The sequence below is a fragment of the Salminus brasiliensis genome, chromosome 6 (assembly GCF_030463535.1).
Source record: "Salminus brasiliensis chromosome 6, fSalBra1.hap2, whole genome shotgun sequence".
NCBI lineage: Eukaryota > Metazoa > Chordata > Actinopteri > Characiformes > Bryconidae > Salminus > Salminus brasiliensis.
Genome location: NC_132883.1, coordinates 14608067 through 14748719, shown reverse-complemented (window position 1 = coordinate 14748719; position 140653 = coordinate 14608067). Strand labels below are relative to the sequence as shown.

At 39.4% G+C, this 140653-nt stretch overlaps 2 protein-coding genes across 2 annotated transcripts; one reads left to right on the top strand and one right to left on the bottom strand.

The window, feature by feature from the left end:
* Nucleotides 1-47429: 47429 nt before the first annotated feature.
* Nucleotides 47430-51843, bottom strand: LOC140557080 (arrestin domain-containing protein 3). The gene is made up of 6 exons (XM_072681215.1): nt 51597-51843; nt 51297-51357; nt 50507-50654; nt 50025-50121; nt 48771-49027; nt 47430-47561 (listed from the first exon to the last, which is right to left on the bottom strand). The coding sequence occupies exons 1-6, from the start codon at nt 51841-51843 to the stop codon at nt 47430-47432; spliced, it is 942 nt and encodes a 313-aa protein (XP_072537316.1).
* Nucleotides 51844-78897: 27054 nt separating this feature from the next.
* LOC140557079 (uncharacterized) lies at nt 78898-140101 on the top strand. The gene is made up of 46 exons (XM_072681214.1): nt 78898-79133; nt 79268-79506; nt 79677-79825; nt 80135-80263; nt 80462-80635; nt 80864-81037; nt 81131-81304; nt 91836-91991; nt 105582-105792; nt 106019-106158; nt 106259-106409; nt 106514-106617; nt 106737-106843; nt 109508-109605; nt 111298-111529; nt 112926-113196; nt 113288-113365; nt 114399-115376; nt 116412-116555; nt 116686-116850; nt 117226-117493; nt 117631-117808; nt 118632-118744; nt 119998-120016; nt 120309-120425; nt 121399-121475; nt 121586-121746; nt 124822-125039; nt 125198-125297; nt 125399-125487; nt 125990-126291; nt 126601-126739; nt 127698-127904; nt 128053-128195; nt 128907-129046; nt 129295-129395; nt 130451-130528; nt 130852-130935; nt 131103-131168; nt 131801-131906; nt 133077-133199; nt 136330-136641; nt 137043-137145; nt 137899-138023; nt 138116-138192; nt 139892-140101. The coding sequence occupies exons 1-46, from the start codon at nt 78999-79001 to the stop codon at nt 140057-140059; spliced, it is 7623 nt and encodes a 2540-aa protein (XP_072537315.1). The 5' UTR covers nt 78898-78998; the 3' UTR covers nt 140060-140101.
* The last annotated feature ends 552 nt before the right edge of the window (nt 140102-140653 follow it).

Below are 140653 nucleotides of genomic sequence, written 5' to 3'. Positions count from 1 at the left end.
ATAAACAAAATAATCATTGGTGGCACATTTATGTTCTTAACAGTCCGGATTATGTTTTTAATATGCTCAGAAAGCATAATGTAATGTTTATTTTTCAGGATAATGCTACATTATGTCACATTGCCCAGTTCTAGCATTACCATGGCCACACACAGTCTTAAAAAAAGAGAAGTTGTGTTTTATAGCTTTTTACATTGAACTGCGGTTGTAATTTCACAGATCTTTAGGGCTTACTGAGGTTCTAATATCTGTAACTGAGTTACCAGCCCATATATACATACAAGCTCGAGATGCAACTGGGGGAGCAACTGCCCCAATGTCCCTCTGGTCCAGCTCCTGTCGCTTCTCTGCTTTGGCAGCCGGTAGGGCAGGATACGGATGGCCGGTGGGTAGCGGATTTCCTTGGCTATGGGTGCTGTGCCGGGACCTCCTGTCTGTCATGGGACCCAGGCGCTAAACTTGATCGAGAAGCATAGAGGCCATGGGCATGCAGAGCTGCCAGTCCCCCAGTCACGGCTCGGGTTTGAGCTCATAAGGGTTAGCTTTACTCTTAGCTCTTAAGGGATCAGGCGCATGCAGATGAAAATGTGACCCACTTTTAGAACCTCATATTCCACACCGAGAGGAGAGCAATACTGGTCAAATTCCAAATGTATTAGAATTTGGTAAGATATTTATAAGACATACTTTGTACATTTACACTGGGGGCCCTGAGGAGCCAGGCCAGATTTAGGTTCCCAGGGGAACTGAAAGTGCTTGTGAAAAATGACCTCGTTCCAAATATGTAACCGTTAAACATGCTAAAATTAGGTTGTAGAGGTATCAATGTATGCTGATCTTCCATCAGAACAATGAGATGCTACTGATAAATTAAAAAAGCTATGATTATTCGTAATTGAAAGCAGCTGGAAGGACAGGCGATGCTGGCAGTCTTTGAGCAGTCCGAACAGGGGGTCAAAACACAATTTCCAGAAATGATAGCAGCATCGCCGGAGCCCATTTCTACCATAATTAAAGAACATATCCTTTTAGCAAGGAGGGAAATTGAATTCATTCCCCGGCGCTCTCTCTCCCATATGCTCTCTGAACAACCAGCAAAAAACATACTCTGCTTATTACCAGCTGCTGCGTCCAGATATGAAACATTAAGGACTTTCCACTTTGCTAGCAGACGTTAACAAGCATAGGCTTGGATAATGAAAAAATCATATGTGTGTAAACACATCTTTATCGACCTCCGCTGCCTGCAGTCTGTTCAGTTAGAAGAGTTTGGTAAAAGCACACCTGTTTTTTGTTGTTGCTGTTTTTTTGTGTGTGTCCCCTGCCAACCAGCATCCTTCAGTCTGCTCAAGGGTTTTGGGTGGACAGGCATGAAACAGCATTGTTTATTTTATTGTATTTTAGAATTAGAATTTCTTTTATATTTGAATAATTATTTTACCTCAATAATTAGTTCTAGTTCCCACCCAATAGTTAGGAGTCCACCTATCACACTATGCCACCAGTGCTGGGAGGGTGAAGGCTAGCATGTGCTTTGTATGGACAATGGTTTTTGGGCTAAATCCGGTTGGCCTGTCATGGACTTTATTCAGCCCAAAACAGAGTGGGCTTTGAGGTGGTCCAAATTAAGCACAAAGTGGAGTTTTTCAGATCTTTTTCAGACCACATAGCCCTAATATAACCATGAGTATAATTTCGTACAAACAAAAACTGGTCTTTCTGAACATAATCGCTGCTAAAAAAAAAAACATGAAATGTGGACGTGAAATGTAGAAGTGAAATGTGGAAGATGACTGATCTTGCGGCAGTGAACACAGCTAAACACACTTGCAGGAGAACACTAATTGCCAGTTGTACCGCACTGCCTAGCAACGCGCTTAGTATTGGGGGAGGGAAAAGGCCATTCAACCTACCTAGAGAGAGTGCAACCCAGTTACAGATGGCTGTGGCATCACTGGGGCTTGAACCAGTGATCTCCAGGTGATAGGGCCAGGGTTTAGATGGCTGCAGCATTTAGAGTCACATAGGTGCCTCTATTTAATCGAGGAAAACCGCTGGTAGAAATGCAATGCCTTTTTTTCTACTTTATTTGAGCAGGACTTTGGATGAAGAGCCAAATCTACAATGTCACCCCTAACTTTTAAAAGTGCTCCTTACAAAAGATTAAAACCCCCAAAACACAAACAGAAAAGGCAACCCTATTTCTTTTGGTTACTGAGGTTACTTAGGTACTTACTCAACACCCTGGCATTGTATAAAACAAATCTGTGTGTGTATGTGTCTCTGTGTTTGATAAGATGCATAGCCTGGTTTCTGAGGCTGGCTCTAGATAAATTGAATTTAAATAGGCAATGGCTGCGTATTTACATGCAAGTGGAATCCTTCCACCAGGATTTTCATTGCTAGCGTTCAGAAGAAAGAAAATGCACCCAGCAGAGAATTCCACGTCCTCTTATTACTCCTTTGTGATAAGAGACAAGAAAGCCAGATGAAATAGTAGTCCAAGTAATCTTGCTAACAGACAGCCCACTGCTTAATCCTCTTGGAAATGTAACCTTGTGGCAAAGACGGTAAGATATATCCAAAAGCCGTGTGATGGATGTGATGATTTTTCTGATGTAGCTCTCCTTGGCTCCTATTAACCTTTCTTTCTGACCTAGTCAGCTGTATGAGGCTGGCTTTAATGAGTCTCAGAAGGCAGAGGCAGCCTTCTGCTGCAGAGAATGAAGTAGAGTCTTGGGGCGGTGTGGACAGACATTGGACAGACGTTGGTCCTCTGGGAAAAGAGTGCCTTACGAGCATTTGTGATGCAGAATTGCAGCAGTAGTCAACTGCAGTCATACGCAATGGTGACGTTGAGCCCTTTTTATAATGAAGGCAGCATTTACATGTGGTTGGAGTAGCTAACTCTAACCCAACCCTAACAGTAACACTGTTAAGAAAACCCAGTTTTAGATGGATGTAAACTGATGCTTCAAAATAACAGAGTCAGTGTTAGGGTGTTAGAGATCTCAGACCACAGGCCACTATGCTAGTTTTAGCACTGCTTCTTCAAATTGAAAAGAGGACATTTCACCATTTCATAATTAGCATAAATATCTTCTTAAATCATCTTCTTTAGCTAATTTAACTTAACTTTGTGATTTTAAACATAATCCTGGAATTGCAACATTCTTAGCTTCTAAATCTAACATAGCTTATATTATCTACCTCAAAACACTTTCCCTACCTAGCTACCTTGGCGAGCTCACAAGCTAGTTGGCTAACTATCTCCAAATGCAGTGTGGCAGACTCTTTGATTTCCTACTTGACATATCTGATTAGTTTTTTCTCTCTGGCTCCTAACAATCAAAGAGGTTTCAGTGACCTCCGGGTCTTATCTGTCCTCAAGCACCTCTCTACACTTCGGATGGGTGCATCAGAATACATGCATCAAGCCATGACAGTATGGCTTCTTGACCCAGGCCTTGTTTGAATGCTATAACAATGAGTACATGCAACATTGCACAGCCAGGGCCTGCACTTGCTGTGTTTCATCTGTTACCAAGGCAACAGCGGGCACAGTCCAGACACAATATCGCTTGTGATTATATTGACACAATTGCAATATATCATGAAACATATTAAAACACATAGGAGAACCACTGACGTGACATAGTTAGATAGAGACTAGCTTGTTATTTTGATTAAAGCAACGTTTATTGGACCACATCTAAAGGTTGATGTCAGAGATCGGTCAGAAAACAGTTTGTGGCTGATTTGGGGGTAAATATTTTAATATATTTAAACATATGCATATTTGATATTCCTTTAAACAATAGTAAGAGATGGAGTTAATATAACTATACACATACACCAAAGAAAATGTATTTTAAAAATCATTTGTAAAAAATGTTATATAATATAAATACTGTTGTCCTGTGAAGAAAAGTTTAGGACACCCCCTCATTTATTATTACATCAAATGCCTAAAATCAGAATTAGGTGCAGCACATCAGCTGCAGATGATCAAAGCATTGTTAGAGGGGATTTTGGAGAAGCCTGTCTTACTTAAACCTCAGATATTTAGTTTGGTTTGCTCTTGATTGGTAAAGTGAGATCCAAAAAGTTTTCTGAGGCCTTCAAAAAGACAGGTGTAGATGCAGATTAATCTGGGAAGGAATTAAAAAATATCGTACTTAGAAATCAGCAGTTCCACTATCAGCTTAATATTTTATAAATGCAACAACTACCAACATAGCCAGGTCAGAAAGTTAGAAAGTTCAGTCCAACAGCAGACCACAAAATGCATAAAGAAGTCTCCAACAATCCTAAAATGTCATAATGGGATCTACAGGTAGCTGTTACCACCGCTGAATTCAAAGTACAGTATTTGCCATCAGAAAGAGACAGATTTCATTTTCATAGGAGGTGTGCAAGGAAGAAAAAAAACATCAAAGCAAAACTAAAGACCTAAAGACCTCAGAGAAAAACTACAAACTAAACACCTAGACCAAGACCAGGACATCTGGAGCAATGTGCTTTTGACAAATGAATTCAAAGCTCAATTATTTGGACACAGTAACAGAGGACATGTTAGAGACACAGCAGTTGGACACAAGAACCCATATCAGCTGTGAATGGAGCATGGAGGTGGAAATGTCATGGTTTGGGGCTGCTTTTCTGCAGTTGGGCCTGGAGAGCTCTCCAACATAGAATCCACTAGAAATTATTTATTTTATCAGAGGGAGCTTAAGGAAAATGTGAGAACATCTGTCTAAAACCTCTGCATGGAGGAGTGGGAAAAGAATTCTTCCAGGTGTTGTCAGAGACTGCAAGATCATTATAGGAAATGTGACCATTTGAGATCAAAATGCACTTTACAAGGCATCCTGAAGGTGTCCTGTAGTGTCTGGCACCAAGACGTTAGCTGCAGATCCTATAAGGATTGCATCAATGAGCCGTACGTGCCCATGACCATGTTGCCAGTACTAGGGTTGTCCTTTCTTAAACCACTTTTGGTAGACACTGACTATTGCGTACTAGGAACACCCTACAAGACCTGTCTGATGTTCTTAAGATGCTCTGACCCGGTCGTCTAGCCATCACAATTTGGCCCTTGTTAAATTGAGTCAGATTCTTATGCTTGATCATTTCCTGTTTTTAAAACATCACCATCAAGAACTGACTTTCTGTGTAATATATTCCAGCCTTTTGATAGATGCCTCTGTAGATTAATATAATCAATTTTTTTCACATCAGCTGTCAACGGCGCTTTCAGTTTCAGTTCTGTTATTGGAAAAGAAAAAGTAGTATCATGCCATCTTTCATTATTCTCAGACACATAAGCTGCAGAGCCCCAGCTTCTACCCAGTTCATTTAAAGTTAATGGAACCTCGTCTCTCCGAGACTGTGCAAAGGCGACATTTGGCCATCTGACTCTAATAGTCTTTGTGATGAGGACTGTCATTGATTAGCAAGAACATCTCCCTTAATTAAAGAGTGGACGAGGTCCTAGCATGTGATGGATTAAATGACAGGGGTGAAGCAGCTCTGATTTGGGAGCTTGTCAGAGGAAAAGCAGTACTGCTGAACCAGCCCACAAGATATCAGCACTGTGTGAGAGCTGTGTGACAGGGGAGTCCAGCAATAGCAGTCATTTCTTTTTCCAGCCTTTCTTCTGTCTCAGCACTGAAGCATTTTAACACCAGTGAAAGGTCAAGATGTTGGTCTAACACTGCCGGACATATGAATTCAGAGAAATGTCAGAATCTTAGATCAGCCGCTTTGACAAGAATTAGTTAAGAATAATAAGCAGCACCCCTGTAGACCGAGCCTAGAACACCTGCACCTTGTGCAAAGGTTAGCAAGCTAGTTAGCAATCTGCATTAGAAATGATATATTTAAACCTATGTTAAGGTGTCATACGTGTTAAAATCACTTTTATTAGTTTGAAAAAAGCAGTTTTCCTCTTTGGAAAATATAAGAAATAAGAAAGTATAGTTACCTAACTAGCGAGCTCACCAAGCTTAAACCTAGCTGACATGGCTGTGGAAGTAGGGTCATTGTTGTTAATGAAAATTATTACTATAATGAAAACAATCAGTTGACAAAATGTACTGGTTCATTTTAATAACTGGTAACTTAAAAAAATAGAAATATCAGTTAATCCTACAGGATCCTTCAGGTTTCATATTTCTAGTGCTTAACATATTGGTAAAGGAAAAGGCTAATGTATCTGTTTCCAGAATTCCTGAAGATGATATAACACGCTTGGTCTGGCTCACCGTGAGTTAAGTGCCCTTTCCGAGTTAGGTGCAAGCTTTGGCATTGCTTGCTCCGATATCCCTCTGGTTAGCAGCAATAAAAAATAGGCTTCCAACCAGAGGATCATCAAGCAAACAATGTCAAAGCTTCCCCCTAACTCTATCGCAACTTTTTTGCATATAAGGTAATAGTGGTGCATAGAAGCACCACAGACAGCGGCACTTTGACACTTCCGGGTTCCACCTTTTGACTGTGCCTATTCAGTCAACATTATTTTATCAATGAACATTCAGAAAATCTGCGAATCCCCCACCCCTACTTACTGCTATCACAACTTTCATCATAATATTAAATTATAACTAAAACTACATTAAAATGCTTAAAAACTAATTAATCCAGTCTTAAAAATTAACTATAAAATTTAACTGTAACCCAACCACTTTTATTTACATGTTCTTCTGCTGCTACATGGGCTTTTCCCACCTAGCCTGAGGCTTCAGCGTCAAGCCGAGGGGCTCCAGTTAGAAAGTGGAGTTAAAAGCAGGCCTTTGTTAAAGACTGATGTTGCTAAAAAAACATCTTGACATTGATCAGGCTGCCCTTCTGCCCCAGAGAGGGAGGAGAGAAACTGCTGACTGATCTGGTGTGGAGATGCTTGCATGACTGAGACAGCTAATGGACTGAATATTTAATTGGTGCTCTCATGTGCGAGGGCGTCTGACCAGAATCCGCAGTGAAGCAGCAAGCTCTCCAGATCACCACACGGCTATGAACTGCACTGTCAGCTTTATACCATATAATAGCTGTAACTGAGTCCAGTTCCTCTTTAGGTCTCACTCTGAAGTCTCAGAAGCTGAGTGGCTGGTGAAGGTCCAGCTTCAGATCGGGTCTCGGCCTCGTATCAACTAATCTTCAAATGGTTTATTTGTTGTGGTGTTGGGACAGACCTTGTTGGAGATGGAGGATATATACAGACCTGCTGAGCCTCACAGCTATATAAACCCCGTCTGGGCAGACAGCCAGACTCAGTAGCCTTGTGGGGCATAATATTAAGTACAGAAAGTGCCAGCTTTCCCTCAGAGCTTTCAGTCTCTCTCTCTCTCTCTCTCTCTCTCTCTCTCTCTCTCTCTCTCTCTAGCTCTCTCCTGTCTCTCACTCTTCATTTCTCTTTTCTCTCTTTTACTTCACTGTCTTTCTTTCCCTGTCTTACTCTCATATTCCTTCTCTTTCTTTAGTCAAGAGGCTTTACTCAAGTCAGGTTTACCTTTCTTACTATTTTTACTTCTTTCCCTCTTTGTCCTCTCATTCACTTTTTCTTTTAAATTGTATTTATTTTTTCTACACTGTATTTTTCTTTTTTGTTTCCTTCTCTCTCTCTCTCTCTCTCTTTCTCTCTCTCTCTCTCTCTTCTCAAGATTCAAAGAAGCTTTATTGGCATGACTGTAAGCATTACAAAAATAACAAAAATAACAACAACAAAATTACAGTGCAATAAAAGTAAAAATACAAAATAAGTAGAGAATAAAAATAGCAATAATTAAAATAAAGGCTCTATGTTTTGTTACAAAAGGATATATATTACATATGTACATGTACTTTATAGACATACTAATATCTATACATACAATATTAATAGTTCAACTAAATAAAGGAGCTGCAGTAATGACTGTTAGAGTGAACACTGAGGGAGGTGCTACCCACTGTCTCTCAGGCGATGACACATTGATAAATACTGGGCAGCGAGGGGGGCGGTGTGCCCCTCTTCCAGAATTATCCCTAATTTTTATTTATTTATTTTTTTCCTTCACTGTATTTTTCTTTTGAATCTCTCTCTCTCTCTCTCTCTCTCTCTCGCACACCCTCACTCCCTCACTCCCTCTCTCTCACGTTTTATTTCTTTATTTCTTTTTTCTTCTTTGTCTTTCTTTCTCTTACTCTCTTTCATTCTCTCTCTCTCTCTCTCTCTCTCTCTCTCTCTCTCTCTCTCTCTCATTATAAACTTGTCCAGGAGATCAGATGTAATCCTCAGTCAGGCTGGTTCTCCTGCAGAGTGTTGTCTCAGACTGCATCTCTTTGTGTGTGTCAGCGCTGCTTTATCACACCAAACCGCGTTCCGCCTTCGTTATCTCACTTCAGCCAATGAGCCATGTGCTGCTGGGCTCCTTCAATCAGATTAAAGACACAGACGCGTAAGATTGCAGTCATCACTCACAAGAGACCATTCTCCACTCTACCCTTAAAGGAAGCCATTTCAACAACAAAACCCCCAGTTACTGTTTCTCTCATAAATGACCTTTCCCCTGGTGGTGTGCAGCTTTAATGGATGTAAACATATGAGGACAATGTTTGACTTTCTCTTATTTAATTTGTAGCTAAAAAAATGGTCAAATGTTTATTTTGGCTAAATTCACACAGCAGATAAAAGTGGCCCAAGTCCGATCTTTTCGTCATATGTGACTTAGATGTGTTATCAGTGTGGCAGCCTTTTTAGTTCTGATTTGGGACACTTTCATATGTGGTGTTGAAATCCAATACATATCTGATATTCAGCAATGTGATGATCGGAATTTTTAGGACTTTTACGTCAACCCAGAGATGTTATAAATGAGGAGATTAGCCACTGGTTGAACCATAAATGGGAGCCTGACGTTTCCCCGGTGTGGAGATCAGTGCAAGCGCAGCAGCCAGAACAAGCCAAAAAAAAATCATGTTTTTCTGCTACAAACTACTTCAGGGTTCAATATTGTCACTGTCTAATAAAAACATGTATCTCCAAAATGATGAATTTACAGGAGCAGGGCAAAATGTTCTGAACTTTGAATGGAAGTCAATGGAAAAAATGAGTTTATTCCCAATAATTTAGAGGATTTCTATTGGTCTATTCACCCAGAAGTATTTACACAGTGTACAGAGCAGCTACAGGGTTCAAACCATGAAGAAAACTAAAAATGAGATACATGACAGAGATACAGTGGGGGAAAAAAGTATTTAGTCAGTCACCAATTGTGCAAGTTCTCCCACTGTAAAAGATGAGAGAGGCCTTTAATTGACATCATAGGTAGACCTCAACTATGAGAGACAAAATAAGAAAACAAATTCAGAAAATAACATTGTCTGGTTTTTAAAGAATTTATATGCAAATAATGGTTGAAAATAAGTATTTGGTCAATAACAAAAGTTCATCTCAATACTTTGTTATGCATCCTTTGTTGTAAATGACAGAGGTCAAACGTTTTCTGTAAGTCTTCACAAGGTTGACACACCGTTGCTGGTAGGTTGGCCTATTCCTCCATGCAGATCTCCTCTAGAGCAGTGATGTTTTGGGGCTGTCGGCGGGAAACACGGACTTTCAACTTGTCCAAAGGTTTTCTATGAGGTTGAGATCTGGAGACTGGCTAGGCCACTCCAGGACCTTGAAATGCTTCTTACGAAGCCACTCCTTTGTTGCCCTGGCAGTGTGCTTAGGATCACTGTCATGCTGAAAGACCCAGCAACGTTTCATCTTCAATGCCCTTGCTGATGGAAGGAGGTTTGCACTCAAAATCTCACAATACATGGCCCCATTCATTCTTTCATGTACACGAACCAGTCGTCCTAGTCCCTTTGCAGAGAAACAGCCCCAAAGCATGATGTTGCCACCTCATGCTTCACAGTTGGTATGGTGTTCTTTGGATGCAACTCAGCATTCACTCTCCTCCAAACACAATGAGTTGTGTTTGTACCAAACAGTTCTACTTTGGTTTCATCTGACCATAAGACATTCTCCCAATACTCTCCCGGAACATCCAAATGCTCTCTAGCAAACTTCAGACGCGCCCGGATATGTACTGGCTTAAGCAGGGGAACATGTCTGGCACTGCAAGATCAGAGTCCCTGGCGGCGTAGTGTGTTACTGACGGTAGCCTTTGTAACGTTGGTCCCAGCTTTCTGCAGGTCATTCACTAGGTCCCCCGTGTGGTTCTGGGATTTTTGCTCACCGTTCTTGTGATCATTTTGACCCCACGGGCTGAGATCTTGCGTGGAGCCCCTGATCGAGGGAGATTAGCAGTGGTCTTGTAGATCTCCCATTTTCTGATTATTGCTCCCACAGTAGATTTCTTCAAACCAAGCTGCTTGCCTATTGCAGATTCAGTCTTCCCAGCCTGGTGCAGGTCTACAATTTTGTTTCTGTGTCCTTCGACAGCTCTTTGGTCTTCACCATAGTGGAGTTTGGAGTGTGACTGTTTGAGGTTGTGGGCAGGTGTCTTTTATACTGTTAACGAGTTCAAACAGGTGACATTAATACTGGTAATGAGTGGAGGACAGAGAAGCCTCTTAAAGAAGAAGTTACAGGTCTGTAAGTGTGGTAAGTGTGAACAGCCTAAAAACAAAACATCAGATTTGGTGAGAAATTAGGATTTAGGCCACTTTAGCCTAAGTATCTATAGATCTACACATTACACTGAGAGTAATCCATGGAGTACATTTGTCTAAACCATTGAAGCAATGATTCCAGCTCATGAACAGAAGTTTATTTAAAGGCAGGATATTTATCACAGCACAGCGGCAGTGCCGTTGTCATGCTAAGGCTTCTCCGTAGAATGCTTTAAACTTTAGCCTCAATTTGCTTCCATTAGACGTGAACAGGCTTTTATATTCACAGTAAAAAAATACCCTGCGTCGAGTAGGCTGAATGGACTCGGTGCTTTTCTCTCATTATTCTAAACTGTGTCCGGTTGGGGCCATCACTGCTTTATTATACAGAACTGAGTAATGGGAGTGAATGCAATCATGTAGTAACTAAAAGGCTGATATTGCAGGTCTAACGCAGAAACACATAATGGCAGTCTAAATTTGGAGTGTGCTTTGTGCCAAATGGAAGTGGATGAAAATGTGTTTTTTTATTTCTAGCCCTCATTTGAACCAATTATGCATACATTTGTATGAATCTGCAGTCTCTAGCTCTCTCACTAGCACTACATGTCTGAATGATCCTATTACATATTAGAGAAGCGCTGCAGTCATTCACATCCTGTTTTGGTGCAGTCTTGTAATAGAAGACAGTGGACGTTGCACCACTGATTCTATTCCAGGAACTGTGGTCAACCACCACAGAACCTAAGCTTTTTCCAGACTTCCTCACTTCCTTTGTCTTATAATGTATTTCTGTTCATAAACACACACAAATATCATATTTTCAGAGACAAATAATAAAATATACAACAAAGGTATATGGTCCTTTATAAATAAAGGTAAAAAAGTGCTGGTAATCCCCTCATTTATATGTTGACACACCCCCCCTTCCATCTCATGTACATGTAGACCAATAGTCTCGCAGAATATTAATGGCAGTATTGTAGACTATTAGGAATGAGGTTTCATTGCCTGCAGTATCAAAGTGTCTGAAATCATCCAGATGATCCATGACTCTTGTGTAATCTTGTAATCCTGCAATTAGCAAATTATCTCATGGGTTTCTTGACCATGCAAACTTTATCTAGTATGATCTCTGGGGTCTCCATAATTCAATGCTGCCCTCTCTCAGATACAAAGAGGTACTTTGTTAACTGTAATTGGCTTCTGGAGATGAAAAATGGGACATGTCTGATATGCAGTGAACAGGGACTGTTGATGTAGTTCTCCTTAAAAGGCCCATATCCTACATTTCTCTTGTCTTTGATTTTTCCCTGATGTTCACTCCTGACATTTGTGTGGGTTCTGAACCAGAAGTATTTGTTGTTGCATCATAGGTAGTGTAAGTGCTGTACAGCTCCAGGGGCCTGGGTTGTGGGGTTGATCATCATCTCTGTCTGTGAGGAGTTGGTATGTTAACCCTGTAGGAGCGCCGGTTCTCTCCCATCTTCTAAAAACACACATGGTAAATGAATTAGCAATGCTAAATTGCCCCTGAGCATTAGAGTGTGAGTGAATGGGTGTGGGTGGTACCCTGCGATGGAACGGCGCCCTGTCCCGGGAGGGTAATCATGCCTTGCGTCCAGTGAACACATTTCCACTGGTCCACAGCTCAATGCTGGGGACTTTATACTTCGCTAGTCTACACCTGGCATTAGCAATGGTGACAGTAGGTTTATACTTACGTCCTCCAGAGAGTCCTATTCTTTTGGCAATACTTCTTTACAAGGACTAGACAAGTTGTGTCAGCAATAGATGCAATGTAGAGTAGCCGTATGCATTCATTAAAAGGGGTGGACATATTTGGACATATAGTGTGTGTAAATGTCCTCTGTTCTGATTGGCTGCCTTGTCTTATACAATGATGCACTCCTTATAACGTCAGCATAGATGCCAGACCCGTTTCGGCTGAATTGGAGCTTATTTATATATTTATAGTTTTTTTTTTTTTTTTTTTTTTGTAACATCCCTTATTGGTGAGTTCAACACCAGCTTTTTGTGTGGCTTGATTGTCATATATAGACTCAAACAGTATGGTTTGAAACTTTGACAATGTTTATGAACTAGATTTTCTTTTTAGTTCAATTCAGTGAAGAAATTCTGTTTTTCTATGATATGGATCATTTAAGGACCATAGTATATGCATTACAGACAAGGTCCTGTGAATGTTCTGCACACAAAGAACCTTAGGTGCAAAGGCTGGTTCTCTGGTGGAGGAATATTCCCATAATGAGGAAAGTAAGCAGGTCTGATGAGTCATGTTGACTGTTTACTTCTGCAGAAAGTGATTAGCATAAATCAGCTTTATTTATTTACTTACTCATCGTCTGCAGCGTTTCATCTGTTTCACATTGTTTAAGAAATGATTTAATTCAGTGCTGGGCATCTGCATTCAATGCACTTTTCTGAGATGATATTTAATGTTCCCTCACATTAGTGCCTCGAGCCTTGAATAGATCTGCAGCTTTTTTGTAAAGGTATTTATGCGCATTTATGAATATTCAAACATTGCAGGGCACTGCACTGGAGACATAAAAAAAACAACGAAAAGCAGAGAGAGAACAGAGAAGTCAAAAGGCATCCGTGTTTGCAAAGGTTGGAAGGGGAAATTCTTATTAATTGTGCCCCCCGTCCCCCTTTTTAAGTGTTAAGTAGGGCACAGAATATATTTGGATAATTAATACAAATGTATGCCCTGTCACCAGAGGTGAAATAGGATCACGCAAAGGACTTTCCAGGACTCCTAAAACTGGAGGGGTTTTGTTTTTGGTAGACAAGGTGTCATATCGCTGCCTCCCGGTATAGCGATCACCCAGTTCTGACAGCAACCCCACAGGGCTGCTACCTACCTGTCTTTCCAATTATATCTCAGCCTGTCACACAAGCAGGCTTCTACAGCTACAGCTTTACTGAACCTGCTGCAATAATGATGGACATTTAAACTGTGGTCAACCTGAGGCACAGAGTTGTCAGTTCATTTTGTCCAGTTTAGAGCTAAATCCAGGCCTATTTTTTAGTTTGGTGTTTGAGTGTAGTGCATATCTTATGGCAAGACACTGCAGGGAGAAACATCGTCTGGGCAGTTTTGCTTCCATAACTTGTCTTCTGATATATTACTGGAAAGAAAACAACCAAAACACACATTTAAGCCCATTTCACACGGCAGAACGTTTACATGGCTTCTGTGCAATCTCATTCAAACCAGAGAAGAAGCCAAATACAACGTTCAGTTGGCTAATAAATAAAAAGCGAGGTCAAGCGACTGGTGTTGGGAGTAACAGAAATGTGACCAGAATAAAAATATTAAGGCAAGACATTACAGCTGAATTGGGTGAGAATTTTAGGAGATCATGAAGGTAACATTTAGGTAACATTAAAAAGATAGTGTGAGCAGACTTAAACGCTGACACTGTGGCCCAGGGATTGTGAGTTTACATCTCTTGATGATCTTCGTCATCAGCAGCCAGAGCCTGAGAGAGCACAGTTGGTCATGTTCTCTCTGGGTGGGTAGATGGCACTCTCTCCCCTTATCACACTTAATGCGATGCTGGCCGGGCATCTGTTGGCCAATGTATCACAGGTGAGCATCTGGCGCTTTCCTCCGAATGCGTTGGCTGCCTAGTGCAGCTGCACTGGCGGCAGTTTGGAAAGAGAAGGTGGCTGACTTTACATGAATCTGAGGACGCATGTTCTTGTCCCACATCCTCCTAGTGATGGGAACACTACAAGTGATGGGGGTTCCTAGTGAGTGAGTGAAAATTTGGTAAAATTGGGTAATGGTTGCTCCATAGTTTGAGCCTGTTCTCACAGTTCTGTTACCATTTTGTTATAGTTTTGATTGTATTTTACATCAAGTACAAAACACAAAATCAAGAGGATGGCAGGCCTGCTCCATTCTGTCCGGCATATAAGCAGTAACGTCACACTAAAAATCTCAGACAGACTTTCTAGGTAGCATGCACTTGTTTATGCTCCGCTGGATACATCTTTGGCAGCTTTTTGGAGCTGCTTCTCACGTCTCCTCTAGTATTTGGGCAGTCAGCAAGATGGAGTCATGAAATCAGTTTCTGGGTCACTGAGGAGAAGAGGAGGGTTTCTGGATGCAGCCTTAATCTTAGCACTCCACAGATGCATAACATGTCTAGCTGGATGGAGGAAACAGCATGCAAAGTTTTTGTTTTTTTTCCTTGCAAATTTACAAATGTTGTGTGTTCTTTTATTCCTAAAACCATCCTAATTTAGTTTTATACAAACACCAAACTCTCTAAATCCTTATGAAGTTAACAGGCTAATTCTGTTACGGCGCATTTAACCTAACTGGTAGGATAAGTCAGGTCTGTTCTGATTGACTACCCTGTAGTGTGCCTCATTTAAAATACACTTAGCCCTGAGAAATGTAATATTTATTGGTTGGGCTAAACTGTGGTATGCTGAATAGGTGGGCATATGTAAATGAGTTGGTTCTAAAATGGGCTTAGTTTCCATGTATGGACTCCATGGACTGAGTGGTACTACTGAAACAAGTATATATTTAACCCCTTAACATTGAGGCTTATTACACACTAAGGTTTTTAATTCAGTAAATACAGGGACTTCTGTACAAACTGGTGTGATATTCTTTGGTTGGTATAATGCCAGAGGTTTCAACCACAAAGGCTGCTTAAGGGGTTCATTTTCGTTAAACATTTAAATAAAATGAATTTTTCTGTGACATTTTACAGGGGTCTGTAGGAAATGCACAGCGTTAAGTACTCTTGACATCACTAAAGTTCCACAGGGGCTTAGAGCCCAATTTAGCACAGGCACCTCAATGACAGTAACATCGCAGCACATATGATTGTTACATTAGCGTGAGTTAATTACAGGAGGTGATCAGCTCTGGAACTATTAGTGTCAGATTTGTACTGGATTAAAATCACATAGGCGTATTGTCAGGCACTTAAATTACAGTACATCCTCAGGTCAAAATATTCTAGTAGAGCTTTAAAAGTGTTGTGTGTTAAGTGAACAGCCAGACAGGGTTGTCAGCAGTGTCCCGCTGTGGAGATGATGTGCAAGGGAAGGTAACACTACAGGACGCTGAAACGTGGGGTCAAGGTCTTCGATCAGTCTATTAAGGGCACCATTAATTCATTGCTGTGCAATATTGGACAAGGGTGGAGAACTGACAGCCTGCTTTCATGAATACAAAGTATTCCCAAGAGCCTCCTGCCATGGAGCAGTCTGTGTCAACCACTCTCCATCCTCTGCTCAGTATGTTTTTCCACAGTGAATGGAAATGGTATGATGAGACTGACGTTCACTGCTCGATTACCGACTTTTCAGGTTTCAGGTTGTCTTTGATGGGGCCTCGGTTGAGAAATCCATGTTTCAATCAATACTTAATGTGTTTGCCACAGTACTTACTGTCTTCTTGTGTGCGTACGGAACTGACAAGGAGAGGGAATGGTACTAGAAGTGGGAAAGGCCTTTTTTGCAACTACTCATGCACTCTCAGGTCATTTTAGAGCATGTGAGTTTAGAAAACTCTAGGGAGGACTATGATTATCCTCAGTGATGGAGAAGGAAAATTGTGTGATGTCAGTGGAAAAATATACAGTACATACATTTTAAATTACAATAATTTTTAAGGCACATTTATCTGGGCAGTGTTTATTTGCCTGAAAAAAACCCTATATATATTTATTTCCTAACCCCTACTCCCGGAAGCCCAGTATTGATTGTAGTTAAGGATTGTAACACGATGCCACTATCAGAATCTGCTTCTGTATCTGTTCTCAGAATACCTGGGCTCAAATGATCTGGAACCTGGAAGTGGGTGTGGCCTACACATAAAACCAATGAAAAATTATGAAACACATGCGCTGTTGATACACCATTGATTTTTGACAAATGACATTAAATATACATTGAGTTGTTGTATATTTATAGCTGACTGGGAGATCATGTGACACAAGACGTGCAAGCTCACTGTGGCAATTCCAACAGTCGCAAACGTAGGCTATAAGCATCTGAGGTAAGAAGTGAACATTTCAGAATGTAAAAATGTTCAATTTCCGAGTGACTGTTAGTAATATATATCAGGTCTCAGATTTCAGATCTGAATATTGATCATTTAAAAATCAAAAACTAAATTAATGGTTACTTTTACATTACTGTGGCAAAGTGTGTGGTTGTGACTGAAGATTTTAGCTAGTGAACTATCTACGTCTTCAGCTATTAATGGAAGTGCATTACGTTTATTTCTCAAATAATGCCAGGCTAGCACACCGTATAGGCTAGTTTACCTTTGCAGTCATTAGCATGGGGAGCTAGCTATCATATGGATAGTACGATTTTAATTATCATGAAAAAGGTAACTAGCAACAGGTAACATTATGTTACAATGATATCCTCATAGGGAGGGAGGTTAGGAACAAGCCCATGCAGTGTAAATTCTAACACGGATAGAGAATTTCTCCACTGTGGGACTAATAAAGGATTATCTTATCTTATGGAGATTTATTACCATGTGATGCCGCATTTTGATCCTATTACAAAAAGTAGTGAAAAAAGTTCAAAGCTTAAATTAATTACTTTTGTATGGATTCGTTTATACTAATATATTTATCGATATATTTAAGCAAACTTATTTCTATCTAAAAACAAATTCTACACTTGGCAAAGTCTCCTTTCACTACTCTTTCCGTATTCTGCTTCACAAAATACCCTTGCTGTACATAACATACATTTTTTTTGTTTTATAGTTTACTGCAGTTTCATATTTTAAATATTTAAAGGTTAATTCAGGGTGCAAAAGTGATGATGAATCAACATCAGGTTGGAATGTTGATTCAATTAAGTTAAAGTTGACAGTGTAATTTTGCTATCTGGGTATTGTTAATACACCCATCTATCCATATTTTCCTGGTTAGGGTCACAGTGAGTCCAGAGCTTTCCCAAAATTATTGGAAGCATTGCAGGAATACTTAGACAGGGCACCAGTCCTTCACAGAGTACCACTTTCGCCTGTTTTTCTCCCTCACACTTACACCTACGGGCAATTATCTCATAGCACAGCCAATTCACCTACTATGTGGGAGGAAGCCAGAGAACCATGCCATGGTCCTACAACTTAGCTCTACTTGAAACCCCCCAGCCACTGTACCCGTGTGTCCCCAGTGTCCAACAATATGGTCACCCAAGCATTTGATGCATCAGATGTTGATGATCAGCACATAAACAACCAGGTGTGTCTAAACATCCCCCCCCCCCCATCAGTGAAAAACATGTATCTCCAGATTTCTATTTTAGCTCTCCAGAGCATTTCTATTGTTCTGTTCATCCAGAATTCTTTACACAGTGTACAGAACAGCTACAGCCACTCTGGTCTATTTCTGAGCTGGTCTGGCTGCAAGTGGAGCAGAGCTGGTTGAGGGTCAAGCTAAATGTTGGATCAGTGAAATTTTCACAGACTGTTTTCATTCTGACAAGCAGCAGTGCTCCACCCCCTCGCCTCTGCAGGTTACCCAACTGCCTCTGCTCTAAATCCTTACAAGGCCAATCAGAGCTGTCCTATTTGAGGTTCTGCACTGGATGACGAGATTAAACAGATGCTTTAAATGTGGCGCCATGGACTGCAAAATCATGCTATGGGATCATAACATGGCATTTGAATGCTGCATCAAATCAAAGTGAGGATTATGCCTTACTTTGATTTATTAGAGATTCAGCAATCCAATATCTGCAGTAAATGCGAATAAATTGTTATTGACGTTAGAATGTAATGTAATATAATGTACAGATCCATCTAGAATGCTGTTGTTGTGTTTTTTATAGAAAAGTTATTTTTTTTTTTTTCAAAATTCATTAACTGAAATGTGTCACTCATATATTTTTTACAGTGGTGGGGATGGTAATGAGGGGTATATTCTGTCTACAGCAGAAATATAGACATTTTATTAACTATCCAAAATGACCAAAAGCTTTTCAAAATTACAGTAAAATATAGTCAAGCATAGCCATTTCATGTAATAACCGTCTGTGATGTAGCTTTAAGAGGGAGTTACCAGGGCCCCAAGGGATGGAGGAGGTGGGGCGGGAAGGTTTGGTGGTTGAGGGGGGGCCCATGGGCACTGCTTGTGCAAAGGGCCCAGAATTTAGTGTTACACCCCTGTCTGGTTCCACCAGCACTGACAATAAATCTGACTGTGTAAATTTCTTAAGAGTGGAGCATTTCCCACCAAACCACACTGAATAACTTTGTTTACAACCTAAACCATTAAATTAGGTAAAATTGCTGGAATTATGCATTACCTGTTTATGTCAGTACTGGAAACACTGGGCCTCACAAACAGCTAAATGCATACTAAAAGCATGGTGATGATGCCTCGGATGCCTTTTGAACAAGATTATTGACGTTCTATTTCATCAATAATCCAAACCGCATGGTGTTCACTACTCAATTATTGATGTTCTATTTCAGGAGCTAAGGAACCATCATTATTTACTGAATCTCTGAACTCCCCATGCTAACGCACTTGGAAAACCATGTGTGTTAGAACCATGGAAACCATGTCAACTTCCACACCTGAAATACAGAAGGTGAAGCCTTCTACACTTTTAGCAAGTTTTTTTGCAATTTCATGCATGTGGTGCATTTTAATGTATCTGGGGCGTATTTTATGCTTTTGTGGAGTCAACAATTAAACATTTTCCACAAATATAGCAGATATAGCCTCAGCATTAACTATGCTTATCATCTCAAATCATATGCCCATGTGGAGCCTGTATGGTTAGCCCAACTGGGGATCAAAGACATTTTGTCCATGGGTTCCATGTTGGCCCTACATATGGATGCCCACCAGGGTCAGTGATGGGACCAGAAGGGGTTAAACACGGGCCCCATCTGACTTATTCACTGCACAGTGAGCTAGATGGGACCCATGTAAGATTAGGGTGGGCTGTAGGGTGGGAAGCCCAACTGGGTCCCAGTTACAACATATGTACAAACCCACTCAGAGCCCAAGCCGACCTGGAACCCACATGGAACCTACCTAGCCCACATGAGCATGTTGGCTGGGATATTTAAACATATCTTCACTCAAGCAATAAAATAACTTAACATATAAAACTGAATCTTTGTAAAATTGTAAAAAAACAAAATGGTAAAAAGCCATGGCAAGATCAAAATTTGACGTTTCTAGTGGGTGTACAATGAGAAGCCATCAAAAAATAAAAAAACATGAGGGCAAGGACCCCAAATTCATCTGTCCAAAGCATGTTAAAAGACATGAAAGGAGTCTTGGTCTTTGTCTAGATGTTCTCTGGCACCTGATGTTTTTTTGTTTTTTTTTTACAGCAAGGGTGTCTGCATTGCAGGATTTTCATGGGATGTCCTATTTCTTTTACATGACTATGAGACTGTGAGGGTGAGTTTGCACAGAAGTTAGGCCAAAAAGCCTGTGTGGGGCACCTTGATTTATCCCATGTGTTAAAAAATTTATCAGACATCTGTGCATGTGTCTGAGTTCTATAAAAGAGCGATGAGGGTTGATGCTAGGGCATCTCTGGGCACTTTTTAAAGCACCAAATGGAACGCTAAGAATAAGCTTAGAGGCAGTATCCACATGAGTTATCCTTCAGAATGCTTTATAACAGCCCAGCCCTGCAAATTTCACACCTGGGGAATCTTTCAAACAAGAGGGCTCTAGAGCAACTGCAGGAAATTGTGCGGCCCCACACAATCTCAACCTCCTGCATCATAAATTACAATTGCATAACAGCTGTAGCCATTTTAATACAAAGCTCCAATCATTTTTCATGCTCTTATTGATCCCAGACCTCACTGTTTACCAGGGATGGACCGGCCACCGGGACCACTCTGTCTAAATAGTGTCTGTGTGTATCAGAGAAAGAGAGAGTGAGAGAGACATGCGAAGTGAGTGGCTAACACACACTGAATCCTCAATTATCTTCACATAAACCCCTGTACATTTACTTTTCATTTAACTGCATTGAAATGAACATGTATGATGTGTGTAACCCATTGAAACTGGGTCAGCTGTGTGCTTCAGTGAACGTTAGCGAGGTCTGATTCACTTGTGTTTGTTGGGGCCATGCAACCTTGCTGAATAAACTCAACAAGCTTTGCATTGGCTCCTCAACACCCCATTAGTCCGCCACCAATCTCCTTACGTTCAGCTAGAAATTCATGGAGGAAGCATGAAGGATGTCTTGATATAAAAAAAAAACTCAAGAGTTAACCCTGAAAGTGCTCTCCAAAATAGAGGGAATTATTACACCACAACATTCCTCCTGGACAGGTGTGTAAACACTGTAAATCTGTCTGGTGTGTTAAACTTCACATGACAAGTCTTTATCACTTAGAGATGGTAAAGCTTTGGATGAACCTCCTTCAGAGAAATATGTGTAATACTGGTCAGTGACAAGTAACAATGCTCAGTAGTTAGGTAGTGACTGAATCTCTGGGAGCTCATTATAAGAACTCTTGGACAGTGAATACAATTGTGTATTCTTACAGCAGCTAATCATTATTAGCTGAATTCTGGGTGTTTAGAGGTTAATAATTGAACTGTCAAAAAGCTAAATGTTGCTGTGTTCAGCGGTTTTCTAGTTGAGCTGAGTGAGATTTTGCCATCATTCTGTAAAGAATCTGTAAAGAAACACTATTTATAATGTTATATTAATATATTTATTCCGCAGTTTAAAATAGCACACTCGTGGTGAAGCATGCATAGTTCAGTTGATCTGGAGTGGAATGAAAACCTGGACCAACACCGGCCCATTATGGCTAATACGGAGTCTAGTACACCACACTGCTGCCTGAAACAGGGGCAGTACCAGATGAAGCAGGCAGAGTTAAGCAGTTTCTCCCCAGCGTATCTCGCATGTCTGCAGTTCGTCAGCATCAGTCCAGGGCTGCTTGCTATTTGAGGCGCTTATCATGAAAGCCTGACCAACCATGTGTTACAAAATGAGCGTCACTCGGGAGACGGAGTACTCCTGAGCTATCTGTGTCATTTGCCTTGTTTGTGTGTCTCCATGTGTGTGTGTGTGTATGTGTGTGTGGGCCTGTCTATCTTATGAAGCAGTGCCCTCTCCTGAGTCCTCTGCAGGGCAGATGATGTTTAGACCTTTACACATCGCATGTCTTTTTCGCTTGCATGTTTTGCTTGCGTAACCAGCGGAATCCTCCCTGCGCCCCCCGGCACAATGGGAACCACTTTATATTTCAGTCTGCCAGACAAATTGATCAAAATAGAGTGCATTTTGGACGGGCCATTATTTGATGAATTATGAATGCCCTCGTGGCAGAAACTCAGCAAAGTGCAGGGTGAGTAATTCCCTGTGATTCAGTGACTTTCAGTATCAGGTTGTTTCTGTCAGCGCTGCAATCAATAGCTGGCGCACACGTTCTTCATTATCTTTCATTTTATGCCGGAAATCTGTCGGAAGTCGAGGTTGGGGTGAGGGAGTGGTTATGGGTGTGTGTGTGCATCAAACGGAGGGGGGCTGCTGTGAGGTCTGTCAAGGTTATACTGCATCATTTCTATATTTGGCAACACTGTGGATCCATGGGTCTGTCCTTTCCTTGTCTTAAAGTGATAGTTCAGCAAAAAATAACCTGTATATATCTCACCTGTAGTCAATCAGCTAAGATGCGTTTGGTACCTGAGATTGGCTATGCTACGAGGCTGACATAGCTAAAAAATAATGGACGCTGTGGAAACATCTTAAACTAGTTGATATAACCATTAGTTCTCATTGTCAGTTCATTGTAGTTCTTAAGATGTAACCCCAAACTAGATGCATTTGTGCTTGCTTAAAAGTCAGTTGTTCTACTTAAATCTCAGTTCATTTCACTTGTTTCAAGAAATCAGACAAAATAACAGAAATAAGCTAAACAGAATAAGACACAACAAATGTTTGAAACTATCCAAATATTTAACAGTTAGTAAAATTACAATACTGGGAACTGTTAGACATTAGCTAGATTTATGATGTTTTGACCAGTACAATCTTTATTTTTTTCCAGTGTATACCACTAATTAGCATCATGCTAACTACATTCCTAAATCATGCACCTGTACCAGGTTGTTTACAAATCTCATGCTTATCTGTGGTGTCTTTACAAATAGACCAAATGCTGCATATCTATAATTACAGCCTGTTTTACAATCTCAGAAAGCTAACATATGAATGTTTATTTATGATTACTTAACAACTCAGCACAATTTGAGGTAATGACTTAGGGTCCCATCCACACATGTCCAGATTTTTTATAAAATACGTAGTTTTTTCTCTGCGTTTTTGCTATTTTATCCATGCGAAAACAACGTTGTAGGTTTCAGAAAACACTCTCCAGACTGGTTCTTGTTGAGTAACAAAGGAATTTACTCTTTCATTACACTCATAAACATCCTGCACTCACATTTGGAAAAGCCTACAAGTTCTCTGTGCCTGATTAAAAGTGTGTATGACCAAGGCAATGGAAAAAAGTCTGTGTGTGAGATTGAGTTATGGAAATCAGCTGTTTGAACAATGCACAGTGAGCCAGTCTTCATTGTTGTTAGAAAATGTGCATCAGCTCTGCACTGTTTTTAGGTCTGTTTTGGGCATGATGCTGTTTCTTTGATTAATCTGACATTAAACTTTGTGAGGTCCAAGCCAGCATTTTAGGGAGATTTTGAATTCTCATGTGGACAGAGAATTTTAAAAACACTGCTGGTGACGAAAAAAAAAACCCCGACATTTTACAAAAATGTACGGATATGTATGGACAGGGTTTAAGTATTATGGATCTGAGTTCCAAACACATTTGATATCTGAGTAACCATAAGAGTTAACAAATTTATAATTGGTTAAACAATGGATTCCCTTTGAGGAGTTTTAATTTAACATGTGACTGTAGGTTTACGTTTTAGGTAATAGGACAGGAGTTAAAGCAGCATTATGTAGCATCTTTACCTTAAAATAACAGCTTCTAAATCATGTAGATGCTCCAATGGCCCATAATGGGGAGAATAGCGCTGCTAACCAGTCATATTTGTGTGAAATCTACTCTACTGTCTCAGTCTACATGCCTGTTTCCCTTTCAGTATTGATTCTGTATCTCCCAGCCAGTAAAATGTGTGTGTAAAGTGTGTCCTTTAGTGTTGGCTTGTAGTGTGAATTACTGCCCTACTTCCTGACAGTAGGGGGAACCTTGAAGCGAGAAATACTAATCCTCATATAATGCTGCTTTCAGCGGCAAGAACACTCCATAGTGCAAGAATTCAGTAGCACATTCTTAACACTTGTTCATTTATTTATTTATTTATTTTGCTGCAGTGCAAAACAATACAAACTCATTTTCAGAACTATTGCTTCAACCACGGCAAGCAGGAGAAGGGGTTACACGGTCATGTGATCGCAGCTATGTTTGCCATGCAGTCGCACTGTGCTGCTTTGTTTGCATGGAAGTGCTGCGAGTCCCCCCAGACTCATTTAACATGACCCTTTGTTTGTTTTTCCCAAGTGCCGTAATCACGAGGGTTGAGGCAGTGTGTACTCAGCGCAGAACGGAAAAAAAGGTGTGCCACCTGGCCACGTTCTCCAGCTGACCTTTCCTCAGTGTAAGCCGCTTTGTTGACTCAGTTAGGCTAATGGGACATGATTTGGTCTGCATCAGCTCTGTATGGCAATATGTAGTGAAAATAACTTGCTCCGAATAAACATGCTCCAAAATGTTACTTCCAGCAAGTGCACAGTGACCTCACTGCACTCAGTGATAGGTGTGATGATGCTGGGGGATGGGAGTGGGAGGGTGGCGGGGAGGTGATGGGGGAGCTTGAGTACTGTCAGATTGTTCACAGCTCCCAAAAGGCTCTGATGTCATGGATTCTCACGCTATTTTTGTCTGCCACCTCTGATCGAGTACATAGATGTGCGTAGTGGTTTTATCACTATGTGTGTGTGTGATAAGAGAGTGTGTGTTCTCTCTCTCTCTCTCTCTCTCTCTCTCTCTCTCTCTCCATCTCTCAGTCATTATCTCTCCATCATTCTTCTTGTTTGTCTCTCACTCTGCTGTCCCGCTGTCTGTCATTCTCTCTCCCGCTCTCTTATTCTTTCTTTCTTTCTCTTCTATTCTCCCTGTTTCTCTTATCTTACCCAGCTTTCGCCTACCAACCATTCCCCTATTCTTTCTCTCCATCTGTTTCTGTCTCTCTCTCACTCTTGCCATCATTCCCTCTGTCAGTTTTTCAATTCAGTGCAGGTTGGCTTTATTGGCATAACTGCCTCAACACCAATGTTGCCAAAGCATACAAAATTACATTTGAACAATATATCAAGAACAAAATTAACAATGAAAATAATAATAATCAGCTTAAAAAATAAATAACTATAAATGTAAATAAAAAAATGATATACATTCCTATTCATAATAGTTTTATTGGGGTGGGTGGGGTTTAATAGGGTGTGGGTGGAGTATATATGATGATGTCACTCACTATTCTTCAGGCGGTGGCATGTTGTCACATTTAGCGGCGAGAAACATTGTTTTGCAGAGGAAAATTCCTAATTTTTCAAATTCAGTCAGATTTTCCAGATTTGGATGGATGTTCTTCAGGGTTTGGGTGAAGTTTTCTCTTATCATGTTGAATTTGGGGCAGTGAAGGAGGGAGTGCAGCTCTGTCTGGACCTCAGTGCTCTCTCTCTCTCTCTCTTTCTTTCTTTGTATGTTTCACTCGTTCCCTCATTCTACCTCTCGATCATTCCCCTAATCTTTTTCTCCCCCTCTCTCGCGGTATCATTTTCACTGTCTCTCTTCTTTTTCTCTCCACAATTCTCTCCCTCTCCCACTTTCTGTTTCATTTTCTATAATTCTCTCATTCTCCCTCTTTCACTTTGTCTCTTATCTTGTCTTATACTCCCCCTATTTCTATCATTCTCTCACTATCTCTCCTTCCCACCAATCTAATGTCTTTCTTTCTTTCTTTTTTATGGTTCATTCCTTCTCTCATTCTTACTGTCTCTTATCATACCCCCTGTGTCTTTTCCCATATTTTGTCTCCCCCTCTGTTTAAGGCCATCCATACACATCAAAACATCATTTTTGGTCCCTGAAACTGGAGCTCTTCAAAAACACTCTAAATGGTGGAGAACTTTTGAGTGTTTGCAGTGTTTTTATGTGAACGGCAACATGGAGCTTCATGAAAATGCTGATGTCACAACGCATGCATGTTTCTGATTGAATCTCAAATACCCCCTTTTGTGAGTTGACCGTGTTCCAGCGAACTGAGGCTCTAATCACACAGGTTTATAGGATAAACCTCATACCTGAGAGCACAAAGTCAAGGGAATGGCCTTAGGAGTGTTTTCCACTGTTAGCAGGGTCTGTCCAACTGTCCACATTTAGCAGACTGGTTTGTCCAGGTTTACTTGCTCTGTTTTTCAGTCAAACTCAACGTTGTTAAAGGTGATATCGCCAATAATCATCTCCCACAGCGCCCCCTCTCTGTCGCTCCCTCTTAAATGCACATGGGGGAATGAGCTTATTTGCTTGTGTTGTAGTTAGACAGAGAACAGAAATATCACATCAGATATGGAACTAACGTTATATCGCTCAACCCTAATTTAAATACTGTTCTGTTATAAAAATAAAAAGCTCTATTTAGGGTTAGTATCCGTAATTCAATGACTACATAAGGAGTAGTGTTTTATCTCTGTGTGGACAGAAATATGTTAAAAAATGGAAGAAGCAGAATTTCTTCTTTTTTTTAATATCCTGATATCACTCACTGTCTCTCTTACGCCATTATTCTCGCTCTCTTTCTCTTGTTTCTTTCTTTCTCAATTCTCTCTCTCTCATTCTCCCTCTCTCCCCTTATCATACTCCCTCCTCTCTTTATCATTCTCACACTCTCTCTCACACTACCATCTTTTCTCCCTCTTTCTTTTTTTTACTTTTTCTCTCATGCGTCCTCTCTTTGTCTTATCTTACCCCCCTCTCTCTATCATTCTTCTAATCTTTCTCACCCTGTCTTACTGTCTATTAATGTTTCTGCCTCTCTCTCACTCACTATCTCTCACCTTCCTCTCTCCCTCTTTCTTTCATTCTGTTTTATTCTCTGTCATTCTCTCATCCTCATTTTCCTTCTTTCCATTCTCTCTTTCTCTCATCATAACCATTCTCTTTCTCTCTCTCTCTCTCTCTCTCTCTCTCTCTCTCTCTCTCTCCGTCTCTCTACCTCTTGCTTTCTTTTTGTTTTCTATCACTCTCGCTCTGATTCTTCCTCTCTCTTATCATACCCCACCCCCTCTCTCTTTTTCTTTTTCCTCTCGTACACCCTGTCTATTAATCAATCTTTCTCTCTCTCTCTCCTCTCTCTCTCTCTCTCTCTCTCTCTCTTTTTCTGCTTGTACATCATTGTTTTTCAGCACAGCTGCCTCCGACAGGCTCCGCTCTGTCTGAATGATGCCAGTGTGCATGCTGATCTCACACGGCCTGAACAATGTGCTATTACACACACTGAACACAGATGCTAACATCCTCAACTAAATGCCACTTGCATTCATGCGTTTCATGCCCTCATCTGTGCTCGCGCTTTGTACATGTGGAAGCGTACAGTGTGACTACTATGTCCGCATTTGCTTAAGTAGGTCAGCGTTAAAGCTTTATCTCCACTAATGAAGCCGAACTGTCAGGAGGGAGCACTTGAGATGCTACTTGTTAACGACTCAACAATTGTGGCCACCAGTCCGATCAATGAGGCCAGGGGGTCTTAAAATGAGCTGAGGAATTGCAGTGTGGGATCCTTATCTAGCTTCATAACCTCCTCCTTCATTTCTCGCTCTTGCCATTATCTGCCGGTTATTGTAATTTCCATGTTAATGCGGGCTGCTGCGTGTAAGCTTGCTACATGCTAAAATGAAAATCTTAAGATCACTGTGAGGTGCTAATTCCATCTCTGTGGGTGCCCGAGCCACTCATCTCTGCTCACTGAGCTTCATAAAATGGTAATGAGTGTGCGGCCTTGTCTGCTGACAGTAGAAGTGCATCTGTGTGTGTGTGTTAGAGAGGGAGAGAGAGTAGAGCACTGTGTAAGCCATAAAATGCTGCAGGACAAAAAGAAAATCAGTGCATGGCCATATACTAGGCCAGTTTATCGAAAACTGCCTGAGCTATAAAAAGGGAACATGTCAGCATTGCAAGCAGTTTGTCATTGTTCTTGACGCTGAATACGAATGTGTTCTGAATTAATAGAGCCTGAGTCAGCACTACTAAATCACTGGAGGAATCGTTGTAATTCATTAATGACACATTTCCATTCAGTCAATAGAGGATATGCCCGTGACATTACGGGTGGTGGGAGTCACTGCAGCCAGGCTTACTGAATGGCAAAAAGACAGGCCGAGTGACAGCGTAGTGTGAATGGAGTTAACACCAAAACGGGAAAGAGCTGTTGTGCAACTGACTGTACTAACAGATTCAGCAGGAATTCGGAGCTATCCTTTTACAGGCTGCTAAAAGGCTGGATTGCTGCAATGTGCAGAAACAACTGAAATCCAGGCACAGAATCCAGGCACCGAAACGTGTGGGAGCTCTTTAAATGGTGAAGTCATGCTCTAAAAACAAGCCCTGGACTGTAGTTACAAATTTAGCAACATGCTAAGTTCAAGTAGAGAAGTGAAAGCAAGCAAACCTGGATGTACCAGTCTACTATGTGTGCATGAAAACAGTGGAAAACACTCCTAAGACCATTCCCTCGACTTTGTGCTCTCAGGTATGAGGTTTTAAAGGATGGCGGGTCAAGCCGAGCCATACTTGAAGCTCAAAGAGCTCTTGGTAGAAGAGGGGCTGGTCCATTTATGGTTCTGTAGGCCAGAGTTCAGGGTTTTGAATCTTATATAAGCAGTTCAAGTCCAGTCCAAGTGTGTACAAATAATATGTGTACTGTGTGTTTATATTTGTAGGTACCACTGGGCACTGAGTTTACACACTGTTTACTCACAAAAAAACGTTTATAAGATATGTGGTTTGAACAATTACCACAAGAGTTATAAGTTGAGTTCTAAGCTCTGTGACACCTTATCTTTCCTAAAAGATATCCTGTTAAAAGCATTAAAAAAACAGCAATTTACACATAGTTACTACTATTTTAAGTGCCTTTATTATGCTGCTCTCTTGTTTGATTTTGCTGCTGTAAAAACTGACTTTCCCCATGGGATAAATAAAGTGATCTGTCTATCTGTCTATCTGTCTATCTATCTATCTATCTATCTATCAATCAATCATACAGCATTCAACACTGAAGCCAAACCTCTCCAACAGCACCAAGAGCACTAGTGAGCACATAGGGGAAGGTAGCTTGGGGAGAGTGATTTTACACTGATGGTGAGTGAAGGGAAAAAGACACATCCAGTATGCAAATAGGTGGTACTAGGGGCCAATGGGAAAGTTAGGTTATATTGAGAAAAAATATTCAATTTAACATCAGTGTGGGTTTTTTTTTGTGTGTGCTTTCAAATACACAGCCCCACTCTACATACAGCCTCTGTTCCAGCAGAAAAGTGGCGTAAGTGCATACCCTCTACAGGATCGATCTGAGTAAGCATAAATGTCTCTGGATATCAAATCAGTTGCTGACGAAACAAAATTGAAATATGTCTGTGCAGTTCATTCAGACTTCACTGGAATGTAATATTCTTTGGAAGTAGAGAGTGCAGTTCCTGCAGAAACTGTGAGTGTGTTGCAGTTGGTGCAAATCCTCGAAAAATTCATATGTCATATGTAAAAGACTGTGAGTGTTTGGCGAATTGGTGGATGATAGTCAATGTCAATAGTTCCCCTGTACTAATGTACTAATGTTATGGCTGATTTCCATATTACTGCATTGTGTTATTGCACACTGTTTCTTCACAGTCATTGTAGGTGGTGGTGAGTAGTCATCTTTTCTGGAACAGCCCCAAGCAAATGTATTCTAAGCTAGCCTGTCTGTTCGACCAGTGCTGCAGTCTCCAGTGACTGCCGTGTCTGCAGTGTTCACAGTTCGAGGAAGAGGTGACGAGAAAGTGTCTTCAGTCGCGGCCCCCCAGAGGAGAGTGGGATATTAATATCCCAGAACCACACGACTGTGACAGAGACAGATTGGCCTGTGCTTGAAAAGCCATTGTTCCCTGGCTCACATGACTCTGGAGATGAATAAAGACTTGTCCAAGAATCTCTTGCAAACAAATCCCTGGAACTGCATCACACAAAAAGCAAGATGAGCAGATGGCCATACCCACTTTCAGAAGCTCGCAAGGTGCTCTCCGTGGTAATAGCCTGGATATTTTTACTTCACTCCCAGCTGTTTTTAGAGAGCTGTGTTAGATGCGTTAGATTTGTTAGATGTGTGAACAGAGGGTGAAGCTGGCGCAGAGCTTTTACTGCCAGAGCTCTCAAAGCTTTCCTGCATTTGATCTGACCGTTAATGGAGGTATGTCAGCATGCTGCCAGATAATTGTATTATCAGAAAGCACCTTCATACTGACCGGTGTCACAGGAGAGGAGCTCTGCCAGACCCATTACTGAAGCCTGGACACTGTCACCAGCTTGGAAGCTGTTTTGATCTGAAAATGCTGTTGAAGACTTCTGGTTGGCAGTGTGGTGGATAGGCTTGGGTGTATTTTGTGTCACTTAGCTTCACGTTCATCAAATGCTTAGACACTACTAAATGCAAGAGCCTGTATGGATGCCACACAATTTGACACATACTAAACATTACCTAAGCCTCCAGTTAATAAGTGCGTACAAATAATATGTGTACTGTGTGTTTTTAAATTTGTACCACTGGGCACTGAGCTTACACACTGTTTATTCACAAATTCCATTTATAAGATATGTGGTTTGAACAATAACCACAAACTAAGAGTGGGGCTCATTAAAAAGTGATAAGCTCTGTGAGTTTTTATCTTTACTTAAAGATATCCTATTCTAAACTTTCAAAAAACAGCAATTTGCTCTTAGAGCCTTTCCCATTGAAGCCAAACCTCTCCAACACCACCAAGATCACTAGTGAGCACATAGGGGAAGGTAGCCTGGGGAGAGTGACTTCACACTGATGGTGAGTGAAGGGGGAGAGACACACCCAGTATGCAAATAGGTGGTACTAGGGTCCAATGCGAAAGTTAGGTTGTATTGAGAAACATTATTATTCAATTTAACATCAGTGTGGGGGTTTTTGTGCATGAGTTTCCAAATACACTGCCCCACTCTACAGACAGCCTCTGTTAGAGCTATAATAACATATCCCCATAAATCTATTCATCAACAATTCATAAATGTCACCCTAGTAAAAAAAGGTGCATATGTGTGTTTTTAATCCAATTAAGTAATTTATTTCCACTAGGGTCACACTGTTTATTAATAGGTTTATGGGGGTATGTTATTATATTTTAGCTCTGACAAAGGCTGTATCCAGAGTGGAACTGTGTATTTGGAAGAACCTGGTTATATGATATGCATACAATACAAGGGTCACGGTTCAATATATTATCATCCCAAATGAAAATAATGCCCTTAATTGTGTTTAAAATACAATATGTTAAAATACATTAATACTATGGAATCATCAAATAAAATAAAAATCTGTTAAAAATAATATTTTTAGCGCTAGTTCAATAATACACAGTGGGTTTGTGTATGGTATACAACATATCCAAGTAAAACTCATAACTTTCCCATTGGTTCCTGGCACCACCTATTTGCATAGTGGGTGTGTCTTTCCCCCCTTTACTTACCCTCAATGTGTATGCATGCCTGTCAGCATGTGTGTGCTATTGAATGTGATAGTACTGAGACTACATTTATTCTAAGATGTTGTTTTTTCTTCATGAGTATGTTTTTATTATGAGTGTGTTTAGTGTGTGTATTTTCAGTACTTTTCTGATAAATTAAGTGTGTAATACTGGTGCAGTTAAAGTATTGATTGAGTGTTTTTCAATTGTTTGTAAGGTGATGTGAAATGGATTTCAATATGTATGCAGTAGTGTGTTTAACTTCTGTCTGAGTTTAACTTTAAACATTTGAACTTGAGCACAGTTAAGAACACTTAACACAAAGTGAGCACCAAACTTGGTATCACCTATTTACATATTGCATACTGAAGTACTTTAAACATGCTTAAAGTCAGGTTTTTGTTCTATTAATGTACATTTAAGCATAATAAGTAAATTTTTTCTTTCGATCATTCGTGTGGAAATATTACATTTAGTGCACTGTAGCATAACTCTGATCATTATACTTGAGTCTCCTTTTTTCACTGGGGATATAATGTGATTTAATTTTTTTTTTATCCGATATTAGGAAAAATGTCAGTATAAAAACATCATATCCATTAAACCTGAGTAAAACGTCTGTAAACTCTAAAAAGATTAAATGCAATTCCTATAACTATAAAATCGGTAAAATACTGTAAATACATACTTCAGCCAAATCACTAAATTTTAAATCTCTTTTCTGGAAAAAAATACCTGGCATCATTATCTATTGCATATTGGGTGTGTTTCTACTGTCTGCACTCACCGTCAGTGTGTAATATATCTTCTCTAAAGTTCATTCATTCATGCTTTAGAGTGCTAATTGTTGTCTGGTTTTGGTGTTGCTGTTTTCTCTGCGGTTTATTTTACAGTTCTGACAATTGCTGATATTTTATTCTGTAATTTTTGGTGTGGATTTTGCATGAGAAAAATGCTGCAATTTAGTGTTGAAGATTTAAATGGAAGGAACTGCTGTCTACTATACATTAGTATAGTACTACTTTATATGTTCACTGTTAATTAAAGCTTAATACTTTGTTTCAATGTAGAGCTGAAAGTTAGTGTCACTCAGACAGCAAACTGAAACTAAAAAGGTGTTCAGTGTTCAGTCAGACAGCACTTTAGATTAAATATTTTAATATTATGTCTTTCTTTATTAGCAAAAAGAATTTCAGCATTCCTGAAAAGTGTTGGATTTTGCAATACAATTTATTAAAACATGTCACTGGACTGGGTGTGACGTGGCCTGTTATGTGTTATGAGCATGTTACATATGTGCATATCTTTTAACTATTGCTCATTTGGCCATAAATTTCTGCTGTCTCAGACTGTGTGACGTAAATCTATTGTCAGGGTTTTGCTAAACCAGCCACTGCAGCAGCAGACCTGAACTGAACTGGCTGCAAATGAGCAGGGGATAATCACTTAGTAAGCCCAGTCCCTGGCGTTCAACCGTAATGAATGTTTGATGTTCTGTATGCTCTCAGTGTAAAATGGAAGAGCGGTCCCCTTGGCAAGGTTCAAAATGCATTTTCTGTGTCTGTCTCAGTAAAAGGTGGTTTTCAGTCTATGTCCTAGGGACTTAATGCATTTTATGTCTTCCTGCTCCAACACATCCGATTCCACCCATCTGAAGCTCTTTGTGAGCTGATTTGGGGGTGCCAAAGTGTGGAAAATACACAAAATATACAGCATACAGGGTTCCCAGCAGTGGGACCAAGAACTGCTTCATTGAGCCAGAGTGTGTTCCGCTCCACAGTGAGCAAACTAGCCTTTTTCAATGTCAGTGGCCTCTCTAGCAGCAGGGGGCCGGGTGTGTGTACTGGTGAAGCACAGCTGGTTTAGATGCTCTTTAATCCATGTTGTGTGAGGTGAGGTGCCTCTGACTTGACTCCTGTCATAACCCATGACTGAGCAGCAAACAGCGAGCACAGGTGAGGAGGGGTGAAGAAGATAAAGCAGAATATTTAATAGCACTCAGTTGCCCTGTCAGCATACTTGGCATATTTAACCAACCGTCTGCCAACAGTCTGTCAGCTTACACACGCACACTTCCTCAGTTTATTTATGTGTTTCTTTCGGTGTGCCCTTCTCTTTTCGGTACACTCTGAAAAGGGAGACAAAAGGTTATTGAGACTGTCTACCTAAAGCATATTTCAGTGGATAAACCTCCACATGTTTCTGATGACTGTACATTCAAACCAAGAATAATTTAGGAACCTCAATATTGTCTTTTTCTTTCTTTCTTTTTTTCCATTTTTCATTTTTATTTTTAAGAGCAGGGGAGAATGGGATAACGTGCACCTTTTTATTACCTAAGTCAATCTGTAAAAAAGAGAATATGAGATATGAATGAAACTAATGTATAGAACACAAGTCCAGGATGCATGGCATCAGTTGGAACCCTAGCATGGTGCTTAACTCAAACATACAAAATATAGCGTCCTCAAAAAAAAAAAAAGGTCTTGTGGCTCAGCTTTCCCTATGTGAGAAGGATGTTGATCCAGTGTAAGTTGAACCACATGAAAAAAATTCCAATAAATTCCACAACTAACTATATATTATCCAAGTGTAATTCTTATATATCCTCTATATATTTCTATTCAAATTCTAAATAGAATTGGTAATAATGAAATTATCCATGTTGCTGTTTGGTGTTGAAATAAATATTGCAACTAATATGTCTGTAGTGCTGAAATCTGAAGATGGTTTGCCATTTTTTAAGATTAAGAAATGCAATTGTAATTCTCCAGAACATCTCCAGAGATTACCCAGAGATTTTCAGTTCTTTTAGTGTAGACTCTCAACTGTATGTTTGGCATAATAGTAAACTATCTGACATATAAACTCCCTGAGCACTTAATTAGGAAGCCTATACCAATATTGGCTACACTACACTGCTAAAGTATAAAATCCTTGAGGAACATTTGGAGGTTCCTCACTTTGAAACAGTAAAGGAACCTCTTAAGGTGCTTTGAAGAAAACTTAAGGAACCCTTTTTTTCTAAAGGTGGAGGTTCTTCCAGACAATTTAAGCATAAATCAAACCCTGAATTGAACACAGAAAATAGATGTACATGTGTTACATATAGCTGAGAAAGTTAAGCAAGTTATGGTAGCTCTGTTTAGGCTAACTTTTCAAACAGAGATCTTTACAACTGGATTGCAGATCAGAGAAATATAAGCTAAACCTATTAAACCTATCAGAAAACACACACACACACACACATCAGGGGTAATTGAACAGAAACTCACTCCTTAAAACCAGAAACTCTACATCAGCATTTGAGCAGTTCCACTATGGAACTCAGCATCAGATAAATTGGCCATTTGGGTTTACAGTCTTCATCTAAAAAAGGTGCTGTACTGCAGTGCTCACTCTTGCATTACCACAGGATTATACCTTTCTGGCAGATAGTTATGGGAAGTCAGTTAAGGAAAGAAAGAAAGAGTAGACTAGGCAAACTAGGTGCAGAGGGTCACTAAAAATGTGCAAGTTGGTAAGACCTATTTTCGTACACCGTGTCTAATATTCTCTCAGTAATGTATTGTGGTAAAGCCGTTCTTTGTTTGCAATACATTGTTCAGTTCAAGTTACTGTAGCCTTTCTGTCAGCTCCAACCAGTCTGCCTATACTCTGTTGATGTTTCTAATCAACAAGGTCTCTAATTAGATGTTTTGACATAATTTGACATAAAGTAAACTCTAGAGACTGTTGTGCTAAAATCCCGGGAGATTTTCTAGGATCAGCTTTTTCATTGCAAAGGTTCCATGTAACCAAGTCAGCTGTGCTGTTTTATTAATATACACTGACCTGTAGGGTTTGTTTTTGCAATACAACCTCTAAAACCTACATCTTTCCCATTGGCTTTTGGCACTTACCTATTTGCATACAGGATGTGTCTGCCAGTCACTGGTGCTCACCGTCAATGTGTTGTCATTCCCAAGGGCTGCCGTTTCATAGGCGTTCTCAGTTTTTTTTTTTTTTGGTTGGTTGGTTGCTTGTTCTCATTTTGCTGTGTGCTAGTGTTTGCTCTTGTACCAAGTTCTGTTCTGTTTGTGTTGATGCCTCTCATTAAACGGTTGTTTACGTCTTTAGAAATCTCATTGTGTGTGTGTTTTTTAAGTATGCAATTCTGTGTACTCAAAACTGTAGAGACTCTTCTGCTGATTTCCCAGAAGGTTTTTTTCAGGATCTGCTTTTCTGACACTAACAATCACACTGAAAATCACTGAGGTTGATTTTTCTCCTATTCAAGTGGTTGATGTGACCATTACCTGAAGCGCTGCACTGCACTGCTGCCACAAGTTTGCTCGCTGGCTGGTTCCTTTTATCCCAGAGGCTTCATGTTGGGAACAGTGCATAGCCTAGCAAACCAAAGCTACACTCTTGCCAATTCACTCACATGTTCTCACACTGCCAGTTCATCAACATATTTAATATAACCTTTTTAAACTGAGCTAAATAACGTTTGTTGTAAGGTGACAAAAGGTGAAAAAGTGAACTGAATCAAGGGTTACATGGAAAAAAGTATGTATGGCTGCCCAGACACAGGTGATGGTTCAACTCACCCACTCTCCCCTATGGTTTTAAAAGCTTCTCTCAGATTATTTCTGTTCCACTCCGTACGCTACATTAGTGAGGTGGTGCTCAAAGGATGATGTAACTACAGAAAGAATTGGTGCAGCACTGATTACATAACGCACTGAATTCCCTCAAGCTTATCTTACAGCCATGTTGAGGTGCACAGTTAGATGCCCTGAATGTGTTATAGAATGCATGCTTGGATACTGAACCTAACAGTTTTGTCACCTGACTTACAGTGAAGAAGAAATCAGTTAATGAACCAGTTATTGTGATGTTGTCATACACTGTAAAAAAATCCTAATTTAATGGAAATAACTTTTTTATTGTAAACAAAAGCATGTACATTTATGACCTTTGTTATTTTAAGTATTATACCTATAGCTACTTACCTACAGGCAAGTATTTTTCTGCCTTCTTAAATTGCTTTCAAATTGATGCAACACTGCAATAACTTTATTTTGTTTGTTTGATAAAAAAGCAGCTAGCATACAGTCATATTCAATAGCAAAAGAACTTACAACTGATGACATGCTCTTATAGCATATAACACTAAGACCAAACAACGAATCTTTGTTTGAAACACTGGTAAATGCCCAAGAGAATGTAACCTGAGGGCAGCAACACCACACTGACGGTGAGTGAAGGAGGAGGACATGCCCAACATCCAAATAGTTGGTGTCAGGAGGCAATGGGAAAGGTTTTACTTTGAGCTTTACTCAAAAATAGAAACAGGACTGATGTTGGATTTAATCATTTTAAAGGTTCCATGTAAATGAGTCAGCTGTGCTGTTTTAATAATACACACTTTTTGTGTATTTATGTTTGTGCAATACAACTTCTGAGTAAAACTTACATCTCCTGGCATCATCTATTTGCATACAGGACGTGTCCTCCTGTCACTAACGCTCACCATCAATCATCTTCCAGCCTATATGTGTTAGTATTAACCAGGCTGTTTTTGTTGCTGTGCTTTTAAGAGAGTTTGTTTTTAATGTCATGTGTTCAGAACAGCTGGCCTACATTTGGTGTTGTTAAAAGTTTACATTTTCCATTTAGTTCAGGTGTAACACTGGGTTTTTCCATTAAAAACAGATATCATTCATTTTAAATGACTATTTTCTAAGTTCTCTTTAATCCTTAAAGTATCCTTAAATGAGCCCTTAATTAAACAGGCTGTACCAAATACTGTGCCTTTAATACCAATATATGTAAATGCACACTTTTGTGATTTGTTGGCCTGTATTGTGCCAGCTGAAACACTTCTCAGTGTAAATGGTGTAGCTACATTGTTCTACACTATCATTTTGTCGTTTTGGGTCTATAGGTTAGGGCTGTGTGACCTAAATGCAATAAAAAAAAAATTAAAACATACTGAGATTTGTTAATATATCTTGTGTATTTTTAATCATGATATATTTTTAATAAATACATAACTATGAAGAATGCTGCTGAAAACATATTCATTAAAATTGAAAACTCATCTTAAATACTTATTTCCAAGCATATTTTTCACAGTTTTGTACAAAATGCAAAGTGTATTAAAAAAATCACATAGCATCACATCAACCAAGCACAACAAAGTCTAGCTTTGGAAACTTCTATTACATAGAAGGCTGTCACTACATCTCACTCAGCAGCTGAGAACTTGCCAACCTATTCAAATGATGCTGAAGCTGACTAGTGAACATATAGGGAAGGGTATTGTTGGGGCTGACTACACAATGATGGTGAATGAAGGGGGAAGAAACACCCGATATGCAAACAGGTGGAGCTGACTGGCACATTTTGAAACTTTAATGTTTCCATACGGCCTGAAACAGCAAGTGGAAATCAGGGCTTTTAAGGATATCTGGAACCTTTGGAAGTCAATGTGAATATCTAATAATTTCCCCCTACATTCTCCTCTAATGAATAATGTCTGCAGTAAAAACACTTAAACTTAATGGGTAGTCATATGTAAATGTGTTCATAGTCGGGACACCATACTCACAATGCATACAAAATAGGTGTGTTTTTCTTCTCATTCTGGAGTGCATATGAACTTTATGGACTGGGGTGTGAACGATAGCTTCTGAACTAAGCCAGTTAATGGTACATCAAACTAATTTTACGAAAAACTCAATAGAAGGGCTCTTTAAAGATGATTAGCTTCCACAAAGCCTTTTAGCAGCTGACTGGAGCTCACATCATTGACTAAAATCCAAATCAAAGTGGTCCTATGACACTATTCTACTTATATTAGGTAGTGATCACAAAATGATCAGCAGAAAAGACTCATAACGGTGAGTTACGATTCGCCTCAGCAGCACGCTATGAAATAAGGCAGATAATTTCCTTCGGTGGAAGCAGCAGCTGCTAAGCACCTCCGAACAGGCACAACAGATGGCCCTCTCCTCCTGTCTCCTGGGACTTTTCTCATTCTCAAACCACATTGATTAACGCAACTTGGTCGGTGGCATCGTCAGTAAAAGACTGCATCCATTCCAGATGCTTTCTGTGGTGCAGAGCCAAGAATGTCTCTCCAAATAAATCATTATGAATGTGCGAGGCACTGAACACAGGCAGCTGATCATGAACAGGCCACAAATGTGACATTGCCACAGCAGCAAATGAAAAGGGACTGTTAATTAGCAATCTTCAGTTTGTCTTCAAAGTGTTCACTGTTCTGTTCATTGACTAAGAATTTGTCTTAATTTACTGGAGAAGAACCGGCTAAATCAATTTGATGTGATTGTTTTTAGATAACCACAGAGCCGCCTGCTTTGTTATCCCCAGATTGTGCTTTCCTTTTTCTGTCAGCTTTAATGAAGGCAAAATGTCCTTTCTCAGATAATCATCACAGATTATCTTCATTAGCATACACACTCAATCACTTACAGTGTCTACAGTGCTTGCTGCAAACATTTTATTTCCAAAATCAAGCCTAAATGGCGCACTCGGGAACAGCTACATGCTCCTCCTCAGCTCTCTGTTTGGTTGAAATTTGCAGTGGCTGTCTCATTAGCGAGCTGTGAATGCATGTGACAGTTGTGTTAGTAGCAGTGAAGCTTAAATAAGGCCTAAACTGAACCTAATGAGGTGTTCCAACTGCTCTGCCTGTCCTCCTTTCCTTCTCTCTCTTAGCACAGGCTGTCAGTCTCCAGTCGAGTAACACCGCTGAGAACCCTTTTTCAGCTGAAACATGGAACCTGGCCTAGAGAAACACCGCCCTACAGCATGTCCATCCAAAAGCAGACGTCAGACATTGGTGGCTGGTCAATGTTCAGTTTTAGGGGTTTCTCTAATTGAATTGCAAATCTGCAAAGGATTATCAGATAAGTTATTCATTTTGTAATAATTGTTTATTTAACACATTGCATTGACTTGCAAAGGATCCAGATATTCTTAAAGGCCCTGAATTTTACTTGCTGGTTCATGCATTTTGCCCCCCCCCCCTTATTCACCATCAATGTGTAGCCACCCCCCCCACACACACACTACATTCCCCTATGTGTTCACTTGTAATCTGTTAAAGCTTCTTAGTTTTTAAGAGTCATATATTTAAGAGTGTTTTTAAACTTTGTTTACTTTGTCTTTTTTTGTTTGCTATATGGAATGACTATTGCTATTATGAACCACAAACTCTTGACTGAAATTTAACCCCAGCATAAACCAAACAGAGTTGTAAAATGGGCCAATTTTAAAACACCAAAACTGTTATGTACTAGTGCTGGTTTTATTCATGCCCCCAACCTTTACATAAACCCAGCCCACACGTGAAAGCCCTGCTAGACTGGTCAAAACTGGGGAAGCTGTAACGCAACAACCACTTCTGGAAAATATGGTGTTTTTGATACCCCTGGATTGGAAAACAGGCTGCTAAATAAACCAGGCCCTGTGACCAGTGTCTGCTGAGGGGAGCTCAACAGCATTGCATAACAAAGCGTAAACCAAAGAATTACAGTGTTTTTGTTACAGTGTAACAATTATGCTATGCTACGCTAAAATAAACTAATTTAATTTGATCATAGACAGCTGAACTGAATTGTGTTGTGTTTATGTGAAAATACCTTTTTTAAACTGTACAAATTTCATGTGAGACAAAACACAAAAACACAATTAAATATGGTCAACCCAACTTAATGTGATGACGTTCACCTGAACGTCTTAAATTGCAAAGACAAATTAGGCTTTTTGAACATATATCAACCTTGGCAAAATCACTCAAATTAGCACCATAGATTTTTAGTAACTGATACCAACATGCAGCTGTACTCTGCAAGCATAAGCATACTCATATATATATATATATATATATATATATATATATATATATATATATATATATATATATATATATATATATATTACCGCTAACCCTGTTACCAAGCAGCCGACCATTACAGAGAATGTAGCCTGGAGGGGAATGACTACACCCTGATGGTGAGTGGGGGGCGGTGCAAGAGACCAGTATGCAAAGAAATTGTACCAGGAGCCAATGGTGAGTTTTACTAATCAAGGTTGTACTGCCTGAACATATAGCGTGAAAATTAACTCTAAAGCTAAAACTGTCAGTGGCCAATGAAATCAGTTGTGGGAGTGACCAAGCCAAAATGGGTTGACAACACTATGCATTCATGTTTAGATGCTAAGAAAAAAACTGCTACATGGCACACAAGCATAGTGTGTTACTGTAAAACCAGCAGAATGTGTTCCTGTGAGCTCTTTTTTTATGAGTCAATCTTAAAAGAGAAATCAGTGTGTTTTATTCTAAAGCAAAACAGCAGGATTCCTAAAGCGTAAAACAGCTTCTGAGCATATTTCACCCCAACCAAAGCTACATCCTTGTTATCCATCCGTCAAAAAACAACTTGATATACTTAATAAATGCATTCTATTCCATATTTAAGATTGAATTCAAATTCATATGTGATTGCCAAATTGTAACACATTAAAGCAAGGTTCTTTTGCCATTCAATTGTCATGGTCTTAATGGTATGACATATTAAACACGGAATAACAATCCCCCACCTGCAATTAAATTTCCTCATTTTCTTGCTCCAGTCCTGCCAAAGTGAAAATGTACTTCCAGTGCTCTTTGCAATTGCTTTTCACAGCCAATGAGGCGATCCTGTCAATCAGACAGGGTGGGTGGAATGCAGCGATGCATGGTAGACTCTGGGGTGCTTTTTTAATACTATGTTTAACATGCCCAACATTGCTCGCCCTTCAGATGTACCTACAATCCTACATTACACAAGAGGCCTCTCGCAGCACAAAGGAAGAAGGGGAGATAAAGAAGTGTCCTTTTTTAAACTGGAATGCACTCACCCTCAACTTGGTAAGCATCATTGCTCTCATAAGCTAGCCTTGCAAAACTTTAATAGAAACACTTTCAGAGGAACAGAATGTATAGAAACCTTAAAACGAATTGATTTTTCTGGCAATGAAGCCATGCTTTTTTGTTGCAGTAGTCAAGTAGCCTTAGTTATAGTTAGCTTGCCCATATAGGTATGTGTTAGCTTGCTAACTAGTAACGTGGCATACTAACATAATTTTAAACGAAGTTGTATCAGAACTCACATTGCAGATGCATTGCCATGGCTAATAAGTAGCTGCATCTGCCATAATTTTGGAATTTTATAGGAAAATACACATGGTCGAAATATTGTTCTGGTGAGATTGACATGTTCACTCAATCCCTCTCCCCTCCCAGGGCTCATATAGCCAGCTTCAATTCAGCTACTGAAGTAATGGAACAGCCCGTTGATGCCACTGGGGGTTCCCTGAGGGCTAAGTGGACATGAGGGCATGTTAAAAACAGAATTAAAACCAGCTCTGCTTCAGCATCAGATATTTGACAATGAGCTCGAGGAGGCAGGTGGATAATTGGAGGCTTAGAGCAATGTTCTGAGAAAGTCGGTTTACTGAAATGATAATTCTCTGAAAATGAATTCTTGTTAACCATATAACCATAAACCATAAGGTAATGGCTGCTCCTTTTATGGAAAACTTGGAATGAAACATTTTAATATTAAGCTGGTCTAAACTAATCCATCAGTTTCATCCCTGTCTTCACAACAGGGGTGCCGAATCAGCATGATTGTAAGAGCCTGGGGCCCTAAAACATTGTAGTAAATGAGTATTTTGGCAGAATTGTCAGAGTTGTGGGCCCAGTGTACTCTCTTTTTGAGGGGCCCAAAGTCACTGGCAGTGCCCCTCCTCCACAACATTCTTTTGTTGTGTATATATTGCTCTAACTTTATAGTAATGTATTTATAAAACATACTATATCATATTTTTAAATTGTGATCAAAGTTCACTTGCATGAGTTTGAAGAAAGCACAATATTAATGTATTTCAAATTAGCACATGCATTTGCTAGTATATCTACTTTATATCTATACTTTGACACGTCTTAGTCTGTGTCATATCTTAGTAGGTATCACCTAGTAAATGATTTTGTTCACTAGGAGTATTTACCCTCTTCGTGGCATGGATTCATCCTTTAGGGGTTCTGGTTCATGCAGATATGATTACGTCACATTTTTGCTTATGCTAGGAGTCTTTTGTTTTGTTGAATTCAGATGGGAAAGTAATTGAAGAGATGGTTTTTGCATTGTGATGTGCATCATCATAGTGGTTAAATGGTGAATTATGAATGGATGCACATGGTCAATACTCCAATAGGCAGTGGGATTCCAGTAACGATTGATTTGTATTAAGGTCCCAAAGTGTGCCAGGAAAGCATTCCCACCTCATTACACCACCCCCACCAGCCTAGACTTTTGAAACAAGGTTAGGTCCATAGACTAAAATGTGCCCACTGCAGCCTCAGCTTTCTGTTCTTGGCAGCTTTTCTGTCACCTTGAATCAGTCTGCCTATTCTCCATTCTCTCTCTCATCACTAAGGTGTTTCTGCCTGTGTTTTTTCTTCATTACACCAATCTGAGTAAACTCTAGGGACTGTTGTGCAGAAATTCCTAGGAGACCAGCAATTCTAGCAAATACCCAAACCAGCTCATCTGGCACCCAAAAATCATGTCAATGCTCAAAATCACTGAGATCACATTTTTCCCCTCCCTATTCTGATGCTTGATGTGAACATTACCTGAAGCTGCTGGCCAGTGACTGCATGATTTTATGGATTTTACTGCTGTCACATGATTGGCTGGTTAAATGCATGAATGAGTTTATAATACAAGATATTATATTTTCCCTTGGGCAGTGTTATTGAGTAGACAAATTCAATAACATGCAACCTGTATTATGTACAAATGAACAAATCACTTTTTAAGCCACTGAATTCTCTAGGCCAATAATGGGCCAATAATGTAAAATTCTACATGAGCTAACCCTATTGCATGTTGCATCACAGCTGTTCATGTCCACAAAGACTTCTCCTCACACTCACACTACACTTGTATTCACACCTATCAGGTGTCTTTTGTAAATAAACATTAAAATTATATTAAACCTGTACATTTAAACTGCTAACCAGTGCAATATTGTAAATAGATAGTATGTATAGTCTGTTATTGTGTAAATATGGGTTCTGTTCTATTACTGTGAGGGATGATACACCTTTGTAATGAGATGTTGATAAATGATTTTGATTCAATATGCAGAATTTTTGCCATCTAGACACACCGCATTCAGAAAATCTAGTGCAACACTAAGCAGTACAGAAATTGGTGACTTGATCTTACAGCCTCCAACACCAAAACCAAACAGTCAACACATACATTCATACACAGCAAAATATACAGCACGCATAAAAACACCCAATAGATAGTAGCCTAGAAGAAATGACTACACAATGACAGTGAGTGAAGGGGGTGGGAACAAGCAAAAACATGCAAATAGATAATTCCAGGAGCCAATGGGAAAGGATTTTTATATCAAACTGAGCACAACTAACTCAGTTCCATATACTTCCATATACATATACTGCAAATAATTTCTCATTTTTACTGTAATTTTTACAAAAATAAATAGAAACAGAAAATAGAAACAGAAATATTCTGTTCTCAAAATATTACAGAATATTTCAGTTAAAAACACAATGCAAGAATATTTAACTTTTTTTTCATAAAAAGGATGTAAAAATCAGTGTTTTGTCTGATATGATGTTGTATTTACAGTATTTTACCATTAAACAAATTGTATTAAACATTTTTAAAAGTATACATTCTTTTACTATCATGGTTTGAGCTGTCGAATGGCTGCATCCAAAGTCAGTGTGTTGCTGAAGATCCCACTCAGGCATGAGAAATTGGCTTAAATCCAGCCCATACCCAATATTCTATCAGGAACCAGGGCTCTACTAGTGACCCAGCAGCTGGATACTTGGTAGTTGTAGAAGGTGCTCTTATCTGCATTGTGTTTACTGTCACTGAGGTTGTCCCAGCCTCTAACTCAGCAGCTTGGCTATGCAAAACTACCCAGTAATCAAAAATAACTTAACAGGCTCAATCCAGCACAAAGAAAATCCCTATAACTCATTGATTTCTAGAGTGTAAAATTTGAATTTGGCCTGCAAACAACTTTGTTCCTTTTCAGTTTTTTTTTTTGTTTTTTTTTACTAAAGAGGCGTCAAGCTTAACATGTGTTCCATACATTATCATTATCATCACACGATCCATACATTATCATTTTCTGGGAAGGAAAAAAGGGCTGCTCAGGACCAGAGATGTCAGCCAGGAAATATAATGAACTCCTAAATACTTTCTCACATAACCACTCACACTCAGCCTCCAGTGGCCCCCTGCACTTCCCCACTAGTCAGGCTGAGCATGGACACTTTGAAGTGTTGCTTTTTTGATGGAGTTCAAAAAGACTGCATAGAGACGGCGGGCATGTCTCTGCTCTTCACTGGACTCCATGCTGTTAGGAATGCTACCCTGCAGGTAGATGAGTGCGCACTCCCCACACTGTGATTTTCTCCACCATGGTGCTCTGTTCTCCTAATGCAATTCTAATGTGTCTCTCCTAATATCCAGTAGGGACTTTCAGTGGGACACGACTCCCTGCGGTCTAATCAGCTGAGCTAATTCCATCGGATGAGGAGGAAGCAGAGTACAGCTTGTAGCCGAGGATGTAGCATATTATGCCTCCAAGCAACCTGCACTGCTTTTACTGTGTGATTGATTATGAGCATAATTGCGTGGAAGGGGAGTCTCGAGAAGACAGTTGCTGCAGATGGGTGATTGTAATCACGGATAAAATTGTTGTAACACTGGAGTAGAATTGCACGGCAGCTTTTTGGGTTAAATAGAACCTCCAGTGTGAATGTTTGGTAGGGGAAGTAGTGGTGTAAACGGTAAATGTCTGGTCGCTGAAACCATGAGTGAGCAAATGGAAGCAAGCCTGGTCACAAGCATTACTACAGAGGTACTGTAAAACTTCTACTTTTCATTCTATTGTAATTTCGTAAAAGGATTTTCATTGCTAGGGATAATATTGTACATAACAAATAAGGCTTTAAAGGTGCACTAGAATAGAAAAATGTACACTTTGGCATAGTTGAATAATAAGACACATTGTGTCCTCATTCAAAACCTACTTAAGTAACATGGAGCTGTGAAACAGACCAATTCAAAAAGCCAAAATCAGTAACAGTCTTGAATCATCTTTTTTATACCCAGCTCACACTCCTAGCTCACCAATGAAAGCCTTTCAAGACTAAACGCAATGGCTAGCCTAAAAAAAGTTAAAGTGTGCATTCCGTTCACCCCAATAGTTCCCTGTGAAGTGGACTGCACAGGGAATTTGGAACTTCAACCTGCACAGGGAGTAATGAGTAACATATCTATATATTTAACATGTATATGACAGTGTGCATTCGAGCTGACATAGTCTGCTCAAATTTGTGAATGAGCCTCGATGAGTAAATCAGATCCATCTGAACGAAAGCTTCAGTGGAGCATTTTAAATACAAGTTTTAAGATATCACAAATTTCCTTACAAAGACCATTCATGGTTCCTTTCGTATGTCAATGTAATATTTTATTTTATATTTATCTCAGCAGAATAAACAAACATAAATTAGTCACAATATGTTGGAAGAATACAGTAAAAGAAAACACGCTTGGTTCTTCTCTGAGAACTCCAGACTGTATGGATTTGTTCAGTTCCACCAGCAGCTCCTCTGATTTACTTTAATCAAGGACTAATTAGATTAACTAGGTACTGGGAACTGGAGGTACTGGACTTCTTTGAACAGGGCATTGGGACTGATAAAGTAATACGCATCAGATCACAATGTATAGTTGACTGGCGTTTATTCTAGTTACAGTGTTTTGAACAGATCACAAGCTTTGCATATTTGTTTTTAGATATTTAATAATAATTTAGCATTAGTAGGCCTATCTTTTTACTCCAGTATTTGTATAGAAGCCCTATAACATTTACACTTGGATAGTCTGGGTACCATTTAGTGCCATTATAATATGCTGTGATAGGTTCATTACAGTACAATTCTACCACTGCCACATTAAACTACCCACACTTTCCAGCAGAGGGGGATGTAGCTCTGAGCCAGTGAATATCTCATTCATATTGAGAAGTCCTTCAGAAAGCAAGAGAGGAGGCTATTTTCAATTAAAATTAATTTCCAATTGATGACTGTGATGACACTTTACTCACAAGCATGCGGTGCAAATTTGTTTTTGCTTGTCTTTCTTGACAGACAAATAGCAGCTGTCCAATAAGTATAAATAAAGGTGAATAAATAATGACTTGCTATACCGGTATGTTATTAAAGTTACAATATATATAACAGTACATGAATTGTCATAAATATCATTACTAATTTCTTATTCTGACATAAGCCATATTCATAAAACAAAAAATAGATTTTTTCCCATAACACAATTATAGATGTAGATACATGTTATGTATATTACGTTTTCATATTAAAAAATTAAAAAGCATAAGAAATATATATGCATATATAATAAAATTTAATATAAAATGAACAATCTAACACATATAAACTAATACTTACAAATACCATCAAAAAAGATATAACAGCCCTACAGTGTTAATGTCTCAAATAAAACACAATAAAGGTTTTTACTTGGATTTAAATATATTATACTTATTCTAGGCTAGTTGGGCTTCACCTATAGCTCTAAAGAATCCATGTCATGGAAAACTGAAATCTAAAAAAGAGGAAGTTTTGAATGTGTATTTGCTTTGATACATAACATAATAACACAATAATTATTGTCTATATTAGCTTACAGAAGTTTAGCCTACCTCTTCATAATAAACTCATGAGGCCTGGAGAGGCTTTTGATTGGGGTACAATACAATTTACATTTTACAGTCTTAAAGGCACAGTATCAAAACAGGCTGTTTAATTGGAACCGAAAAGAATGAAAAACGAGTCTGTTGGGTTATACTGAGTTAATAAGATATATATCATTAATTTTGCCTTAGTGGACATAGTTGGTTTTCTGGGGCTGGCATGCCTCCAGTGCTTTAGCCATGGCTCCATCACAGGCAGGCAGAATGACCAGGGGGAGTTTGATTTCTGGGTTTTTAGTGAAGGACACATCCAGGATAACCTGTAAAATCCAACATAAATTGGGTTTCAAGACATGTAAGTGGCTCAGTGCTGAAGGAGCCTAAGGGTGGACTCTACCATTCAAGTATTTGTATTCTCTCACATTACTGCAGTTACTCTGTATGGATACAGTGAAGCAGGGCAGCAAGGACTAGGGCTGGGCAATAGGGCAACAGAACTGGAAATCAGTGATGACTGACATTTAAAACCTGACAACAAGTAATACTGACAGGAAGTATTGCTATGAACTTTGGTATTGGTTTGGTTTACTGCCCATTGTTGGTGTGTACAATTATCCAACAGGGGGCACTGTAAGAACACTGTAAGAATCAGCAGGAGCTCACAAACTCCCAAAGCGAGTAACATTGCCACCAAGGGTTGAATCGGAAACAGTGAAAATATATATTTCTGAAAATTGTTGGCACAACGTTCACTGAAGAGAAAACCTCATGTAGAAGCTGTTTATTCTTCATTAACATTCACAGTTTTACTTGTGAGCTATTGTTTTCTGCAAGGTTTACTTACAGATGGTAAGAATTCAACCTCCTACTCATCCAACATTATAGCTACTGCTTTCCTTCAGCTTTTTTATGACCAGAAGTATGGAACACCAAAAAAAGAAACTACCAAGGTCTTACCTTGTTCTCAAAGCTAGTTAAGGCCAAGATTATTTTAAACTGCATCCCATTTTCCATATACATGCAGTTTGTTTCTGCCTTAATCCATACCATTTGCACATCCAGCACTGAAATAGCGGTGTTAATGAAGTTCAGGCTTTCAACAGAGTGCAGGGCTGCTGGTATTCATTATGTTAGGTGAGCGCTGTGTGGAGTCATGTAGTCTAAAGAATTTTTATTAGGACCCCTTGGCTGTATGTTTGTGTTTGAATGTGACTATACTATTGAATACTTGAAATCATTTTTAAAAATATATAATTAACACTAGTTATCTTTTAATTCATCAACTGCTACCAGCAAGTTAAAGGTCACAAGGTTAACACTAAGGAAAGCCACTGTAACACTCAGAATCACACTCACACTTCTAAGAATATTGATAATATGGTTTATCTTGATAATTCTGCAGGCGCTAATCATTCGTCTAAATGTATGTAATTGCCCAAGCCTACTAATGACTCTTTTATTGCCCTTTCAGTCAATACTAAATCAATACATCTCTCCTTACACTGTTATTATAGATGATGAACAGATACCTTCAGTCTGTATTCCACTTTGAGAATGCGGCAGTTGAGGATGGTGGGGGTGGCTCCCCAGGGAACAGTCAATATTTTAGACACAGTTTGCCTGGTGGAGGAGGACAAAGCAGCATCTTTCTCTTTCACAATGTTGGAAGTATGCACTGTTCTGTTCCCTTGAGCAAAGAAGCTCTGCTTCTGATAGATGATGTACTTGGGAACAATCTTTCTGGTCGAGCTGTTGACAATTTCGCCTTTGACGATTAAGTGCTCACCTGTGCAGGAATATTAACAGTGTTTTCTTAGGATCTATTTCTATTTGGCTCTGGTTTTCTGATGACAAAAAGAATTTTAGTCTTTAGGTTAGAATTTTAAATGACATTATTACTTAACCATAACCACTTAAAAATTAATAAACTGACATGTACTGTTAATAATTTCTTTCAAAAGCTCTAAATAATTTCTGAAAAAGCAATTACTTTGTTCAAGCCAGTGCTCAATGATACTTTAAATATCTTTATATAAAATGTTTGGTGCCTAATTCAGAAGAATGATCTACTGAACACGCAGTTTATACTCCATCCCAGATCTGACTGTATGGCTACTCTAACATTACTGTAATAATATTGTTATAATATATTTACCTGTACAATATCCTCATCTTGACTAAAAAGCTAGGTGTCAAAATTACTTACCCGAAGCAAGTACAGTACAGTACAGTAAAGTACAGAACATTTTGAAGCTAGCTGAGCTGTATCATTATTAGTGACCCAGGATAAAAGCAACACTGTAACTTAATTAAATACATTGCATGTCCAAATGTTTGTGGACACCACTTTTAATAATTGCATTCAGCTACTTTAAGTTGCACCCAGTGCTACACACATAGCTTGTCTAGACTAGTATTGCCAATAGAATAGGACTAGATAAACTACTGTATCAAATTATAATGCCAGATGTGGGCTAGAGGGGTATAAAGACCCTAGAATTGAGCTGTAAAGCAGTGAATCTGTGTTTTCTGGAATTATGGTGCTCCATCCAGTACATTTGGGATGAGTTGAGAAGTTGGGGATGAGATGGGGTGATGATCATCCAAGATCCTGACCTCACTAAAATGTGTGGTACAGAATGCAATCAAATCCTAATAGCAATGCTACAAAATCTAGTAGACAGCCTGCCCTGGACAGTAGAGACAGTTACTCCAAAAGAAGCAGGATGACATGTTTAATACCCTTGATTTTGGAAGAAAAATGCATCAGTTTTTACATATACCTTGCTGGTAACCTGTCTTCTCCAAAAAAATGTTCATTGAGATGTTACCAGAGGCAAAGAAGGTAACATTCCTATCTTTAACTCCATACTGTGGTGCCTGGAAAAGCAAAAACACAACTCATTTCATTCACTTAGCAGAAATATGTTATGGACACTGTAAAAAGATGTTGCTACTGAAACCTGAAAAAATGACACTTTGTGTGGTAATGAGTATCTATGATCCTATTTACATTTTTTCCAGTATATTTACAGTATAATTCATTATGTCACTGAAAAACCTTGAATCTCCAAAATAGCAACTTTTTACGGCAAGCAACCTGCATAACTTTCAATGGAAGTCAATTTCTGTTGGTCTATTCATCATGAAGTATAAAACATATAAGGTGCAGCTTCAAATTTGGAGACATTGAGATACAAGGTTTTTGCCTGACAGCAATGGTATGTAAGATCTTTTTCACAAATCTATTTATGGGCGCTCAGACCATGGCTACAGGAAGAAGTGCATCAGGACGTGAAACAAAGGCAAATTCTGTCTTGGCTTTGCTTGGCACTCGCAGCGATCTGCTCAACTGGGCCAACAGGTGATATTTAACTTTGCCACTTTCACCTTTGAAAGATGATGGCAAGTCACTGTAACAAAGAAATCATCATTAACACACACACAAGTAACACACACACACACATTGTGCAGAAAGAAAACGTAATTAGTGGGAACATGTAAAGGTGAGCAGTAACAGTTAAGGTCAAAGTTTCTACTGTTTTTAAGGTATAATTTATAATGTGAACTGCAGTCTAATGAGCAAATGTGCTGAAGATTCAAAGGGTAAAATAACCATATTTGTCTGTGGGACCACTGTGAGAATGGAAAAAAATATATAATTAGGAGCAAGTTTAGACATTGCAAACAAATAGGCTGAAAGAGTATCCTTGTATTTAAGAAATATTTTATAATTTACCCATTAAAAAGCAGTCTAATAAGCAGTCTAATTGTTCAGGCCAATTCAAAGTGTATAATAAACACATGCTGTGTAGGCCTACTATGAGAAAGAAAGCAATAAAGACAACTGGAACAAATGAAAGGATTACTCTAAATAATTTAGGAATAATGATGCATATAAATGGGTTCAGAGATTCTCTGTTATGTGAGAAACATTGACCAATTTATCAAGTGAAAGACAGTCTAATGAGGCTAATTTAAATGATAAAGCATAAAATGAACACATTTTATTCGGGCCTACTGCGATTCCGAGCAGAAATGAGAAAATAACTTACTTTGAGGGAAGCTGAACGACAAAAGGGAATGTATGTCTCCCAGGGCTGAGAGTAAAAGAGCCTTAAAATGTATTCAAATAAGTTAACACATAAAATATAATAACATTGTAAACCAAATGTAATTACTAATAAGAATTATTTTATTAAGATCCTCAATAATCAATAACACCATTAGCCATTGGGCAAGATATAAAGCAAGAACTGTATCATGTTAAACTTACTGAAGCTAAACGTCTAAAACATCTATGGTTATTTTAGTAAATCTGATTTTAAGGATCATAAAATAATCTGGTATCTTACCATTGCTATTCTCATTGGGCAGAATCGACTCTGTTTGTGAGAAGTATTTCTCTTCATCCCAGTATGTCACTTGCTGTTCTCCATGAGTTTCTGTCCACGCCACACTGGCTTTCCCTTTTGCCTTGATGGTGAGGGATTTGATGGTGGTTTTCTTTGAGACTTCAACAATAAGCTGCCCTGTCAAAACATCTCCGTTGCTAAAGGTGTTGCGCTCATTTATGGCATTGCACTCAACAGTGAGCTTCATCGCTGCACCATAACAATCAACGCTTTGGTGTTGGGGAGCAGGTGTGGAGCCTTTGTTTTTAGAATCAAGATGCTCATAGGTGAGACCTGTCTACGTCCGTCCAATGAAATAACAGAATGCTGAACTGCCAGTGCCCCTGATTGGTCATGAGAACAAGTTGCAAAACCACCCAAACAGGTTTGTCTTCTGGAGATACATTTTAATGCCACATCATTAACATACATACAGATCTGAATAGCTGAGAGTAATGTCTACAAACGTCCATGAGGACATTTTTCAAAGCATTTACAAAGCAATTTGTTGGCCTGTTCTCTTTTATTCCACATCATCAGCCTTTTTCCAAAACCAATCTTGCTTTTAAGTGCATTTAATTACAATACTAGCCAAACCATGCCAAATGCTCTGGTGTTACATACTTAGTTTACAACTATTAGACTTTGGGTCAGGCCAGTTTTCCAGATGCATATTAATTCTACACTAAAATAATTCAATAGTTCAAAACATAGTGTTTTTAAGTGCAAGACTTAATAGTTAATGAACAAATCTTTTTTTATGCCCTGACTACAGTAAATAGTGTAGGACTAAATACTTTTTTTAGGTTTAGACAAAATATTCAATGGCTACATAGCTAAATAGTGTAAGCTTAAATACATAATAAGCCTAGACTACATAGTCTTTAAAAAAAAACAGCCAAATAGCCAAGACTAAATACTTCATAGGCCAGGACATAGTCCAAGACTAAATACTATCCCAGCTAACATGTCCAGGGGGGACCTGTATGGGGTACCAACTGGGAACCAGAATGTTTTTTCCTCAGATTACATGTTGGTCACATATATGGCTGCCCACCAGGGTCAGTGAATTGACCAGGAGGGGTTAAATATGGGCCCATCTGGGTTCTACACTGCACATGGGGCCAGGGTGAGATTAAATTGCGGCACATTTGCGGTCCCAGTAACATTAGCAGTAACAACGTATGTCCATACTCAAAGCCCATGCCAACCTTGAACGGACCTAGCCCATGTTCCACCCATCTGAGCCCCACATGAGAATGTCGGCTGGGTTATGGGCTTAAACTAAATGGTCTGAAACTACTTTTGGGGCCAGGCTAAATAGTCCAAGACTAAATACTTTATAGGTCAAGATGAAACAGTCCAAAACCATTTTTTTAAGGCCAAGCGAGCAGAGAGTGACAGCGAGGAATGAGCCATAAGAAACCGAGATCAGAACGTGGAAAGGGGACAAACGAATACCACAAGCCTAGCTTAGGATACAGGGGAGTAATAAGGGAACCTAAACCGTGAGCCTCGCTTAGGAAACAACAGGGGGAACTTGAACAGCCACAACTAGAGCAACGCTTTACGTGAACAAATAGGTAGCTGGAGAACCAACTGTCTGAACGAGATAACAGGGCAAGCCCAACCTGAGTATGCCGTGGAACTGCCTCGTGAACTAGAGCCACCAGAGAGCATGAACTGGATCCGACGTAACGGAACTGCCTCGAGAACCAGATAATCTCTATGTGTTCACAAACACATAGAGATTCAATTCATGGCAGTTACTGGCTGGAGCGAGGCTCCTTAAATGCTCCCAGTCCTATGTGCAACTCATGAACATGAAATGAACACAAATGAGGCGGAAGTCCTTATATGGGCCTGTGGAGCATGTGATCACGAGGGCCTAACAGCTACATTATGTTGGAACAATATTCTCCATTATTGGTCTTAATATTTTAGGCAGCTGGACACTGAAAGGTATTGGTACCAACTATCAAATATTTGGTATCTTGACATCCCTAATTACACATTAAAATATAAACCAACAAGTGTTAAGAAGTACATAAAAAAATGTGCTAACATGGTTGTTTTGTTACATATGTCGCATGCATCCATTCATTTCATTCACATTGGCAACATGCGATTATGCAATGCGGCCCTCATGCTGTTGATGAAACAATCTTAGGAGCTAGACTGTATTGTGTAAGCACTGGATTGACATTTTCACCAATGTTACACTCATGCTCATAACTGCCGCAATGTGTGGAAGCCAGATCATGTGGCATGTCACGAGACAGCTAACATACACTGCCAAATAGAAAATGATGATATGGAGGCGTACAAAAGAATTGCAGCTTACCAAAATTGTTAGTTATGACCAAGATCTAATGCAATTATGATGAAGAGCTGATTATAAACTTCTCAAGCTTCGAAGCATTTTAAGACTGGCAAAAGTGTTTTTCGTGACACAGGGAAACGGTTGCATGTCTGATTGGAATAGCAAATGGCTAATAGTAATGTTAACAATGAATGAATGAATTAATTTGTGTTTTTAATAGGGGATCTTTCAATGAAGCACTGATAATTAATTATATTTAGGTTGCTAGCCCCATGGGTTTGTCAGCATAAATGTTACATACAAAGATGTTACTTGAGACTAAGAAACAATGCATTATTATGAGAAAAATGCATTTTTACGCATATAGAAGCTAAACTATGTAAAACCAGGTGGTAACACCTCCTACTATATTGCTACACTAACAGCAGACCAACAGCCTTTCAGTAGCTGTTCAGAAAGATCTTTTAGCTGCATTAAGTTCTGGCCTGTAGTAGAAGAAATTCCAGCTAGTAGCCCACATAGCTGATCTCAATCTGATCTGTACCATAAACTGAACAGACAGGCTTTTCCTTACCCTCACATCCTTGTTTTCTTTCTTATCAAATGCTTCAGGAATCCACCTATGTTGCTTTTTAGCTTTGAGCTGAGGCTTTTTTTCTCATCAATAATGGAGAGGCAGTCTTATCTAGCATGGTCTGGTTTGCTGGACATGAATAAGGCAAAAGTGTACAGATTCAGGTGGAGCTGTGCTTTAGGCACTAAAAACAACAGAGATTGTGTGCTATTCAGATTAGAAGGCCTGGCTTCTCATATTGAACATTCAGTGCTATCAAAAGAGCTATTCAAAAAAAGAATATATTAGGACCCAGGTTGTAGAACCACTTTTGATAAAGTGACACATATAAAAACCTTATAGGTTTAAATAATATACTCATATAAATTAAACTATACCTAGTTAAGCATTCTTCTACAAACTGTTATTTAATATGGCAGCAATTTAACAATAACTTACGGCTATTCCTCACACTCAGCCATTAAAAGGTTGTTAAGGAGCCAAAGCCAAAAAGTTCTTCAACAGCAACCCACAAAAAAACCATTGAGGTGAAATCTTTTTATGTACAACATATGTCTTGAAAAAAGGGATTCTGGAACTGAAACTTTTTGGGCCTATGGATCAGCGGTATGTCTAAAGAAAGAAGAAAAAAGCATACACTGACATGGTGGTGGGAGTGTTAGTGTGTGTTGCGCTGGTTTGAGCAGTTTGATCAGACACAGCCGTGCTGCTGGAGTTTTTAAACACCTCAGTGTCACTGCTGAACTGAGAATAGTCCACCTGAAATATTAAGACGGCAGTGTCCTGTGAGCACTGATGAAGGACTAGAGGATGACCAGCACAAACAGATAAGCTTCTGTCTCTGACTTTGCATCCACAAGGTCAACCAATTCGACAGGAGTGTCTAAAGGAGTGGACAGTAAGTAGACACTCCAGTGTTTAAAGACTCCAGCAGCACTGCTGTGTCTGATATACTCGTACCAGCCCAACGCTACTAACATGCCACCACCACGTCAGTGTCACTGCAGGACTGAGAATGACCCAAGTAATACCTGCTCTGTGGTGGTTTAAATTTTTTATTTAAAAAAATATATTTTATTGTAAATAATATATTTGTAATAAATAGTTTTTATTTTATTTTGTTTGTTTTATTCAAGTAACCAAAAGGGCCAAACAAATAAAAGTAATATGAATTTGAAATATAACATTATGTTGCTAATATGTTACATGCTGAGGTCATAAATCTGCAGTAGGTTGAATTCGTGTGACAGTAAAGTTTATGGTGAAAGTATCAGGGATGAAATTCTGACTGCCCTTCAGTTGTGAAATGTCTGTGTGTCGCACGCAGCAGTAGCTAACATCATTATCCATGATCAACAGGTTAATCATCCGGCCTGGAATTACCCATTTTGTCACTCTGGGATTAAAAAAATCGAAACCCCCCCTGGCTCTACACATTCCTCTTGGTGCTGTTTTCAGCCTCTTACAAATAGGTTGCAGAAGGAATGCATTGAAGTAGGCTCATGACCAGCATGGTATTTAAGGAAGCAGATGTGGATCATAAACCATGAGACGTTTTTTTTCAAGTCTTTATAAAAGAAGGCCCATCTACACAAATACCTTGAGTGGGATTAAGTACATTAGCATAATGCAGACATACTATCAATATTGGAGACAGACAAAAAGTCACTTTTTCACTCTTGTAGTGTTAGCAGGTAGGTTTTCACCTCTAAAATAGGCTGACAGAGTGCTTCCTATTTGCTTGATGAAGGTAATTAAATCTCCGGATCCCTGTTCTACAGAGTTTTTTGCTTTATTGTACTAGGCTAAAGGTTGCAGTATCTCCAGGCATTCTGAACGCAGTACACATATTTAAAAGGTCTGAAGCTATTATTAAAAAAGAAAGGAAAACAATTCATGCCCGGCATTCTATAAGACAATGTGCTTAATGATGTCCCACTATTTGGTTTTGGAGACCTAGATCTTTCATTGTGAAAGGGCAAATGTATGTTGGTTGCCTTAGACAAACCAACAGCAGCAAGCTAGTGTAGGTAGTAGATGTGCCTCACAGGCCCAGAGGTTGTAGATTCTGTCTTCTGTCTTACTTTGTGTTGAGTGTGGGTTCTCTGGTTTCTTCACTGCTGCCAAAAACAGGTTAGGCCAATTGTCTTTGCTAAATATGCTTAGTTGTGAGTGAATAGGTGTGTGTGGTACTCTGTGATAGATTTGTACCCTGTCCAGAGGGCATTTCTGCCTTCCATTCAATGATTCCAGTTAGACTCTGGAACCACCGTGACCCTGAATATGTGAAGAGGAATGAATGGCCTAATAGAAATAGGCCAAAATAATTATCTTGGTGTAGTAAAACTTGATGTTGTATTCACTGTACTATCTGTATGTTATTGTTAATATACTGTATTGCTTCTGGTTATAGTGCTCATCACACTGTACACAGTACCCTCTGCTGGAGGAATTTATATTGTACCTGTCTTTCAAAAGAATAAAAGGCAACAATTTCCATTTGCAAAATAATCGCTGATCCCTGTTTGAAATGTGCATGTGTCCAAATTGTGATCTCTTCTATTTACTTTCTATTTACCTCTTCTAGGTACTATTTTCAATGTTTAAATTATATGTATGTATAAATTATTAACCCATTGAACCCTAGGTTGATTATTCAGTTATTATTTAATTTAGAAACAATTGTGAATTATTTGGTAATTGTTTGTTTTAGCATCTTTTGTGGCGTACCACAGGGTTCTATTTTGGGGCCTATGAAACTGATGTTAATTCTGATAGTGATGTTGTTATGAGAGTGATGTAAGTGTGAGCTTACATACAGGGTCTTAGGAGTAAAAGTAAAGTAAAATATAAAACTGAGTCAACATTAGGAACATGATACCATGGCTCATTTTATTTACACGTAACACTAGAATGGTCAGAGCAGCAAATTACTCTACCAAGCATATACACACTGTTAACAAACTAAATCTCAAGCTAAGTGTAACAGATGACACACAGCAGTGTGAGCTGTACACTGAAGGTCAAAATTACACATGCTGATTGTGAGAAGTCTAGTCGACTGTGTGAAAGGATGTGCGTTATTTTCCTGCGTTATTTCATCACATAATGATAACACATTTTTTTACATCTCCTGATGTTTCGTATGGTATATTTGAACATAAATTAAATTATTATCAATTTAGTTGTCTTGTGTTGTTTTGCCGGTAAATGGCAGCTTTAGCTAGTAGTGAAGGAATCTTGGCCTTTCTGATTTTAGCCCTTTCTACTCCATCTTTTGTGTTTACAGCTTGAAATGGCAATTGCTAGATGCCAATAGAGGCTTACACATGTACCATCCATATACCACAGTTTTACTTCTGTAAAAGGTTGTTTAACCTGTCAGTCTAAACATAGAATTGTTAACTCTTTTTTAGACTTGACATTCAGCCACATCAATACTGGGCTCATGAAAATAAAGATGCTAGAGTGGGGTCTTTGGGGTGATGCCATAGAATGAACTAAATATATCAACCAAGTTGGATGTTTACAGGAAAAAGGCTGTTGGTGTACAAAGTAGCTCACAATTAGTAACAAACAAGTTTTTTTTAGTGTGACAAACTGTAAGGCAAGGGAAGTGTGTTCATCTGTGTCATTGCTTAATGCACCTTGTGTCAACATGACTATCAAAAAACAACATCTGTTCAAAAACAGTTTGTGTGCTGCTACATTCCAGCTAAACAGTGTGTTTACACATATTGATAGCCATAATTGTTACCCTAACTTGTTACACTTATTGCTATCCACCCTGCCACCCACACACATACGCATGCAGATAAACACCAACTCACAGTCCCCCTCCCTACAACCACCACACACACACACACACTTAAGTGCTGATTGCTCACCTCATCAAGTCTAGGCTTGTGTGAGGGGCTGACTGAGCTGAATTCTGGCCCTGACTCACATCTGTCTGGATCCATCAGGAATTTCCCTCTTTCCCTATTTTCCCTGTTTTAGGCAATGGTTTCACAAAGAATGTTTGGTTTCAGGTCACTTAGGAGTGGTGTTGTGGGGGGCTGTGGATGGCAGCGGAGGTGGGTATGAGTAGAAGTGCATGTGTGTCAGCACTTTATTTGACATAGAGATAGAGTGGCAATGTTTACATGAGTTAATCGCAAGGGGATTTCTTTGTTATGGAAACAATCGGAAATTGTGTAATTTAAATCATTAACAGCTTGTCAGAAACATTTGTGTAATCAGAGTAACAGTAAGAGCTACTTTAAGTCTCAGGCGTATTCCTTTGCAAGATTTTGCAAGCTTTTGTAGATCTTTTGTTTCCCTTTAAATTGGGTGTGATAACAGTATTTGGAGATGACAGATCTATAATAAGATTAACAGTAAATGCCAGGTTACGGCCACTTTGCCATCAGCGGCCGGAGTCAGAGAGAGCACAATTGGCTGTGCACAGTCCAGGGGGGTAGGTGGGACTCTCTCCCCTTATTACACTTAAAGCAATGTTGGCTGTCACAGGCGTCTGTTAGATGGTACGGTGGAGCTGGCAGCCCAGCACTTTCCTCTGAGTGTGTTGGCTGTCTTGCAATGCCGCATTGGTGGCAGTTAAAAAAAAAAAAGAGGCAGTGACCGAGAGAGACACATGTGTCTGGGTGGCTTCACTGGCAGTATTAAATTTTACTTCAGATGCTGGTTCTGTATGTCTTTTAAAGGTATCTCAAATGGTGAATTACACTTCCTGACTGTCGAGGGAAACCCTCGAGCAAGAAATGCCAATTCTCGCATAATTCTGCTTTAGCTTGCCTTTTACATATATCTCATAGAATACAGTCCATCTGTACAGCTCCACAAGTTCCTCTTGCCATAGGTAGCATCCAGTTCACCCTGATATGAAAGCAGGGGTATGTATCTTCAAGATCTGGTGTGCCCAGATTAGCCGACTTGAAAAAGAAGACCCAATAAGATAAGATAATCTTTTATTAGTCCCACAGTGAGGAAATTGTCAGTGTCACAGCAGAAAGGGGATAGCAAGACACTCAGATGCAAAACTGTAGCTAAAATATCACTATATATACAATATAAATAATAATAATAAAAAAAACAATAACAATATTATTTACAGATTATTTACAGATAAAGAACATATGTCAAAGAACATCCAATTACAGACATTCAGTCACAGGACAGGGAGTGAAGAAACTGAAGATCAGAATGTTCTCCAAATTACCAAAGTTGAATTGTGTACAAATGCAAGATCTTTTTCCCTTCCTGGATCAGAAGGGTGTTGAACGGCCTGTACCCTTATGAAAGAGAGTACATTAAGCTTGTACATTCAGCTCTAATATAGAACCACTGCTCTATTGCGCTGAGGGGAGCCAGCTGAGGTGGTTTGGGCCTTGGATAAGAATTCCCCCTGGCCACCTCCTATTTAGAGCTGTGCCAGGCATGACCACCTGGGAGGAGACCCTGAGGAAGACTCAGAACCCACTGGAGAGATTATAATTACGTTGGATACCCCAGGAAGAACTAGTGGAAGTGGCTGGGGATGGGATGCTAGGACTTCTTGTCATGCCTGATTGATCATGGTGACCCTGGACTAAGCAGATAAAAAGATGATAATGATGATGCTCTTTTTTTATGGGCACTGCAGAGATGATGATGATGATTATGATGATGATGATTATTATTTGTAGTGGTAGTAGTAGTAGTAGTATTAATAGTAGTATAGTAAACCTGTGCTTCTTAAAACAATAATTTTCAGAATGTTAAATGACAAAATATTTTTTTTAAAGCAACAGACAAAAAATGTGAAAAAAAAAAAAAATGAGTAAGAGGGAACACCCGACCACAGTACAAAATTGTCCTGCTCAGATTAAATCCAACAGACTACAGAATTATTCCGGGCCTTGTTTTTATTTGTCAGTCAACAGTACATTCATGTAGGGCCTCATTTAGGGCATATAGGGCCCATAGATAAAATCATAAACGGATACAAAAAAGCAAATTTCACCTTTACTCAAATGACCTATAATTCTGAAATAGTATTTTTGTGGACAAGGTTTTGTTACCCTGTGGCATTATGCTAATTCTTGTCCTGTTGCTAGATGCCGGTCTGTTAATTATGTTGAGGATATTATCCTGTTACTGTGAAAACAATACAGATATTTTAACATGAAAAGAAATGCAGGCTGTATGAGGTTAAAGATAGAAGGAATTGATGTATCTAAAGAATGCAGATGCTCTGGACATATTATTGGAAGAAAAGGACACCTGTAATGTTCATAATGTACTGACAGTGTGTTAAATTCCGTGTAAAATACACAGTGTTCTGTTTTTCTGTTCTTACTCAGCGGATTTACTCATCTTTATAATTATCTGACAATTAGCTGAGCAAGCAAAACATTCCGCTGTGCCAAACTATTGCCTCTGGGGTCTGGAATCTCCACTTTAAAGATGACTAAGTGCTTGACATGTCTTCTGTTTGCAAGCTGGAATGAGCGGGAATAGACAAATAACATTCCACTTGTGAGCAGGTGAGCCCAGGTGAGTAAGAGGTAAGACCGACGCAGGTGTGGTGTGTCGCATGGGGGGATATTCCCCAGGTAGACTGTGTTTTTCAGTGCTGTATTGCAACATAGGCTGCCTGATACATTTATACGTGTTCATGATAAACTCCCATTTCAAGGGCATTAGGAAATTCCATATCTGACAGGTAGCAGGTGTTTACATGAGGTCAATTACATTTCATAATAGAGCAATGCTAGAACTCACGGTCTGTGATTTAAGGGTAACACAGTGGCCAAAACTGTGTTTTACTAATAATTTCACTAAGAAACATGCATGTACATAAAGCCTGTTTCAAATAACGCAACATCCCACTCTATGTTTTCTATTAATGGAACACAGCACACATTTTCAATCGAATCTACCACATCTGTATCATACACTCAATTACCGTGGACAATCATTTCAGTACTGAAGCTTTTTTTTGGTGTTCAGTTTGTTTATGTGATGTACTCTGCAGTTGCACAGCAGGTCAACATCCAAAACAGTTCACTACCTTGTCGAATTTCTTGTCTCTACAATAGTGCTATATACTGTATAATGATCTGTAATTGTGCATGTAGGGGATAGTGGATAGATGGCACAAATTCAAACACAACTATGGTCAGATGTTAAAGATACATTTACATTCTCATCATCTCCTTATCCTGGCTAATAACATCTGTATGGATCTGTCTGGATGCTCCTAAATAAACTAGTTCTCTAATCTTGGGCTTTTGAAAGTTATGTCACGAGAAGCGGCAGGGTACAGCACTAATCTGAGCACAAATCAACTCAATGGATTCTTACAGACTCATTTCTAAGTGCCGGCTGCAAGCATGAATGCCGATTGGGTAAAGCTGCCTAAATAAAACAGCAGGGTATTCTGATAGGCTAAAAGCACTATATATAAAAATGCTTTATATAGGCAGGATATTTGAATAGCCTAAACCACTGTATCAGGGTAACAATAAGGTAACAGAGGTGATAAGACATCATTATTTAATTTGATTGTACACTTTTGTAACACTCATTTGTAAGCAAACTTACAACTAACAGTAAGCTCTGGATGTATAAGGCCCCCTAGGGAAATAAATTTATCATGAAAACAGGCACAAACATTCAAAATGACGCATGCACAGAGCCACCAAGTAGCACATATCAAGGAGTAGTACAACTTGACAGAGCACTGGCATTTACTTGCAAATTGGGGCCCTCTGACATTTCAGATTGCCTGGATCCATTTGGATCTTAACGTGTGCTTGGTTGGAAATTTTGTCTTTGTGTTTAGAGATGTGACACTAAGGAACACAGCAATACACTTTGAAGGTGGACTGTACCTTTTTTGGTTGTTTTGGTTTGACCAGAAACAAAATAACCTGCTAACAGAAACCGATGGTAGTGAAAACCCTTAAATGTGAAAGGTCCATAGGGTTGCTATGCTAACAGGCTTTGTGAAAGTGTTTTTTCCTGTGCCATCGTCCACAGAAGGGTAGCTCCAACTCAGGACAAAACAAAGTGAAAACCAGTGGGAGCAAAGAGGGCTAGCTTTTACCATCTTTTCTCTCCAAAGTCTCTCCAAAGACACACATCAAAGCAAGTACCATGGTAAAAAAGGTAGGCCCAAGGCTAAAACCTAACATGCACTGAGAGGACACAAGGAGTGGACAGCAACATTATCTGGTAAGTCTCTAAGGAAAAAAAACTGTGTTATTGTTTTAGTGCTAACTTTGCTAGCATCATGCTAATGCAATAATGGTTCTGTACATGAGCATTTGAGCTTATAACTGCTTGTAACAAACATTTAGGTAAGATCACTGATCAGCACTTATCAGCCATAACATTTTAACTACTGTGAATGACATTGATTATACTATACTTTTAGTGACATTTTAGTAATAATTAGAGTATTTAGTGTATTTAGTATAATAGAGAGTATTTTAGTCTTCATATGCAATTTTATTATCCTATGCTGGTTATAAGGGTGTCTCAAGTACATGCTTTTCCTGCACTTTTACTAAGTACTAGGATATTAATGTCTGCTGTTGTTCATGTCCTACAGGCTACTTCCTGGCTTTATTCAAGCTCTTTTTATCTGGGACTTCCCCAAATCCGTCTGAAGGACTCAGCCACCATGGGTTACGCAGCAACATCTGATCTTAGAATTTTTCTGTGTGACTAAGTGCAGTGAGTCTGTTTGGTTACATGCACCACACTCAAAGCAGGGAAGCAATATCCCTGCCTTCTCCGTAATTTGCTCTGAGAGTAGAAAATTACAGCCTTTTATTTAAAATATGCTCCATTTTCCTTGTGCAAGCAGTATTTTTACATTACTACCAACAAATCAGGATTAAGTTACCAAATTACACAGCACACATTTCACAAAAGCCAATAATATATGGCCTTTCATCTTGTTCTCCTCAGGGTAAGAAAGCGTTTTTGATAGGAGCATTTACTGGCTGAAATTCAGGAATATTTTATACAAATATTCAACACAAACTACCAACAACAGAACATGCACATATTTAGCACTTTACAGCTTCAATTCCCCTATTTTTGTATGTAATATAGTGGTCCATTGTACCTACAAATGAGCACATTCACACAGTCAGGTGAACATCAGAGGGTGAAGGAATAGGTGTGTGCAGTTTTATCAGTCCATTAATGTCATAAACTAATATTACATTTGACATATGATATTTATTATAGGAGCACTGTTTACGTCTGTAATCACAGACTGTAGTCCATCTGTTTCTCTGCATACTTTGTTTGCCTCCTTTCACCCTGTTCTCCAGTGGTCAGGACCCCATAGGACCACCACAGAGCAGGTATTTTTTGGGTGGGGGATAATTCTCAGCACTGCAGTGACACTAACACATACTAACACACACCACCACCCTGTCAGTGTCACTGCAGACCCACCACCACCCAAATAATACCTGCTTTGTGATGGTCCTGTGGGGTCCTGACCATTGCAGAACAATGGTTTTAAATGTTTTACAGCATATTTTCAAATGTTAACACTTTGACTTCTGCTCATGTATATAAAAATATATGTAATAAAAAAGAAGGGTTCTTTGAGCAGTGCCATTAAAGAACTATTTTTGGTCCCATGGTTCTTTATGGAACCAAAGATGGTTCTGCTATGGTATCACTCAAAAAATCCAATTCCCTTTCCATGTTATGTAACATTGCTATGAATATGTACTGCTTTGCAATTGGGCACATCTTTGATTTATGAGGTTTATTGATTTGTTTTAGAGCATCTGAAAGAGAAGGAAAGTGCCACAAACTTCATTTCCTGTACTAAAGGAAAAAATAGTGGTATGTGGTGTGTGGTAGGAAATTCCACTGTAGCTCCAAATGTTACTCAGTACTTGCGTCGTTTTTAAGGCCCTGCTACATTTGCACTTGTACTGAAGCTGTTTTGGAAAAGATACTTTTACTTTTACTTAAGACATTCTGGTATGTTTACTTCAATATGGGTCTAGGCTCCATTTCTCAGGGCTGAAAAAACTGCCCCTGGTTATTTCTGACTCTGATTTGACTCTAAAACATTCCCTTTTCCCTTTTCTCACATTTTTATAGGCCATTAGAGGACGTTTTGTGTTGCTGTGTCTCAGACGATGCCCACGGAGAGAAAATTACAAACAGTCGAAAACATGATATGAAGGCGTAGTCGTGCATCCACCACAGTGTTAAATAAGCAGTAATTATAGCTTGAGCAATCAAAGCCTGTGGTGCCCTCAGCACTGTTTGCCCTTTTCTGTGGAATGGAGTGACAAACCACAACACTCGGCCTGTCTCATCTCAAAGCATCCTCTCTGATCCGCCTCCGATTGTATAGTGCCCAACTCATACAGCCTTAGAAGCATTTTATCCTTATTTCAACCCTCAAATAATGTTTACTGCTAACCACGTTTGCTGTACTGCAATTCGTATGTCTCTCTCCACCATTCAAACATAGCCTAATTACTTGTAAACACCCTTGTTAAAAGATCTGTAGCTTAGTTTGTATAATTCTGCTAGCGTCAGAATTGACTATTCGGAAGTCCGTACTTCAATTGGAGCCTGCAAAAAAAACGAATAAAAAGAAACACTGTAGTCAAGATTTAAGTCTCATGCAGTTCTCCTGGACATGGTTAAGTCTTATTTGGAATTAGAGTGAGAATTGTGCAATTCCTTCCTGGTTCTGAAATTCAGCTCCTCTTGTATTCTCAAAATAATGACTCAGTGATGACTGTGAACTTTATTTGTTTGGATTAATCTCACACAGTTACAAAAATTGGTTCTTTGAGGGATGCCATTGAAGTATCACTTTTGGTTTCAGAAAGATCAGGAGATTTGGACCTTTCAGAGGTTCTTCTTTTCTATGGCATTGCTCAGATAATTGCAATCTCAGCTGAATAAGATTCATATCAGAAAAGTGTAAGAACTTATGATCTCTTCTACATCTCAGAAATCCTTCAGCAGCCTATCACTGCTGTCATTTGTCATACCAGGGGCACTGACAGGGATTTTAGACCCCAAGAAAATATATAACACTAGGCCCCACAACTCTAACAATTCTTTCAAAATACTCAATTAATAAATTTTAGGGTCCCTGTCTCAGTCACAGGCCTTTAGAATTGTCCTAACTCCCACCTCAGACCCATATGGCACCTCTGCCCACTACAGATATATGCTGACGTTAGTCTTCTCATTTCTCCTGGGGGTTGGGGTGAATGAATTCAGATACTAGTGATCTTTCATTAAAATAAAACAGGTTTCCTTTTGGTTTCACTGCTGTGACATTTGTTTTGTAGACTTTAGTCAGTGGGCATTTGAGTCAGGCTGTTGGCCTCATGCCTTTAACCAGAACCAGCTTTTCTGTTTTCTCATTGCAGCTGGCAGGTAGGCAACCAGAGTTAGTCAGTTTGTTTCTTCAGGATTCTTGGTAATATTGCTGTAAACCAAGGGTTCCCAAACTTGATGCTGGGAACGACTATGATGATGGGAACCTTCAAGATGAAGCCATGTATACAATTATACAGATCTATGTTGTCAGCTTTGGTTGGATTTCTAAAAAAACTCTTAGCACAAAGATCATTGTAAAATGGGTGATGCATCCATTTATCCATCCATCTTCTTATCCACTTCTTCCTGGCCAAGGTCACGGTTTGTCTGGAGCCTTCCCGGAATAGGCAGGGATATCCCCTGGACAGGGCATCACTCCATCCCAGGGTACTCTTTCACTCACACTTATTGCTAGGGGCCATTTAGCATAGCCAGTTCTTTTACCAAGTGTGTTTTTGGTGGGCAGTTGGAGAAATCCAGTACCTAGGGGTCTCTTACACAAAAGTTATTCAAGTATACTATTAGTATACTTCTTTTAAAGTAAAAACACGTGAGTATGCTTTTAGTTGACTTTTTATGTACTTGTTGGAGGTAAATAATCAAGTATACTTGGCTTATACTCACAGGTACACAGAAAAGCTTAACCATATTTGGCCTTTGACTTGTAGTGCCAAATATACATAAATGTCTTCAGATGTCTTCTGACAGATCATTTTAAGAAATGTAGGTTGTGAGGTGGGGCCTCCAAGGATCGCATCAATAAGTCGTACATGCCCATGGCGCTGTCGCACTTTTGGTAAGTCTTGCATACCGCTACATACTGGGAACACCCCAGTAGACCTAATATTTTTCAGATGCTCTGATCCAGTCACCTACACATCACAATTTGGCTCCCACCAACAATTTGGCCTGCGTGAACTGTGCCACTGTAGATGAAGATAATCAATGTTTTTCATGTCTTTGGTTAGTGGCATATAAAATATATATTTTTATGTGTCTTTTTAAGTAATACATGAATCATTGGCTACAGCACTAAACTTGTGATTTGACTGTTCTTTCAGTCCTGGTCATATTTATTGGCAAAAGTGTTTAATATCTGGTCGGATAGCACTGACATTTTCAGTATAAAATCTAAGCAGTAATCCGTAAGTATTATGTCGAGTTCACTTAATGAAATCTTAGCTGCATACTTGCAGTATAAAAACTTTTAAACCACTATACAGGGAGTATATGTAAAAGTGTACTTTCACCAAGTAACATAAACATTTATATCTAGTAAACTAACAGCATACCTATAAGTTAATTTGTAGTACAGTTGCATTACAAAACACAAATTACATGTAAACTCAAGTTTACAACTCTTACTTAAACGTATACTTTCATACAGTAAAAAGTAGGCCAATTGAGTCCCAAGAAGCATTTAATTAGTACACTTACTAGTATACTACAATTGCAGTGATATTGGTAGTTGGTACTTGGTACTTAGTACTTACTGCATGAAGCATACTTGGGAAATATACTCAAACAATATCATAATATCATATTTATTCAAGTTAATAAAATGAAATTCACATATTTTGTAACCCATTGACATAGACAGGTGACCTGTGTGAGTATCAAACCCACAACCTCAGGCCCATGGCCACCATGCTGCCCACATTTAATTGGTAATCTCTCAAAATTGATCTATATTAAATAGATATGCAGCGCCCTGGCCCAGAATCTGGTTGAGCTCTTTCACAACTTTCACAACTCTTAAAATGACTTAAAAAAAAATAATAATAATAATAATTAAAAACTATAAAATGCCACTTTGTAACATATAAAAAACAGCAACTTTGATTTTGCTTGCATTCCCGTTTCCTTTTTCCTTCATACAGTTGGACTTTTTTATATCATGTGTTTGTGCTATGTCAATTTCTCACACTCTCCCAAGACAACAGTTACATACTCCCCAGAGGACGGCATATCTGCTGTGCTGACCTTCACCTAGATTTTATTTTTAGTGATAAAAGGGGAAGCTTTACTTGGACTGGTCATCCATAGCAGTATTCACACACACACACACACATACACACACTCACACACACACACACACACACACACACACATACACCACTGTCCTATGAAAAGATTTAGCAGAACTTCTTTTCAGCCAGACTATCTAGTCATCACAGCGCTACCAACACAACTGCTTTGACTCATTTCTCCCAAGGTCTTCAGACAAGGTGGAGTATTTTTGGTTTTTTTTTGTTTTTTTTTTTAAAGCTAGTTTTACCTTCATTCACATCAGGCTTCCAAAGATGATGTACAACATGTGCTGCTTTTAGGTGTTACTCATTTGGCCCATTGAATGTGTTCAATCCAGCTATTAAAATGTCCACATATCTATCGAGAGAGAAAAAATATGCAAGCATTAGCTTTTATGTGTTGTATTGAAGCCAGCATTACTTTGGCCACTGAACAAGAGCCATATGAGAACCAGATTCCTCTAAGTAGACTTTTTGCAGCCCCTTAAAGCTGAGATGCATGAAAAAGGCTCACATCTGCTCCTAATTAAGGGTTTGTAAATGTCTATTTAAAATCTACGAGAGTAATAATAATACAGGGGCATAATGTTTCTATTTTTGCTAATGATTGTAATGTTGAACTTTAGGACAACAATATGTTCTCATATAAGAGATGTTTGCTGTTTATCTCACCAGAACAGAAAATCTACACACACACAATATACAGAGGACTGTCAAATGGCTCCGCCCCCTTGGACTGTCAGTTATGGTATTATTGACTCGGGCCAGGAGCTCTTTTGTTTGTTTGGGCTAATTACATTACTGCTAGGCCCCTGCAGGCTCCATCCTTCACTTCACAATGAGTAGGAGACTCACCTGCTTCTTGTCGAAGCCTAAAATCTTTAATCTCTAAAAGTTTTTCTTAGTGGTGATAAAGTGGTTTTCTAGCCGTATGCAGCCTTATTGTTGTGTTTTATTGTTTTATTTGGCTGTGTAATGTTGGTACAGTTTCAGGGTCACTGTTCTTTACACTAGCCTAGCTTAGCTTTTGTGTGTGTGTGTGTTTTCTTCCAGTTTCTCTCCTTTAAAGTTCTGAGTATTCTCAAGCAGTAGCATTAATGGTAGGCTATTATCACAGGATTGTGGGTCTGTTACCCAGGTCTGCTCAAGCTGCCACTGTTAGGCCCTTGGGCAAGATACTTAGTTCTCTCATTGTCTCATTGTCTGAGTTTTGTTGTATAATGGCAATAAATCACTCTAAGGTGGGGGCAGTGACATGACAAGTCCAAAAAAAAACCCAATAAAATAGCAAATAGCCAGTCCAGCCATTAACAAAGGAGCACATGACTAGAGACACATGGCTGGTGCCATTACTGACAGTCCCAGGGGGTGGAGCCATGTGACATAGGACATGAGGTTATAGTTAAAAGTCCTCACTGCCCATATTAAAACAATTCAGTTGTTTTGCATTTCTTTTACAGTATTTAGGCGTTTTGCCTGCCCTTTATATTGTGTGAACATTTCATGGCCATTGACCCAACAACTGGACAAAGAACATCTCTCTTCTGTTAAACATCTTGGCCATTTTAGGGCATTCAGTATAGTGGGCAACACCGCTGACATCCACATGTCAAACTGAGGTTTGATTCCCCCTAAGAATATCACAGTACATCAGTAAGAGTCACTGCATTCATCTACCTCTGTAAGATGTTCAAATATGCTCTGGGTAAAAGTGTCTGCTAAATACAATTATCAGAAATGAGGAACACATTTCTGGTGCAAAAGCAACAGTATGCAAGAACCTAAGCTTAACCTTAGCCTCAAAAAGAACCTCTGAACATAAGACAGGGACATGTTTCTGCTTCTAACATCTGTTTTTACCCTTTCCAAGACGTCAAAACCTTGCTGAAGTCAGAACCTTGCTGAAAATGAAACACACTAATTTAATATTCAATGGAATGACAGGGTTAAAAAAATACTCTTCGCTTCCAGGCAGCGGTTGGGATGGGACTGCAGTTGCTGCAGTTGATTAGAACCCTGCTGTCATGCAAGTTTCTTCATGTTGGTTACGTTTGGCCTACTCAAGCTAACCACACATATGAGGCTGCTGCTCACAGGAAGCAGTTTTAACCGCTGGTCATAAGGTGAGTGTGTCAAGTCAGAAAAAAAAACACTCTACATTTTTTTTTTTTTAAACTCTACATCTGTGAAAAAAATCCCCCAGTGCCCACTTGCCCCATGTGTCAAGCCTCACTGCTTTAACATCATGTAAACACTGAAAATGACAGGAGGCTGTTGTACCATAGCCATTTTTTGGAACAGTTGCATACACAATAATGTGGGAAATGCAACCAGAAAGAGGAACAGCTCTGTAAGAATCAATGCTTGAGGTGATCCACAGTATAAACAAGTGACCAGAGCAAGTAAGAAATGTTGTTGTTCATTGCATTTTGTGAATTTTTGTTTGATGGTTTGATGGAGACTTTTTTGTTTTGTTTGGATAATGTTGGGATGACCAAATGTACAGCAGAATTGACTGGTCTGTTGAGTCTTGTACCACTAAAAGCTAATGCCACAGTCAGTGTAGATACCCATTAGCTTGTTAAAGGCAGCAAAATACACTGGTGTTACAACAAATAGTGGAACAGCTTAGAAGGTGTTTTAGCAATATAAAAATCATGTCTGGCTTTTGTTACAAATACAAACACCACTGTTTCAAATGACATTCCCTTAATTGTGTTTTGATGGTGGTGGTGGTGGTGGTGGTGGAGAATGCTGTCAAACACATCTACAGTCTTAAATCTCTCAAATGTGTTCAGGTGGGTTGGTATCTGGTGACTAGGAAGGCTGTAGCATATTATTACCATTACTTACATATTCATCAAGCCAGTCAGTGAGACACTATAAGGGTCAAGCATTAAGGCCTGTATATACATACATATTACACAATTCACAAGGAGATACTGTCCACTGATGGCACTATTTTGCAAAACACAAACAACCCTGCCTTTCATGTACTCGAAGAAGAATTGATAAAATAGCATTGCCACAGAATTCTTGTTTCCTCCGTTAGGACACTTATACAAAAGGGATTGACACAATTCAGACGTTACTTTAGTTACTAGCGAACACTTGCCAATAGAACAGTTGAGCTTCTGCCATCTGTGCCCCAATATTAAATGCCAAAACTGAGATCTGTCTAACTGACTAGCTTTTCAACATTTATGTGGTTATTTGAGTCATCATGGTTCTATATAGACCCGTGAAGAACCTACTTTTTCAGAGTCTACACCTCCCCCTGTGGCGCTGTCCAGTTCCCAACACTGACGGATCTGGACCCAAAAGAGAGACCTACATCAGAGATATATATGTAAATGCATTGTGGCTAAAAATCATAAAGATTCAACATTCTGGTGTCTCAGCGGTACACGTTAAGGTTCTAATCTAGATGCTGATTATGTTTTCACTCCTAAAGCCCATCGAAATATGGCTAAATATACACAGATCAGGGTTCTAGGTACAGCCTTCACTTGTAGATCATTATGGCCATTCATTATTGTTGAGAAGTGCATTAGCAAATTACTTCTGCATCTTTTATTTGGTTATCTAACCATTTGATAATATCAAACCTATCTGCCAAGCATAATATAACGTCTTATGAGTGCACTATTTTCCCATAAAGTTTGCCTGGCTCACTGAGGGCCCAAGCCAAGTGTGAGGGTACATAGTCTGAGTGGAATTGGACTGGACTGAGGGAGGAGGGCAGGGCCGACTCTGCTGCTGTTGCGGTTCTTTTAAGACCTGGCTTCTCTGCCTGCAGCATTTAAAGCATAATAATTTTCATGTAACAATTTGCGGCTTTTAAAAGAGGCTAGCTGCAGGCGGTACTTTTGGCTCGCTGGAACTCTGAAGCTGAAGCTCTTCAGACAGTCGTGTGGGTAATCTGGCACGTAAGGTCAGTGCAATCCCAATGAACCATGCAGGACCTTTGCCATTTGAGTAAACGGTCAGTAAACTGCACTGTCTATGGGGTTTATCTCATTTACAATGCGGCCACTCAAGTCTAGTCTCCTCGGGTAACATTCGGGAGGTGGAACGCAGCTGCCAAGTGTGGTGGGCGGATTTATTGTTGGCAAACAAGATGAGATACATTTTGTTTACAGTGGAGGATGCTTTCTTGCCAGCATGCCAGGCGTTCTGGAGCAAAGAAACTAAACCAGTGTGCCATCGGACGCAGCCTTGGAGCCATATTCATTAAACATTTGACGCCACACTTAAGCAGTGGCAGATGTTTTCTGTGTTTTCTTAAGGCTTTTTGGAAATGTGAAATGTAAAAATAGAAGAAAACATATACAGCTGTATATAAATGGTCATAAAGTTGTACTGAAATAGCTTTATTATTGCAGCACGATTTGTGCTAAAATCCCCTATTCATAATATGTCCAAATGTTTGTGGACACCCCTTTTGATGAATGCATTCAGCAACTTTAAGTTGCACCCATTGCTGACCCAGATGTGCAAATGCAAACACACACACACATAGCATGTTTAGTCCCTGTAGCCAAGTACTGCCAATAGAATAGGGCACCCTGGAGCAGATAAACATGGACCTGTTGGTACTTGCCTAATGCCTGGCATTGGCTCAAAGGGTTTACTGCACCCAGCATTGAGCTGTGCAGCAGTGGGACTGTGTCCTATGGCTTGACTTTGATTGGGTGAGGTGGTGATCATCCTACATCCGGACCAAGCTTTTGACGCTGAATGCAATCGGATCCACACAGCAATGCTCTAACATCTAAAATAAAGCATTCCCTGGGCATAGTAGAGACAGTTACTCTGGCGAAAGAAGGATAAACATTTGGCAGAAACAGTGAGCAGGTGTCCCAATACGTTTGCCCATATAGTGTAACCTTTTCCAAACAATAAAATCCCTATAAGTGTTATGTAATATGTCAAGGCCTTGTTTACAAACACTGTATGTGAGTTATTATCTGACCTAGTATCCTTGCCACAATAACAATGCAAAACCAAACCTGGCCAAACCACTGGCACATTGGTGACTCATAAAACCAATGATTTAATCATTTTTGTTAGTTGTCTGGATGTGGCCTATGAAAGAGGCGTGCACATTGTTGTTACGCTTGTTAAAACCACAATGTCTTGGTGTTGTTAAATCAAACTTTGACATTGACTTGAATGGGGTGGTGTCTGAAAAGCATTTTTACAAGCACACTGCTGTTGAGGAACAAAGTTTCCAGCTCAAAAGCAATCCTTTAAGTTGCTGTATTCTTATAGAGCAAACATGCATTCCTCGTCTACAAATGTACAGACTTACTGCCTTTTGTCTTGTAAAATGTATATGCTTCTCTGTCATGATTTTGACTGTAGTATGCTCGTAACCTTAGGCCTTCTCCCAACTCCAGTATTTACATGCAATAAACACCAATCACACCACTCACAAGCACACATTTCTCCTTTGCGACAGTATGAACGATGAAGCATTCAGTAGCTTAAACCAGTACAAAATATTAGAGAATTAACTACCATTCTCAGAAGCTAATATTGGCACCAAGCTTGTATACTTACAGGAAGCTACATTTGCAGGCTTAAAGCTGGAATCAGTGGTTTTGTAGAAAGCAGTACGTATAAGCTAGTGTAACCCTCTACTTTCAGCCCTCCTTCCAAAGCCACTCCCCCAAAAAAACACTTGACCACCTCACAAGTCAGAACAGAGGTGCATTGCGTAGAATTGTGTAATGCAGCAATGCAAACAAGGGTTTTGCAAATCCATGTTTCAAAGCTAAGAGAAAAATACTTCTAATAACTACAGACAAACACAAATAAGCTAGCTAGCTACATCACCTCCTTAGTAAAACAACTTCTTCAAAGCCTTCTTCAATATAGACTCATATACTATACATTTTCTCAAATTCTATCCAAACTACAATGCAGACATGGTCAAGCAGTACCAGCTGTTGTAGGTACCTATGTCACATTCTCTGCTATTCTTGTAAACACAGCTAGCTAGCTAACGTCCAGCTCTGTTTGTACATCTACAGCTGCAAAATGGACTCTGTACATGTGCAAGTGAGTATACGTGCAGAGCATGTGCATTTGTGCAGGGACATTTTTTATATTTCGATTTTAGACATTTAGCAGATGCTCTTATTCTGAGCGACCTACAAATGCTAATATTCTTAGCTGGTTTGTGTCGGCTAGAATCCAAAACATTCTGCAAGCCAGATACTGCCAAACTCAGTGTGGATACCTGGATTTACAATACTCATCATACACAAAACTTTGCCTAAATGTCACAAATTCAAGGAAGACATGAGTACAGTCGAAAGTCTTAATAAGTGCTTGAGACATGCTAATTAAAGTACTCTAGGAAGAGGAGGGTCTACAGTCTGCACTTGAAGACAGCTAGCGACTCTGCCATTCTGACACCCCCAGGTAAGTTTGTTACACCACTTCAGTGCCAGGACAGAAAAAAGTCTGGAAGCTTGTCTTCTGTGCATCTTAAAGGATGGTGGGTCAAGCCAAGCTGTACTTGAAGCTCGAAGGGCTTCTGTTACAGGTCGGCTTTTGACCATTGCCATTAAGTACGGAGGGGCTGGTCCATTCATGGCTTTGTAGGCCAGCGTCAGGGTTTTGAATCTGATGGGCAGCTACAGGAAGCCGGTAATGTGCTGAACGCAGCAGAGGAGTTACATGGCACAAGTCGTGCTGTCGCGTTGTAGATTAGTTGCAAGGGCATGATGGTACGCACAGTAGGATCAGCCAGAAGGGAGTTTCAGTAGCAAATTCGTTAAATGACGATAGACTGAACAAGCACCTTAGTGAAAAGTTGAATTCTCCAGATGTTGTACGGGAAACATCTGTCATGTTTACAACATGAGTCCAGAATGATTCCAGTGTTCTGCAGATGGAGTGAGCAGCAAGGGTAAACGGGCATGAGGTAGGTAGACAGGCAGGTAGGCCAGCCAATCATTTAATTGAATTTGAATGAAATGACTGCACAGGGTCAAAGATGTTGCATCTTTTCTTTTTATTGTCAGAACGTTTGATGTGCCGATTGCTAACGAGATGTAAAGAGTATTTCATGAAATGGCTCTAAAATAAATCACCTACTCCAGCTTTAATTGTGCATACAACAAATATTTCATGCTCATCAAAATAAATGGAATAGTGTTCTCTGTATGGTAGCTGCATCATTAAATTACTCAATTTATTGTACAAGTGTTGTGGTTTATTGTGTTGTCGACACAGTAGTGATGCATCACGTGGTCTGACAGTACCAAAAGCAGAAAAAACACCAAAACTAATGAGGCCTTCAAAGACCAAGACTGAACACCTTACTACCTCACCTTATAATGTTGAAGTATGTATATTGAAATATACACTCTGATAAATGTTTGTTAAACATAATCATTCATCACAACTCATTATTTCTGCCAAGGATGTCATGACACATTAATATATAATTTCAATATTAAAAGTATATTGTGAACAATAAGAAATTTGTCATTCATCATATAGAGATTAACAATTTAGAAACATTTACAGCTCAGTTTATCATTCTAGGCTAAATTCTTCTTTTCTTTTTTTTAGAATCATAGTTGCCTATGATTTCATACCTGACTCAAACTATAATTTCACACCTTTATCTACAACCAGAAGGGTTTTATTTGATTAAAAACACTGATTCAAACTGTATGTATATGGGTTATTGATTATAAGGTTGTGGGTTTGATACCCAGGTTCGATAAGCTGCCACTGTTGGGTCCTTGAGAAAGACCCTTGACCCTTGAAGAAACTAAGTTAATTATAAATTTGATAAATTCCAATTATAGATCTTTTGCATTTGCATGGGGGGGGTATATTTGGTTTGTAACAGGTCTTCAAGAACCGACTTAAACCACTGGTTTAAATTTACTGGTTTTGATTAACATAAAGGCAAATGTTATATCTGGTACAAACTAGATCATTGCTGATGTACGGAAGACAACTATTAAGTGTGGCTGCTGAAAGAGAGCCAGCTGATGTAATTAGGCATGTCAACATTTAAAAAAAAAAAAAAAGAAGCCCTATTTGGGTAATTGTTGGTGCATTGGTGTTTAAATGTGGTGCCAGAACCTTACTCAACATCCCGTTTCACAGTGCTGCTGCAGCAACAACTTGTCATCTCCTCCTATTTCCCACACACATTCACCACATACACACTTACCTCACCATGTCTTGGTCTTGAATACAGGCTGCTTCCTCTGTTTCTGTAGGCAATCAAACACCTTATATGTACTGTTACAACAATATGTCGTGGTGCAGTTGGTATGTTGAAATGATATATTGGAAAGTATTTTTCTAATATGTTAAGTTTAGTTAACATGCAGAAAATACCATATTTAATAAAAAAAAAATTAACTTTGTTCTTTTAAAAAGACTTTTAAAAAGTTCTCCTGGTCATTTTACCAGGGGTCTCCAAACTTTAGTATAATACTGTGTAAGCTGGGTTTTCCGGACAGGGAATGAGTCTATTCCCGGACTACTCAGCATTTTAAATAGTGATTTTTCACTGAAAGAAAAATATAGTCTATGACTATGTGCAATTCATGTCCCAGAAGTTTGCCCAAAGTGATATCAGCAATGTTGTGTGAACATACATTTCCTGAAAACCTAACAGCATGATGGCTAGACACTCATCTTTTGTAACACAACTGATTTCCAACCAAGGGAATTACACAATGCCTTGTTTGTTAGCAATCAAAGCAAATACACTGCCCCTTTATAAAAAAGCATTTTCTCAAAATTCTATTCTCAAATTCTCTTATATTCTCAAAAAAAAAAAAAACTTCCATTGGAATTGACTGAAGAACACCAAGGACATCGAGTATTATCCTTAAACATGAGATATTGCTTTGTCATCATTATTGAATCAGATCTAAGCCATCTATTTTATTTCATTTGAATAAAAGATGAAATTCAGAAATTTTTTTCTCAAATACATCTGTTAACGTCTCTCCTGAAAAAAGTGGCAATGTGAGCAGAGCCTGTGCTGTGAATATTGTGGAGTTCAGACAGTTGATTTAAGAGAGAGGTTTCAGAGCAGACTAACACAGAGCCACAATTAAAAGCAGAGTAAACAAAGACATCAGAATGGACCACAGATGTCATTGGGGCTGGGTCTAGTCTAAACTGTCCTTATACTCTAAATCCACAAGTTCCACACGGCCTCCCACAAGGTATCACATGTCTGCTATGTAAAACAATAATGCATAAACACAGACTACAGTGCAAACCCATGTTAAGTCCATATTTAAGTCAAAATCAAAATGTTCAAAATTTTTGAAAAACTGTAGTTTTACACATGGAATTTAAAGGTGTGGTTTGTTCCAATGCAACATTGTAATCAAATCATATAAATACACAATAATTATCGCAACTAGGACATAGGGATGAAGACCCAGCCTTTGGGTGTTGTGATTGCTGACTTATGCCAGCGGATGATGATGTAATGAACAGATGATGCACTGGTGTGAAAAATACTTACTGGTAACAAGTGGTTAGAGGACTTTCAATGCTAGAGGATGTCATCATTCTTTTTATTAGTAGTTCATTTATATTTATTTGATTCGATAGAAACGTTGCATTGGAACAAACTTCACCCTTAAATCCCATCTTCAGGGTGAGCCAGTAAATAATCACAAGGAAATGATGGTCTATATACTTTTTGTATCCAACCTTCCCATTATCTGGGTTCTGCAGACAGGAATTTCAAAGGAATTTCAAAATGGTGCAGCCTATTCATTTAAACAAAAGACTAGAAAATACATAAAATCAATAATCCCAAAGAACCAACATGGTCAAAATATGGTAATGAAATAATATTATTTTTCAGACAGTGTTCCTGAATGCTCAATTATTCTTTGAGATAAAATTGCCCAGTTTTGTGGTACAGATAGAGAGACCTATAGTCATATGAATTGTGGACACTCCTTTTAATGAATGTATTCAGCTACTTGAAGTTGCACCCATTGCCGACACAGATGTGCAAATGCCCACACACAGCTTGTCTAGTCCCTGTAGAGAAGTAGTGCCAATAGAATAGGACTCTTTGGAGCAGATAAACATGAGTCTATTGGCACTATGCATAATGCCAAGTGTGGGCTAGCATTAAGATGTAAAGAAGTGGAACTATGTTCTCTGGAATGATCTCTGGTGTTCCATCCAAAACTTTTGGGATGAGTTGTGGAGTCTTGTCGTTGAATGCAATCAAATCCTCACAGCAAAGCTCTGCCCCAAAATCAAGTAGAAAGCCATCTCTGGGCAGTAGAGAAAGAATAAACTCTTTTTAATACACTTGATGAGCAGATGTCCCAATAGTTTTGTCAATATAGTGTAAACATATAACTGTACATGTCATATTTAGTCTATATCATTTGCCAACACTGGGCCAGGAGAAAAAATACCAGGAGACATGAAAAAACTATTTCGCAATTAAACAGGAAACTGGGGATTATCAGTGACTGAACTCCTGTGATGTCCTAATACTGTGTAAGGAACTGCCTCAGGTAATAATAATACATTTAATATACATTACACATTCCAAAATTATCAAAATTGTCATGTTTTATATTATATTATTTTTGTTCCAAGATCTTCTCATTTAGCTCTTCACTGAGTCTGAATAGGTAAAGAAACAGTGAAGAAACTTCAGTTCTCGTTGAATGAATCCTATCTTTGTAATAGTCACTCTTCTGTGGAATTCCCCAGCTTGGTAGAAGTGGAGGAGAACTTAAAAACACACCAAAAAAAGCCCCATCCCACACTTGCTGTATGTGTGTGTGTGGGAGGGCTTCAGCGAGTGACAGACCGGGGTGAGGTCGAGTGACCTAATCCCCGTTAGGGCTATAAATGCTGGGCGCAGAACTGCTTCAAGAGCAGGCGCAGAGCAAGCAGAGCTGAAAGAAGAGGTCTGAAGAAGTCAGCTCCGAAACAAATCACTACTGTGCCTTCAGTAGATCTTCACCTGAGAACTTCTAGTCTTGTTCTTCACTGGTTCAGTGGGTAATTTGAAAGTTCTCACTATGAGACTCAGCGCCTTGGCGTTCGTGGTTCTAGGAACCTGCGCTTTAAGCGCCTGGTGCCATCCAATCAAGTCTGTCTTCGTGAACTTCCCTGGGGACGTAATCAAGAATATGACGGACACCGAGCTGGCAGAAGTGAGTATTACTTATCTTATTTAATACAGCTCACTGGTTTAGATTGAATCTGAATTGTAAATGATTACATTCACATCAGGTACTTGGTAAATGGTAATTGTCTGATTTGCATTCTCTCTTTTGTTTGCCTTCAGACATACCTGAAGCGCTTTGGATATATGGAGGTTCAGGAGAAGAGCAGGCTGCAGTCATCAGTGTCCACCTCTAAAGCTCTGAAAAGGCTGCAGAGGCAACTGGGCCTAGATGAGACTGGCACCCTGGATAAAGCCACAGTCAGCGCCATGAAGCAGCCTCGCTGTGGCGTTCCAGACGTCCGCAACTACCAGACCTTCACCGGAGACCTCAAGTGGGATCACAATGACGTTACATACAGGTAAGTGGATCTATCATTTATGATCTTATTACTGACGTTTCTGAGGAATGATGAACAGCAGTAATGAGTAAAGGAATAATGCATGAACTTGAAAAAACGACAAAATGAGCAGCAGGAGACTATTGAGTCAAAGGTTACTTAGCTGGGGTTTTATGTTTTTTGCTTTGTAGGATTTTGAATTACTCTCCAGACATGGAACCCTCTCTCATCGACGATGCCTTCGCCAGAGCCTTCAAGGTGTGGAGTGATGTCACACCCTTGACTTTCACCCGTCTCTATGATGGCACTGCTGATATCATGATCTCCTTTGGAAAAGCAGGTTTGTAATGATCCTAACAAGGTTCATATTTGTTCTAATTACAGCCAATTTGACAAGATTCAAGCCCCACTGAAAGCAAACCACTTAAATTTCCTCAGAGCCAGTTTATTTCACTAGCAATCTATATGACAACAATTTGACCATTTGAAGAGGGAGGACTAGAATCATTTGAAGATACCATCAAGCTTCAGAAACTAGCTACTCAGAGAAAGATTACCCCAGTAGCTACAGCTCTACTGTATGTGGGGGTGCCCGGATTACTGCAAGCTTCCATTAGAAAAAGGTTTAAACATGGTCTGTCTCTTCCAGATCATGGAGACCCATATCCATTTGATGGCAAAGACGGCCTGCTGGCACACGCTTATCCTCCCGGTGAGGGGATGCAAGGAGACGCCCACTTTGATGATGACGAATACTGGACTCTTGGCACAGGACCAGGTAACACACTTCAACTGATCTGATTTCTGAGCTGCAACTTAGAACAATAGCTCCCTCTAGAGGTTTGATTATATACCACGTGAGAATGCACTGCATCTAGCCAGTTTCCTCAGCTTTCTATGAGGTGTTTATTCACAGTTCATCACAATCATCACAGTAACCATCACAGCTGAACGTGGTTTCATGTTGTTCTTTCAGCTGTTAAGACACGCTATGGCAACGCAGAGGGTGCTATGTGCCAGTTCCCTTTCCGCTTTGAGGGCAGGTCTTATTCCACCTGCATCACCGAAGGCCGCACTGATGGTCTGCCATGGTGTGCCACCACTGCTGACTACGACAAAGACAAGAAATTTGGCTTCTGTCCTAGCGAACGTAAGTTCTGTTGCCTCGCCTACAAAAGGGGTCTTTTAGAGCAATGCCATATCAGAAGCACTTTTGGTTCCATGAAGAACTTTGTAATAGTTAATAGATATATATAGTTAATAGTTAATAGATATAAAATCTCAGTTGAACTACTTAACTCAGATGTACTGTAGGGAACCATAAGTGAATAGACGTTCCATGCTGCTCATTACTGAGGTTCCCTCTTTGTCTCCACAGTTCTGTTCACAATCGGAGGGAACAGTGATGGGGCAGAATGTGTCTTCCCATTCACATTTCAGGGAGAACAATATAACGGCTGCACCACAGAAGGACGCACTGATGGTTATCGCTGGTGCGCAACCACAGCCAACTTTGACACTGATAAAAAATATGGGTTCTGTCCTAACCGAGGTGAGACACTCCTCCATACTGTCCAAACAGCTCCAACATACAGCTGAAGTTCATCTGCACCTGATGCATAACTGCACTGACTTTGGCCCACAGACACTGCAGTGATTGGTGGAAACTCTGAGGGTGAGCCATGTCAGTTTCCCTTCATCTTCCTGGGAAAGACCTACACGTCCTGCACCAGCGAAGGCCGTGGTGATGGAAAGCTGTGGTGCGCTACAACCGGCAACTATGATACAGACAAAAAATGGGGACTTTGTCCAGATAAGGGTAATTTCATTGGCCTTTGACATATTTTAGCCTTTAGTCAGTACAGATAACACCCAGTTTCACATGGCAAATGTCTAGGATCTGCCTGAAACCACTGTTTCTACTTCTCACAGGATACAGCCTGTTCCTGGTGGCAGCTCATGAGTTTGGACATGCTCTGGGTCTGGATCACTCCAACATTCAGGATGCTCTGATGTTCCCCATGTACAAATATGTAGCAGACTTCTCTTTGAATGAGGATGACATTGAGGGCATCCAGTATCTCTATGGTATGACATCAGTCAGTTTATTTACTACTTCTCAGTAAATAATGGGTCATGTAAATGAGCACTAAAAGAAAAAAAATATGAGGAGTGGTACATTGATGTAATACACCATTTCCTCCTACAGGTTCCAGAACAGGTCCTAAACCCACTCCTCCACAGCCCTCAACCCCTTCCCCATTTTCTACCCCTAAACCTACTGGTAAACCACCAAAGCCTACTCCTCCCATTGTACCCACCACAACCCCATCTGTGGACCCCTCCAAGGATGCTTGTCAAGTGGACATGTTTGATGCGATCACTGAGATCCAGGGCGAGCTTCATTTCTTCAAAGATGGGTAAGAACCAGTGGTCTGTATAGCACAGTTCTAGTGTTTCCTGTACATTCCTGGACTTCCTGGCCAGCATTGTGTTTTTTGCTGCAACTATCCATCCTAAGATGGGAGCCCCTATATATGAGAATATTTGGAAACATGCTGGTTAGAGGTCCTTGAGCACTTGTAAAGTTGCAGTTTCCAAAGCTACATCATTGTGAATTCTGCAAAAAACATGTATTTTGTCATTAACAATTGATCAATCATCTCATAAGTAATAATTCATTTCTGTTAAGGCACTACTGGAAGACGTCAAATGGTGGCAATGGGCAACATAGGGGCCCTTTCCGCATGTCTGAGACATGGAGTTCCTTGCCTGCTAAGATCAACACTGCTTTTGAGGATCCTTTGACCAAAAAGATCTACTTCTTTGCAGGTAACAACAGTATCCACAAAGTATCCAACCAAGCGAAGAACCACACTTTTTACAGTGTAATTGCCAAATTCAGATTTATAGCTGAGATGTTTCTTCTCCTCAGACAATCAGTTCTGGGTATACTCTGGACGGGAAGTTCAGGGACCACGCAGAATTGAGAAACTTGGCTTACCTAGCACTTTGCAGAAGGTGGAGGGAGCAGTGCAGCGCGGAAAAGGCAAGGTGCTCCTCTTTAGCGGCGAGAACTTCTGGAGGTAAGAAGCATTCTTTCTAAAGATATCTGGAAATATTAATTAGTAATAAGCACCATCAAAATGCCTACCATGGTTGATCCAGCAGTCTTTCACCCACACTAAAATGCCCTCTTTCTTCATTTCCTTAGGCTGGACGTAAAGACACAGCAGATCGATAAGGGATATCCTCGCTTCACTGACCAGACCTTTGGCGGCGTCCCTGCAGATTCTCACGATGTGTTCCTTTATAAAGGTGAGACTCTTCAGACAGTTAAAAAGAATCCTGGCTTTTAGTCAAAGTCAGTTAAATATCAATTTACTACAGTAAACAATGACAACAATCTTTCTCATGTCTAATTTCTATCATTTCAGGACACTTCTACTTCTGCAGAGAAAGGTTCTACTGGAGGATGAACAGCAGGCGGCAGGTTGACAGGGTTGGATACGTGAAGTATGACCTCCTGAAGTGTTCCGACTACTGAATCCGTTACCTTCAGTATTAAGTATTTTGTGATAGGAAAGCACAGGCAATTAGGATAGAAATCTATCCCAAATATGTGTGTGTCTTTGCAGTGTTTTTGAAAGAACTGAAAGTTAGTATCTATTGCAGTGAATTCAATGTCTGTTTGAACATGAAATTAATTCACATTAAAAGACGAACATGTTGTCATGGAAGATATGAAGAGATCATTGCCTGGAGCAAATGATAACTCAATAATTAAGGTTATAATCAGTTAATGTATTTTTCTTGTTTGTACTTTTGTTGCCTTGTAGCCAAATTTGCACATGTGAACATGTTTCTCAGTTGTTTAATTTATTTTTAAAATCATTAGTATTTTGTTACATGAACTGTTCAATAAATTTATAATTTAAACAAACTGCTCTTGTCTGTGTGACTGATCATTTAGTGAAACTGCAAGTACTGACTTGCTGAGAAACTATTACCCAGCTAAACAATTTTATTTTTAAATTAACATCTGAAGCACAAAACATACAATAATCATGACTCCTAAAAGCCCAATCACTAACTCACACAAACACAAAGCACACCCTGTTTCAGAACCATAAACAAATTTATCACAGCCATATATATATATATATATATATATATATATATATATATATATTCAGCAATAGCTCCACCACTCTACCAAAATAGCTCTGGATTTCACAAGATCTCTAAAAATCTCTGAAGATCTCTGACATCAAAACATTAACATCATTAGCATGCCCAGACAGGCAAGACTTCAGTCCATCTGTGCATCAATGAGCCTTGGGCACTGATGACCTTGTTGACGGTTCATCAGTTGTCCTTCCTTGAACCACTGTTTAGTAGGTTCTAACCTATTCCTACTGAGAACCCCTGACAAGATCCGTCGTTTTGGAGATGCTTAGACCCATTTATGTAGCAAAATGTCACCCATCTTAATGTGCCTCAGATTTTTATGTTTGCAATTTTGTCTTTCTATTCACACATCAGAGCACTCGTTGCACAAGAAAATGAAGGTCGTAAGCAGATGAAAACATGACCTGTTAACAGTGTTTGCAAAAAATCCTGCCTATAAATATTTTTAACACATTGCTTCTCTGAGATATTCAGTTCATATAGATATCATCACCATAGCTAAAAAGATTTACAGGAGAAGAGAGGTAATAATTGACTTACCTTGGCCTGATCTTGGGCTGATTTAGTACTAATGTGTTATGTTGGTATGTTGGCTGATGTACCATTACTTGCTTACACCATGAAGATAGTAGGGGTGTACAAATGAGAACTGCAACTAGACACAAGGATAAAATTGTTGGTACCCTTGGTTAATGAAAGAAAAACCCACAATGGTCACAGAAATAACTTGAATCTGACAAAAGTAATAATAAATCAAAATTTAATGAAATTTTTAACCATGCTTTAACAGAATTATTTTATTATTTTAGTTTTATTAAACTCATAAAACAGGCTTGGACAAAAATGATGGTACCCTTAACTTAATATTTTGTTGCACAACCTTATATGGCAATCACTGCAATCAAACAATTCCTGTAACTGTCAATAAGACTTCTGCACCTCTCAGCGGGTATTTTGGCCCACTCCTCATGAGCAAACTGCTCCAGTTGTCTCAGGTTTGAAGGGTGCTTTTTCCAGACGGCATGTTTCAGCTCCTTCCAAAGATGCTCAATAGGATTTTGGTCAGGGCTCATAGAAGGCCACTGCAGAATAGTCCAACGTTTTCCTCTTAGTCATTCTTGTGTGTTTTTAGCTGTGTGTTTTGGGTCATTATCCTGTTGCAAGACCCATGACCTACGACTGAGACCAAGCTTTCTGACACTGGGCAGCACATTTCTCTCTAGAATTCTTGAGAAGTCTTGAGATTTTATTGTACCCTGCACAGATTCAAGACATCCTGTCCCAGATGCAGCAAAGCAGCCCCAGAACATAACAGAGCCTCCTCCATGTTTCGCAGTAGGAACAGTGTTCTTTTCTTGATATGCTTAATTTTTCTGTCTGTGAACATAGAGCTGATGTGCCTTGGCAAAAGGTTCCATCTGTCCAAAGGACATTCTCTCAGAAGCTTTGGGGCTTGTCAACATGTAGTTTGGCAAGTTCACCTTTAGAAGTTTTTCTGGGCTCTTTTGTTACCATTTGTATTATCTGTCTCTTTGATTTGTCATCAATTACCCATGGAAGTTTCTGAATAATATGTGCAACTGTAGTCACAGGAACATCTGCTTAAAATGATTTTTATAACATTACCTTTACCATGCTTGTCTATCATTTTCCTTCTAATCTCCTGAGACAACTCTTTCCTTCCTTTCCTCTGGTCCATGTTGAGTGTGGTACACACCATGTCACCAAACAGGACAGTGACTACCTGTAGCCCTATATGTAGGCCCACTACAAGATTGTAGACACCTGTGATGCTAATTCGTGACACACCTTGATTTAACATATCCCTTTGGTCATATTAGTTTACTTTTTAAAATAATTCTGTTGAAGCATGGGTCAAAATCAGTGTTGGATTTTCATTGGTTAATTTTCATAGAATTTTTATTTATTAATACTTTTGTCAGATTTAAGTTATTTCTGTGACCATTGTGGGTTTTTCTTTCATTAACCGAGGGGTACCAACAATTTTGTCCATGTGTGTAAGTGCTTCAATGCATTGTTGGATGCTTGTGTGTGTGTGTGTGTGTGTGTGTGTGTGTGTGTGTGTGTGTGTGTGCTGAAGTGAGATGCTTGTTTTGAACAATGTGTTCAAATCTATTACCTCAGCTAACAGTCACACTGAGTAATCCAACCCGCCCGAGGCTATGCTGTAAAGAACTGGCAGCTAGGCTGCCAAGAACAAACTGTTAAAAAAAAGATCCTACTGTTGAAAAAACACAGACTATAACTGTAATTTAGTACTTTTACAGAATTGATGCTGGTAAGTTACATTTTCCTCAGTACTGGTGTGCAGAATCAAAAGCTCAACGTTTTGCTAGTTCATGTTTCTTTAACTCTGCAGGAAAGTTCTCCACACTTTACAATACAACACCAGGCTTCGGCATTGCAGCAGCATTTCCTCTTACACAAATAAGCACTCTTAACAGGAGTTCTTTAAATCAACTAGAGAACGGAAGAACCCAATAACTCCAACAACAACCTGACTATTGGAATATAACTCACTCCCTATGTAGCCTGTAAACTCAATGTTCAGTGGCACCTACAGATATAAAAACACACAGCACGCATTACAGAAACTTACAACTTACAATGACAAGCAGGCCACAGGATTTACAGCACAAAACATCCTTCTTCCCAGAGTCCTTGGCTGAATGGATCACAGTTGTCATTGGGTCTAATCTAAACTGTCCTTATACTCTAAATCCACAAGATTCACACTGCCTCCCACAAGGGAATCAAATGTCTGCTATGTAAAACAATAATGCATAAACATAGACTACAGTGCAAACCCTTGTTAAGTCCATATTTACAGCAAAATGTTAATTTGTAAATAGCCATACTTTTACAACTGGAATTTAAAGGTTCAGACTCCCTCCTGTTTCAATACAACATTTCAATCAGATCAAATAAATATAACTGATTTTTTTTTTCTTTTTTTTTTAGCAGAAGATTCAGAATCGTAACTAACACTTAGGGATGGAGACCTAGCCTTCGGGTGATGTGATTGCTGACTTATGCCAGCGGATGATGTTGTAATGAACACATGATGCACTGGTGTAAAAAAATACTTACTGGTAACAAGTGGTTAGAGGAATTTCAATGCTAGAGGATGTCATCAGTGTGTCCGAGTACATGCTCATTAGGAAATGATGGTCTATTTAATTCTTGCCTCCCCATTACATATATGTTACAGTGTATTTTGAATAGTATTATAAACAGTTATTACAGAGTTATAGTTGGTCAGAGTTAGACACAATATTTCTAATGTTTCTAAAATACACTTACTGGTATAGACATATACATAATGTTACCAACAAACACCTCTTTAGAGTAAATAAAACCTTTTAATTAAATGCTTTTTAGCTGATCTTTACACCAAAATAATTATAACTGGTTCATCTAAGAATCAGTGCCTAATCCTGGTCCTGGTGATCTACTTCCCTGCAGAATTTAGATCCAACCCTACTATGAAGGGGCATTTGAGTATTAGAGCCAGGTGTGTTTTATCTGAATTTACCAGGGTGATACCTGTGACACCCTAGAGGACACCTGTTTGCCAAAAACCAGTGCCTAAAAGGTTTAAAAGCATTAAGCAAATTTCATTGATTCATGAGTTATTAAGTTCTGTTCATTTGCAATCTGAAAAAAATAATTACATCCCTTTCACAATCCATTCCCTTAAACAAATGTAAATGTACTGTAAAATACACTTAAACAATAAACCCAAAGAATTAACATGCTCAAAATATCCTCATGGTCAAATGCTTATATGGAAAAAAGATGTAATTTCAGACAGTGTTCCTGAACACTTTCTTTTTGATTCAGTTGGAAAAGGTGCAGTTTTGTGGCACACGCAGAAAGTTCTATAATCATATAAACATATTCTGTAAATGACTATACATGGTTATATACAGTCTATATTATTTGCCAACATCTGGCAAAATACCAGGAGACATGAAAACACTATTTCGCAATGAAAACAGGAAAGGACTTTGGCAACTGTGACGATCACCAATGACTAAACTCCTGTGATGTCCTAATGCTGTGTAAGGAACTGCCTGAGGCAATAATAATACGTTTAATATACATTGCACATTCCAAAATTATCAAGATGATCATGTTTTATATTCTTATATTGTTTCATCAGACTGTATCATTTCCTTTAATTTTGTTTATTCTTTTTTGCTGATTTTGTTCATTCATCAAGTTTCAAGATCTCCTTCAGCTTAAGCATTAGATTAGGTTCTAATGATGTAATTGTCTTTACATACTGAGTCATTTTCACAGTAAAAAAAGTCTGAATAGATAAAGAAACAGTAAAAAAAAGTTTCCTGTTGAATGAATCTTATCTTTGTAATAGTCACTCTTCTGTGGAATTCCCCAGCTTGGTAGAAGTGGGGGAGAACTTAAAAACACATCAAAAAAAAGCCCCATCCCACACTTGCTGTATGTGTGTGTGTGTGGGAGGGCTTCAGGGAGTGACAGACCGGGGTGAGGTCCAGTGACCTAATCCCTGTTAGGGCTATAAATGCTGGGCAAAGAGATGCTTCAAGAGTAGGCACAGAGCAAGCAGAGCTGAAAGAAGAGTTCTGAAGAAGTCAGCTCCGAAACAAATCACTACTGTGCCTTCAGTAGATCTTCACCTGAGAACTTCTAGTCTTGTTCTTCACTGGTTCAGTGGGTAATTTGAAAGTTCTCACTATGAGACTCAGCGCCTTGGCGTTCGTGGTTCTAGGAACCTGCGCTTTAAGCGCCTGGTGCCATCCAATTAAGTCTGTCTTCGTGAACTTCCCTGGGGACGTAATCAAGAATATGACGGACACCGAGCTGGCAGAAGTGAGTATTACTTATCTTATTTAATACAGCTCACTGGTTTAGATATAAAGCATATTCTCTACTGGCTACATGTGCATTATATACTGAAAAAAAAAAGATCTATTACTTAAAAAAATACTCAAATTTATCTATTTTCTCTCGAATTATATGTATGATTTAGTTAAAATAATTTATTTTTATTTAATATCATTCAAAACATTTTTTTTTACAAAAAGCAAACAAAAAAAAAAAACATTATTCAAATAAAGTAAAAAGTTAAATTATTATAAAATGTAAATTTGTTGGAAAAAACAAATTTTTACTCCTACACCCAACTATAGTTTTTACTGTTGAATAAAACAAATTAAATTTTGTTTGTTACTCTTAATTATTTTTCTCAACTAAATTTTCTTTACATTTACATTTATTTCATATTTTGAGTTAATCTTACCTCAAGATGAATCACCTTGCATTTCATGAAATAAAAGTTCAGTCTTTCTTTCTTTAGTTGATTATTTTCTGCCAAAAAAAAAAAAAAAAAAAAAACGAGAGTAATTAAGTATTAATTCAAGAGTGGACACTGCAGTACTCAGCCTACATATACTCCTACTCAGCAAAACAGAACTTATCCTTAAAGCATTTAAGACTGAAGTCAAACAATCAACCACCACATAAAAAACAGCTGCTTACACAGGGAGAATGATGACACGCTGGCGGTGACTGAGGTTGCAGAACACTCCCCATATGCAAATAGATGAGACCAGGAGCCAATTGGCTCTCGCTCAAGAAAATACTGAAGTAGCACAGCTGACTCAGTTACTGGACATGTTGAGAAATATGAATGAGATGAGTAAATCCAGAGTTGCAGAGTTTATTTTTGTGTAGTTTTGCCATTTTTATTATTGCATTGTTTAATCACTGTTCATCTGCCAATGACAATAGACTAAACTCAATTATTATAAGTTGTTTCAACGTAAAGATCCCTTTTGAATCTGAAAATGTCTAACAGATATTCTCAAATTAACTAAAAGTAGCTGAGTTACAAGAGCTACGTCCAGTTTTATGGAGGTAATACCGGACAGTGATCTGATCATCATGGATTCATGTGACATTAAAAGCTTTGGCTTAAAGTAAAAAAGTATGTGCTTTTGGAGAAAAAGAACAAAATAGGTTTGAAGCAGAAATCATGTTTTCTATTAGAGCAATATAAAAAAACACTTTAAATGAATTACAGGGTCATTTTGTTTCAGTTTCGGTACTTAGTAAGACAACTGTAAATGGTAATTGTCTGATTTGCATTCTCTCTTTTGTTTGCCTACAGACGTACCTGAAGCGCTTTGGATATATGGAGGTTCAGGAGAAGAGCAGGCTGCAGTCATCAGTGTCCACCTCTAAAGCTCTGAAGAAGCTGCAGAGGCAGCTGGGCTTAGATGAGACTGGCACCCTGGATAAAGCCACAGTCAGCGCCATGAAGCAGCCTCGCTGTGGCGTTCCAGACGTCCGCAACTACCAGACCTTCACCGGAGACCTCAAGTGGGATCACAATGATGTTACATACAGGTAAGTGGATCCATTATTTATGTTTGTTGACGTTTCTGAGGAATGATGAACAGCAGTAATGAGTAAAGGAATAATGCATGAACTTAAAAAAATGACAAAATGAGCAGCAGGAGACTATTTAGTCAAAGGTTACTTAGTTGAGGTTTTATGTTTTTTGCTTTGTAGGATTTTGAATTACTCTCCGGACATGGAACCCTCTCTCATCGACGATGCCTTCGCCAGAGCCTTCAAGGTGTGGAGTGATGTCACACCCTTGACTTTCACCCGTCTCTATGATGGCACTGCTGATATCATGATCTCCTTCGGAAAAACAGGTTTGTTATAATATTAAGGAAACCATTTTTTTTCCAGAGTCATTTTCTTTCACTAGCAATCTATATGCCTACAGTTTGACAGCAGGACTAGATCCATTTGAAGTTACCATCAACCTGAACATCAGCCCAATAGCTACTGCTGTACTGTATGTGGGGGTGCCCAGATTACTGCAAGCTTCCATTAGGAAAAGGTTTAAACCTGGTCTGTCTCTTCCAGATCATGGAGACCCGTATCCATTTGATGGCAAAGATGGCCTGCTGGCACACGCTTATCCTCCCGGTGAGGGGATTCAGGGGGACGCCCACTTTGATGATGACGAATTCTGGACTCTTGGCACAGGACCAGGTAACACACTTCAACTGATCTGATTTCTGAGCTGCAACTTAGAACAATAGCTCCCTCTAGAGGTTTCTAGAGGTCCCTCCGCTTTCTATCAAGTGTAAATCATGACAGTAACCATCACAGCTGAACGTGGTTTCATGTTGTTCTTTCAGCTGTTAAGACACGCTATGGCAACGCAGAGGGTGCTATGTGCCAGTTCCCTTTCCGCTTTGAGGGCAGGTCTTATTCCACCTGCATCACCGAAGGCCGCACTGATGGTCTGCCATGGTGTGCCACCACTGCTGACTTCGACAAAGACAAGAAATTTGGCTTCTGTCCTAGCGAACGTAAGTTCTGTTCCCTCGCCTACAAAAGGGGTCTTTTAGAGCAATGCCATATCAGAAGCACTTTTGGTTCCATAAAGAACTTTGTAATAGTTTGGTTTATTAGAAAATCTCAGTTGAACTACTTAACTCAGATGTTCTGTAGGGAACCATAAGTGAATAGACATTCCATTTGCTGCTCATTACTGAGGTTCTCTCTTTGTCTCCACAGTTCTGTTCACAATCGGAGGGAACAGTGATGGGGCAGAATGTGTCTTCCCATTCACATTTCAGGGAGAACAATATAAAGGCTGCACCACAGAAGGACGCACTGATGGTTATCGCTGGTGCGCAACCACAGCCAACTTTGACACTGATAAAAAATATGGGTTCTGTCCTAACCGAGGTGAGACACTCCTCCATACTGTCCAAACAGCTCCAACATACAGCTGAAGTTCATCTGCACCTGATGCATAACTGCACTGACTTTGGCCCACAGACACTGCAGTGATTGGTGGAAACTCTGAGGGTGAGCCATGTCAGTTTCCCTTCATCTTCCTGGGAAAGACCTACACGTCCTGCACCAGCGAAGGCCGTGGTGATGGAAAGCTGTGGTGCGCTACAACCGGCAACTATGATACAGACAAAAAATGGGGACTTTGTCCAGATAAGGGTAATTTCATTGGCCTTTGACATATTTTAGCCTTTAGTCAGTACAGATAACACCCAGTTTCACATGACAAATGTCTAGGATCTGCCTGAAACCACTGTTCCTACTTCTCACAGGATACAGCCTGTTCCTGGTGGCAGCTCATGAGTTTGGACATGCTCTGGGTCTGGATCACTCCAACATTCAGGATGCTCTGATGTACCCCATGTACAAATATGTAGCAGACTTCTCTTTGAATGAGGATGACATCGAGGGCATCCAGTATCTCTATGGTATGACATCAGTCAGTTTATTTACTACTTCTTATTAAGTAGTGAGTCATGTAAAGTTTTATTTGAAGATCTAGATTTACAAAATATGAGAAGTAGTACATTGATATAATGCATTTCTTTTGCCTCCTTTAGGTCCCAGAACAGGTCCTAAACCCACTCCTCCACAGCGCTCAACCCCTTCCCCAGTTTCTACCCCGAAACCCACTGGTAAACCCCCAAAGCCTACTCCTCCCATTGTACCCACCACAACCCCATCTGTGGACCCCTCCAAGGATGCTTGTCAAGTGGACATGTTTGATGCGATCACTGAGATCCAGGGCGAGCTTCATTTCTTCAAAGATGGGTAAGAACCAGTGGTCTGTATAGCACAGTTCTAGTGTTCCCTGTACATTTCATAAGGACCTGCTGGCCAGCATTGTGTTTTTTTGCTGCAACTATCCATCCTAAGATGGGAGCCCCTATATATGAGAATATTTGGAAACATGCTGGTTAGAGGTCCTTGAGCACTTGTAAAGTTGCAGTTTCCAAAGCTACATCATTGTGAATTCTGCAAAAAACATGTATTTTGTCATTAACAATTGCTCAATCATCAAAGTAATAATTCATTTCTGTTAAGGCACTACTGGAAGACATCAAATGGTGGCAATGGGCAACATAGGGGCCCTTTCCGCATGTCTGAGACATGGAGTTCCTTGCCTGCTAAGATCAACACTGCTTTTGAGGACCCTTTGACCAAAAAGATCTACTTCTTTGCAGGTAACAACAGTATCCACAAAGTATCCAACCAAGCGAAGAACCACACTTTTTACAGTGTAATTGCCAAATTCAGATTTATAGCTGAGATGTTTCTTCTCCTCAGACAATCAGTTCTGGGTATACTCTGGACGGGAAGTTCAGGGACCACGCAGAATTGAGAAACTTGGCTTACCTAGCACTTTGCAGAAGGTGGAGGGAGCAGTGCAGCGCGGAAAAGGCAAGGTGCTCCTCTTTAGCGGCGAGAACTTCTGGAGGTAAGAAGCATTCTTTCTAAAGATATCTGGAAATATTAATTAGTAATAAGCACCATCAAAATGCCTACCATGGTTGATCCAGCAGTCTTTCACCCACACTAAAATGCCCTCTTTCTTCATTTCCTTAGGCTGGACGTAAAGACACAGCAGATCGATAAGGGATATCCTCGCTTCACTGACCAGACCTTTGGCGGCGTCCCTGCGGATTCTCACGATGTGTTCCTTTATAAAGGTGAGACTCTTCAGACAGTTAAAAAAGTCAGTGCCGCTACAGTAAGTGATGGTAATGTTTTGACCATGTCTAATTTCTATCATTTCAGGAAACTTCTACTTCTGCAGAGAAAGGTTCTACTGGAGGATGAACAGCAGGCGGCAGGTTGACAAGGTTGGATATGTGACGTATGACCTCCTGAAGTGTTCCGTCTACTGAATCCGTTACCTTCAGTATTAAGTATTGTGTGAAAGGAAAGCACAGGCAATTAGGATAGAAATCTATCCCAAAAATGTGTTTGCAGTGTTGTTGAAAGAACTGAAAGTTAGTATCTATATAAGGAAATTGCCTGGAGCAAAAAATAACTTAAGTTTAAAGGTTTTAATCAGTTAATTTATTTTCTTGTTTGTACTTTTGTTACCTTGTAGCCAAATTTGCACATGTGAACATGTTTCTCAGGTGTTTAATTTATTGTTAACATTAGTAGTATTTTGTAATATGAACTGTTTAATAAAGTTATTATTTAAACCAACTGCTCTTTTATGTGGGACTGATCATTTAGTGGGACTGCAAGGACTGACTTGGTCGAAAACTTCTAACATTTACTTGGTCGAAAACTTCTAACCCACCTCTTCCGAGAATACTTGGGCGAATAGTGGAGTGGTCACCTTACTGACTTGTGTTTAGTAGAGTCTAATCTTAGAGGTATCTTTAAATTATTAGTCTATTCAAACTAGCCTAGGTTTTTCTTGGGTAAATAGCAAAGCACTTTTGTAAGTCGCTCTGGATAAGAGCGTCTGCTAAATGCCTGAAATGTAAATGTAAATTTATCCAATTAAACTGGATTCTTTTCTTCATTTATTATTTATTTGTTTTGAAGAAGACAACATTTGGAATGAACACCTGATACACAAGATCCTTAATCCTGAAACTCAGAACTCCATACATCTAATATTCATTACACCACAAGCACATTCACTATTACACACAAACACAAAACACACACACACACTGTTTCAGAACTCTAAACACATTCAGCACAGCAAAAATTTTCTTCAATAGTTCCCCCTACACAAAAGGCCAGAACATTAAAACCACCTGCTTAATATTGTGTAGGCCTGCCTCATGTTATCAAAAGAGCTCTGGACTACACAAGACGTCTAAAGGTATCGGGCAACAAGACTTTAGCAGCAATTTTGATAAGTCTTGTCCAGACAGGTTTGCCAGTTCACAGGTTGCCTTTCTTTAAAGCACTTTTGGTATGTACTAAACACTGCCTACTATGAACCCCCCACAAAACCTGTCATTTTGGAAATGTTCTGATATAGTAATCTAGCCATTACAATTCAACCCTGGCTCAAGTCACGCAGACTCTTACGCTCGCCCATTTGTCCTGCTTTTAACACATCATCGCCCTAACTATTGCAGAAAATCAAAGTAGTAAGCAGATGACACCATGAGCTTTTGACTAGATCTTCTAAATGTCCCAGCTAGAAATTAATTTGAACACCTCTTTTGTGAGCTCACACACAGGGAGAGAATCCATGAGGCAGGTTTTATTGGCAAATATAGCTCAAATAAATGTCCAAAAGGAAACAACATGCAAAAAACAAAAACTGTTCAAAAACAAGAACAACCAGACATTTAATTAGAAATACAAAAAACTCAAAAAGCTACAATGAGGAAGTCCATAAAGCGTACCAACTACACAAAAGTACCGCCAGGAGTTCAAAACCACGAAGTACGAAGGTCAAAAGGATTCATGAAGCAGGAGATACTGAAAAACTCTGAAAAACAGGGAAAACACAATAACTTTTTATAGGGAAGGAAAAATGGGATTCAGGTGAGAGGGACAGGAAGTGGAGCATTAACTAAAAAAATCTGGCGATGCCAACTTCTGGTGGCCCAGATGTGTAGTGTCCTGAGGCAGATCCTTCTGAGAAACCCTGACAGCATCTTCAGATGATTGTGTGTGTTGAATTGAGCTGCTTGTACTGAACGGTGTGTTCAAACTTACATCAGCAAACAGACACCTGCACTGGCTAGAATCTTGCTGAGTCACATGCTGGGACACACTGTTAGGATCTGCAATAATAAAAAGAAAATGAGGCCTACAATCTGAACAAGTTAACAACCTCTTTTTACATACTGATCTGTCAGTCTTACTGTAGAAGATAAGTGGCAAATGCATTAATGGGCACTGGCCCAGTCAAGGTCATGGCTAGGATGGCAAAGGGTGGCAGTACTGACACCACAACTTACAATAACCTCAGAATAACTTGTTATTGAGTATTTTAATCCTTAATTTAATGCTTTTCATTTTAATGTAAATGTCTCATATGGTCTCTGAAACATAATTATAATATAACTGATGAACAGTTATTCACCATAAGAAACAACTGCTGCTGTGCAATACGGGGGACACCTTGTGGTCATATGAAGGAACTGCATCACAGTGTTTTGTACCCACTGGGCTCAAACTGCAAATCAAGCAGTTATGATTCATACATTAATGTATTTAGACCAATATATAATATAAACACACACACACACACACACACACACAAATATATATATATATATATATATATACACACACACAAATCATTGAAAGTTGCTCTTTAAATTGTGTCAAAGTTTAACAATAAACAATGATCAATACAAATGTTCCAATGATATGTATGTGAAATTCTTTTAAAAATTATTTTGAAGCATGTATTGATACTGCAAACGTTTTCACTTGTAAGTACATTAAGAGCGATCCTCATTTCCAGTATCAACTTAACGTTCTAGCAAATAAATTGTTAGTCAACTAATGTTGGTAACACTGTATTAACTAATCAATATAGCAATGCTAGCTAGCTAACCTGTTAGATTCATGCTAGCCAGATGAGAGCTAGCTATCCTTTTTTTTGCAAAGACTACAAGATTCTAAAAATGATGGCCTCAGATGGCTCATCTGTTTATTTTTGTATCTTCTGATGTAGTCCTATTCAGCACTGCCTGTCTGTTTCTGCTGTCTCTGTCGATGATGTGAATGTTTATACATACACTTTATGGACTTTATAAATGAATAAATATTTTGTCATTGTGTCATTGTGTCGTCCAAATGAAGGGCATTAAAGCATTGCTGTGAAGATTTGAATGCATTCAGCGACCAGAGCGGTAGTGAGGTCAGGATGTTGGATGATCACAGCTCTACCTCATCTTTAACTCCCCAACTCAGAACACAGATCCGCTGCTCCAAAGCTCAGTAGAAAGAGTGTCCACGAACATTTGGATATGTAGTGTACTTTACATAATTCTATATACAGTTTTCTGTATTTTGAATGAATTTTAGTTTAAGTCTTTAAGTGATTTGTCAACAGCAGATTCAAACCACAGTTTCAAAGATCGAGATCTGATTAACAAGGGAGGATGCACAGCTGGTGTGACAAAATACTGCCTGTGAAACCTGCGGTTTTGATGCTGGACAAGTGATTACTTAGAAGGAAGTGATGTCTTTTCTTAGCGAATTGCACAATCATTATTAAGGTCTGCCATGAGAAATTTAGTAAAATGGCTTTTACTGTTCATTCATAAACTAAAATAATGATCCTTTAGGGTACTCCATTCATAACAAACAGGCACCACTGATTCTCCTTTGTTTAATCAGCTCTTCCAACTGTTTGCTGATAAGACTGGACACCCCTGATTAAAGCCTTCAGATGAGCAAAAAAAGTTTAAAAAGTTTTTTAAAAAATGTTATTCATTACTAATTTGTTGTGGTTGTTCATTTCTCCTGAACACTTCTCTGTACAGTGTTTTAAACACGGCACAGTGTTCACACTCAAAATGCTACAAAACTGTGGTTCTTCTATGGCATCTCTGAAATACCTATTATACCTGAATTTTTGAGTGCTTATGAGTATAGTTAGGTTACCTTTAACCTCTGATGATGGTTTTTACCACACCCTAAGGTTTACTATTTGGTAAATACATGCAAAGCAGTGCAAACTCTCTAAGTTGTTTCTAAGGGGTAACATGGGGGGGCAGGAACCACCGGTGGTTCAGAGGAGTTTAAGAGGTTATGGTATATTATTGGACTTTATTATTATTGGTGCTGTTATACTATTTCTACATGTTGTACTGTTTTTTTAGGTGAGGACAAACTAAGGAACGTTTAACTGTAACATCACCGAAACACCAGTATTCAGGAATTAATGTCCACAATTGTGCTATAAGAATAGAATTTGCTAAAGCTGGATTATGATCCTAAACACACCTCAAAAAAGCAGTGCATGCAACAGGCCTTAAGAGTCTCTTTAAGCTTTTTTTCAAGAAAATAAATGCCAAAGCATGTGTTACTAAGTACTAACCATGCAGAGTGCCCAAACCTTATATTTGTTCCCTTTTTATTATTTTGAATGCAAATGATTTATGTTGTTTGTCAATGTTACTCATTTAGCTATTCACATTGATTGTGGTGCCCAAATTACTTTGTGGTACAGTTAACCCCACCAGTGGGACAAGTTTGCTCACACTTCATTTACTACAGCAACACTAATGTCTGTTTCAGAGTAATATCATCATTTGTATGAAAGGTTTGCTAACAGCAGATTTAGGAACATGATCTGAGCCTTGTTGACTTGTGTGAACGGATGATGATGTAATGAGCTGTGAGGATGCACTGCCAGTGTGAGAAATACTTGCCTGAAAACTTGAGGTTAGAGGAGCTTCAATAGCAAAGGGTTAGGAACATTGCAACAACACTTTACAATATTACAATATAATTTATTTATAATTGTTTACACTTTTATAAATGTATATGTGTAATATACTTTTTGTATTACACATATTTTTATGTTACTTTTAGTAGCACAAAATCCAATTATAGTGGACCTGAGTGGGGAAGAGTTTTATTGTAGGGTACAATTAATACATTTTTTAGAGCAATAAATTAGTCTTTCTTCCCAAGAGAACAATTCAATTGAATGGATTCAACTTTTTACAAGACCCATTCATTAAATGTATTAAATTAATCTAGTAACTCGTTATCCACATAATTATTTTCCAGTGCTGCATCAGTAACTTTATTTCATTGTCACCTATTTTTCATTATCATTTCTGACAGCAGAAACTCTTCTGTCACATAATAACAGGACTGATGGGATTCAAATGCAGGTTTACTGAGCAGGCTGATACAGATAAAACAAGCAACCAAAGGCAAACAAGGGCAAATTCAATCCGTAGAAGGAAAAACAGGTCAAATATCAGAACATGACTGAATAAACTCGCTTCGAAATGCTGAGGAAACCAACAACACGTCGCACCTCAGTCTAGGTGCAAGGTTCTAAAATACTGGAGCTAATGAGAGATTGAGAACAGGTGAGAGCAAGTCAGTACTGAGGTGATAGCGACCTTCTGAGGCGGGGAAGTGGAACACCAGGGCCATTCGTGGCAACTTGGTTATGGTTAAACAGTTGCAGATGCAGCAATTTGTGATGCACACTCTTTCAAATAAAGGGTTCTTTAATTGATGCCATAGAAGAACTACTTTTGTTTCCATGAAAAATGAAAAGGAAATATGTGATTTTGAAGAGCCTTTCAATTGGGAAAGAACATTTACAGTTAAGTGAAGGTTCTTAAAGTGTTAAGCTTCTTAAAAGCTTCTACTTTTAATGGTTCTTCATAGAGCCAAAAGTGGTTCTACTATGGTATTGCTCAAAGAATCATTTGTAGCACTTTTATTATTAAGAGTGCAGGGAGAGTTATGTAGTCATTTAAGACCACAACATCTGGCAACATTAGATAAAGTACAATGAGACAAGACAACAGTGTTTTGAAATGGAAACAGGAAAGGACGTTGGCAACTGTGATGTCCTAATACTGTGTAAGGAACTGCCTGAGAAAACTCATGACCGTGTTTTAATATTAGTATGTGTTTTGTCTCTTGTAAACTTTTTCATGTTCTTTACTCGTTCGTTTATCAATTGTTTTTCAAGATCTTTCTGTGAGCAGGCAGCATGTACCGCCAGCCGCCAGCAGGGGTCCCAGCCAGCAAAGTAGGAAAGCTGGTGGGGTTGGGGCAAAGGACTCCAAGCCCCAGAATTCCCAGCGGTAATCAACGCTGACCAGGTCCACCTGTGTGGCACAGTATAAATACACCCAGCCAAACACACTTCCCCGTTGCACCTTTGTAGAGGGGTGAACGGTAACAGTAGGTTTATGTTGAGAAGAGAAAACAGAAAAGTTGTGAACAGAAAAGAAAAAAGTGAAAAGTTGTGAACAGAAAAGAGAAGTTTACTTTTATGGCATTTAGCTGACGCTCTTATCCAGAGCAACTTATGAGGTAACTCATATTACAGAGGTGGGACAGTGTAGTGTTAGGAGTCTTGCCCAAGGACTCTTATTGGTGTAGCGCAGCATAGTCACCCAGACCGGGAATCGAACCCCAGCCTCCCACATGGTGTGGTAGCTCAGTGGCAGGTAGTGGTGTTATCCGCCACACAAACCACTGTTAAGTACAGAAAAGAGAAAAGTTTAAGTTGGTAACAGCGAAAAGCTGAAGCAAGAAGAGAAAAGCATTTGAGTTGTTGTCTTTAGTTTGGAAAATACACTAGGCTCCCATTACCAGGGTTGGTAGTTCAAGCCCAACAGTCACTAAGCACACACCATAAGAGGTAGTTTCATTTCATCATAATAAATCAAATTCGGACTGCACTTGGGTCTAAACACCACACCGTAACACTTTCCTTCATCTGTCCCCTAAGAGAATGACTAATAATATAATTATGTTTACAATTTTATTCAAGTAATTTGAACTAATGAACTAATACAGTAATTAAAAAAAAGAAATATTAAGAAAAATGTAATTTGCCTATTAAACATTGGCATTTACACAAACTCCATCAACCATCAAAATCTTTCCAAATCAGAAGCCTTGGATGAACAGAGAGTTTCGCCACCTGCTTAAAGCCAGAGATGCTGTCTACAGATCTGGTGGCCAGGAGGCTTATAGCCCCAAAGAAGCATCTCAAAGGCTAAATACCATAGCAAGCAGTAACCCTCAACATGGCAAGGCATACACGCACGATAACTGATTACAAACCACCCAGCACTGCACCCTCGACCGATGGTGCCTCACTATCCGACAAGTTCCCCACTTTTATGTTCGGTTCGACATAGAAAATAAGATGCTCTTCTCCAAAATGGAACATACCACCAGGTGGGCAGCCATTCACACTCTCCACCACAGACTTCTGCCACACTCAGTGCAGGGTGAATGCTCGCAAGGCAGCCGGCCCCGATGGAATACCTGGCCTCGGGCTTAAAGCTTGTGCCAAGAAGCTGGATGGGGTCTTCATAGACATTTACAACCTGTCTCTGGCCCAGGCAGTTGTCCCAACCATCTTTAAGACCGTTAAACAGAACATTGGCGTGCCACAAGACTGTGTTCTGAGCCCCCTTCTGTACTCCCTGTTCACCCATGAGCCACGATGAGATGGCCTACAGGGACGAGGTGCAGAACCTGGCTGCATTGTGTGATGACAATAACCTGGCACTCAACACCCAGAAAACCAAAGGGATCATTGTGGACTTTAGGAGAACAAGGAGCCAGGCACCTGGTCACTGAACTCCTCCATCATGGTCAAAAAGGCAAAACAACGTCTTCTTATGGAGCTTCAAGAAAGTTCATTCATGTCCAAGGACACTGGAGGACTTCTACCGCTGTACCATAGAGACCATACATACAAACTGCATCTCAGTGTGCTACGGCATTGGCCGGAATTCTCAGAATCTGATCCAATGCATCACAGGCACCCACTATTGAGACCACTTATTAGAAGGGCGAGAAGCATCATCAAGAACCCTTCTCACCATAACAGACTTTTCACCATACTCCCACCCAGCAGGCATTACAGGAGCCTCCGCTCCCACAGCAACAGACTCAGGAAGAACTTCTTCCCTGAGGCTGTGACCCTGCTGAACTCCACACCATCACTTTAGCCTCATTATTGCATTCACTGCACTGTACTGTACTATGGTATTAACTACTCATATGTGCAACTATTTTTCCAACATATGCTGCTCTGTGCAATCATTGCAGTTCCCTCCCTCACTGTATATATGTATAGTAATTTATATTCTATTTAACACCATGAACCCCTTATTGTTACAGTAATTTCTATTTTGCACTTTATGTAAATACTACTGCATTTTCCACTTCTGGTTGGTTGCTAACTGTATTTCACTGGCTTTGTACCTGTACTTGTGCTGAACAATGACAATAAAGTTGAATCTAATCAATCTCAAAATGTATTCTGCCTTTCAGCAAGTCATCTTCTGTGGAATGCTCTTGCTTTCTAGAAACAAAGGCAAATTTGAAGAAACCCAGCCCACAGTTTTCTCTGTATGTGTGTGTGGGGGGGTTATAAATGCTGGGCGCAGAACTGCTTCAAGAGCAGGCACAGAGCAAGCAGAGCTGACAGAGGAAGTTAGAAGAAGTCACCTCTGAAACAGATTACTCAGCAGATCTTCACCTGAGAACTTCTAGTCTTGTTCTTCACTGGTTCAGTGGGTAATTTGAAAGTTCTCACTATGAGACTCAGTGCCTTGTCATTTGTGGTTCTAGGAACCTGCGCTTTAAGCACCTGGTGCCATCCAATCAAGTCTGTCTTCGTGAACTTCCCTGGGGACATAATCACGAATATGACAGACACAGAGCTGGCAGAAGTGAGTATTACTTATCTTATTTATTATAGCTCACTGATGCTACTTATGCTATTAAGATTCGGTTTACTGTATTTAGGTGTGCAACAACAAGCATTTTCCAATATGCATATTATTCATATGCATTCTCTCTTTTGTTTGCCTTCAGACATACCTGAAGCGCTTTGGATATATGGAGGTTCAGGAGAAGAGCAGGCTGCAGTCATCAGTGTCCACCTCTAAAGCTCTGAAGAAGCTGCAGAGGCAGCTGGGTCTAGAGGAGACTGGCACCCTGGATAAAGCCACAGTCAGCGCCATGAAGCAGCCTCGCTGTGGTGTTCCAGACGTCCGGAGTTACAAGACCATTCAGATAGACCAAAAGTGGGATCACAAAGACATTACATACAGGTAAGTAGATCCATTTAGTGTCTAAAGCCTTATTCAGATTTTGTACTCAGATTTTGATTCAGGTTTGTACTGTGGACGGGATGCAATGAAATTATAAGCATGAAATTATAAGCCTTAATAACTGGATTGATAAATATAATTAGAATTGTGTTAGAAATCATTCTTTTTTATTATAACAAGGTGCAATACAGAGCAGCCAATCAAAACATGTGCATAGATAAAGAAAGGGAAATTTGGGAAAATGAATACTGTCCATTTTTGTTCTATGAAACTACACACGTCAGACAAGTAATCAGGCAATAACTAACTAAATAAATAAATGCAGAAAATGACCCATTCATTTGAATATATATTCATTACATTTTATATCTTGTCTTTAGAGCTGAGCTCAATTCTTGCACAGAGTGGCCCAGCTGTTGCGGAGTTGCACAGAGTAGCCCATTTAGGCAAAAAAATGTTTTTACTTATTATCCTGTTTTGTTTTTGCTCTGTAGGATTTGGAATTACTCTCCGGACATGGAAGCCTCTGTTATCGACGATGCTTTTGCCAGAGCCTTCAAAGTGTGGAGTGATGTCGCACCCATGACTTTCACCCGTGTCAATGAGGGCGCTGCCGACATAATGATCTCATTTGCAAGAAAAGGTTCATCATGATCATATTTCACACAAGTTTCATGATTTTATAAAATACCAAAAATTCAAAATGTTAAGTAATTCAATTATTCTGTCTTCAAAGAGCACCCTGGTGAGTTTTCCATCACTAGCATCCCATATGTCCACATGTACAGGAGCAAGAACAACCTTCTGCTCAGTTTACAAAAATAAATTTATATGTGAAATGGTCAAGAACTTGGATGTGATCACAAAAAAAGTGAAAAAAAAAAAGAAAATATTTTCACCTGGTCACATGTAAAAAGGGTATTACCTCTCAAAACCATGACTACACACTTGAGGTGTCGACCACATTACTTGCTGAAGCTGAAGAAAAGAGTTTAAACATGGTATATTCATTCCAGATCATGGTGATGGCACTCCATTTATTGAAGACAAGCTGGCACATGCTTACTTTCCGGGCAATTGGCTTCAGGGAGAAGTCCACTTTAATGAGGAGATTTACTGGACCCTTGGCACTAGACCAGGTAAGATTTGCTGTCTGCAAAAATGCCTCTAGTAGGACGATAGCTCCCTCTAGAGTTTTCATTCTAAACTGAATGAGAATGTACACAATATTGAGAGAGTTTACACCTCTTTCTAGTATTCATAAATTCTCATGTAAGGGAAGTAGAGGCAAAGCAAATTTCTTTGAATGGTACACATGGGCAGTTCAAAGTGCTTTACTTGAATAAAATCCAAAAGACTGTAAAGAGCAACTGCTAAAGATAACCTACTTAAGTGTAAAATTACACTTATCAAAACGTACTGCTAAGAAAATATAAATAATAAAGTATTGCTGTATTTTCGTAGTTTACAAGAATGGTCACTGTCTTTAAGGTAGCTAAAGAGTTGATTAAACCTGTGCTATTCCTGCTCATTCCAGTGAGGAATATCACATACAGTTACTGACTGTCATTGGATGAATGACAGCAATAACTAGACTATATTCAGAAGAAACAAAACATCAGTCATTGGGATGACAAAGATAGGATTTAATCTCCAAAAAAGGCTATTCAATCCCAAATAATAAATGGCTTGAGTCTTTTCCAACACTGTAAATGAGGAACACAACTAAATATGGTTACCTGTTCTTCTTTCAGCTGTTAAGACACGCTATGGCAACGCAGAGGGTGCTTTGTGCCACTTTCCTTTCCAATTTGAGGGCAGGTCTTATTCCACCTGCATCACTGAAGGTCGCACTGATGGTATGCCATGGTGTGCCACCACTGCTGACTATGACAAAGACAAGAAATTTGGCTTCTGTCCTAGCGAACGTAAGTTTTCTGTCATCATCTACTACAAAACCTCATTTGGGTAACACATTCTGACCCAGTTCTGACCCGCCTTTGTAACAATAAGTGGTTCTAACCGGTAGAGAAAGCTTCAATCCCTTAAACCCTAGGTTTATTATTTTGTTTGTAGTCTTTAAGCTTGTGAATTATTTGGTAACCAATTGGTTTAGCATGTTATGTGGAGTCCCACAGGGTTATATTTTAGGACCTATATAATTGAAGTTAAATGTGATCGCGATGTAGTGATATTTGGAGTGTAAGGTGTTAGTGTAATGCTCACTCTATTTAATTTATGCTCACCCATTTAATAGTGATCTTTATGGTTAGTGGCTTTTGGGAAACCCCTCGTAAATCGTTGGTCAACTATATGACCAATTGTTGATATTTAAATTTTGATATTTATAGCTGTACAATTGAGCAAACAGAAGCTACACATTCAGTGCTCACCAGCTCTCCATTTGCTGCTCATTACTGAGGTTCTCTCTTTGTCTTCACAGTTCTGTTCACATTCGGAGGGAACAGTGATGGGGCAGAATGTGTCTTCCCATTCACATTTCAGGGAGAACAATACAACGGCTGCACCACAGAAGGACGCACTGATGGTTATCGCTGGTGCGCGACCACAGCCAACTTTGACACTGATAAAAAATATGGGTTCTGTCCTAACCAAGGTGAGACACTCCTCCATACTGTCCAAACAGCTCCAACATACAGCTGAAGTTCATCTGCACCTGATGCATAACTGCACTGATTTTGGCCCACAGACACTGCAGTGATTGGTGGAAACTCTGAGGGTGAGCCATGTCAGTTTCCCTTCATCTTCCTGGGAAAGACCTACACGTCCTGCACCAGCGAAGGCCGTGGTGATGGAAAGCTGTGGTGCGCTACAACCGGCAACTATGATACAGACAAAAAATGGGGACTTTGTCCAGATAAGGGTAATTTCATTGACCTTTGACATATTTTAGCCTTTAGTCAGTACAGATAACACCCAGTTTCACATGGCAAATGTCTAGGATCTGCCTGAAACCACTGTTCCTACTTCTCACAGGATACAGCCTGTTCCTGGTGGCAGCTCATGAGTTTGGACATGCTCTGGGTCTGGATCACTCCAACATTCAGGAGGCTTTGATGTTCCCCATATACAAATATGTAGCAGACTTCTCTTTGAATGAGGATGACATCGAGGGCATCCAGTATCTCTATGGTATGACATCAGTCAGTTTATTTACTAAATAATGAATCATGTAAATCAGCACTAAAAGAAGAAAATATGAGAAAATGTGCATTGATATATTAAACATTTCTGTGGGTCCTCCTACAGGTCCCAGATCAGGTCCTGAACCCACTCCTCCACAGCCCTCAACCCCTTCCCCAGTTTCTACCCCGAAACCCACTGATAAACCACCAAAGCCTACTCCTCCCATTGTACCCACCACAACCCGCTCTGTGGACCCCTCCAAGGATGCTTGTCAAGTGGACATGTTTGATGCGATCACTGAGATCCAGGGCGAGCTTCATTTCTTCAAAGATGGGTAAGAACCAGTGGTCTGTAAACCACAGTTCTAGTGTGGCCAGCATTGCTGCAGCTGTCCATTCTAAGATAGGAGCCCCTATATATATATATACAGTATATAGGGGCTCCCATCTTAGGATGATGTTTCCAAAGCCACAACATTGTGAATTCTGCAAAAACATGTATTTTGAAATGGATGATTACTGATCTACTGATCTCATAAGTAATAATTCATTTCTGTTTAGGCACTACTGGACGACATCAAATGGTGGCAATGGGCAACATAGGGGCCCTTTCCGCATGTCTGAGACATGGAGTTCCTTGCCTGCTAAGATCAACACTGCTTTTGAGGACCCTCTGACCAAAAAGATCTACTTCTTTGCAGGTAACAGTATCCACAAAGTATCCAACCAAGCGAAGAACCACACTTTTTACAGTGTAATTGGCAGATTCAGATTTAAAGCTGAGATGTTTCTTCTCCTCAGACAATCAGTTCTGGGTATACTCTGGACGGGAAGTTCAGGGACCACGCAGAATTGAGAAACTTGGCTTACCTAGCACTTTGCAGAAGGTGGAGGGAGCAGTGCAGCGCGGAAAAGGCAAGGTGCTCCTCTTTAGCGGCGAGAACTTCTGGAGGTGAGAACTGTTATTTGAATAATAAGCACCAACAAAATACCCACCTTGGTTGGTTTATCAGTCTTTCACCCACACTAAAATGCCCTCTTTCTTCATTTCCTTAGGCTGGACGTAAAGACACAGCAGATTGATAAGGGATATCCTCGCTTCACTGACCAGACCTTTGGCGGCGTCCCTGCAGATTCTCACGATGTGTTCCTTTATAAAGGTGAGACTCTTCAGACAGTTAAAAAGAATCCTGGCTTTTAGTCAAAGTCAGTTAAATATCAATTTACTACAGTAAACAATGACAACAATTTTTCTCATGTCTAATTCCTATCATTTCAGGACACTTCTACTTCTGCAGAGAAAGGTTCTACTGGAGGATGAACAGCAGGCGGCAGGTTGACAGGGTTGGATACGTGAAGTATGACCTCCTGAACTGTTCCGACTACTGAATCCTTTTGCCTAAGTATTAAGTATTGTGTGATAGGAAAGCACAGGCAATTAGGGTAAATAATTCAAGATGGTATAATGTTGTTATAAGGCTTTGTTGCATATTTGAATTGTAAATGAATTAAAAACCAAATGTTTTTTGTAGGATATTAAGAATTCATTGTCTGGAGTAACTGATTACTCAACATTTAAGGTCATAATATATTCGTTTTTCAGTTATTAATTTTGAATATATTTTTATGTATTTTACAAAGGTTTGCTAATTTGCACATGTGCACGTTTCCCACTTATTTAATTAATGTATAAACATTGGTATTTCATTTTGTTTTATGTACAGTTTAATAAAAATATCATGTAAATATCACTACGCTATAACTGCATTAAATAAATATCATTTAAAAATATGTTGATTCAGTGCGATAACAAAATTAACTTCATTATATCAGATAACTCTCACTTGCTGCAGTTATGTTAAAAAATAATTATAGGTTCTGTGTGTAATTCAGGATTACATCAGGAATTTGTGTCACACTACTCCACACCATTTACATTTGAGGCATTCTGCAGATGCTCTTAACCACAGCAACTTACAAAAGTGCTTCACTCAGAAAATATTCTTAGTTAGTTTTAATCGGCTAGGATCCAAAAGATACCTCTAAGCTTAGATGCTACTATATACAAAAGTCAGTATGGAGACCATCACTCGGCACTACACTTCACCCAAGTACTCTTGAAAGAAGGGGGGTCTTCAGTCTGAGGTTGAATACAGCGAGCGACTCTGCCCTTCAGACACACAAGGGAAGTTTACCCCACCACTTCAGTACCAGGACAGAAAAAAAACAGTGGATGCTTGTTTTCTGTGCATCTTACAGGATGGTGGGTCAAGCCGAGCCGTACTTGAAGCTTGAGGGGCTTCACTAAGCAGAAAGGGAATGAAATTTCATTTGACTTCTTATGAGAAACAATACAAGTGTATTAAAGATCATTTTCAAGTTTCTTCGGGAGTTTAGTTTTCATTAGCTTTTCAGCTGTCACCGTTTTATCATTCTTACTAATTTGCACATAATTAGTTAAATTAGCTGCCTGGCTTTGATGTGTAAAGGTTAATGTGGAGTGAGGTAAAGCAAGTCCTTTTGCAACACAGAATTTTCAGCTTGAGTAAGACAATTTGAGAAAGTTCAATTTGACTCAATCAATCAAATCTTTAATTATATAGAACAAGCAGCAGTCATTTAAAGAGATTTACAGACGGACACGCTCTTGTCAAATTTATAAGAATATTAAACAAACATATACCAAGATTGTAGATGTATATATTCAAAATAAAAAATAAAACATGCAAATGAGAAGTCATTAACATAATCAAAAATGAAAAGATAAAAAAAAAAATAAAATAAGACTAAGTTACAAAACAGAATTTTCACAGTAAGTGCTACATTTGGAAATGTCCACAGGCTGAACTGCTCTCAGGTCGGGGGCCACTGATCCTAAAAGCTGCCACTCCACTGCTGTGTCTGAATCTGTCCCCTATTCACCATATAGTGCACTACTTTAGGGTTTCGCCTTTCTGCAGTGGTGTCCGAACATTTTAAGTGCCCCATCGCAAGCTACACACCATGACAAGCTGTTATAGCCTGAAACGTTTACTAGCAAATACTCAACTTCATACAGAGTGTCAAAGCAGAAAATTCATATTTATAGACCCTTATTTCTATTATTTAGACTTCCTTATTTTAATAAGTAAACTGTTTCCTCAGTTTAGACGGACCGAGGGAACAATGAAGGGAACAATTGATTAAAAGGAAGTCTCTAGTTTTTTTTTAGTTTTTTTTTTAACCACAATTAAAGATTGGTCCCTCAATTTAGTTAATCTAAGGAAACAATATATTAAGTCGACAGATTGGTTTGATAAATTAAGGGGTGCATACATATCTAAATATGATTTTTCTACCTTTGTACTGTAGGGGCTACTATGTGCTTTCTCGCTGGTCTTGGTAAGAACATGTGCAGCAGCATCTGAGGCCAACTGAAACTTACTGGATTTCTTGAGGAAAGTAGAAAGAAAGAGCATTACATTAGTGCAGCCTACTAGTTATAGATATATGAACAACAGCATCTGCACGAATGTGAAAGAGCATTCCTGTGGTGTTTTTAATACAGAAGGGAAAGCTGCGATTCAGGCGTTGGTGCTGTTGGAGAAGAGACGTGGGAGCACAGCCCGAGCCGCCATCACACACACACACACACACACACACACACTAACATTTTAAACAACTGCCCATTAAAAACCAGATAAAACTGCTGCAGCACTTAGATTCATGTCATTGGTCTTACTGTGAGGGTTTTCAACTCAACTTGAACAACCAAAAAAATTCCAAAATATAAAAAAGCCTCACTAATGTTTAATAGAACCATTTAACAGTAACGTTACACTCATATTAATCCGCCGCAACCGCGTCCTCTCCTGTGAATAGTCCTTCATCCTGACGCTTCACTCAACCATTTATTACTAAAACTCGACCCTCGTCTCTGTTTAAATTTCAGAAACATTCAGGATTAAACTTCAGCCCATAAACTCTCACACACTCCGTGAGGAACCAGCGTCTCTTTCTGTCACATAAACAGGATCCGGTCTGCTGCAACAGGAAGCGAGGAGATACTGATGGCGCCCGACTAGAAAGCCGTTGCGAGCGTCGCTTTCTCATACGGATTTATTCCAGCGCGTCGGCGACGAGGGAAAAGGTCCAAAAACGCGCCGCCGGTAAGAATAAAAAACGCCCCGATTAAATGTTCTGCCTGAATGTTTACGTTTATTTCTCTCAGGGACGACGCTCGGGCGGTCTGTGTCGGCACGGAGGCCCTCGAGGTCCCTGAGCCGCTCCTCGCAGTGCCTGAGCGGAAAACCTGCGTGAGAAAATGGCGCTGCGCTGCAGGCAGAAGGCAGGGCAGCTCGGCGGAGTTAAATTACGAGGCGAGCAGCTCGAGGAGCTGCAGTTTGGCTGTGAATTCAGTGGCTAGTGCGTCCAAGTGAAGCATCTGATACAATTTAACGAGAATCGTCGTTCCCGTTCCTTGACATTTGGGGATGTAAAGCGAAGGCACGGCCTTCTTGTTGTCCTTGTGCTCTGCTGAGTCGACCTGAGCTGACTCCGCTCCAGCAGCGAGCTCAGTTAACGTTACTGAGCCGAGAGGAGCTAGCTGGCTATATTAAAGGCAGACATTCCGTGTGTAATACATGGAATATCATGGAATATAATTCTCTACATGAGCGAAGTTGCTTGTAATGCCTGCTGGAGGCTGTGTTCTGACATAACTGACATAAGCTAAGGTTAGCCACTTTAGCCAGCTAACTGGAGCCGCACTGTCCCCTGAGCAGACATGAGAAAGGTGGATTGCCTTAGAGCTGCGCTCCATCGCACTAAGACAAGATGTTATAGCCCCCAAAAAAGCCATCAACTCAACCTCATACAGAGACCCTAAAGGATCACAGTAAAAAATAAATAAATAAATCTATATATATATATATATATATATATATAGGAAACTTTCAAATCTCTAAATATAGTTTTATATTTTACCATAATACTGCTTCTTAGATATCCAAGATCTCCGGGTAGAAATGATCATTTCATAGACATGAACTATGACATTTTTACCAGTAATAATTTCAGATCTATGAAGCCATTCAGGGTAGTAATACCGCCACAACATACACTTATATATGACTACACATATTTTATTCTCCCCTTTCATTTATTACAGATTAAAATGCCAGATTAAAGATCTACAATTATTTTTTTAACAGTAGAAATTGTAATTCCATATATATACTTTTATATATATTTTTTAAAATGTCAGTAATGTGATTATTACTAGTCAAAACCTTATTAATAGATATCCTAAACAAAATATAAAATATCTGAAATGTTTTAATAACCTAAACAAAATGTTAAATATCTGAAATTTCACATGTATCAAATGCATATTACAGTCAGTCAAAACTACATTAGAGAGATCTTTAAGATTTGCACCACTCAGAATGAATTTACAGATATGTGGTCCTGGACTTTTAACTAGTCACAATTACAGTATATCTGGAATAACAGTGTTTTTACTAGTAAACGTGATTGTGGATCTTTTTAATTGGGTCTTTTACAAGTAAAATGTTATTCTAAAAGAAACCATGAGATTCCAGGTTAACCAATGGCACATTTTCTGAACTGTGTCCCCTGTAGCGCTGACCATTCAAGTTAGCATCTCTTAATGACACTTGTCAGATATACAATAACCATTCATATAAAACATGACATAAAAATATTATTATATGTTATTATTTGCAAAGCAGTGTTTCTACATGTTGCATATGATGCGCCAAGGACATGAAGATCACAACCTTGTATACTCATAACTTTTTCCCCCTCCATGTTCTTAATATTTAATCTACACTGTCTAGACACAGTCCAAGCAAGGACAGGTTCACTTCAAGAGCACAGATGGATTCAGAAGAGATTGAAGTGGAGAGCAGCAGTGATGTGGGGCATTCAGGGATGGAGGAGCCATCCGAGAGCGGAATGGGCATGGAGTCGTCTGAGGCCATGTCTGCGGACAGCAGTGACACGGTCACCCTGCCAGCCCTGGCACCGGAATCTGACTGCCATGTTGGACAGAGCTCAGAGGGCCTTGTGGTAGGAAAAGCCACACATTATTTATATATATATATATATATATATAATATCATAACACATTTAATATATATATGTCATAACACATTTTATTACTATGAAATAAATAATAACCTGTGCAATGTTGACTTTACCCAGGCCCGATAGGCCTGTTAAATGTTTTATTTAGTCAAATTAAAAATGTCTGATGTTAAGTGATGGATAACATACTGCGATAATTACTTGTGTAATAGTTTTATCACGTCTGTAGATTTAGGGCATTTTCACACCTCTCACACGTTAGTTGGCTCTAGTTTTTAACTTGGAGCATTTTTCCCAATGGTTTCTCGTGTTTCCCACAGGGAAAAATGAAGCGCATCAAAATACACTTATTGCTTAGACCTGTCTGGGGCAGGAGCTAGAATGTAATGCTGCCATAGTGCCGTAGTTTACCTCGGAAGTCCGATGCTGGAGGTGGAAATGACGTCACACCCAATTTGAACACGTTACAGTTATACGTCCCGATAATTGTAAACTACTTCAAAACATTTCCAAAAGGAAGTTAACTTAAAGCTAAAGACCACAACTGGTTTGGCAATCCTTTTTTGGCTGTATTTTGCTCATTCAACATTATGAAAACTCATCCACAGATAAAAAGTTAAACAGTACTGTGTGCTTAACTGGTTTTATGATACACACATAGATAGAAATGCTAATAAACAATATATTACTACTTTTTATTTTTACTTTACTTTTATTTCTGTTGATGTACGATGCAGCAATTTTGGATTTTGACCTCTGGGTTGGTGAGGCTCTCCTGACTTTGGAAATCCGACTTGTGGGGGCGTTCCAATTGAGTTTTCCTACTTGGAACTCTGAAAATCTGACATCTCAATTGAAATGGAAAACCACATGAATACAGGAAGAAGATCTTGTGTTCTGGACTAATGCATATTTCTGTGCAATTTAACATGAAGCGACAGCAGAGATGGCATTTGTTTATAGCCATATTAATTATCAACACAATGTACAAGGTTAGCATCTGGCTATGGGAGCTGTTTAGCTCAAACTTGCGGAGTACATCTGATAGTTGGTTCAGATCAAGGTCAGATTATGTTCTTACAGCAAACATAGCTCCAAAGTTCATGTGGGATCGGACAGAGATCACCTCCTCTCAGGGGTCTCGATGTGGTTGTTTTGGTCTGCATCCGATTGCAATTACTGAATTCACACCTGCCCAAATGAATCACATCGTTATTGTTCTTAATGGTATCATTTAGCATCTAACATCTAATATATCTTAATTTACATATTCCTAGCTTTCTTGAAATGATTAAAATAAATATGTAAATCAAATGTAAATCAAAAACAAAATCTTTATGTTTATCTTCTTTGTCCTAACGGCCTGATGTTGTTGTAGGTATTTATCCCAGAGACAAGCTCCAGTACAGATGTGCGTGGAGTCCATCTCCCAGACTCCTCTTCTGTTGCACAGTCAACCAGCGTCTCCAGCGTTTCCACAGTGACCCAGTCCGTCTTGGTGTCAGAGTCCGCTCAGGTCCTAGTGCACTCCAGTGCTGTTTCTGAAGGAGGGATGATGGTGTCTGACTCTACAGCTTCTACCTCCTCAGACCTGGGCTCTGCTATTGACAAGATAATTGAGTCCACTATTGGGCCTGATATAATGAATGGTGGGAAAATATGCACATTTTGTAAAGTGCTTTTTCATAATAATTATGTCTGCCAAATGTAACTTTATACAAAACGTATCCTGCTTTACAGGGTGTATTGCAGTTACAAGTGCAGACGATGACAGTGCTGGAACCACACAGTACTTGATCCTACAAGGACCAGACGATGGTGAGCACCTTAAAAGTTCTGATTCCAATAGAACTGGGTTTCACTCGTGGGCTAGATAAAACATCTATGACTTGCCTGAGAAATAAACCCATAATCATTACAGTCAAACAACATTAGTTGTTTATTATGATTAGTTATTAACTTTTTTGGGAGTGTCAAAAATGGCTCTGTAAAATATTTCTATTAAACGATGTGATTTAGTGTGTGTTAACATTAAAGCTGGTAAATGCAAATTAATTACATGTTATATGTGTCCAGAATAATGAATAGAACTGTAGACAATTCTACAATTACTGATCTGAAACTGAATAAACATGAGTTCTAATAACATTGATTTCCAGGATTCATGATATTTTAAGTGACAATAGAGATGACGTAATTTAATTTAAATATACTTAAATTAATTTAAATATATAAATAAAGTGTGATTTTATCATTTAATTGCTTTTATTGTAGAAGATTCTTAAATGACTGAAAAGGCTGTATCATACCATAGATTATCTTATAATATTTAGAATGTATTCATATATATAAAAAAAAATTGATCAAATTTCAAAGTGGAAAAAAATGAATGTAAATATACTGTATGATTAAAGTGTGTGATTTTTCTTGTAATAACTTTACAGGATTCTTGAAATACTGAATAAAATCTCCTATGGTGTCTAGTTTAGAATATTTAAATGGTGGTTGGTGTGGTACAATGGATAAAACCACTACCTGTCAGTAAGCTTTTACGCCATGTGGAAGAAGGGTTCGATGCCTGGTCAAGTTTACTATGCTGCGCTACACCAAGAGTGTCAGCTAAATGCCATGAATGTTATTATACTGTTAACTGTAATAATTCTTAATATGACAAACCTTTGAACAGTTGTGTGTGTGTGTGTGTGTGTATGCAGTTTATACAGTTCTTATATCTCAGCAGGACATATTAATATGTTAAACTGCATCTTTGTCCGACTGATTGATTTTGTTGGTTGTGTCAAAATGCCATCTCAGAAAACATGAAAGTGTCTTTATGAATCTTTCTCTATAGGAGCTCCTATGGTAGCTCAGATGTCTTCCTCAGCACTGTCTAGCCGCATCGCTATCGAGGCCTTAGCAGACGGACCCACTTCTACCTGCCTGGATCAGGCTGACCTATCGGAGAGCCTGCGGGGCAGCCTGGAGCCTGATCAGCCCGACCAACCCGGACACTCCGGCTACCCTGAGCTAGAAGATGGGAGCAGCAGCAGCAGCCGGCCCGACCAACCCCAGCACTCGCAGTACGTTGAGTGCGGAGGAGGAGGGGATGACCCGGATCAGACCGCAGAGGCCCGGTACATCGAGTGCTCCGGGGCAGAAGCTGACCAGACTCCCCGCCAGTCACGATTCTCAGACTATGGAGTGGGTGGCTATGTGGCAGAATGCAGTGGGACGGACAGCAGCCCTCAGAGGCGCTACGTGGTGGAATGCAGTGATGGCTATCTTCCTGAAGATGGACAAGAACAGCCTCAGCACTCTCGCTACATTGACAGCAGTGTGGACGATGGTGAGCCCAGTCACCGCTATGTTGAACACGTTTCCGCCTCTGAGCAGGATGGCAATTCAGCTGAAGAACCGCAGCACTCCTACATGGCCCAGGACTCGCTGTACGCAGATGATGGTGCTGTTCAGCACTCGCTGGCCGACACAGCCGGCTCCCAGCTGCCCGATCAGATGGAGTGCAGCGAAAGCCAGGCTGGCCAATACATCAGCAGCAGTGGCACTTACTCCACCCACCCCGAGCCGGAGGCAGTGCCGCAGTGGTCCCCCGAGCCAGGTGGATCAGCAGGACCCCAAGAGGACGATGTGGCCGTGGTGGAGTCTGGGGTGGCAGCTGGGCCTGGGGCCAGAGCTCCAGACCTAGCCGAGCTGGAAGAGATGATGGAGGTAGTTATAGTGCAGCAGTTCAAGTGCAAGATGTGCCCCTATAAAAGTGTGTCCAAGGACACGCTCATTAATCACATGAGAGACCGCCACTTCAAACCTGCCGGTAAGAAATGCCAAAAATGTGGTGGTTTTTTTTGTTTGTTTGTTTGTTTGGTTGTTTGTTTGTTTTTCCAATAATCAAGTACCACGTGTGTTTTTTTTTTCTGTATATGCAGTAATATGTAACTTTTACAGTGTAGGTTAAAACATTAAAAGTAACACACAGAAAGCAATAGAAAATTGGACTTTACATTACATTACATTACATTGTCACATTAAATTAAACTTTCAATCTTTTTCTGTCAAGTTATTAGTCTTAAGTGTTGATCAACAAAAGGCCGTCTGGATTTTTACATTGATCAAGTCATCTCTGTCTTTCTGGACACAGTTCACATTTCTTTTTTTTTCTTTTTTTTAGATTCTTAGCTTACTGGGTTTTTTTTACCTGAGAAATTGCACTGGGGTGACATTTGTATCTTAGAAGTCTGAACAATAAGTCTGAACAACCTGGTCTGATGAAACTTCATTTAATATTCTAAATGGTCTTGACCAATTTCAAAAGGTCCTTTGAAATCACAGATCTCCATTTCAAACATGTTTCATTATAAAAGTGGTTCTTCTGTTGCATTGCAGGGCACCATTTAATGCACCCTTAATTTGTCTAGAGTATAGTGTTTTAGAGTGTTGTTTAGAGTTTAAGAGTTTTTAGTAGCTGTTCCTTCGTCCAGAAAAGTAGCTCCAGTCACTATTGTTGTTACTATGTTACAACGTAGACACAATGTTCATCGGATGGAGTAGTAAGTACAGTGAAGTGCCCTGAAGTTGTGTACTGTAATAATGTTCCTAAGTGCAATCCTTACAGTTGTGAGCAGTGGCTGTATTACGTATGTGTGAAATATGTTAGAGGGGATATTTGCAGTTAATCACACAAGAAAAAACAGTTTTTTAAACTAAAGGGAGTTGCATTGTTTGGGAAAATGCCAATACACTACTGAAAACAAAGGGTGCAGTGCCATATAAGAACCACTTAAAGAGAGATTAAGAGCCACACATGGATTCCTGAACATGGTCATCGCTGACTGTGCTGATTGAAACTCAGGTGATCCACCCAAGAAACGAGGAAGGGGGCGACCGAGAAAATCTGAGATGCTGGCAAGGCAAGTAGCAGAGGTGAAGAAAGAAGAGCCAGCAGAGGAGGAAGAGGACGATATTGTTGATGCAGGGGCCATTGATGATCCTGAAGGTTAGTATTGTCTTATTACCTTCATTTGATATTTGACTGTTCGTTGTTTGTATTTATGGAAGGCTTCATATGTGATTGACTGTATTTAGACAAATGTTTGCTCTACCACTGGATTTCTTTAACTTTTCAGGTGACAGTGATTATAACCCAGGAGAGGAACCGAGGCCCAAACCACCACCGCAACGACCAGCTCCTCCCACCTGCTCTTCTTCCTCTTCATCCTCTTGTTCAAGGAAGCGACCTCGCAGGATGGTGGGCCCACCCCGCAAATTCCTTTTCCCCCAAAGTTACACAGGTAAGTCAGTTGCACAACAGCACATTAACCCCTTAATGCAGCTAGGCTTATTATACACACAAGGCCTATTATTCAGTAATCACACGGACTTCTGTACAAACTGGTGGGGATATTGTTTAGTGATATGAGTTTGTAATACCGCCCCCCGGCAATCCCCATGAAAGACCCTTCCATCCCACAAAGCCAAAATAAGCAGATATTTAAAAAGAACCAGTTAAGAAAACATACTTTTAAAACATATGTATTTTTTACATTGTTTCAATTTGGATCCTGCCAACAAGTGTTAAGTTGTTTTAAAGTAAATTTACCTTGGGGTGGGTGGAAAATCCTTTTTGTCTCCATAATAAACTAAACCTTAAAACATTTTTGGAACAGCAACAGCAACAGCAACACCAGTACCTCAGACCAGCAGTAAAACAGACTCTCAGGCTCCTGAGGAGGCAAGTTCTTCTGGACTAGAGAATGGAACTGCCTCAGTATCCAACGGCTGCACGGCTGAGCCAGGTGTAAGCCAGTCCGATTCGGAGAATAAAGACCCCTCATCAAACACAGGGCCAGAGGATGATGAGTTTTTTCCACGAAAGCGAGGGCGGCCTTCTAAACGTTTCCTACGCAAAAAATATAGAAAGTATATAAACCGGAAGTAAGTGTCTTCATACATATACTTTTGCATGTGTAGATTCTTCATTACCTTTTTTTGGAATTGTAACAACAGCATGTTGTTGAAGTGAAAAAACAAGAAGCTTTTCATTTAGAGTGTCTTCATCTTTGTTTTTTAAGCAAGTACTACAAATCCCTCAAGCCTCTCCTGAGACCTCATAACTGCTGGATCTGTGGGTCACGCTTTCTGTCGCAAGAAGACCTCCGGTTCCATGTGGATTCCCACGAGGGAAACGATCCAGAACGTTTCAAGTGCCTCCAGTGCAGCTACCGCTGCAAACGCTGGTCTTCCCTTAAGGTAAGTGGGTTGAATGGAATCTGTAAACAAGTCTATGTTGATGCACAACCAGGTAGTCGATATTAGTGATCAGTGAAACACTATATGGACAAAAGTATTTGGACACATGCTTGTTCATTGTTTCTTCTGAAATCAAGGATATAAAAAAACATGTTGTGAGGATTTGATCGCATTCAGTGACCAAAGCGTTAATGAGGTCAGGATGTTTGATCAACTCCCAACTAATCCAAAAAGAATTGAATGTAGCACCATTATTCTAGAAAACACCATTATATTGCTCCAAAGCTCAATGCTGGGGTGCTTTACGTCTGGCATTGGACATGGTGCTGATAAGTTAATTCTCCAGAGAGTCCTAGTCTATTGGAAGTTCTTCTCTTCACTTATCTGTGTCAGCAGTGAGTTCAACATAAAGTTTCTGAATGCATTTATTAGGAGGGGTGTCCACAAACATTTGGACATATAGTGTATTAAATTGTGTTGCAGTTGAAAGTGAGTCTAATATAATGTTAATCCTCAATATTATAGTTTTTAAATAATTTGTAGTCATTAAAAAATGAAACATTTTAGATGTGCACAGTTTTAATTTGTATGTTATTAATATGACAAGATTCCACCTCACTTTATTTGGGATGCACTTCCATAGTGAAATCCGTAGTGAAAATTATTTTATCTAAAATTTATAAATAGTTCTGACCAGAGGAGGATGGGCCCCTCCTCTGTTGTATTTTGTTGTATACATCTTATATCCTAATAGCCTTGTACTTATAAACAGAAATGTGCTGAGATTTTTTGCTAAGCTTTGTTGAACCATTATGTGTTGCAGGAACACATGTTTAACCACCAGGGTACCAAACCATATAAGTGTGACGTGTGTGACTACTCAAGTGTCTACAAGAAGGATGTGATCCGACATTCTGCAGTTCACAATAAAGACAAGTAAGAAAATACATGTACTGAAACAGGAAAATATGTATATCATGTGAAAGTTAGGACACCCCATGAAAATCTTGAACAATATTAGGTGATACTGAAGAGATGTCTTTTAAACATTATTTGTAAAATGTCATTAATAACAATGCTATTGTTATTGGAATGTTAGGACATCCCCACATGTATTACTACTTCAAATGCCTAAAATTAGAATCAGGCCTGTCTTCTTTAAACCTCAAACATTGAGTTTGGTTTGATCTTGATGGGTAAAGTGAGAGTTATTACCATAGTGAGACCCAAAGAGCTCTCTAATGCCTTCAGAAAGAAGGTTGTAGATGCAGATGAATCTGGGAAGGGATCTGAAAATATCTCAGTACACTTCAGAACATCTTCAGTTCCACTGTCAACAAAATTTGCAACAACAAATGCAACAGCTGCCAACATGGGCAGGCCAGGCCGTCCAACAGCAGACCACCAAGTGCGTAAAGAAGTCTCCAACAATCCTAAAATGTCATCATAGGATCTACAGGTAGCTCCTATCACAGCTGAAGTCAAAGTACCTTTGGAAAGAGACGATTAATGTTTGATTTTCATGGGAGGTGTGCAAGGAAGAAAAAAATTTGGACACAGTAACAGAGGACATTTGGTGTAATCCAGACACAGCATTTGAGCACAAGACCCCACATTTAAACTGTAGCGCATAGAGGTGGAAATGTCATGGTTTGGGGCTGCTTTTCTGCAGTAGGGCCTGGAGAGCTTTCCAACATAGAATCCACTAGGAATTCTTTATTGTATTAGAGGGCACTTGAACAAAGTGTGAGATCGCTCTAAAAGCTAAGCCGAATTCTGCGTGGAGGAGTGGGAAAGCTTACTCCCAGTTGATGTCAGAGACTGGTAGATCATAATAGGAAACATCTAAAGTTCTGAAGTTCTTTCAGCCAAAGGGGGGAAATAACATCTATAGGGTGTGCTAATTTATTACATTTTACAAATTATGTCTGCCTCCGTCTCTCAATATTGTTTAAATAAATAGCTAATGTTCATATGTTTAAATATATTAGTAAAGACAAAGGCTTTCATGGGGGTCCTGTCTATAGCTTGTCATTATAATATCATAATATCATATAAATGTAGTTTAAGAGTCTGTGTCATACAAAGTGCAATTGACAGCTGTGTGCAGACTTCATTCAGCAGTTAAAGAAACGATTTTTGTTTTCCTGTATTAAAAATGCTCTTTCATTCTGTCTTTCTCACCTAAGGAGAAGGAAGACAGATGTGGTAAGACTTGCTATTCTTATCTATTCTTATTTTGTCTCATTTATGGCTATTATTTATTGCTTGCTATACTTATTAAATGAGTTACTATTCAGATCAGCAGATTAAGCAGTGAAATGAGAGATCCTTGTGTATTTGTATATTTAACAGACACACATACAGGAATATAGTGTTCTATTCTCTGGCAGCTTCTCGTAGTAAAATGTTGCTCATGTCTGTTTATATAGTATTGTATGATCAGCCTGCCATGTATCAGCTTTTCATGCCACAGCAGTCTTGTGATGATGCTCCTCAGATTCAGAAAGTGTCCGAGTTCCCGTGCCCAATTTGCCACCGCGTTTATCCCATGCAGAAACGTCTCACTCAGCACATGAAGACACACAGCACAGAGAAACCCCACATGTGTGATAAGGTATGTACATGAATGATATGCTCTCTGTAATCTCACCCTCTAGCAAATACAACTAATAATTTAAGTGAAAAACTACAGCTTTTTACTGGACAGTGCAAGGGACTGTGACGCTGGATTTAAAAGACTGGGCACAGCACTGGAGCATACGTGATTTTATGTCAAGACATTGATCAGTATATTCTAAGCCCATACTTTTTACCTCATTCTGCACTTGGCATTCTGGTGTTTTATAAACAGAAACAGTACAAATATACAGCCATACTTCTTGTTTCTAAACTCATTGTTCAAGTCTTTGTAGTTCTAAAATTATAGACTGTAGTTCATCTGTTTTTTGTTTTTTTATTGGTAAGGACCCCACAGGACCATCACAGAGCAGGTATTATTTGGGTGATGGGTTATTTTCAGCACTGCAGTGACATTGACATGGTGGTGGGAGTGTTAGTGTGTGTTGCACTGGTTTGAGTGGATCAGACACAGCAGTGCTGCTGGAGTGTTTAAACACCTCAGTGTCACTGCTGAACTGAGAAAAGTCCACCTACCACCTACCAAAAGTATCCAGCCAACAGCTAACAGTCTTATGGGCAGCATCCTGTGACCGCTGATTAAGGACTAGAGGATGACCAACACAAACTGTGCATCAACAGATGAGCTTCTGCCTCAGACTTTACGTCTACAAGTTGGACCAACTAGGTAAGAGTGTCTATTAGAGTGGATGGTGAATGAACACTGTGTTTAAGGACTCCAGCAGCACTGCTGTGTCTAAACCACTCGTACCAGCCCAACACACAATACTAACATACCACCACCATGTCAGTGTAGCTGCAGTGCTGAAAATGACCCACCACTCAAATAATACCCGTTTTAAATAAAACAACTAGCTAACCTTTTTTAATGCTAAAAGCTAAACACACATTTTGCTGCAGTACAGGAAAAAGATCCGTCAGAAATGATTTGTGATCTGTCCATTTCGCAGTGTGGCAAATCCTTTAAGAAACGGTACACTTTCAAAATGCATCTCCTCACTCATATCCAAAACTGTGGAAACAGCTTGTAAGTTACCCTCCTCATCTTTTTTTTATCTCCACTGTTTTTCATCTTCACATTCCTTATTTTAATAAGTCGTCTAATGTGGTATGAAATGTATGGTACTTTTGTGTCAGGTTTAAGTGTGAATTCTGTGACGTCACATGCCCTGATAAGAAGCAACTGTTAAACCATCAGCTGACCCATACCAATGACAAGCCCTTCAAATGTGACTACTGCAAGTACTCCACGGGCAAAGAGGATTTCCTGGTGTCCCACATTGCTATCAAACACACTGGTGAGTTAAAGTCTCTACAGTGAATGCATCAGCATTTACAGTCAAGTCATTTGCAAAACATGTTGCATACTATTTTTTGGCATTCTGTGGTTTGTGTTCTACTTAGATGTGATAGCTTTAGAGCTCCTAATCTGCACATTGCTGTGTGGGTTGTTCTTGTAGGATTGAGACACATTTTATTGAAATAGTGTGTTTAATCATTTGTTGTTCTTGCAAGAAATTATTTTAGTAGTAAAATAGTTATTTTTTGCAACTCAGTCATAGAGATGTTATCAGAGCTATTCACAGTATCCTGATGTGAGATGATGCATTGTAAAGAAGTGTCCCGATGTCTCGATGGGTCTCAATGTCAGTTTGACAAAAGTGGGCATGTTTTTTTTGCTATTCAAAACAACCAGTGTGTTTTCTGAGTATGTAATATAACAAATTGTGGTAAATATGGGGGGGGGGCAATTATGGACAATTATGCCCTAGTATGGCCTGCATAGACCTGCATGGATTAAATTATCTTAATGATCTTAAATCTTTAAACTGTTATAAAACAATGTTTTAGACATCAGGTAATATTACCCCTTAGTCACCTGTGACTCTAGATTCCTAGAACTAGAATCACATCAGACCTTTTACAGCAACTCTGAATGACTTTGGTAACCATGTGTGCATTGGTAATTGTGTGGACATTTTGGGAAATCAGTAGAATTTACCCTTATAATACCATATAAACCACAAGCACATACACATACATATAAACAATAAATAGGGGGCAGTGGTGGCTCAGCGGTTAGAGCTCCGGGCTGTCGATAACAGGGTTGTGGGTTCGATTCCCGGGCTCGGCAAGCTGCCACTGTTGGGCCCTTGAGCAAGGCCCTTTACCCTCTCTGCTCCCCGGGCGCTGGAGTTGGCTGCCCACCGCTCTGGGTGTGTGTGTGTACTCACTGCCCCTAACACATGTGTGTGTGTGAGTGTGTGTTCACTACCAGATGGGTTAAATGCGGAGGACACATTTCGCTGTACACTGTACAGTGACAAATACGTGCACCTATAAACCACAAGCACATACACATACACATAAACCACAAGCACATGTGATGTTAACACTGTGTTAACCCCTAATGTGAGTCTCTCCTTTTTTAGGTGCTTAAATAAGAAGAGTAACAAGGAGCTAAAAATATTGTTTGCTGGACACTGGGTAATCATGGGAGAGGAGGCTTCAGAGGCAGCTAATACACTGTGTGCAGAATTATTAGGCAAATGAGTATTTTGATCACATCATCCTTTTTATACATGTTGTCCTATTCCAAGCTCTATAGGCTTGAAAGCCAACTACCAATCAAGTAAATGGTGATGTGCATCTCTGTAATGAGAAGGGGTGTGGTCTAATGACATCAACACCCTATATAAGGTGTGCTTAATTATTAGGCAACCTCCGAAGAAGAGAGATTTGACAGACTCTGAAAAGTCAAAAATTACGAGATGTCTTGCAGAGGGATGCAGCAGTCTTGAAATTGCCAAACTTTTGAAGTGTGATCACCGAACAATCAAGCGTTTCATGGCAAATAACCAACAGGGTCGCAAGAAACGTGTTGAAAAAAAAAAGGCGCAAAATAACTGCCCATGAATTGAGGAAAATCAAGCGTGAAGCTGCCAAGATGCCATTTGCCACCAGTTTTGCCATATTTCAGAGCTGCAACGTTACTGGAGTATCAAAAAGCACAAGGTGTGTGATAGAAAGAAGAAACATAAGATAAAACGTCAAGACTGGGCCAAGAAATATCTTAAGACTGCTATTTCTAAGGTTTTATGGACTGATGAAATGCGAGTGACTCTTGATGGGCCAGATGGATGGGCCCGAGGCTGGATCAGTAAAGGGCAGAGAGCTCCACTCCGACACAGATGCCAGCAAGGTGGAGGTGGGGTACTGGTATGGGCTGGTATTATCAAAGATGAACTTGTGGGACCTTTTCGGGTTGAGGATGGAGTGAAGCTCGACTCCCAGACCTACTGCCAGTTTCTGGAAGACACCTTCTTCAAGCAGTGGTACAGAAAGTCGGTATCGTTCAAGAAAAACATGATTTTCATGCAGGACAATGCTCCATCACATGCATCCAAATACTCCACAGCATGGCTGGCCAGTAAGGGTCTAAAAGAATTAAAAATGATGAGGCCCCCTTGTTCACCTGATCTGAACCCCATAGAGAACCTGTGGTCCCTCATAAAATGTGAGATCTACACGGAGGAAAAACAGTACACCTCTCTGAACAGTGTCTGGGAGGCTGTGGTGTCTGCTGCACGCAATGTTGATCGTAAACAGATCAAGCAACTGACAGAATCTATGGATGGAAGGCTTTTGAGTGTCATCGTAAAGAAAGGTGGCTATATTGGTCACTGATTTGTTTCTGAATGTCAGAAATGTTTATTTCTAAATTGTGTTATATTGGTTTAACTGGTGAAAATAAACAAGTGAGATGGTTATATATTTGTTTTTTATTAAGTTGCCTAATAATTCTGCACAGTAATAGTTATCTGCACAAACGGATATCCTCCCAAGATAGCCAAATCTGAAAAAAACCCACTCCAACTTCCAAAAATATTAAGCTTTGATATTTATGAGTCTTTTGGGTTGATTGAGAACATAGTTGTCGTTCAATAATAAAAAGAATCCTCTCAAATACAACTTGCCTAATAATTCTGCACACATTGTATATGAACAGTGTAGAGTGGCTTGGCATTACACAGTTTTAGTTAAAGTTGTGTGTGTGTGTGTTTTTTTTTTTAGTGTGTAGCAGTGTTGAGTGGTTGTTGCAGACTCTGTGGTAGCAAAGAGTCAGTCATGGTTGTCAGCTTTTGTTTGTCTATTTGAGGCTGCATCTGTTCCTGATGGTGGGACTTCCAACTTTATCTGACACAATATGTGTTAACTGTACAAAACTGTAGCACTAAGATTGTAAAACACCGGTTTAGTACCGTACAGAATAGTTGGTCCTTTGGAGCAACCCCAGCATACGGTCACTCATTTATATTCAAATCTGTAGAAGAGGTTCCTGACCCCTCTCTTTGTCTTTACATGTTCCTCAGGGGAGAAGCCCTTTTCCTGTGATATGTGCCATTTCATGACCAAGCACAGGAAGAACCTGCGACTGCACGTGCAGTGCCGTCACCCTGAGGAGTTTGAGAAGTGGAACCAGGCCCACCCTGAGGAGCCAGTGCGGCGGCGCAGGAGACCCTTCTTCACCCTACAGCAGATCGAGGAGCTCAAACAGCAGCATGAGAGCCAGGGTCTGCAGGGCACCATTGTGAGTCCTCGTATAAACTTCAGTTCAGTTCTAACTGTGGTCAGATTAATACAGGCTAGTAGGCATCAGAGGTTTTACATAGCAATCTAACTGCTATGTCATGTGTTGTCTTTCATTTTTTGTTCTGTCTTCAGGAATAAAACATACATTTCTTTCAGGTATCGGTGGACCCTTTATCTCTCCAAACCATGGAGCCCATGGGGAATGCCTCTGTGTCCCAGGATGCACTGGGAAACACCACAATCATCTACGAGCAAGGTTTGAAGAGCACTCAGTGTTACAGGCACAGCTGTGTATTCCATATAGTAAACTGACACTATGTGAATTGGTAAACAAATGTTTTATCTCACGCTTTATAGCCCAGTCATCAGACCTGTCTGCACAGAATGCCCTGGACCTTCTCCTGAACATGAGCAATGCCCGAGAGTTAGTAGGAAACTCACTCCAGGTACTACACTGTCTATTATTCATTTAAAATATTTGGAGGAATATCTAATTTTAGATGCTAAAAGATGACTGCATAACATATTGTTTGGTTATTATTGTTATGACATTATTGTTATGTCATGCAACACTTATTAATCAAACCAAGGGGTGAACGCTCCAAATTTACAAACTCATTAATTGATTCGAACCACAGCAAACACAGATGTGAAAACGTCCTTGGACATACTGTGTGATGTGAGCAGTGTTAATTGTCCAACACGTTTTATGAGTGTGTTTAGTACAACACTAAGCTTTATCCTTGTCCAAGAATCCAGCCCCAAACATCAACAATGCCTGTATTATGCCCGTATCACGGATACTCCAATGCAGTGTACTATAATGCAGTTGTAATATTTTCAGCTTATGAATGATTGTTGCCCAGTTCATGATCCCTCAGTAATCCACTCTGGCTTCCACCACAGTCTTCCCCACAATGTCTAATATTTAATTGCTGATCTCTTCAGGTAGCTGTGCTAAAGTCAGATGGGAAGACTCTAGAAGCCGGCTCATGGTCTGGAGCAGAGTCCGCAGATCAGAGTTCATCTCTGCAGCAACAGAAAGTGGTGACATTCCATGTGTCAGAGAATGGAGAGACGCTTGTGCAGGAGGCTTTTGAGACAGTGGCGGGAGCAGTAGCTGAGGAGGAGACTGTTGGAGGAGGCCAGGAGTTTACACAGATTGCTATCAGTGCCTATGAGAGTGCAGGAGAGTTCAGTGTTGTGGAACAGGCAGCGGAGGAGATCCACAGCACTGGCCCTGCTTACAGGTAATGCTGTTATGCAGAGTTATGTGATAAGATAAGATAATCCTTTATTAGTCCCACAGTGAGAAATCTTCAATGTGGGAAACATACATTTAATCAAGCTGTAAGTTTTTTTTTATTTATTTTTATAGTTTTATTTTACACAATAATGCATATTAGGAACTACAGGGACAAACTGGTGGGGCTATTCTTTGGTAATAAAAGTTTGTAATAGGTTGTAATAGGCTGTTTAAGGGGCCAAGTGTGCTGGTGATCCTAAAAGTCTTGTAGGGTTTATTAAAATTGCACCTACTTGTATGTGTTTGGCAGCAGTGTGGAGGAAAGCTCGGTTGATCCTCAGCCTGTGGAAGTAAGCAGTGAGTCTGTGTCTGTCTCTACTCCACTGAAAGAACATAAAGACAAGTTTTACCTGAGCTCCAGCTTGGTTGATGGAGTGCTACAGCAGGTGGAGGTGAGAGCATTATAGCTGTAGTATTCGTCTATAGTCTATATAGTCTTCTTTTCTTGGGGAAGTTAGACTGACCATCCTCTGGTGCGTCTCAGCCAGTAAATGATGGTGGAGAATTCAAATACCAATAGAAATATGTTTATGCAACTCCTCGTGCTAAACTAATGTACCATTAATGAGAGTCTTACGCCAAAGTTTGGATGCCCCAGGTTAAATGATGCAATTTGGGGATTTTCTGAGTGAACTAATCCTATACAGGAACATAAACTTAAATGCTAATGTTTTCTGCAAATTGTAGAGCACAATTCATATCATCACATTTATTTTTTGGAATACAACATATTTGGGGGGGTGACACAGGTGAGCAAGATTGTTTTAAAGAGGAAAAAAGGTGATGTGTAAATGGGAGACCGAATGTGATCTTTTACTAAATATAAATAAAACAAATCAATTCAAATAAAAGTTAATTAGTAACATACATAGTCATACACCATACAACTAGCAAGTAAGTGACCGGCAAAACAATAAGATGACTTTCCATTGACTTCCAAAGAGTTATACCCAATTGCAGGTTTAAAACAGACTTGTACATAATCAAGCAAGAAAACAGTTCACATGTCATCCATGGGTTACAACATGTGAATTATGACTAGACATTTAAGCATGAAATCGTTCTTTACCTTTTAGTTTGAAGGCTAGTTCTCTAGAATTCTTGTTACCTGCATTCCTGCACCTGAAATTTGGATGTAAAGATGTACAGAAATGCATCACTAAAACACTACCAGGCAAGTTGATGTTATAGATCTCTATATATCTAGAACTCATTCTTGGGAAGCTTCTAAAGCTAAATCTTTCATGGTGACAAGTGACAAGTGCAATAACGCATTTACAGTTTAGTTGATTCTCTGCTGTGTGAAGGGTTGTACTCCAATTGCTGAATGTTCAAATTCTCTCCCCAAAGCTGAGCAGTGAGGCGCCCAGTTCTCCCTCCCAGAGTTCATCCCTGCAGAGCCAGCAGCTTAACACCAAGCGCTTCTCCTGTCGGGTCTGCATGGAGACTTTTCCAGGACGTTCTGACATGGAGAACCACAAGAGGGCGCATGTGGACCCCAACACATTTAAATGCCCTGACTGTGACTTCACTGCTAACTCTTGGCCAGAAGTCAAGGTAGTAATGTGTCTCTGCATAAAGGTGACCTTTTAAAATGAAACAGCAGCTAGTAAAAGCCAGCAGTAGGTACAGAGATGATTCTTTATCTGCCGGTGTCTACATTGAAAGTGATGAATCTGTATTAACCGATTATTATTATTTCCAGACTCATATGGGTATGCATGCCTACCTACGACCACACAAATGCCCCCACTGCAGCTTTGCTTCCAAAAACAAGAAAGACCTGCGACGCCATATGATGACACATACCAATGAGAAGCCTTTCTCATGTGAAGTCTGTGGACAGAGGTGAGGAAAGATGGATACTGAGTACTAAAACAGTTCTGAAGACTTATTTATTCATTCATAAAGACAAATAAAGACAATATGTACATATCAGTACATAATATGAAAACATTTAGTCAGAATAATGTGTTCAAGGAACATTTTTCAAGTGGATTTTCTAGGAGTTACTGCTACCGTGGAGTGTTTGGTCCCAAGTGATGCCACAGCCACCTAAAACGACCTTTCTGAGTAATGGAGGGGGGGGTTGCTTTATGCATACCCATTATACTTGAATTACGAGTGGTTGGGATTTATTTTAGCATATTTTGTTAGAAAAATCATAATATTTAGATGTACAATCAAGACTTTTCGAACCTTTCTAATCTTGAAATTGTGTTGAACCTGAAAGTATGTGCAGATTTATGTACATCCCTATCAATTTAGATCATTCATTAACAAGTCTAAAACTAGTATAGTCGTTTTTTATAACTGTAAGTATAGAACTAAAACTGCTTAACCTATGCTTTAAGGCACCTTAAACTCTGTATGTAAGCCCACACTTCATTACCATAATAACTTGCTTCAGTTAAATAGGCCCTAAAATAGAACCTTGTATGACACAAAATCTAGTGAATTAAGTGGCCACAGGGTTACAGGGTTAAGTAAGACAAAAAATAAGATACTCCATTCACAACACTTTTTTTCATAGCCATCTTATATGTGCATTTTTCCCAGGTTTAACCGGAACGGCCATTTGAAGTTCCACATGGAGAGGCTGCACATGCAGGATCCTCCTCCTCGCAAGCCCAGATCCAGCAGTTCCCAACAGACCATCATAGTCAACAGTGATGAGGAGGCCCTGGCCACACTACAGAGTGAGTGCTGAAACCCTAACAGGCCTGCATCAGGTCTTAGATGGGTCTGATTTCCTTTTGCATTTTGATGTGAATAAGAATTCATAGTCAGTATCACTTATCAATAGAAATTATTGCTCATGTTTAGTCTCCACTATATAAAATACCATGATTTGAAGTAAATAAAATGTTGTTGGTGGTTTTGGCCTTTATGTAAACACCACTGTTGTTTGAATTGTCTCCCTCTTCTTCATGTTTCTGTGCAACAGCTTTGCAAGCAGGTCAGACCGTGATCAGTTCAGAGCAACTGCAGCAGGCTTTAGAGCAAGAACACATAATCGTGGCACAGGAGCAGCCTCTCTCTGACCAGGTACAGTAATCCACACTTCAGACTCTCTTCCAACCAGTGGGGAAGCAGTACACTACTAATGCAATGTATTTACATGATCTTATTAGGATATAATCTTGCAAGAGCACCAAAATACCCATATACTGTACACAGTATTGTACAGTACTGTAGATAACAAAAGTGCCAGTACCTTATTCACATATTAGCTTTGTATAATGGCTCAGTAGCACTGCAGGTAGTCCAGGGGGCATTCCTGCTTTGCAACCAATGATTCCGGGTAGAATTAAAAAAGAAAACAATAAAGAATCTATTATTTGTAACTATTATTATTATTAATTTATCAAATCTGAACAATTATATGTAATAATACATAATAAAATAATATCGCTATGGTTCTATATCTCATATACCCAGTCCCCTGGGTAATACAGCTTATTTAGTATCATTATGGATCAGAAGCTGATATGGAGAAGGCAGAAAGAGTGCCAGTGTACCAAATCCATCTCCCTGCCAGAATCTGGTTCCTTTTTTATGTGCACACGTCACACAGCTGCATGCTGGTAACTGATTACTCCTGCAGTTCCCAGCACTGTAAACACTATAAATTGAGTTCTTGTTCAGAGAAAAGGAGGATATTTCTCTTAAAAAGAAGTAAAAATCACAGAATACCAAATAATGATGAGAATGCTGACATGTGACTATGATGCCTGTAGTTGTTCAAGACATGGGAATTGAAGCTGAGAGCTCTAATAATACATATGTATCTTTAGGATAAGTGCTGCACCAATCATCACCTTCTAATTCTTCAGTTTTGTAGAGGAATTACAGCTAATGCTTTAGGTGCTGTTGTGTTGTTTGCTGTAAAGGAAAATTCAGGATTAATAGTTTATAAAACAGAAACAACAGAAATCGTGAGCAGCTTGTGAGAAGTGCCAGTATGCACAAATATTAAAATAGCAATACCCTATTGTGAGTAACATTCTGTGTTTATAGATCCTGACCTGACACATTCTCACTGCTTAAGGCACTAAAAACTTATTTCTGACTCATGTATGAGTAAATATCTTCTCTCTCAGGAGGAGGCTACATACATTCAGCAGATCACTACTGTAGACGGCCAGACTGTGCAGCACTTGATGACAGCAGACAATCAGGTGATGGCGATACTGCTTTCTCTTTGACTGGGTATCAGAGTTCTCAGATCCTTGTGATTTAATAATTTGCTAAATGACATGATAGACAATAGTGGGAAACGGGTAAAGCTACATGCACTCCTCTTGCACCCGGCTGTCCAATGGGGTAAATTGAAAAGACAATGTCATAGTACTGATTCTTTCAAATTGCTCATTTCCTGTGTGTTTCCCAAGTTTGTATGCCGAAGGCATTTTTTTAAGGTCATCTCAATGGCACAGAAGTGTCTTAGTAATTTCCTTGTGTGCGAGCATACTAAAGTCTTCGTCTTCATTTTGTCTCTCAGGTCCAATATATAATCTCCCAGGATGGTGTACCACACTTAATCCCACAGGAATATGTGGTGGTATCCAATGGTAACCACATTCAGGTCAGTATGCACCCTCTGCCGTGATTGAAATACTGCAGTAACATAAATGGGGAACTTCAAGTGTTCCACTCTTACAAAAACAAATAGTCATAACATGACTCTATGAGAAGTACTTGAGGTTAGTGTATTTTCATATGGAGAACAAGCTATTTCTTTTCTTTTTTTAGATGGAGGACGGACAGATTGCTCATATCCAGTATGAGCATGAGGGGGCGTTTCTACAGGAGCAACAGGTAAGGAACAGTCCATCTATAACACAGTGTAAAACAATAACACAGTGTAAAATGCTAATGCAATTAGTCCAAATGTTTGTGGACACCCCTTTCAATGACTGCATTGAGCTACTTAAAATTGGACTCACTGCTTACAAATGTGTGCAAATGCGTATGTACACACATACAGCTTGTCTAGTCCCTGTAGAGATGTACTGCCAATAGAATACGACTCTCTGGAGCAGTTGTATGTGAACTTAATGGCACTATGCCTAATGCCAGGCATGGGCTAGAGGGGTAAAATGCCCCCAGCTTTGAGCTGTGGAGCAGTGTTCTCTAGAATAATGGTGCTCCATCCAATACTTTTTGGATAAGTTGGGGATGAGGTGGAGGGATGATCATCCAAAATTCTGACCTCACTAACACTCTAGTCAGTGAATCCAATCAAATCCACACAGCAATGCTCCAAAATAGTAGAAAGTCTTCCCTGGACAGTAGAGACTTTTACTCCAACAAAAGCAGGTTAAGCTCTTAACCTGCTTTTGAAGAAACAATGATTGAACCGGTGTCCCAGTACTTTAGTCCATATAGTGTAAGGAAGGTGCAAACTGTTGTTAATGTGTAGCCCTGTGTGTGTATGTGCATGTGCGCAGATTGCTCTGACGCACGATGGACAAATCCAGTACTTCCCCATCAGCTCTGAGCAGCAGATAGTCAGTCCTGAGGATCTAGAGGCTGCCGCCCACTCCGCTGTCACTGGTATGCCCTTTCATTTGTTTTTAATTTTTTCCATGTCCCCTAGCCTTCATGTGCAATTTATCCTTTGCCAGCCATTACAGTAATATTGAAATACTGACATTACAGATATCTGCATCCTGAAGTTGAGCCTCTCACCAAACACTAAACGTGCTGTGAGAATGAGGACCAGTCACAGTTGGTTTTTGAGTGTATGGACAAACCAAGACATTCATATTTTCCACCAAATTACTGTTGTGGTCAGAATAATACAAAAAAGGCTTTACATGCCTTACCCCCACATAGGGACTCCCTATCTAGGGTCTGAGCTGTTGATCTGAAAAAATAAATATATGGCATTTTTGAAAATCAGTCCCTTCAGTAAACAAAACATTTCCAAAGCCAGTGTTTTGTACTGATTGAAATATGAATATTACTGCATGCATGCTTCAAACAAGCGAACACTCTTGGGCATTTGATATCACTAGGTTCCACAAAAGTAAGATTGTATACAATAACTACTTGTGCATAGAACACCAGCTACTCAATTTATAACCTACTACTACCAAAAGCCACTCGCCTGCCACACTTGACAAAGCTTGCTGTCATGTTTGCCAGATTAAGGCTAAACCTAAAATAAAACACTGCAAATTAGACTAGCACCTACAGTAGTCTTAATCATTGTTCAGGAAACTGTTTAAACTTGGTGTTCAGACAGCGAATTTACTTTTATTTAGTTTAGTTTAGTTTCCTCAGGACAGAACACCTGGCTTCTCTATATGTTCTGTAACATACTTGTAACAAACATTTTCTTCTTATGACTCTTCCATCATGATTATGTTTGTGCAAGCACTGCTTCACAGTGGAACAGTGCACCACCACCTTGTCTCAGCTAACCTTTCATGCAGGTTCTTGGTCTTCCATCTCATCTTGACTGCCACAATTCCCCTGAATTGCCTTTTTTCTCATAAAACTATTGGATATCTTCTCATAGCTTCCCCCTGCCTTGCAGGCATCTATTAGATAGTTGGCTAGAGGAACCTTTGTTTAAGTGCTGGAAGAGTCAGAAATTTGTATGGTAAAATAGCATTAGTTACTGTGTATTTTCCATGCCATACCTCTCATACCCGAAGCAGCAGATCCTCTGTGCAAAAGCAGACAGTGTAAATTAATGTGGGTTTACTTTTTCTTCAGCTGTAGCCGACGCAGCCATGGCCCAAGCTCAGACAGTCTACACCACAGAGGCCACACCCGAGCAGCTGGAGCAGATGCAGCAGCAAGGCATCCAGTATGACGTCATAACCTTCACAGAGGAATAGAGACCTTACACACACTTGTTTGGATTGCGATACAGGACGAGGCCTACTGTCGTCAAGGACCGTGAAGATTAGCAGCCAACTTCCCTGTTCTTTAGAGTGTCCTGAACAGATGAAGAGATCACAGCCTGCTGTTACTTCAGTGGAGCGGCCGTGCAACAGAGATTTCCTAATGTATATTCTGTACAGTACAAGAATCAGTGGGGCGGTACAATAGTAAGCTACAACAAGAAATCACGCCTTGTAATTATTTAAAATGATGATCTTGCTGTGCCTCCACTGTTCTGCTTTGTAAAAATATAGCAAATTAAAGATTCAGTATTTAATTAAATAGAGACATTGGTTTGAAATGCTGTAGGAAATGGTCGAGAAGAGTGACTGCAGGTGGTACTGGGTACTGTTTCTCTGTTTGGGAGTCAGACCAGAGCACAATGTATGGACTTTTATTTTGTGATAAGGTTCCTAAAAGCAGTGAGGAAGTAGCATTCATTTTTCTTTTCATGTCTATGTTTTTTTTATGTGTAGATACAGAGTTTTGCAGGAGGTCTTTGCTTTGAGAGACGGAGTGAATGCTCATACCAAATAAATCACATCTACTTTAACTAAGCTGCCTGAAGTGAACAGCTGCAATGAGTTTTCTGTCCTAATAGAAATATGATAATGGTATTATAAACATGTAAGGTTATTATAAACTGAGAACCATTTGAAACACTACAGTAATCACTAGGTAGAACCCAACGACCACCTTGAGTAGTTCAAATATTGCTCAGCAACACCTTAAAAACTATAGCAACCACCTACCATTTCCATAGCATGAATACTCTCTTCGATACGTTAACAACCAAACAAACCTATAATAAAATAACCTGTTTAAAAAGCCTATGGTCCGCCGGCGGGCTGAAAGTTTGATCTGTAGTCCCTGTAGTCACTGAATAAAACACCTTAGTGTGTTATAAGCCTTGGAGTGTTAAGGAGGTAAATATTCCTCTGACCAGTGTTTTCAGCATTAAAATTTGACAATAATTTAACACGAATGGTTTGCTCCTCAGGTGTTGGTAGGTGGCTTTGTCGGGCCAACATAAAGTTTGTTCACAAACGTTCTCTTCTAGATAATTCAGTAACCATGTACTCTACCAGATATTTTGTTGTTTATTTGAATACTCAATTTAAGTTTATTGAGTTTTAATTGGAAAATAATTCAACGTAATTAAACAATAAGAAACAATACATAACTTTTAAAAAAATTCCAAAGTATCTCACCAGAAAAAGACAATTAGTAAGCCTTAAAAGACTGAAGAAGTATGTGGGCTGACGCGTTAGAGTAAATACTACAGGGCTTTACACAAGTATAATGTTTTATTATTGTATATAATAATAATTATTGTAAGGTGAAAAGCTCAGAGTTAGGCTTTTACATGCCTGATTACAACCCTGCCATTCAGCCTTAGAACCATCCTTTCATGGTGGGCTCGGGAAGAATTTGAGAAGCTCTGCTCTGATAGGCTGGTGTACAGCAAGACAATATACAAACTCATATACATTTTATTTTGTATTTATTATATATATATATATATATATATATATATATATATATATTTTTTTTTTTTTTTTTTTTTTTTTTTTAATGTCTTACCGGACAGTGCTGCTATGTCATCATTTGGAAGGATGCTACGCAGAGGTTAGCATAGCATGAGTACACTCTTTCACTTTCTAAGTGTTTTTCCACGGCTAGTGGCATCACGTGAAACTCGCTGCCACAAGGCCTGGTTCGTGTAGCAACCACAGGTTGCATATTTTCCGATATCTAGCGGAGTCTGGATCGAATGTCGGGGAAGACAAAAACAAATGAATCAGATCCAGTGTATTACGGATCCTATAAATAAAACCTAGGATGAAACAAAGCACACACTGTGTGATGTGATGCTGTAAGATGTGTCCTGCAGGGTAGGACAGATGTTCAGACAGATTGGCCCATCCAAGACATTTGGATGATATAGTAGATAAAGTACTGTAGATTGTGTTATTTTGTCATTTCTTATGAAATAAACCACTATTGATACAAGTCAGATGGAAAACATACATAAAAAAGAGTGTTTTAAGAGTATAAAAAAGGACAAAAATGAATGAACTTCAATACTGATGAGCGCAATTCATCTTGATCCTAGCTCACATATAGCAGATTTGACAAGTGACAGAGCATTACGGTTAGAATCTTTAAAGGTTTGAAAGAAAAAGACTGGATCAGTACTGGGTACGCACTATCAGGAACCAAAGAGTGGCATCGCGCCAGAGAAATTCATTCATTAGCAAATAAAGACCAGGTCAAGTCTCTGTCAAAGGGCCCCAAATAGAGGAAATACAGAAAACTGGAAAATGTTCACACAAAAACAAATGAATCAGATCCAGTGTATTACGGATCCTATAAATAAAACCTAGGATGAAACAAAGCACACACTGTGTGATGTGATGCTGTAAGATGTGTCCTGCAGGGTAGGACAGATGTTCAGACAGATTGGCCCATCCAAGACATTTGGATGATATAGTAGATAAAGTACTGTAGATTGTGTTATTTTGTCATTTCTTATGAAATAAACCACTATTGATACAAGTCAGATGGAAAACATACATAAAAAAGAGTGTTTTAAGAGTATAAAAAAGGACAAAAATGAATGAACTTCAATACTGATGAGCGCAATTCATCTTGATCCTAGCTCACATATAGCAGATTTGACAAGTGACAGAGCATTACGGTTAGAATCTTTAAAGGTTTGAAAGAAAAAGACTGGATCAGTACTGGGTACGCACTATCAGGAACCAAAGAGTGGCATCGCGCCAGAGAAATTCATTCATTAGCAAATAAAGACCAGGTCAAGTCTCTGTCAAAGGGCCCCAAATAGAGGAAATACAGAAAACTGGAAAATGTTCACACAATCTTGGCCAAGCCAATGTGCTTCCTCATTTAGTCTCAGATCCGTGAACTGACACTGATCTCAGCAACGAAACGAGCCGATATGAAGCTTTTCTTCTTTTTGTTTTTCTTTTTTAAGAATGGTGAGCTGATGTCCACTTTTGCTGAGTTTGAATCAACAATGCTGCGTGTAATCTTTTAATGCTGTGCCTTTACTTTTCAGCTGTAAATCCAACAATGGGAAAACTGAATGCGGAGCTGTCAGGACATGTAACTCTAAACTTTCTTTTTAATCCATACTACAATTCCTTTACGAAGACGTGTTACAAGTTGATGACATATGACTGGCTAGTAATTGTGAACAACAAAAGATATGCTGATGCTGCTTATAAGGGAAGAATAGAAACCCATGAATACAATGGAAGGATGGATGTGAGAATCTGGAATTTGCAGCGAGAGGATGCCGGGATATACAGATGTCAGATCATTGGCTCACAAAACTACATCTACAGTGATTATGAAGTTGCTATAAACTGTAAGTAAGTCATTATAATGTGGGATATTTTGCTTTACTACATTATATATCGGTGCTGTCCAAAGAAAAACATATATCTCCAAAAGTGATTTTACAGAAGAAGGCAAAAATGTTCTTAACTTTAAAAGGAAGTCAATGTAAAACTGTAAATTGTAAAATAAGAGTTTGAGTTTATTCAGAGCATTTCTATTGGTTCATTTATCCAGAAGTATTTACACAGCGTACAGAGCAGTTACAGGGTTCAAACCATGGAGAAACCCAAACACAAAATAGACGAAAAATGGAGATACATGTTTTTCATTGGACAGCAGCGATATACTACAGAAATATCCCAAAAGGGTTTAAGAAGATATTGCTAAAATGCTAATGCTGATTTTGTCATATTTTACATGGCCTTGCAGACAGAGACTCTAGAGTGGCCCCAGCATGGCTTTCCCCAAAATCTACCATTTCAACTGTCCCGTCACTGCACACTAACTCAAAGATCCACCTAGATTCACACAGGTAGGCCCAGGCCCTCACACATCTGTACTGTCTCACATATCTCTTAATTATAGCATTAGCTTTTGGGGTAAGTGCATGGTTGAGACACTGTTTGTGTAAGCAAGCTGAGGGGAAAAAATGACAAAATAACACAATCTACAGTACTTTATCTCTAAAAATGTCTTGGATGGTACATGTGCCTGATGAGGGCTAACCTGTTTTTGAAATGGTTAAATGCATGCTGTATTTTTTTTTTTACTCAATACTTACATATTACTGACTTAAAGATTTACAAGGGATCAATAGCAGTGACCCTAGTGGTGGGGTCACATGTTGAAACACTATGGTCCAGTTTCCCAGACAGGGAGTAAGCCTAATCTTAAACTACATTAAAGCATTGTTGGTAATTCTCCATTGAAAGTCAAATTTATTCTAGGACTAGGCTTAATTCCATTCTAGGAAACCAGACATAAGTCTCTGTTTACATCTGGCATTAACACATTAACATCAGTTCTGGTGGAGGTGAGGCAGAGCGCACATAATTAATAACTCAATCGAGATGAGGCACCTTGTTTTACTCGCACACCAGCCATAAATACTGCCTTATTCCATTAGTTTTCCATTAGAAACTGTACCCATTTCACACCTGTACTTTGTGCTGGCCACTTTTAATCAGGTCACTCAGGTCGTATGTTAATGCCAGGTGTGAACGGAGCCTATGACCATTTTCATTCGGGACTAATTTCACTCTCTTTCTCTCTCTCTTATTTCCAGTATAAGTAGTTATTCATGGGGCTTGAAACACACTCTAGGAACAGTCTTTGGTGCTGTGAGCATTACTCTCATAGTCGTTATCTTGATCATACTGGGTGTGGCCTACCGCAAAAAGAAAGGAAGAGGTAGGCTTGGAACTAAATTTTCACAAACTAAATACATCTTTAATTTGTGTTATGATTATGACCCAGTCAACAGCAGGATTTTGTTTTTCTAGATCCTGCATATGGCACGTCTTCTGTTTCCACCGAAACACATGGAAAAAGCCTCAGCAGTGCACCTGACATCATCCCAGTAAGATCTTCCCCATTTGACTCATGCTCAGATGTCTGTGTAGTAACTGCATGCTATTAAAATCACAACACATGTTCAGCAATTTTTGCAAACTCTGAACTGACAGTCTTTTCTTTTTTTTTTTTTTGGTGTAGTCCTGTGATAATTAAATAGATACCAAGCAATTTATTAGGATTTTGGAAAAAAAGGTTGACTTTGGACCCATTAATACCAATCAACCATTGTAAAAATCAATCAACATCTTGTAAAAAACCATGACATAAGGACTTAAGGCTGTTTTGAGAGCCAAGGGAGGCCCTACCTAGTAGTATTGTATGCTGAGCAATCTGTTTGGAACACTTTATTCATACAATACTACTAGGCAGGGCCTCCCTTGGCTCTCAAAACAGCCTTAAGTCCTTATGTCATGGTTTTTTACAAGATGTTGGAAACATTCCGTTGAGACTTTGATCCATGTTGACATGATTGTGTCATACCGTTAGAAGATGGGGAAATTGTGGCCATGAAGGGATGCACATGATCAGCCCATAATACTCAAATAGACATTCAAGCAATGGTTTAAGAATGGGATGGGCAATATAATAATATCCAAATTAATATATATATATATATATATATATATATATATATATATATATATAAAACAAATTAATATGATTAATTAATTAATAATATAATATCCAAATTAGCGAAAAGAAAGAATTCAATGGAAGTCAGTGTAAAACTGTTTTATTCTAAGTCATTTTGGAGCATTTCTATTGGTCCACTTATCATGGAATTGTGATACAATGTTAAGAACAACAGACATACATGGTATTTTTGTGACAGTGATTATATCATCAAACTCTGTTATTTACTCTGTGAACATTTCATGGTTAATGGACCAGTAGAAATGATCCAAACCAATCATTGGATCACCAATTACCCAACCCATACATATTTTCCCTGTCACATGCAATGCTCCTGACGCTGGGAGGGTGAAGAGTGATACATGCCTCCTCTGACACGTGCACAGCCAGCCACCGCCTCTTTTATTAGGAACTGCCGTTGGTGCAACGTCACCAGGCAACCAATGTGCTTAATCGGCCAGCAGACGCCAGTCTTGCACTGCACTGTACTGATGTGAGGGGGAACACCACCTACCTACACTGCAGAGAGCAAGACTGGGACAGCATGACTGGGATTTGCGGCTGATTCCGCTGGACCACTCAGGGCCGAAATGATCCTTACTTACTTGGAATAAATCTCATTACATTAACTTCCATTCAAAGTTACAAATGTTGTGGCTTTTCTTGTAAAGTTACTGTTTTTGACTGCATGCATTTGCTTTTTTTTTTTTTACATTTACATTTATGGCATTTAGCAGACGCTCTTATCCAGAGCGACATACAAGGTTATTCAAATCACAGAGGTGAGCCAATGAAGTGTTAGGAGTCTGACCCAAGGACTCTTATTGGTGTAGCGCAGCATAGTCATCCAGACCGGGAATCAAACCCTGGTCTCCCACATGGTGTGGTAGCTCACTGGTAGGTAGTGATGTTATCTGTTGCGCCACACCAACCACCAGTGCGTTGTCATCATGCAAACTGCCAACTAATCACTGCTGATTCTTTGAAAAATACAATTTTAATCAATTAAATTTCTTGACAGCTACACATTATATAATATAAAATATGATTTCTATCTCTGTATTCTGCAGCAGCCACCTCAGGAGCTCAACAGCATCATCTACACCACTGTGGATTTCAAGCCCCATGAAGAAACATCTGAGCTGTATGCCAATTTGTGCCTCTCCAGACTCAATTCAGACAGAGCACTAAAGACACAGGAAAGTGTGGAGTACTCTACCATAGCCAGAATTGTATGACTGTGGACATCTAGTTTAAAATGTAATATTTACATTTGAAATATTAGCTCTACATTTATGTCATCTTTAATTAATATGCAAAATAACTCACTTCTAAATATATTTCATTGTTCATGAAATATATAGTTGAATGCTTTATTTCTTCTCTATTACTTGGTCTTGCGAATCCATGCCTGTCAAATAAGAATTACAGTTCCTGTCTATTTTAGCCCACTTTTAAACAAGCTTTGTGCTTCGAAAATGTCCTAGCAGAACACAACTCTGATATTCCCATCTGAAGCCAAATTCCATCTGTGCCCGTCACAAATGGTCAATGTGGGTGTTTAATAATAAAAATAAATATGGGGCAGTGGTGGCTCAGCTCCAGGCTATTGATGACAGGGTTGTGGGTTCGATACCCGGGCTCAGCAAGCTGCTTGGTCCCTTGAGCAAAGTCTCTGCTCCCCGGGTGCCGCAGCAATGGCTGCCCACCGCTCCGGGCATGTGTGCTCACTGTTTCACTGGTGTGTATGTGTGTGTTCTCTGCACGGATGGGATGAATGCGGAAGCCATTCCAATTCCATCTGTGCCCGTCATAAATGGTCAATGTGGTTG

What these genes read in the sequence shown, in the direction of transcription:
- LOC140557080 (XM_072681215.1), bottom strand. Translation starts at nt 51,843, where the DNA reads ATGAAGCTCACTGTTGAGTGCAATGCCATAAATGAGCGCAACACCTTT. An exon ending in GCCCAATGAGAATAGCAATG is followed by an intron (nt 51,358 to 51,596) that starts GTAAGATACCAG and finishes ATACATTTTAAG; the next exon opens with GCTCTTTTACTCTCAGCCCT. An exon ending in AAGTGGAATACAGACTGAAG is followed by an intron (nt 47,562 to 48,770) that starts GTATCTGTTCAT and finishes TGGATTTTACAG; the next exon opens with GTTATCCTGGATGTGTCCTT.
- LOC140557079 (XM_072681214.1), top strand. Translation starts at nt 78,999, where the DNA reads ATGAGACTCAGCGCCTTGGCGTTCGTGGTTCTAGGAACCTGCGCTTTA. An exon ending in TGGGCCTGATATAATGAATG is followed by an intron (nt 113,197 to 113,287) that starts GTGGGAAAATAT and finishes CCTGCTTTACAG; the next exon opens with GGTGTATTGCAGTTACAAGT. An exon ending in AGGGTCTGCAGGGCACCATT is followed by an intron (nt 125,040 to 125,197) that starts GTGAGTCCTCGT and finishes CATTTCTTTCAG; the next exon opens with GTATCGGTGGACCCTTTATC.